This window comes from Macaca nemestrina, chromosome 18, assembly GCF_043159975.1.
Source record: "Macaca nemestrina isolate mMacNem1 chromosome 18, mMacNem.hap1, whole genome shotgun sequence".
Lineage (NCBI taxonomy): Eukaryota > Metazoa > Chordata > Mammalia > Primates > Cercopithecidae > Macaca > Macaca nemestrina.
This window is the reverse complement of record NC_092142.1, coordinates 10,966,644-11,090,069: the sequence shown is the minus strand read 5'-3', so window position 1 is coordinate 11,090,069 and position 123,426 is coordinate 10,966,644. Positions and strand designations below refer to the sequence as shown.

At 46.4% G+C, this 123,426-nt stretch overlaps 1 protein-coding gene and 1 long non-coding RNA gene across 2 annotated transcripts; one reads left to right on the top strand and one right to left on the bottom strand.

Annotated features, from left to right (window-relative positions):
• Positions 1-24,869: 24,869 nt before the first annotated feature.
• LOC105467781 (tektin 5) lies at positions 24,870-91,805 on the top strand. The gene is made up of 7 exons (XM_011717493.3): positions 24,870-25,507; positions 28,730-28,813; positions 29,433-29,503; positions 36,748-36,891; positions 42,334-42,556; positions 82,795-82,949; positions 91,507-91,805. The coding sequence occupies exons 1-7, from the start codon at positions 24,944-24,946 to the stop codon at positions 91,721-91,723; spliced, it is 1,458 nt and encodes a 485-aa protein (XP_011715795.1). The 5' UTR covers positions 24,870-24,943; the 3' UTR covers positions 91,724-91,805.
• Positions 82,944-101,349, bottom strand: LOC139359830 (uncharacterized). The gene is made up of 3 exons (XR_011616307.1): positions 100,378-101,349; positions 88,039-88,199; positions 82,944-84,685 (listed from the first exon to the last, which is right to left on the bottom strand). It is a non-coding gene; the product is annotated as an uncharacterized lncRNA (long non-coding RNA).
• Positions 101,350-123,426: the final 22,077 nt, after the last annotated feature.

Genomic DNA, 123,426 nt, shown 5'->3' with positions numbered 1-123,426 from the left:
GCAGACTTTCATGGGGTCTATCCTCACTCGACTCCCCAAATCACTCAAGCAGCTGACCTGGAGCCCAGATGAGCAAGGTCCCAGACACTTCCAGCCTGCAGAGAGCAGTCCACCCTGGAAATTAGCAAGGGACATTTTTTGGCCTCTTGCTGTCTTTTTCTAAGGTTCTGCCTTCCCCTCCACAGCAGCCCTGTCACTGGCATCAGTTTGGGGGAATCTTGGGAAGCCCCTTTCTGGCTTTGGTGTTCATGCCTGAGCTCCCCCACACCCAGAGCACCGTGATCCCAACCAACTCAAACAAGCAGGAGCCACCACACCTGAGTGGGATCTGTTGGCATCTGAGCCAGGGCCCAAGGAGAACTCTGTACGCTCCCCACAGAGACCGTTAGAACAGGATATATGCGCTTACAAAGTACATAGTAATGAAGTGTATAACAGGAGGTCCGCAGGAGCGAGAAATCATCAAGATGATATATAATGGGGCCGGGCGCGGTGGCTCACGCCTGTAATGCCAGCACTTTGGGAGGCTGAGGGTGGTGGATCACTTGAGGCTAGGAGTTCAAGACCAGCCTGACCAACATGGTGATTCCCCGTCTCTACAAAAAATACAAAAATTAGCTGGGTGTGCTGGCATGCACCTGTAGTCCCAGTTACTTGGGAGGCTGAGGTAGGAGAATCACTTCAACCCGGGAGGTGGAGGTTGCAGTGAGCCGAGATCACACCACTGCACTCCAGCCTGGGCGACAGAGTGAGAGACTCTGTTTGAAAAAAAAAAAAAAGATGATCTATAACCAGTAAAAAATACACATGCTCTTCAATCCTGCAGCTTCTTCTGAAGTTCTCTCACATATGCCCAGAAGCATATATGGAAGGATATTTATTGCTTTTCACATTATGCTAAATGAGAGTGCTAGACTCAAAAGACTGCATCTTGTATTATTCCTTTTAGGTGACATTTGTGGGGACCAAGGGCCCTATTAGTGGCAGGGGGAAGGGACAAGGAGACTTCCTTGGGTGATGGAAATGCTCTAATCTTGGTTGTGAGTGGGGGCATGCCTGCATGACTTATTCAGGGCTCAGGAGCTGTGTGCTGAAGAAGGAGAATTTCACTGTGTGAACATCGTACCTCGATAAACTTGACTTAAAGAAATCGCACGTGGAAAGATATTTATTGCAGCAATGCTGGTAGCAGCAGAAGTCAGGGAACAACTCAAATGCCCAGCCATAGAGAATGGTCAAATAAATAATGGTATATCTGTACAATGGAGTACTACGCAGCACTAAAAAGGAAGAGAGAGATGTTTATAACTCGAAGTGGTATGGTCTCCAAGAGCATTTGTTATGTGGAAAATGGTTTGTATGGTATTAACCATTTATATTATATATATATATATACACACACACACACACACACACACATATATATATACAGATATCATAGATGATATTCTTCATATCATAGTGTGTTAACATTAGGGATATTATAAATATCATAGAAATGATATTCTATTAATACCATTGTGTGTTAACACTAGAGATATTATAAATATCATAGAGACAATATCCTATTAATATCATCGTGTGCTAACAACACTGGAAATATTATAAATATTATAGAGATGATATTCTATTAATATCATCATGTGTTAACACTAGAGATTTTATAAATATACAGACAATATTCTATTAATATCATCTTGTGTTAACAACAGTAGAGATATTATAAATATCATAGAGATGATATTTTATAAATTTCATGTGTTGAACTAGGCACTATAAATATTCAGATGATGTTCTATCAACACTGTGTTAACACTAGACATAAATATTATGTAGATAATATTTTATTAATATAGTGATTTAACACTAGACATTATAAATATGTAGATGATATTTTATTAATATTATAGTATATTAACACTGTGTTAACACTAGACATTATAAATATAATATAGATTATATTTTATTAATATTGTAGTGAGTTAACACTAGACATTATATTTTCTAGATATTTTATTACTATCATAGTGTGATACACTAGACATTATAAATATCTAGATATTTTATTAATATAGTGTGTTAACACTAGACATTACAAATATAATATGGATGATATTTTATTAATATAGTGTGTTAATACTGTGTGTTAACACTAGACATGATAAAATCAGATATATTTTATTAATATAGTGTGTTAACACTAGACATTATAAATATCATCTAGATGATATTTTATTAATATCATAGTGTGTTAACACTGTGTGTTAACATGACATTGTAAATATCTAGATAATATTTTATTACTGTCAGTGTGTTAACACTAGACATTATAAATATCATCTAGATGATGTTTTATTAATATCATAGTGTGTTAATACTGCATGTTAACAGTAGACATTATAAATAGGTGATATTTTATTAATATAGTGTGTTAACAATATACATTTTGAATATAATATAGATATTTTATTAATATGTGTTAACACTAGACAGTGTAAATAGATGATATTTTATTCATATCATGGTGCATTAACACTGTGTGTTAAAATTAGGCATAAATATCTTATAGATGATATTTTATAAACATCATAGTGTGTTAACACTGGATATTATATAGATTATATTTTATTATTAGAGTGTGTTAATACTAGATATTATAAATATATAGATGATATTTTATTAATATAGTGTGTTAACACTGTGTGTTAACACTTGGTATTATAAATATCACATGGATATTTTAATATAGTGTGTTAACACTTATAAATATCATGTAGATATTTAATATAGTGTGTTAATATTTGATATTATAAATATCATTTACGTGATATTTTGTTAATATAGTGTGTTAACACTAGATATTGTAAATATCGTGTAGATGATATTTTATTAATGTCATGGTGTGTTAACACTAGATATTATAAATATCATGTAGATGATATCCTATTAATATGATAGTGTGTTAACACTATGTGTTAATACTAAATACTGCAAATATCATACAGGTAATATATATATATTTTTTGAAACAGAGTTTCACTCTTTTTGCCCAGGCTGGAGTGCAATGGTGCAATCTTGGCTCACTGCAAACTCCGCCTCCTGGATTCAAGTGATTCTCAGGCGTCAGCCTCCCAAGTAGCTGGGACTGCAGGCACACACCACCATGCATGGCTAATTTTTGTATTTTTAGTAGAGAGAGGGTTTCACCTTGTTGACCAGGCTGGTCTCGAACTCCTGACCTCAGGAGATCTGCCCACCTCAGCCTCCCAAAGTGTTGGGATTACAGGCATGAGCCACTATACCCAGCTGTTAACACTGTGTTAACACTAGATATTAGAAATATCATCTAGATGATATTTTATAAATATCATAAAGTGTTAACACTAGATGTTATAAATATCATCTAGATATTTTATCAATATCATAGTGTGTTAACACTAGATGTTATAAATATGTAGCTAATATTTCATGGATATCATTGTGCGTTAACACTAGATATTATAAATATATAGATGATATTAACATCCTAGTGTGTTAACACTAGATATTGTAAATATATAGATGATATTTTATTAAAATCACAGTGGTTTGACACTAGAGAAGATATAATAAATATCATAGCAATATTTCATTAATACCATAGTGTGTTGACGTTAGATATGATATGACGAATATCACAACAACATTTCATTAATACTATAATGCATTGACACTAGATATAAATATTACAGCAAAATTTTATTAATACCGTAGTTCGTTGACACTAGATATGATATCACAGCGATATTTCGTTAATACCATGGTGCCTTGACAATAAATATGATAAATGTCACAGTGATATTTCATTAATGCCATTGTTCATTGACACTAGGTATGATATATGTGACAGTGATATTTCATTAATATCATAGTGCATTGACACTAGATATGTTATGATAAATGCCACAGAGGTATTTCATTAATATCATAGTACGTTGACACTACATATGATCAGATAAATGTCATGGCGATATTTCACTCATACCATAGTGCATTGACACTACATATGACAGTATAAATATCACAGCGATATTTCATTAATAAGATAGTGTTGACACTAGATATGAGAAATACCACAGCGATATTTAATTAATACCATAGTGCATTGTCACTAGGTATGATAAATAATCACAGCGATATTCCATGAATAGTATAATGTGTTGACTTAGATATGATAACTACCATGGCGATATTTCATTAGTACTGTGGTGCATCAACACTAGATATGATACATATCACAGCGATATTTACTTAATACAACAGTGCATTGACACTAGATATGATAAATATCACAATATTTCACTAATTTCATTAATAATATAGTGCGTTGGCACTACGTATGATAAATATCACAGTGATATTTCATTAATACCATAGTACATTGACACTAGATATGATGAATACCATGGCGGTATATCATTAACACCATAGTGCATTGACACTAAATATTGTAAGTATCACAGCGATATTTCACTAATATCACAAGGTGTAAACACTGTGTGTAAACACTGGTTACTATAAATATCAGAACGATATTTCATTAATATCACAGTGTGTCACTGGATATTATCAATATCAGAGCAATATTTTATTAATATTACAGTGTGTAAACACTGGATATTGTAAATATCACAGCAATATTTCTTTTTCTTTCTTTCTTTTTTTTTTTTTTTTTGAGACGGAATTTTTGCTCTTATTGCCCAGGCTCGAGTGCAGTGGTGCAATCTCGGCTCACTGCAGCCTTTGCCTTCTTTCAAGCAATTCTCCTGCCTGAGCCTCCCAAGTCGCTGGGATTACAGGCACGTGCCACCATGCCCAGCTAATTTTTTTGTATTTTTAGTAGAGACAGGGTTTCACCATGTTGGTCAGGCTGGTCTCGATCTGCTGACCTCGTGATCCACCCGCCTTGGCCTCCCAAAGTGCTGGGATTACAGGCGTGAGCCGCCACGCCGGGCCCTTCACAGCAATATTTCATTAATATTACAGTGTGTAGACATTGGATATTATAAATATCAGCGATATTTCGTGAATATCACAGTGTGTAAGTACTGGATATTATAAATATCAGAGCGATATTTCATTATTATCACAGTGTGTAAGTACTGGATATTATAAATATCAGAGCGATATTTCATTAGTATCACAGTGTGCAAACACTGGATATTATAAATATCAGAGCGATATTTCATTAATATCACAGTGTGTAAATACTGGATATTATAAATAACAGAGCTATATTTCATTAATATCACAGTGTGTAAATACTGGACATTATAAATATCAGAGCACCATTTCATTAATATCACAGTGTGTAAACACTGGATATTATAAATATAAGAAAGATATTTATATCACAGTGTGTAAACAGTAGATATTATAAATGTCAGACTGATATTTCAATATTATCACAGTGTGTAAACACGGGGTATTATAAATGCCAGAGTGGTATTTCAGTAATATCACAGTGTGTAAACAATGCATATTATAAATATCAGAGCAATGTTTCATAAGTATCATGGTGTGTAAACACTGGATAATATAAACAGAGTGATATTTCATTAATATCACAATATGTAAACACTAGATATGTATATATGAGCAATATTTCATTAAAATCACAATGTGTAAACACTAGATATTATAAATATCAAAGCAATATTTCATTAATATCATAGCATGTAATTATTGGATATTATAAATATCAGAGTGATATTTCATTAATATCACAGTGTATAAATATCCTTGAGATATTGCTGCTCATATCATAGTGGGTGTAATCCTCTGTTATTATGCATAATTCCTTGAGATATTACTGTTAGTATCACCAAGGGTGTACACCCTGTGATATTATGCATAGTGTCCTTAAGATATTACTGATAATATTACCGTGGGTTTACACACTGTGATATTATGCATAATATATCCTTGAGACATTACTGGTAATATAAAAGGGAATGTACACCCTGTGTGTGTACACCTGCTGTGATATTATGCATAACATATCCTTGAGATGTTACTGTTAAGATCAGAGAAAGAGGCCGGGCGCGGTGGCTCAAGCCTGTAATCCCAGCACTTTGGGAGGCCGAGACGGGCGGATCACGAGGTCAGGAGATCGAGACCATCCTGGCTAACACCGTGAAACCCCGTCTCTACTAAAAATACAAAAAACTAGCCGGGCGAGGTGGCGGGCGCCTGTAGTCCCAGCTACTCCGGAGGCTGAGTCAGGAGAATGGCCTAAACCCGGGAGGCGGAGCTTGCAGTGAGCTGAGATCCGGCCACTGCACTCCAGCCCAGGCTACAGAGCAAGACTCCGTCTCAAAAAAAAAAAAAAAAAAAAAAAAAAAAATCAGAGAAAGAGTATACCCTGTTTGTGTACAACCCCTGTGATATTATGCATAATATATCTTTGAGGAATTATTGCTAATATCATAGGGGGAGTACACCCTGTGTGTACACCCCCAGTGATAGTATACATAAGATATCCTCGACACGTTACTGGTAATATCACAGAGGTGTGTACACCCTGTGTGTGTAAACCCCTGTGATGTTATGCATAATATATGCTCAAGACATTAAGGCTAAAATCACATGGGGTGTAAACGCTGTGTTATTATGCATAACATATTCTCGAAATATTACTGCTAATATCACAGGAGGAGTACCCCCTGTAATATTATTCAAAATATTGTAGAAAGATATTACTTCTAATATCACAGTGGGTGTATACCCTGTGATATTATTTGTCCTATTTTACGGCGATATTACTCATATATCACAGAGGGTGTACACCGTGTATACACCCAGTGATATTATTTATAATATCAAAAACAGATATGACTCTTAATATCATAATGGGTGTACACCCTGTGATATTATTTGTAACATCATAAGGAGATACTACTCCTAATATCACGGTGTACACCCTGTGATATTATTCATAATATTGTAGAGAGATATTATTCCTGATATCACTGTGGGTGTACACCCTGTGTTATTCATAATATCAAAGAAAGATATTACTCCTAATATCACACTGGGTGTACATAATATGTGTATATCTTGTTACCCTTCAAACAAACAACCTAACACTAATAATTAGTACAGCCCTTATATTCGTTATCATTTTAATCCTAGGCTTAATTTATGAATGAACCCAAAAAGGATTAGATTGAGCTGAATTGATAAATAGTTGAAGTTAAAATAAATGATTTTGACTCATTAGATTATGATAGACCATATTTACCAAATGCCCTTTATTTATATTAACATATTAGCATATACCATAGCACTGCTCTGGGAATATTAATCTATTGATCCCACCTAATATCATCCCTATTATGCTTAGAAGGCATAATGTTATCAATATTTATCATAAGTGCTCTTATAACTTTAAATATACATTTTATTCTAGCATCCATAATGCCCATTATCCTCCTAGTATTTGCTGCCTTATGAGTGGGCCTCGCCTTACCGGTTTCAATCTCCAACACATATGGCCTAGATTACATACAAAATTTAAATTTACTCCAATGCTAAAAGTTATTATTCCGACAATTACACTGTTAACCAATAACATGACTCTCAAAAAACTCTATAATATGAATTAACGTAACTATTCACAGCACATTCATCGGCCTCATTACTCTACTATTTTTTAACCAGTTAAATGATAATTCATCTAATTTCTCATTAACCTTCTCTCCTGATCCGCTAACGTCACCCCTCCTAATCTTAGCAGCCTGATTACTACCTCTTATAATTCTAGCAAGCCAACATCACCTGTCCAATGAATCACTTCTACGAAAAAATCTCTACATTTCCATATTAATCTCCCTATAAATTTTTTAATTATAGTATTCACAGCCACAGAACTAATTGTATTTTATATCCTCTTTGAAACTACACTTATTTCTACCCTAATTATCATCACCTGCTGAGGTAACCAAACAGAGTGCTTCAATGCAAGCTCATATTTCTTACTCTATACACTAGTGGGATCCCTTCCCCTTCTTGTCACACTTATCTATACTCAAAATGTCTCAGGTTCACTAAGTATGCTAATAATGATGTTTACCACTGAAGAACTATTAAACACGTGATCTAATAACATTATATGACTAGCATGTATCTTGGCTTTTATAGTAAAAATACCTCTATATGGACTTCACCTATGACTTCCCAAAGCCCACGCAGAAGCCCCTATTGCTGGCTCAATAATACTTGCAGCGGTACTCCTAAAACTAGGCAGCTACAGTATCATATGGCTTACCCTTATCCTTAGCCCGCTAACAGAATATATAGCCTACCCTGTCCTCATATTATCCTTATGAGGGATAGTCATGACAAGCTCAATTTGTCTACCACAAACCGATTTAAAATCACTTATCACTTACTCCTCCGTAAGCCATATAGCACTTGTTATTATGGCTATCCTCATCCAAACCTCTTGAACCTTTACAGGCGCAGTCACCCTTATAATTGCCCATGGATTCACTTCATCCTTACTATTCTACCTAGCAAATTGGAACTATGAACGAGTCCATAGCCGAATTATACTACTTACCCAAGGCCTTCAAACATTGCTCCCACTAATAGCCTCCTGATGACTTCTAGCAAATCTTACTAACCTTGCCTTACCCCCGACTATAAATCTAGTAGGAGAACTCTTCATTACTATGGTTTCATTCTCCTGATCAAACATCACCATTATGCTTATAGGACTTAATATGCTAATCACAGCCCTTTTACTCCCTGTGTATGCTAACCACGACACAATGAGGGACACTTGCATATTACGTTAACAGTATTAAACCCTCCTTTACATGAGAAAATACACTAATACTTACACACCTTGCACCTATTTTCCTATTATCCTTAAACTCTAAAATTATTATGGGATTTGCATGCTGTAAATATAGTTTAACCAAAACATTAGACTATGAATCTAACAATAGAAATCCGCGACTTCTTATCTACCGAGAAAGTATTCAAGAACTGCTAACTCATGCCCTTGTGTCTAACAAAATGGCTTTCTCAACTTTTAAAGGATAAGAGTTATCCATTGGTCTCAGGAACCAAAAACATTGGTGCAACTCCAAATAAAAGTAATAAACATGTACTTTTCCACTACTATAACAGTTCTAATTCCCTTAATCTTACCAGTTTTTATTACCTTGGCCAACTCCTGCAAAAAATATTCATACCCATACTATGTTAAAAATATCTATTGCAGGCGTCTTCACTGTTAGCCTCATCCCTACGGCAATATTTATATATACAGACCAAGAAGTAATTATCTCAAACCGACATTGATTAACAATCCAAACTCTTAAACTCTCACTAAGCTTTAAACTAGGTTACTTCTCCACAGTATTTTCCCGGTAGCACTACTTGTTTCTTGATCTATCGTAGATTTCTCAATATGATAAACTCAGGCCCTAACATTAATCAATTTTTCAAATACTCATTTTCCTCATCACAATATTAATTCAAGTTACTGCCAATAACCTCTTTCAACTTTTTATCGGATGAGAAGGCGTAGGAATCATGTCCTTCTTATTAACTGGCTGATGATATGGCCGAGCGGATGCTAATACAGCAACCCTCCAAGCGATTCTGTGACCGCATCGGCGACATTGGCTTCATTTTAGCTATAGCATGATTCCTCTTGTCCTCCAACACATGGGAGCTTCAACAAGCATTTATTATAGATTCTGCCTCCAATTCCCTTCCGTTAATTAGTCTTCTCCTAGCAGCAGTAGGAAAGTCAATTCAGCCTCCATCCCTGACTTCCTTCCGCCATAAAAGGCTCAACCCCAGTCTCAGCTCTACCCCACTACAGCCCCGTAGTGTAGCTGGAGTTTCCCTGCTCATCCACTTCTACCCTTTAATAGAAAATAAACTCTTAGTTCAAAGCTTTACATTGTGCTTAGGGGCTATGACCACCTTATTTACAGCAATCTGTGCTCTAACACAAAAGGGCATCAAAAAAAATCGTAGCTTTCTCCACCTCAAGCCAACTAGGCCTTATAATAGTCACAACTGGCATGAATCAACCACACCTAGCATTTCTTCACATCTGCACCCATGCCTTTTTTTTTTTAAAGCTGTGTTATTTATATGTTCAGGATCCATGATCCATAACCTCAGTGATGAACAGGACATCCAAAAAACCGGAGATCTATTCAGGACTTTACTCCTCACTTCCTCCTCCCTAATTATTGGTAGCTTCACACTTACAGGTATGCCTTTCCTCACAGGCTTTTATTCTAAAGATCTTATTATCGAAACCGTAAACACATCATATACCAACAGCCGAGCCCTCTCTATTACTCTTATTGCAACCTCCCTAAGAGCTGTCTATAGTATCCGAATTATTTTCTTCGCTCTGATAGGACAACCCCGCTTTGCAACCCTGATCACTATTAACAAAAATAACCCCTTCCTAATTAACTCAGTTAAATGCCTAATAACTGGCAGTATTTTCTCTGGATTCCTTATCACCAACAGTATTATTCCTATGTCATCCCCCCAGACAGCTATACCGCGTCACCTAAAACTAACAGCCCTAGCTGTAACCACCCAAATAAATTAAAAACACTATTAACCCCACGAAAGTTCAACACAATACCACAATCTACAGCACCACTAACAATTAACCCTAAGTGTCTATAAATAGGAGACGATTTCAAAGAAAAACGTACAAACCCTATAACCAAAAGAATGCTTAATAAAAATAAAGCATATGCCATTATTCCTACATGGACTATAACGATGACTAATGGTATGAAAAACCATCATTGGACTTCAACTATAAGAACACTAATGACCAAAATACACAAAACACACCCACTAATAAAAATTAATTCATTGATTTCCCCACGCCTTCCAACATTTCCACGTGATGAAACTTGGACTCACTTCTTAGTGCCTGCCAAATTCTTCAGATTATCATAGGATTATTTCTCGCCATATGTTATACATCAGATACATCAGCTGCTTTCTCTTCAGTCACCCACATCAGCCGAGATGTAAATTATGGCTGAATAATCCACTATTTTCATGCTGACGGTGCCTCAATATTCTTCATCTGCCTCTTCCTACAGATTGACCGAGGCTTATACTACTGGTCATTTATATTTCTAGAAAACTGAAATACTGGTGTTATTCTCCTACTCACAACCATAGCAACAGCATTTATAAGCTACGTACTTCCATGAGGCCAAATATCATTCTGAGGTGCTACAGTAATTACAAACCTATTATCAGCCATTCCATATATTGGAACTGACCTCGTACAATGAATCTGAGGTGGATTCTCAGTTGACAAAGCCACCGTTACACGATTTTTCACCTTCCATTGCATCTTACCTTTCATCATTACAGCTCTAGTAACTGTTTACCATTTATTCTTATATGAAACAGGATCTGACAACCCTTCAGGAGTCTCATCAGACCCAGATAGAATCACCTTCCACCCCTACTGCATGATCAAAGATATTCTAGGTTTAATTTTTCTCCTCCTCCTAACAACTCTAACACTATTGTCACCTGACCTTCTAAGCAATCCAGATTATTACACTTTGGCCAGCCCCCTAAATACCCCACCCCACATTAAGCCAGAGTGATATTTTTTGTTTGCATATGCAATTCTACGATCCATCCCTAACAAACTAGGTGGTGTACTAGCCTTTATATCCTGCTTTCTCTTTCTAGCGATTATCCCATACTTCACATGTCTAAACAACAAAGCATAATATTTCTTCCATTAAGTCGATACCTATTCTGAATCTTAGTAGCTGACCTGCCCACACTCACATGAATCGGAGGACAGCCTGTCTACTACCCTTTGATTATTATTGGACAAACAGCATCCATTATGTATTTCTCCACTATCCTCACCCTTATGCCACTCACTGCCCTAATTGAAAAATAAGCTAGTTAAACTATCCTTGTAGTATAATTCAATACTCTGGTCTTGTAAACCAGAAATGGAGAATTCCCTCCCCAGGACAACTCAGGGAAAAAGCATTCCCACTTCACCGTCAATACCCAAAGCTGAAATTCTAATTAAACTATTCCATGTACTTTTCTCAGCACACATTTTAACTACCACGTCAGTATTAATAAACTAACACTAATACATTAGTGCTTCTGTGTACTTCGTGCATTACTGTTAGTCCCCAGGAATAATATATTGTACTATATATGCTTAATCGCACATAGTGCATTCATATATTAAAGTACATAAAAAAGTTACCCCACACACATATAAGGACGTATCAAAATTTCTTAATTAACTATAGAACATATACTATTATTAACTGGTCAGTAAAATCTAGCCAACACGAATATTCAACCATATGAAGAACCCTTAATATTACATAGGAATATTACCCCACAATATAGTTTGCAATATCCTGGGGGGAAGATGGGGGTGATATTACTCTTCATATCGGGGGAGGTGTTCACCCACCCACGATATGGTTCATAATATCCAGAGGGGGAGGTGGGGTGATATTACTCCCCATATCACGGGGGGGTGTGATATGGTTCATAATATCCAAGGGGGGACAGGGAGGTGATATTACTCCCCATATTGCAAGAAGTGCTCACCCTCCTGTGATATGGTTCATAATATCCAGGGGGGAAGATGGAGGTGGTATAACTCCCCATATTGTGGGGGTTGTGATAAAATTCGTAATATCAAAGGGCAGAGAGGCGGGTGATATTACTCTCCATATCGTGGGGGGTGTGATATAGTTCGTAACATCCAGGGGGGAGAGGGTGGTAATATTACTCCCTACATCGCGGGGGGTGTTCTCACCCTTCCGCGATATGGTTGGTAATATCCAGGATGGTAGAGGGGGAGATATTACTCCCCACATCGCAGGAAGTGTTCACCCCTCTGCGATGTGGTTGGTAATATCCAGGGGGGAGAGGGCGGTGACGTTATTCCCCATATCGCGGGGGCTGTTGACGCCACTGCAATGTGCTTCATAATATACCGTACTGCATGGTGTATACCTTCATATGATATTGTTCATAATATCCAGGGTGGAGAGGATGACGTTGCTACCCATATTACAGGGGGTGTAACCTCCTTGCGATATTGTCGGTAATATTCAGGGGTGGAGAGGACGACGCTACTCCCCACATCGCAGTGGGTGTACAACACCCTGCGATAATATCCTTAATATCCAGGGGATAGAGAATGATGTTACTTACCATATTGTAGGAGGTGTACACCCCCCTGTGATATTGTCTGTAATATCCAGGGTGGAAGAGGATGATATTACTCCCAATATCACAGAAAGTATACACCCCCTTGTGATATATTTCATAATATCCAGGAGTGAAGAGAATATTAATCCCCATACTACAGGGAGTGTCCACCTCCCTGTACCATTGTTCATAACATCCAGGGAGGGAGAGGATGATATTACACCCAATATCGCAGAAAGTATATGCCTTGTTATGACATATTTCCTAATATCCAGGGATGAAGAAGATGATATTACTCCCCCTAACTCAGGGGGCGTACAGCCCCCCGTTTTATTTTTCATAATGTCCAGGGAGGGAGAGGGTGATGAGGGTGATATTATTCCCAATATCGCAGGGAATGTACTGAAGACGATATTGCTCCCCATATCGCAGTAGGTGAACGCCCCCTTGTGATATTGTTCATAATATCCAGGGGGTGAGAGGATGATGTTACTCTGCATATCGCAGGGCTTGTACACCCCCCTGAGATATTGTCCAGAGTATCCTGGTGAAGAAAGGATAATGTTACTTCCCATATCACAGGGGGTGTATATAGTCCCTAATATCCAGCGGGAAAAAGGATGATATTACACCCCATATCGCAGGGAAATATTATTCTCCTAATATCACAGTGGGTGTACACACCATGTGTACACCCAGAAATATCCGTAATATCCTAAGGATATATTACTCTCCTAATAACCCAGTGGGTGTACACCACATGTGTACACTTTAAGATTATATTCATAATATTCTGAGGAAATATTACACTTCTAATATCACAGTGAGTGTATGCCATGTTTGCTCACCCTGTGATATTACTTGTGATATCCTGGGGAAATACTTCTCTTCGAAAATCACAGTGGGTGTACCCCACGTGTGTGCACCCTGTGATATTATTCATAATATCTGAGGGAGATATTATTCATAATATCATAGGGAGATATTACTGCTAATATCACAGTAAATATACCCATGTGTGTACACCCTGTGATATTATTAATAATATCCTAGGGAAATATTACTCCTAATAGCCCAGGGTGTGTACACCATGTGTGTACAGCCTGTGATGTTATTTGTAATATCCTAGAGAGGTATTTCTCCTAATAGCACAGTATGCGCACCCCTTGTGATAATATTTGTAATATCCTAGGGAGATATTACTCCTAATGTCTCATTGAGTGTACATCCTGTGACGTTATTCATAATATCTTTGGAATATATTACTTCTAATATCACAGTGAATGTACACCTTGTGATATTATTTGTAATATCCTCTGGAGATATCACTTTTATATCACAGTGAGTGTACACACATGGTGTGTACTTTGATATTTGGTGTAATATCTTTGGAGGATATTATGATATTATATCCTCCAAAGATATTACACCAAATATCAAAGTAGGTGTGCACCATGTGTGTATACTCTGAGATATTATTTGTAATATCCTCGGGAGATTTTTTTAAATATCACAGTGGGTGTACACCGTGTGTATACACTCTGTGCTATTATTCATAATATTCTTGAGAGATGTTATTCCTAATATTGCAATGGGTGTAAACCATGTGTGTACACCGTGGGATACTATTTGTAATATCCTTGAAAGATATTACTCCTAATATCAAAGTGTGTGTTCAACCTGTGTGTACCCCCTGGGATTGAATTTGTAATATGATGCAGAGATACTACTTACAGTATCACAGCAGGTGTACAACATGTGTGTACACCCTGGGATAGCATTGGTAATATCCTGGAAAATATTACTGCTAATATCGCAGTGACTTGGGGAGATATTACTCCTAATATCACAGTGCATGTACTCCATGTGTGTACACACTGGTATAGTATTCATAACATCCTGGGAGATATTACCCTTAATATCACAGTGGGTGTACACCATGTGTATATATCCTATTATTGTATTCTTAATATTTTGGGGAGACATTACTCCAAATATCACAGTGGTTGTACATCATTTGTGTACACCCTTTGATAGTATTCATAATATCCTAAGAAGATATTTCTCCTAATATCACGGTGGGTGTACACGATGTGTGGGATAGTATTTGTAATATTTTCTGGAGTTATTACTCTTAATATCACAGTGGGTGTACACCATGTGTGTACACCCCGGGATATTATTCATAATATCCTGTTGAGATATTACTCCTAATATCACAGTGGTTGTACACTCTAGGATAGTATTCATAATATCCTAGGGAGATATTACTGTTAATATCACTGTGGCTGTACACCATGTGTACACACCCTGGGATAGTATTTGTACTATTTTGGGGAAATATTACTTTTAATATCATGGGGTATTATTCGTAAACTCCTGGGGAGATATTGCTCCTAATGTCACTGTGGATGTACACCGTGTATTTAAACCCTGAGATAGTATTCATAACATCCTGCGGAGATATTAGTCCTAATATCACAGTGTATGCACACCATGTGTGCACACCCTAGGGAAGTGTTTGTAATGTCTTGGAGCGATATTTCTCCTAAAATCACAGTGAGTGTACACCATGTGTGTACACCCTGGGATAGTATAGTATTTGTAATATCCTGGGGAGCTATTACTTCTAATGTCACGGTGGGTGTACATCATGTGTGTACACCCTTGGATAGTGTTTTTAATAAAGTGAAGAGATATTACTCCTAATATCACAGTAGTTGTACACTATATGTGTAGAGCCTGGTATAGCATTCGTAATAACATTGGATGGTATTACTGGTGATATCACAGTAGTTGCGCACTATGTGTGTACATCCTGAGATAGTATTCATAATATTCTGAGGAAATATAGTATTCATAATATTCTGAGGAAATATACTCCGAATATCACACACATGGTGTACACCCTGCGACAGTATCCATAATATCCTAAGTGGATATTACCCCTAATATTATGGTGGGTGTAAACCATGTGTGTGCACCCTGGGATAGTTTTCATAATATCCTGGAAAGATATTACTCCTAGTATCACAGTGGGTGTACACCAGATGTGTACACCCTGGGATAGTGTTCACAATATTCTGGGGATATGTTACTCATAATATCACAGTGGTTTATGCTATGTGTGTACACCTTCAGGTAGTATTCATAGTATTCTTGGGTGATATTTCTTCTAATATCACAGTGGGTGTACACTATATGTGTACAGCAGGCATAGTATTCTTAATATCCTTGGGAGCTATTGCTCCTAATATCACAGTGGTTGTACACCATGTGTGTACACCCTGTTATAGTATCTGTAATATTTTGGGGAGATACTCCTCCTAATATCACAGTGGGTGTACATCATGTGTGTACACCCTGTACACTCATATAGTATTCATAATATCCTGGGAAGATATTACTCCTAATATCATGGTGGGTGTACACGACATGTTGGATAGTACTCGAAATGTCCTCAAGAGAGATTACTCCTAATATCACAGTGGGTGCACGCCAAGTGTCTATACCCTGTAATAGTATTCATAATATCCTTGGGAGATATTACCCAAAATATGACAGTGGCTGTACACCATGTGGGTACACCCTGGGAGAGTACTTGTAATATCCTGGGAAAATATTACACTTAATATCACAGTGGGTGTACACCATGTGTGTACACCCTAGGATAGTATTAGCAGTATCCTGGGGAGATATTACCCCTAATATCTCAGTGGGTATACACACATGGTGTGTACATTATTTGTAATATGCTGGGCAGATATTTCTCCTGATATCACAGTTGGTTGACACGATGTGTGTACACCCTGGGACATTATTCATAATATCCTAAAAAGATGTTACTCCTAATATCACTGTTGTTGTGCACCACATGTGTACACCCTGGGACATTATTTGTAATATCCTGGGGAGATATTACTCCTAATATCACAGTGGGTGTACCCCGTGTCTGTACACCCTAGGACATTGTTGTAATATCCTGGGAAGACATTACTCCTAATATCAAAGTGGGGGTAGGTACACCATGTGTGTACACCCTGGTATATTATTAGTAATATCTGGGGTGATATTACTCCTAATACCACAGTGGATGTACACCATGTGTCTATATCCTGGGATAGTAATCATAATATCCTGGAGAGATACTACTTATAATATCACAGTTGGTGTACACCATGTGTGTACACACTGGTATAGTATTCGTAATATCCTGAGGAGACATTACTCCTAATATTACAGTGGATTTACACAATGTGTATACACCCTGGGATACTATTCGTAATATCCTGGGGAGGTACTACTTTTAATATCATAGTGTGTGTACACACTGGTATAACATTTGTAATGTCTTGGGGAGATATAACTCCTACTATCACAATGCTTTGACACCATGTATGTACACCCTGGAATAGTATTAGCAATATCCTGGCAATATATTACTCCTAATATCACAGTGGGTGTACACCATGTGTGTATACCCTGAGATAGGATTCATAATTTCTGGGGAGATATTACTTTTAATATCACAGATGGGGTACACCATGTGTGAACACATTGGGATATTATTTGTAGTATCCTGAGGATATATTACTTCTAATATCACAGTGGATGGACACCCTGGGATATTATTTGTAGTATCCTGCAGAGATATTACTCTTAATATCACAGAAGAGTGTACACCATGTGTGTACACCCACTGTGATATTATTTGTAATATTTTAGGGAGATATTACTCCTAATACCATAGTGGGTGAATGCCCTGTGATATTATTCATAATATCCTAGAAAGATATTACTGTTCATATCACAGAGAGTGTATACCCTGTGATAATATTCGTAATATCCTAGAGATATATTACTTCTAATATCACAGTGAGTGTACACCCTGTTGTATGATTCATAATAGCTGAAGGAGATATTACTCCTAGTATCACAGTGGGTATAAACTCTGTGATATTATTTGTAGTATTTTAGGGAGCTATTACTTTTAATATCACAGTGGGTGTACACCTTGTGATATTATTAATAATATCCCAGGGAGATATTACTCCTAATATCACAGTAGATGTACACCCTGTGATAATGTTCATAATATTCTAGGGAGATATTACTCCTAATATCTAAGTGGGCATAAAACTCGTGATATCATTTGTAATATCCTAGGGTGATATTACTCTATTCTTAATATGACAGTGGGCATACACCATGTGGTATTATTCATAATATATTAGAGAGATAGTACTCCTAATATCACAGTGGGTGTACACCCTGTGATATTATTCATAATTTATTAGGGAGATGTTACTCCTAATATCACAGTGGGTGTATACCCTGTGATATTGGTCATACATCCTAGGGAGATATTACTGCTAATATCACAGTGGGTGTACACCCTGTGATATTGATCATAACATCCTAGGGAGATATTACTGCTAATATCACAGTGGGTGTACACCCACTGCGATATTATTTGTAATATCCTATTGAGATATTACTTCTAATATCACAGTGTGTGTACACCATGTGTTTACACCCTCTGATATTATTCATAATATCCTATGGAGATATTACACCTAATATCACAGTGAGCATATGCTCTGTGATATTATTCATAATATCCTAGGGAGATACTACTTCTTATATCACAGTGGGTGTACATCCTGTGATATTATTAGTAATATTCTAGGGAGATATTACTCTTAATATCACAGTGGTTGTACACTCCGTGATATTATCTGTAATATCCTTGGAAGATATTACTCCTAATATCTAGGTAGATTTCCACTCTGTGATATAATTCATAATATCTTAGCGAGATATTACTCCTAATATCACAATGGGTGTATACCCCGTGATATTATTTGTAATATCCTACTGAGAGGTTACTCCTAATATCACAGTGGGTGTACACTCTGTGATATTATTCCTAATATCCTAGGAAGATGTTACTGTTAATTTCACATAATATCCTAGGGAAGTATTACTCCTAATATCACAGTGGGTGTACACCCTGTGATATTATTCATAATATCCTACAAAGATATTACTTTTAATATCACAGTGTGTGTACACCATGTGGGTACACCCTGTGATATTATTCATAATATCCTAGGTAGATATTACTCCTAATATCACAGTGGGTGTACACTCTATGATTATGATATTATTCATATTAACCTAGGTAGATATTACTCCTATTGTCACAGTGGGTGTACACCCTGTGATATTTTTTGTAATATCCTAGGAGGATGTTATTTCTAATGTCACAGGTTGTGTACCCCCTTTTGATACCATCAGTAACATTTTAGGGATATGTTACTCCTAATGTCACATGGGGTGTACACTCTGTTATATTATTTGTAATATTTTAGGGTGATGTTACTCCTAATGTCGCAGGGGGTGTATACCCTGTGATATTATTCATAATGTTATAGGGGAATTTTAGTCCTAATATTACAGGGGGTATACACCCTGTGATATTATTTGTAATCTCCTAGGGGGATGTTACTCCTAACATCACAGGATGTATAAAGCCTGTGATGTTATTCGTAATATCTTAAGGGGATGTTAGTTCTAATGTCACAGGGGATGTACACCCTGTCGTATTATTCCTAATATTCTAAAGGGACGTTATTCCTAATATCACAGGGGGTGTCCACCATGTGTGTACACCCTGTGATGTTATTCATCTTATCCTAGGAGGACGTTACACCTAATGTCACTATGGGTGTACACCATGTGTGTACATTCCCTGTGATATTATTCCTAATATCCTATGGGGATTTTACTCCTAGGATGTTACTCACAGGATGTACACTCTGTGATATTATTTATCATATTCTAGAGAAGTGTTACCCCTAATGTCACAGTGGTTGTACACCATGTGTGTACATCTTGTGATGTTATTTGGCATGTCCTAGGGGGATGTTACTTCTAATGTCACAGTGGGTGTACACCACGTGTGTACTTCTTGTGATAGTATTCATAATATCCTAGGGTAATATTACTCCTCTGGTCACAGTGGGAGTACACCATATGATATTATTCATAATATCTTAGGGGGATATTAATCCTAATTTCACAGTGGATGTACATCCTGTTATATTATTTTTAGTATCTTAGGGGGATATTACTTCTAATGTCACAGTGGGTGTACACCCTGTGATATTTTTCATAGTATCCTAGAAGGGTATTAATCCTAATATCACAGGAGGTGTACACACTGTGATATCATTTGTAATATTATAGGGGGATATTACTTCTATAATATTATAGGGGATTACACCTTGTGATATTATTCATAGTGTCCTAGGAAAATATTACTCCTAATGTCACAGGGAGTATACACACAGTGATATTATTTATAATATCCTATGGAGATATTACTTCTAATCACAGAGGGTGTGCACCATGTGTGTACACCCTTCGATATTATTTGGAATATTCTAGGGAGATATTACTCCTAATGTCACAGAAAGTGTACACCATGTGTACACCCTGTGATATTATTCCTAATATCCTAGGGAGATATTACTGCTAATGTCAAAGGAGGTTTACACCGTGTGTGTACACCCTGTGCTATTATTTGTAATATCCTAGTGAGATATTACTCCTAATGTCACAGGAGGTATACACTGTGTGTGGACACTCTGTGACATTACCCGTAATATCCAAGGGAGACATTGCTTCTAATGTCACAGAGGTGTACATCATGTGTGGGCACCCTGTAACATTATTCATAATATCCTAGGGAGATATTACTCCTAATGTCACAGGGAGTGAGATATTATGAGTATTTCATTAATATCCTAGTGTGTTAACACTAGATATTATAAATATCGTGGATACTTTCTTAATGGCAGAGTGTGTTAGCACCCTGTGATAACATTAGCTATTATGAATATCATAGATATATTATTAGTATCACATGTGTTAATACTAGATAGTATAAATATCATGGATATTTTATTAATACCACAGTGTGTTAATACTGGGTATTTTATTAATATCATAGTGTGTTAACACTAGATATTATAAATATCATGGAAATTTTATTAATGTCATAGTGTGTTAACACTTGATAATATAAATATCACGTATATTTTATTAATATCATGCTGTGTTAACACTAAATATTACAAATGTCATAGGTATTTTATTAATAGCATAGTGTGTTAACCCTGTGTGTTAAGGCTATATATTATAAATCTCATGGATATTTTATATCATAGTGTGCTAACAATGTGTATTAACCCTAGCTACTATAAATATGATAGATATTTTATTAATATCTTAGTGTGTTTTAACACTAGATAGTTTCAATATCATAGATACTTTTAATATTATAGTGTGTTAAAACTGTGTGGTAACACTAGATATTATAAGTATCATAGATATTTTATTAATATCATTGTGTGTTTACATTAGTTATTATAAATAGCATAGATATTTTATGAATATCATAGTGTGTTAACACAGTGTGCTAACTTTAGATATTATAAATATCATAGATATTTTATTAGTATCATAATGTATTAACCCTGTGTGTTAACACTAGATATTACATTTATCACAGATATTTTATGAATATTATAGTGTGTTTACACTGTATGTTAACATAAGGTCGTGTAAATATCACACATATTTTCTTAATACCATAGTGTGTTATGACTAGATATGATAAATATAAAGTTTTTTTTTTTTTTTTTTTGAGACAGAGTCTCTCTCTGTCTCCCAGGCTGGGGTGCAGTGGCCGGATCTCAGCTCACTGCAAGCTCCGCCTCCTGAGTTTAGGCCATTCTCCTGCCTCAGCCTCCCGAGTAGCTGGGACTACAGGCGCCCGCCACCTCGCCCGGCTAGTTTTTTGTATTTTTTTAGTGGAGACGGGATTTCACCGTGTTAGCCAGGATGGTCTCGATTTCCTGACCTTGTGATCTGCCCATCTTGGCCTCCCAAAGTGCTGGGATTACAGGCTTGAGCCACCGCGCCCAGCCAAGATATTTTCTTAATATCACAGTGTGTTAACACTATAAACGTCAGATATTATAAATATCATAGTTTGTTAATATCATCGTGTGTTAACACTAGATATTATAAATATCATATTTTGCTGATATCATAGTGTGTTAACACTAGATATAAATACAGAGATTTTATTAGTATCATTGTGTGTTAACACCATGTGTTAGCACTAGATTTTGTAAATATAGATATTTGATTAGTATCACAGTGTGTTAACACTAGAATTTGTAGATGTGTTAGTTTACTAATATCACTTTGTGTTAACACTAGATATGATAAATATCAATATTTTATTAACATCATAGTGTGGTAACACTGTGTGTTAATACTTGATATTATTATAAATATTTTAGATATTTTATTAATATCATAGTGTGTTATATATGATATCATCTATATGTATGCGACATGTGTATGAATTATCTCTGGAAAAATCTGATAATATTAGTTATGTCTGGAGAGGCTACAAGAAGCCAAGGATGATGAGAAACCCTAAATTTCACTTTATACTTGTTGATGTAACACAAAAGACCTTTTTTCCCCTTGCCTCCCCCACACTTCCCTCCAAAATAATACTTTACCATAACCATTTAGTGCTTTAAAAAATACCTGAATCTTTCTCATCAATTTCTTGGCTGCCTTCTGTGTGCAGGCCTCTCCCGTAAGTGACTCTTAGAAGATCCTGAGAGGTAAGGGTTGTGAACATCAGGAGGACCAGGGCCCACTTCGTTTCTGATCCCACACTAGAAGATGTGGGTGTGAAGCCTTCCTTAGAGGTTTTCTGTGGGAATGAAATAAATGAGTCTATGTAAAGTGCAAGAGCATTGAAGGTTCTTACTAAATGTTATTTATCTTCACTTTCGCTGCCTTGGTCCTCTCATACCCACTCCTGATTTTAGGCGATTGGGGGAAAATTGCCATTGAACATCATACTCTACTAACAAAGACCATTTGAGAGTTAGATTCATCTCTTTCCCATTTCAACAGCATAAAGAAGCCCCACAAATCAAGCAGTCCTCTTGTTCTATACCTTGTCACTTTGTTCCTACTCCCACTGGCCAAAGAGGGAGCAAAGTTTCTTGGTGTACTTAAAATATTGTTATAGGCTGGGTGGTGGTGGTGGGGTTGGGGTGGAGGGCTCATCACTTGAGGCCAGGAGTTTGAGACCAGGCTGGGCAACATAGTGAGACCCCCATGTCTACAAAAAAAAAAAAATTAGCCAGGCATGATGGCATGCATCTGTAGTCCCAGTTACTTGGGAGGCTGAGGGAGAAGGATCACTTGAGCCCAAGGGTTTCAGGCTGCAGTAAGCTACGATCATGCAACTGCACTCCAGCCTAGGCAACAGAGCAACACTGTCTTTCTGAAAACAAAAAAAATTGTTACAGAATATAGAGTTAATAACTTCTCTGGAACAAGAAAGCTCTCATTTTAGATACCCATCCATTCACTTATTCAATAGTGTTCTGGATGCCAGGAATTTAGTGGTGAGCAAAATAGACATGGTCTCTGCCTCCTGATGCTCAAGATCCCTCCCTCTATTTTTAGAAACCAAGTTTATTGAAGTATAATTGATGTACAGTAAAATTTACTCTTTTTAGTGGAAACTTCAATGGGTTTCAGCAAATGTGTAACCAACACAATTAAGATCTAGAACATACTGTCTTGCTCTTCCCAATTTTCTTGTGCTCCTTTGGAGTTAGCAACTCTACCCCAACCTCTAGACCCTGGCAGCCACTGATCTGTCCTCTGTCCGTATGGATTTGTCTTTTCGAGAATGCCATATACATGAACTAATACACAATGTCATCTTTTGAGCCTAGCTGCTTCCACATAGCTTAACATTTGAGATTCATTCGTGCTCTTTTGAGTAGTATTGCTGAGTGGTATCCCATGGTACCAATGGTCCTTCTTTTTTCTTGGAGAAAGTCTTGCTCTGTCACCCAGGCTGGAGTGCAGTTGGAGCAATCACAGCTCACTGCCGCTTCCACCTCCTGGACTCAAGTGATCCTCCTGTCTCAGCCTCCTGAGTAGCTGGGACTGCAGGCACCAGCCACTGTGCCCAGCTCATTTTAAAATTCTTTTGTAGAGATGGGGTCTCAATATGTTGCCCAGGCCAGTCTCCCATACTAGTAACTCCTGTACTTGAGCGATCCTCCTGCTGCAGCCTCCCAAAGTGCTGAGGTGACAGGCAAGAGCCACCATGCCTCACCTCAGATGGACCATTTTGATGCCATGTTGGGGACAAAGAAAGAAAGAAAGAAAACAACTTGCTTTGACCAAATTGGCCCTAGCTGATTGAATTCACTGGCTAGACTACATTAATTTTCCCCCCATGGGGCCCAGTTAGGTCTGGGAACATAGTTCCGTTCTAATAGGAAGATAAAATGTCACTTCTTGCAACCGAATCTGTGGATTACGAAACTCACATTCACTTTGCCGATCATTGTTTTGTCTTTTTGTTTTGGACAATATGGCCCCAGCTGGCCTGTAAGTGAGCAAAGGCCCCGCTAAGAGTCCCTCTCCCCAGGCTTTATGACACCAGTGCTGAGTCATAGAGGTTCTGCCAGTCCCCAGGAGAAGCACTTTCCCCTTTCCTGGTGATGACTTTGGATCCTTGAGCAGAGTTTTGCTCGAGCGGGGCTCATGGGGGAACATGGAGTTTCTTGGGACCACTCAGACTGCCAGTTACTGTGGCCCCAAGAAATGCTGTGGCTTGACCTCACTGCCAGCTGTACAGGCTCCAGTGATCCAGGAGTGCTATCAGCCCTACTACCTGCCCGGGTACCGCTACCTCAATTCATGGAGGCCTAGCCTCTTCTACAAGATATCCAACGTCCAGACCTGCCCGGACGAGAGCTCCAGCACCCTGCGGCCGCCCACCACCCTGCCCGCGCTGCGCTCAGCGCTCTTCTCTCGCTATAGCCCCCATGACTGGGACCAGTCCAACCAGCTGCAGGTGCGTGGGGCAGAGGCCTCCCGGCTGTGGGCCAGCCGGCTGACGGACGACTCCGTGAGGCTCTTGCAGGACAAGGACCAGTTGACGCAGCAGATGCAGCAGGGCACCACCCGGAACCTGGGCCAGAGACTGTCAGACATCGGTTTCTGGAAGTCGGAGCTGAGCTATGAGCTGGACAGACTTCTGACTGAGAACCAGAACTTGGAGACAGTCAAGAGGCGGCTGGAGTGCGCGGCCAATGAGGTGAACTGCCCGTTGCAGGTGAGTACAGGGTTGGGGACAGGGCTGTGGCCATGTGTTGGGGATACTGCACACTCATTCCACTTCCCTTGACTGAAGATCAAGGTGGCAGGCGCCTTGCAGGTCGGTTTGAGCTGCACCACCGAATGTGATCAGTAATACAATCTTAGTCAATTCAGGATAATCCCAGTCAAATCAGGGTTTCTTGGACTCAATAGAATTTCCTTTTCTCCTTGAAGCTACATCAAAGTTGCAGGGGTTTCATGAAGATATTGTGTGCATACATATGCATGCCTGAGCATGTGTGTGTTCTGGTCCTTAAAGCACATACTTAAAATAACTGACCTATTTATTTATTTATTTATTTATTACACAGAGTCTCCCTCTGTCACCCAGGCTGGAGTGCAGTGGCTCAATCTTGGCTCACTGCAACCTCTGCCTCCTGGGTTCAAGCGACTCTCGTGCCCCAGCCTCCCGAGGAGCTGGGATTACAGGCGCCCGCCACCATGGCCAGCTAATTTTTGTATTTTTAGTAAAGACAGGGTTTTGCTATGTTAGCCAGGCTGGTCTCGATCTGATCTGCCTGCCTCTACCTACCAGAGTGCTGGGATTACAGGCGTGAGCCACTGCACCTGGCCCATAACTGCCTTATTTTTCCCCGTAATACTTATCCTCTAACATGATGTATACTTGATTGAATATTAGAATATAGGATCGTCTCCATCAAGGCAGAGACTTTTGCCTGTGTTGTCACTGATGTATTCAAGACCTGTATGTCTGTGTGGGTCCGTAATGACCAATATCGGTGCTGATTGATGTTGTTTACACTAACGTTTTGATTGTATTCCCAGCCTAGGACAGGGCAAAGCACAAAGTAGGCATGCAATAAATACATGCTGAATAAATGAGTAAATATCTAAATGTGACTGGGCGCAGTGGCTCACGCCTGGGTCTGGATACAAAGGGGTCTGGATAAGTGAATGTTTCTCACAGCACCCAGGAGAAAGTGATGGAAGGGGTTGAGTGGACACTGGGTAAGGAACCAGCAGCACCTATGGGAACTGACTTTGACCACACAGGAAGATGACTGGCTGCTCCCTGGAGTGTGTGGGGAACTCAGGACCTCTTGCCTGGAAGCCTCCTGCAGCTTCAGGGGCTTCTGTAGGAGAGATCCTGCCTCTGGATCCTCCTGGGAGACATGGCATAGGTTTCCATCACTCTGAGATGTTCAAACCCATGGAATGCAGGGAGCAGATTCCATACAATCCCAGATTCTCCCTGGGAAGGAGGATGGGCAGGGCTGCTTTTCAGAGCCCTACAGCAGCATCCCAAACCTACTGCTCTCCCTCCCACTCTCTTCTCACTCCCCCATCCTGTCTAGAAAGTCCAGCTCTGCCTGGTCACATCTGGCTTTCTCTGATCAGCCACATGGTGGCAGGGGGACCATCAACATCTCAATTCCATCTCCTGGGCTGCCCCCACAGTCCAGGCAGCCTCTCCCTGCACAATGTCAACCACCTCCTTCCTGGTCTCCCAATTCCTGCTCCCTTCCAACCCATTGTCCTCACAGCAGCCACTGATTGCCTTGATGGCCTCCCAGAAATTAACATCTTAATTCCTGAATTCCTCCATTCCTCCCCATAACCCCTGTCCCCGCTGTTGCTCCAGTCTCACTTCCTCTAATTCAGTGCCAATGGCTTCCTGTCTGTTTCTCTGCTGACCTCAGGGCCTTTGCACCTGCTGTTTTCCCTTCTGGTGCATTTCTATCCAGGTCTGCATCTCTGCTTCTCATGACGCAGTCCTTCTCCTCCTTAGAGAATTCCTCCCTGACCACTCTGCTGGTTACTCCTCACCCACTCACATCACCCTGAATATTTTCATCCTGGCCCTTCACACAGTTGGAAATGATTGAGTTCCTGGTTTGTTGTTGTTTGAGACAAGGTCTTGCTCTGTTGTCCAGGCTGGAGTGCAGTGGCATGATTTTGGCTCATTGCTTGATCTCCTGGAGTCAAGAGATCCTCCAACCTCAGCCTCCCGAGGAGCCGGGACTATAGACACGCACCACCACGCCTGGTTAATTTTAAAATTTTTTGTAGAGATGGGGTCTTGCTATGCTGCCCAGGCTGGTCTCTAACTCCTGAGCTCAAGTGATCCTCCCACCTTGGCTTCCCAAAGCGTTGAGATTACAGGCGTGAAGGAGGCACTGTGCCCAACCTGATTTTCTTATGGGAGTTGTCTCCCCTAGTAGAACACAGGCTGCATGAGAGCAGGGACTCTCAGCCTGGTTCATTGTGCTATCCCCAGCACCTTAGCAGAGCACGACTCACAGAAGGGGTTCCGGAAATCCTTGTGGCACGGGTCAGTGACCGCCTCCTGTTTCTGAGTTCTCACATACATTTGCATCATGACATCCAGACCTTGATGTCCTGCTTCCTTCTGCTCCTGGGCCCTTTGTGACATCACGGGCTAGTATGCCAATCGCTGCTGTTCGTCAGCTTCCTATCATAGAGCACCCCTGAAAAGCCCCCTTTCCTGTCCTCTCTTCGGCTCTGCCCAGGTCTGCATGAGAGTTGTAAGACCCAGGGCTGTGTGGCAGGGTTGTCCTGACCACTTCCCCAAACTGTGCCTCCACTGGGAGATCTGCAAAGAGGGATTTTCATGCGTATTCACGGGTAATATTTATGGGCAATGTTCTCAGTGATTTACACTTGTCAAGTCGACTTCACCTGCACAATGGACCTGCGAGATAGGCACCAATGTGGCACCCATCAGCATAGGAGGAAACCAGCAGAGAGGTTAAGCAATTTGCCCAAATGCACAAAATAGGAAGTGGCCAAGCCCTGAATGAAGTCAGAAGAGAAGCTACATGGAGGATGGCAGCCAACACCATCTTATCTGAAATTATTATGAAGTTTTACTCTATGTATTATTGTATTTGGGGAAGGCTTGGGGCTGCTGATGCAATTATGGGAATCCAAATTGGTTCTTGAGATGCTACCTTGTCCTGCCTTCTCTACATGGGCCTTGCATCTCCAGATGCATTGGTCCTGTGGCAATCCACAGCTCTCATCCGGTGAGAAGGGGAGGCAGAAGCCCATCCAATGCACAGTAATGAGGTCACATGAGGCACCCAGGTTTCCGGAGGAAAGGAACAGATTGTGGCAAGGGTGGATGTGAGTGCCTTCTGCTCAGGGTCTGCATACAGCTGCAGGAAGAATAAGCTTGTCATGCTGCTTCCCACAGGTGGCCTTGGAGTGTCTGTACCATCGAGAGAAGAGGATTGGGATTGATTTGGTCCATGACAACGTGGAGAAAAACCTTATCCGGGTAAGGTATCTCTTAGGTCTGCCCAGCCCCTGGAAGGAGGTGGGACGGCCAGCAGGTCAGAGAAATTACTGAGCTACCTGTCAGGAGCAGAAGCCACACGTGTCACCCTGTGGAAAGCTAGGGCTCAGGAAGCATGGGTGGAGGCCTAGTTTGCAATTTAGGAACAGGGAGAAATGGAGTTATTTGACTCTCAGTCTTTTCATCTCCAAAATAGGCATGATAATAATATACCAATAACAATAATAAAAACTAGTGTTTATTGAGCACCTACTATATGTCATAGGCTATACCACTTCATATGCATTATTTAATGTAATGATAAAATAATCTATAAGTGAGTGCTTGGCACATAAAGTAGGTGCTAAATTTTCTTTTTTTCTGGGAGTCTATAAAAAGAAAGTAGAGCAAAAAAAAAGAAAAAAAATGGTGGAGCCTCCATAACCAACCCTTAGCTGCCTGGCCCTGGGGTCACATGGATTGAGGCAGGGGCCCCAAATGACATTTCACCTCCTGGGGTGGAGGGTGGTCAGTGAGAGGGGAGGGGAGAAGTGAGGGCTGTGGCTTGAGAGACAAGACAGGTTCTAAGAGGCACCACTCTTTCTGACATTTTTCATTTCAGGAAGTAGATTTGCTAAAATGTTGCCAACAACAGATGAGAAAATTAGCTCAAAGGATTGATCTCCAGATGCGGTAAGGGTTTTTTTTTTTTTTTTTTTTTTTAATTCCCTCTCCTTGGGGTTTGTTTTGGGACTCCCAGGTTTCTGGGGGACAAGCCAGAGGGGCCCACTTGTCTCTGTGTGGTTCTTTTGGTCAGTGGTGTGCTGGTAAATGTTCAACAACCAGCTTTCTGGGGGAAAAAAAAGAGTCCTGAACGTAGGGTCAGCCAGTTTGGGTGGTGTAAATGCTACCACAATGGCTGATTTTAAGCTGCTAATATGATGTTACTGAGACGTGCACAATTGACTCTCACAAGCCGGTGCGTCACTTGTTACCCTTGTTTACAACGAGAGCCCTGGCAAGAGGCAGCTGGCCTCCCTGAGGCCCCTCTTAGCCTGTGGTTTCCCCATTTGAGTTCTAAACCTTGGGAGATGACAGAGGGTGGGTGGTATTAGGTAGCAAGGCCAGGGGCTGGGCACCTCTGCAAGGGAGCTGGTGGACGCATTGAGCCAGAAGTCTTCAAAAGAAATCAGCTTTTTGTTCTTACAAGATTATGTAACCAGTATCCCGACAAGCCTGGGGCCCCCCCTCATAATTAAAGGGAGACAAGTTTTACGGGGCTTGGGGCCCATAGCTAAGCCCTTGGCACCAACTCCCCCTGAAAGCAGCTGCCTCACCTCCACCTGTATCTGGCACTCACCTTTAACTCTTTCAGGGCACGCTGCTCTGCTGGTTTTTCCACTTCATTCACTCTTGACACAGAGACACAGAAAGCACGGGACAGGCTGGCAACCTGGCAGTGGCTGTCCGTCCCGCTGCCTGGTGCACATGGGCGGCTGGGGTGGATGCAGAGAGGCCGGGCAGCTTCCAAAGCAGCCCTGGGAGCACACGTCTTGGTTTGCTGTACCCCAGAACCCACCTCCTCCTCTAGGAGCCCTCGGAGCCCCCAAAGTGGTTAGTGCTGGATGTTAGGAAGAAAGACATCACAAGCAAGTTACCCTTAGAGCAAAGAGCTTGGTCAGGGACAGACACATTGGAGACCCCTAGAAAGACATCAGGGGTGGAGGTGTATAGAGAAGATGCAAATATAGCAGGAGGGATGATGGCTGAAAGGACAAAAACAGAGTTGAAGTTCGATGGTTTGTGTGCCCCTGTCGTAATTTCTCACAATTCCACCTGTCACTGGGACTACTGTTACCTATAGTTTGTCTATAAATTGATTTGCTTAAAAAAACCTTAAGCACACCAGGGTGACTACAGTCAACAGTAATTTATTGCACATTTAAAAATAGCTAAAAGAGTATAAATGGGAATGTTTGTAACACAAAGAAATGATAAATGCTGGAGGGGATGGATACCCCAGTTACCTTAATGTGATTGTTACAAATTGCACGCCTGTATCAGAATACCTCCCACAAATATATACACCTACTGTGTACCCGCAAAAGTTCAAAATAAATAAATAAATAAATAATCAATTCAGTAAACAAAATTCCTTAAATATTCATATTTATTTGTTTGTTTGAGATGAAGTCTCACTCTGCTGTCCAGGCTGGAGTGCAGTTGTGCGGACTCAGCTCACTGCAACCTCCACCTCCAAGATTCATGAGTATCTCTGGCCTCAGCCTCCCGAGTAGCTGGGATTACAGGCCCATGCCACCACACCTAGCTATTTTTTTGTATTTTTAGTAGAGACAGTGTTTCACCATGTTGGCCAGGCTGGTCTCAAACTCCTGACCTCAGGTGATCTGCCCACCTCGGGCTGCCAAAGTGCTGAGATTATAGGCATGAGTCACTGCGCTCGGCCTAAATACTCTTATTTAAACAGGCAAACTTTAACAAAGGGAGAATTGGGACAGGCCAGTGTCTTTGTTTTATTGCATTTTTCTTACACTTTTTAAAAAATTACTTATTCATTTTTAATTGACAAAAGTGGTATATGCTGTATCATATAAAACATGATGCTTTGAAATTACATGTATGTTTCAAAACATTGAAGTAATTTGAACTACTTAACATGTATGTTACCTCACATACTTATTTTTTGTGGTGAGAACAGTTAAAATCTCAGTGATTTTCAAGTACACAGTACATTGTTATTAACTATGGTCACCATGTCTCTGGAACTTATTCCCCCTGACAAACTGAAATTTGTACTCTTTGACCAACATCTCCTCAATCCCCCACCCCTAGCCTCTGGTAACCACCATTCTACTCTGTGCTTTTATTAGTTCGATTGTTTTAGATTCCACATATATGGGGAGATCATGAGATATTTGTCTTTCTGTGCCTGACTTATTTCACTTTACATTATGTCCTATAGGCTCATCCATGTTGTCGCAAATAACAGGATTTCCTTCTTTTTCAAGGCTGAGTAGTATTCTGTCATGTATACATGCCACATTTTCTTCATCCATTCATCTATTATGAGACACCTAGGGTGATTTCATGTCCTGGCTATCGTAAATTGTGCCGCAATAACTGCCCATTTTAAAGCTAGGTTGTTTTCTTGCTATTGAGTTCCTTATATATTTTGCATAGTAACCCCTTATCAGAGGTATAGTTTGCAAATATTTTCTCCCATTTCTTAGGTTGTCTCTTCGCTCTCTTGATTGTTTTGTTTGCTGTGCAGAAGCTTTTTAGTTTGATGTAATCTCATTTGTCTATTTTTGCTTTGATTTCCTGTGCTACTGGGGTCATTGTCCAGACCAATATCATGGAACTTTTCCCCTATGTTTTCTTCTAGTAGTTTTACCGTTTCAGGTGTTACATTTTAGTCTTTAATCTATTTTTTTTTTTTTTTGAGATGGAGTCTTCCTCTGTCACCCAGGCTGGAGTGCAGTGGTGCAATCTCGGTTCACTGCAACCTCCTCCTCCCAGGTTCAAGTGATTCTTCTGCCTCGGCCTCCTGAGTAGCAGGGGTTACATGTGCCTGCCACCATGCCCGGCTAATCTTTAATCTATTTTGAGTTGATTTTTGTCTATGGTGTGAGATAGAGCTCTAACTTATTCTTCGGTATGTACATTTCCACTTGTATCAATACCATTTTTACATGATATTGGGAAAGAAAGAAAGGAAGAAGCTGTCCTTTCACCATTGTGTGTTCTTGGCATCTTTGCTGAAAATCCATTGACTGTAAATGCCTGGATTTATTTCTGGGCTCTCTATTCTTTCTTCCAGTTATTTTTGTGATCTTCTATTTATGGCAAGAGAGAGTGGTTTTCCATTTGTAACTGCCATGGGATGTGACAAACCATGGCGCTGGTGGGGACAGGAGGGCTGACGTTTGGGAAGTGGTGTAGTTTGAGCTGGCAGAGTGAACCAATCACAGATTTGAAGTGGGGAGCTGGACCTCAGAGGAGAAATCCTGAGACTGGGGTCAGGAGGCTGCTTGTGCAACCCCAGATGGTGCAAGCAGAGGCTGGGGGAGCTGGGAGAACCAGGGAGACTGAGACAGATGGAGACAGTCCCAGAGACTGAGAGACACACAGAGAGAGATGAGCACTGCCATCAAAAGAGACAGACATGAAGAGATAAACAGAGACAGGGATGGGGAGTAGGGAGACAGAGGGACAGAGAGGCACAGAGTCAGATATGCCAGAAAGCGAAATCAAGAGACGAGATAGAGACAGAGAAAGGCAAAGAGATGAGGAGAGACAGATATGGAGAAAGAGGACAAGAGACCAGGTACAGTGGCTCACGCCTGTAATTCCAGCTTTGGGAGGCTGAGGTGGGTGGATCACTTGCGGTCAGGAGTTCGAGACCAGCCTGGCCAAAATGGTGAAACCCCGTCTCTACTAAAAACACAAAATTAGCTGGGCGGTGACGCATGTCTCTAATCCTAGCTACTCAGGGGGCTGAGGCAGGAGAATGGCTTGAACCCAGGAGGCGGAGGTTGTAGTGAGCCAAGATCACGCCACTGCACTCCAGCCTAGGCCACAGAGCAAGATTGTCTGAGAGAGAGAGAGAGAGAGAGAGAGAGAGAGAGAGAGAGAGGGAGATGTTTGAGCTTGGATAGAGACCGAGAGAGATGAGAGCAACGGAGACAGACAGCAAGAGCAAGAGAGAGAGAAAGCAAGCACAGAGTGAGTGAGGGAGAGGATGAGAGCAGGTGAGGGCAGCATTTCGCTTTGTGGAGACTGGAGGCTGAGCCACCCTGGATGGAGACTGTTTGTCGCTGGGCAGTGGCTGTGTGTCAGATGACTCCTGCCATCTCACAGGAGGCAGCTTGTGCTGCCAGAGGGATTGGGATTATACTGATTCACTGAGAGCTGGCCAGAGCCTCATCAGCCAGGCAGAGTCCGGTGTGTCCTCATGCGCTTGGGGAAGCTCTGCCGCTGAACTGCTCAGGTGGCCAACACCAGGCTGCTGGCTCATGGTTTTCTGTGAAGCCTGAGGCCTGCATCTAGGCAGGGTGGTGTCCTTGCCGCACCAGGTGAGAAAAGGCTCTTCCTGACAGAGGAAGTCACGTTTGGGCTTTTCCTGGTGGGCTGACAGCAGGGTGAGCTTGGCACTGGTCCGGCCCTTGGTTGTGGGCCAAGTAGGGAGGACAGGACTGCCTCATCTATCCCCAGGCCTCATGACAAGGGCCAGGCAGCTGGACACGCTGGACTCTGAGGCCCCCAGGTTTCCCTCTAATTCTCTGACATGTTTGCTTTCCACATCCTGGCCTCGCTTCACATTCCAGCTCATTCGGCAGGACAGGGCCCCATTTCTCCAGGGCTCTGCCAATTTGGAAACCCCAAGTGCCCCGGGTCAGGGGTTCCTCCTGCTCTGAGGTGACCCGTGCTTCCTGATAGGTGGGAATCCCCACTACTGTCAGAATTTCACTTCCTGGCTCCTGGCCTGCTGGAAATCCCTCACCCGCAACCAACATCCATAAAAGAAAAAAAAAAAAAGATATAGATGGAGGAGAGGGAGGGAGACACCCAGAGAGGCACACAGAGGCTGAGACAGAGAGAAACCAAGAAAGAGACAAAGGTTGGAGAGACAGAGACATAGACACAAGAAGGGAGGGAGAGAGAGAGAAAGACAGAGAACAGAGACACTCAGTTTAGCTGGTGTCTGACATACCCTCACTTAATGCAAGTTATTCCCTTCTCTACTCTTATAATTCTTCTAAACACTCCAAGGCAAAGTTTCAGCTGCCGCTTATGTGTCTCTAACATCAACTGATCTCTCTTTTTTCAGCCAACAGGGAAACAGAAAAAGGACCAGGCTTAGAACCTTCTGGAGGAAGTAGATTCTAGCTAGGATTTAGTAAGTGCCTACTTAGTATTAATATTTATTATTTAGTGAGTGCCTACTTAGTATTAATATTTAGGTCTGAGGTGATCTTCTATCAATGGAAAGGGTGATGGGTTTTTCTTTAAAGACAGGGATGTAAAATTTCCTTTTATCATACATTTATTTACATTTTAAAAGTGATTTTAGGCCAAATGCGGTGGCTCACGCCTATAATCCTAGCACTTTGGGAGACTAAGGCGGGCGGATTGCCTGAGGTCAGGAGTTCAAGACCAACCTGGCCAACATGATGAAACCCCGTCTCTACTAAAAAAATACAAAAATCAGCCAGAAGTGGTGGTGGGTGCCTGTAATCCCAGCTGCTAGGGAGAATGAGGTAGGAGAACCCCTTGAACCCAGGAGGCAGAGGTTTCAGTGAGCTGAGATCCTGCCACTGCACTCCAGCCTAAGCGACAAGAGGGAAACTCCGTCTCAAAAAAATTAATTAATTAAATAAAAGTGATTTTAAAAAGGAAAAATAAGTAGAGTTTGGTATTTGACAAGAATCATGGAAGTGGTTCTCAAATGTCTGGAATTTGGCAGTAATCGTTAAGTCTAAGTTTCTTAGCCAAGATACCAACCATCCCTCCTGGCTTAAGCCCTGGCCCTGATCCATTGTCCTCTCTTTACCTCGGCCCAGTCTCTGACCCCGCCCAGCCCCAACCCTACCCAATTCCTGTCTTCACCTAGCCCCCGACCCCGCCCAGTCCCTGAACCCACCCAATCCCTGTCTTCACCCAGTCACTGACTCCACCTAGTCCCTGACCCCACCCAATCCCTGTCCTAACCTAGCCCCTGACTCCGCCCAGTTCCTGATCCCGAGGTCTCTAAACACCTGGTGTTTCTAGCTTCTCTGCGTTGGCACCTGTGATGTTCTCGGCTTGGAATTCTCATTCCCCCAGCAGCAATTCGCCCATAATGGCTACTCCAATTTATTGTGAAAACCCAACTCAGACACCTCCTTGGAAAGCCTTCCCTGACCACCCTCTCATCCTCAATTAACGGTTTCCTCCTCTGTGTTTTTTATATTTTCAAACCTGCACAATGCCCTTACCATTCTGTTCTGTGTGTATATATACACACATATATAGTATTTGTATATATATATACAAATATATAGTATTTGTTCACACAAACCTGTGAGCAACTTGAAGGCAGTGACTGTGTCATCTTATTCATGTCTCATCCCTTGGTGCCCGGCATAGGGTCAGACACAATGATGGATTTACGAAGTGATTTGACTTGCATCAGACTTTGTCCAAAGTATGGGTTGATATCTTCTAAATTAGGTCAGCAAGCTACAGCTGGAGGGACAAATCTGGCCCACAATCTGTTTTTGTAAATAAAGTTTTATTGAGATGAAGCTGCAACCATTTTTACATATCTGTGACTGCTTCTGTGCACAGTTCAGTAGTTGCAACAGAGACCATATGACCCACAAAGCCTAAAATATTTATCATGCAACCCTTTACAGTAAATGCCTACCCATCCTTCTTCTAAAGGACAACAGGGGCCAGGTGTGGTGGCTTACGCCTGTAATCTCAACACTTTGGGAAACTGAGGCAGGAGGATCACTTGAGCCTAGGAGTTCAAGACCAGCCTGCACAACACAGCAAGACCGTGTCTACAAAATATTTAAAAAGTTAATCGGTCTGGTGGCTGCACGCCTGTAGTCCCAGCTACTCAGGAGACTGAGGTGGGAAGAGTACTTGAGCCTGGGAGCTCAAGGCTGCAGTAAACCATGACTGCACCACTGCACTCCAACCCGGTTGACAGTGAGACTCCGGAAAAAAAAAAAAGAATAAAGGGCAAATCTGTTTGGACTGGAGGGAGCCTCTGGGTATGTAGTGGGGCATTGAGGTGGGAAGAGGACTGAGAAGCTACTGAGGGGCTTCCTGGGGGGCCAGGGCTTGTAACATACACCTGCCATGTGGCCCAGGCTGGGAATTCTGGGCAGGTGCACAATCCAGGAATGACTCCTCCCTCCCTGCAGGGATAACCGAGATGCTCAGCACGCCCTGGAGAGGGATCTTGAGGACAAAAGCTCGGCGCAGTGCATCGATGAGAAGTGCTTTAACCTGAGAAATACGTCAGACTGCATCAGCTTCTTCCACGGCATGGAGAAAATTGATGGCACGTAAGTATTAGACACCCCCTCCCCATCCCTGGTGTGTCCAACTGGAGTGAGGGCTTCTGCTCCTGCCAACAAATGGCGAAGGGGCATCGTGCGCCAGCTAAGTGGGAAGTAGTGTGGTCGAACGGGGATCCTCCAGTGCAGGTGGCAGAATCCAAGTTGGGTTACCTTAAGACAAAATGGAATTTACCCGAGGGGTTATGGGGGAGCCACGAACTCAAGGGGAAGGCTGGAGAGAAAGGTCCTGGCAGGGGGAGCTGTGTGGTCAGAGTGCGTTCACCTTTCCATCCTTGCCCCATTGTTCAAGATCCAAATTTCGAGAGAGCATGCCATTGGCTTAGTGAGGGTCGCACAGCCATTGCAACTCAGCAGTTTCACCAAAAAAGAAATTCCCAAATAAGTGACAAGCTTGGCAGGGAGGCCACCTGGGGTCAGCTGGTGCTGATAGTGGTTTAAGAGAGTGAATTCTTGCCTGGCCAGGTGTGGTGGCTTACCCCTGTAGTCGCAGCCCTTTGGGAGGCCGAGGCTGGAGAATTGCTTGAGGCCAGGAGTTCCAGGAGTTTTCCAGACCAGCCAGAGAGAGAGAGAGAGAGAGAGAGAGAAAAAGAGAGAGAGAGAGAGTGGAGTCTGGAGCCAGGTTGTCTGGCTTCAAATCCCAGCCTCTACACTAACACTGAGCAAGTCACTTCATTTCTTCGGGCCATTTGTGAATCTATACCCCTGGGAGAAAATTAGTACCCACTTCCCAGGGCTGCTGTGAGTATGAAAAAGGTGGGTGTATGAAGTTTTAAGTACAGAGCCTAGTATAGAATAATAGCAGCCAACATTTATCGAGTGCTTACTTTGTGACCTCATTTTCTCGTCACAGCAGCTACGAGATGGTGCCTTCTGTGAGCCTGTCATGATCCTGGACATATCACAGAATTGTGAGATTTTATGCAGAATGAAAACATGCTTCCCACTTGGTAGTCTGAGGTCTGAGAGATGCTTAGGATGAGGAAGAAGGTGGGGTCTATCTTAGTTCCGCCTTCTTCAGTTAAAAAAAAATCTCTAGTACATAGAATTGTGCTTGGCACATGTTGGTATGCAATAAATTTTTATTGAATGGAAGAAAGAGTGTAAGGAGGAAGGGAGGGAAGGAAGAACCACAGGAAGGGAGGAAGGGGAGCGAGAAGGACGGTATTCCTTGGCAGTCTCCTTGGCCCAAGCCTGGGGTCACTTTCTGGATCTTACAAATGTCAAAGTGCTGAGGTGACCCTTTGGGACTTCCAGTAATGACAACTCCTGGGGACTTTCTTCCTCTTCCTGACAAGGTGCTGTCCCCCATGGCACTGGCAAGGTGAGCAGGACTTTGGGGGCTTGGCCCCCCTCATCTACACAGGGAGTCCAGAGGGTCTCTCTTCCCAAACAGATTCTTCTCCAGAAACCTGGCAGCCCCAGAGCCTCCAATTTCTACACCCAGAAGGGACCTGCTACTTGAAGTCCCCCATCTAGAGAATCCATCTGCAGAAGAGAGCTGCTGTTTGTGGCAATTAATTGCTCCCCAGATGTGCTAGCTTGGGGCTTTGTATTTGTGGTTTTCTTATGTATTTATTTATTCAAGACGGAGTTTTGCTCTTGTTGCCCAGGCTGGAGTGCAATGGTGCGATCTCAGCTCACCACAACCTCCACCTCTCCGGTTCAAGCGATTCTCCTGCCTCAGCCTCCCGAGTAGCTGGGATTACAGGCATGCGCCACCACGTCCAGCGAATATTTTTTGTATTTTTAGTAGAGATGGGGTTTCTGCATGTTGGTCAGGCTGTTCTCAAACTCCTGACCTCAGGTGATCCTCAGGCCTTGGCCTCCCAGAGTGCTGGGATTACAGGTGTGAGCCACCATGCCCAGCCTTGGGGTTTTCTTAAAGCAGGGCTATGTCTGGGCGGATGAAAGAGGATGTTTGGTGATTGTCTGAATTGCAGTATCTCTATTTTCTGGATTAACAGTGGTGATGATGATGAAGATGATGGCAGTAGACACCTTGTTTTTTTTAGGCAGAGTCTCGCTCTGTCACTAGGCCAGAGTACAGTGGCACGATCTCAGCTCACTGCAAACTCTGCCTCCCAGGTTCAAGTGATTCTCCTACCTCAGCCTCCCAAGTAGCTGGGACTGCAGGCACGTGCCACCATGCCCAGCTAATTTTTGTATTTTTAGTAGGGACGGGGTTTCACCATGTTGGCCAGGAAGAGACACCTTTTACCCGGTGTCTGCTATGTGCTAGACATTGTGCTGACAGCTTCATGTGCAACATCTCATGAATAATAAATATTTTTCGGGTGCTTACTCTGTCCAGTGCCATGATAAGGACTTCACATTTAAACACTCAGCAACCCTGGGGGTTGGTACCATTATCTCCATTTTACAATGAGGAAACTGAGGCTCAGAGAGGTGAGTCGATTGGCTCAAGCTCACACAGCAAACGACAGAGCTGTGATTCTGAATCTGCACTGAATACTGAGCCTGTGTGTTTTACCAATGGTGCCTTCCTGCCTCTCCAGCAAGGCCAGCTGTCCTCTCCATCTTTAGTGGACATAGACTCCAGAAAGCACTTCCCCCTACTGAGGCACACTGCCTGCTGAGGAGGCAGACTGTCTTTGGCAAATTCCTCCCCAGGGAGAATGTCATTAAGCAGGTTATTTTCTCTGGGGAGCTCAGCTGTCTGCTGCAGGGGAGGACAAGGGCTTAGAGGTTACTGTTCATGACATTGACAGTGTCCCCCCATTCAGAGGCCACAGAGACACTCAAAGTAAATCTGCGTGTTTCTCTCTGCTGTCCTTATCGTCTCCTCTTTCCTCAGTGTTCTGGGATGGGGCGTTGTTGTGTGTTCTTGAACAAGATGCCTCACTCTCTGAGCCTCAGGTCTTGGTGGGATGAAAGGTCTGAACCTGACATAGTGCCCCTCCTATCTCCAGAAGCCCGAGATGCCTGTTTATTGCTTGATTTTTAACTCCTGCAAAAGCCAGGCAAAACAATCACACACACTATATGATTTTTAAAACTTTCTGTGCACCATGCAACCTAAGTGTGCTTTAAAATGTCTGAAAAGAAGCCGGGTGTGGTGACTCACACCCGTAATTATAGCACTTTGGGAGGCCGAGGTGGGCGAATCACGAGGTCAAGAGATCCAGACCATCCCGGCCAACCTGGTGAAACCCCATCTCTACTAAAAATACAAAAATTAGCCAGACGTGATGGTGCTCGCCTGTAGTCCCAGCTACTTGGGAGGCTGAGGCAGGAGAATTGCTTGAACTTGGAAGACAGAGCTTGCAGTGAGCCAAGATCCTGCCACTGCACTCCAGCCTGGCAACAGAGCGAGACTGTGTCTCAAAAAAAAAAAAAAAAAGAAAGAAAGAAAGAGAGTTTTATTTCAGAAATGTGAGTTCAATTCCTGCTGCCTAAGTATAAAATTCTGCTTTATTTAAGAACTGGAGACTTCCTGGACCAGAAAAGACCTTGAGAAATTACCTAGTCTGGTTTATCCAGGACCTGAAGCCAACTCAAAGACATGCATGCGCTTGCTCAAAGCCTTCCCAGATGAGAAAACCCCACGTGGTCCATTGGTTGCTTGTTGCAGGGATTTACATGCTCTGCCAGGAAGAACTTTACTGAGGAGTTGCTCATGTGTCACCACCTCCAAGAAGCCTTCCCTGCCTGCCTTTGCCAATGTAGCCTGTGTCCCTGTCCATTGATCTCCCCAGATCCATTCTCCAGCTGCCACACTGTGTGTCCTGCACAACAGACTCTCCTCTGCAGACCTCCTCTCCTGGGCTCTCTGTCCTTTGATTTCCAGATGGGTTCAGCCACGAGGAGGGGCACCAGCAGAAGACAGAGTGTGGGAGGGGAGAGGCTACGATTTCTTCCCCTGCTACCTCCCTCCCAGACACTGTGGTCGACCATGGTTCCTTCTCTTCTGGGGCTCTTATAACACCTACTGCTTCCTTTTCTCTTGCCCGTTACAGCTGGGATAATGACAACTTCATGCAGTTTCTTTTTACCTTTTAGTGGTGGGGGTAGGGTCTTACTCTGTTGCCCATGCTGGAGTGTAGCAACGTGATCTTGGCTCACTGCAGTCTCTGACTTCCAGTTCAAGTAATTCTCCTGCCTCAGCCTTCTGAGTAGCTGGGGTTACAGGCATGTGCCACTACACCCAGCTAATTTTTGTGTTTTTAGTAGGGACAGGATTTCACTATGTTGGCCAAGCTGGTCTCGAACTCCTGACTTCAAGTGATCCTCCCGCCTTGGGCTCCCAAAGTGCTGGGATTACAGCCATGAGCCACCGCATTCAGCACTTCATGCATTTTCTAATCCCTAACCATCTCAACACCCTTCCGAGTATTCATCTATTCCCATTTACAGCCCTGACCAACACATAATGACACCACTCTGTTTGTCTCTTTCATCCTCCTGCTGCTGCTGCTTCTTTTGAGACAGGGTCTTGTTATGTTGCCCAGGCTGGAGTGCAGTGGTGCAATCACGGCTCACTGCAACCCCGAACTCCTGGGCTCAAGAGATCCTCCCACCTCAGCCTCCCAAGTAGCTGGAACCACAGGCATGTACCACCACACGTAGGTACTTCTTTTTGGCTTTTTTTATAGAGATGGGGGTTTCACCACATTAACCAGGCTGGTCTTGAACTCCTGGGCTCAACTGATCTGCCTTCCTCAGCCTCCCAGCGTGCTGGGATTAGAAGCATGGCTGGCCTGGTCCTCCAGTTTCTAAATCCCTTCCCAGCACATAACACAGTGTGTAACTATCTCCTCGTTCACTGTCAATCTTCCTTCTCTGGCAATTAACCACCATGAGGGCATGGATGTTGCTGTTCTTGTTCATGGCTCTCTCCTAAGTGCCTGGAACAATGCGTGGCATGTGGTAGAAGTTGAAGAAATATTCCATGAATGAACGGCAGTGAAAGTAGCGTGGCCACATTCTCATTGCAGAGTTGGAGGGTCCCTGAACCCTCTCTGTGCCCAATGCCTGCTTCTTGGCTTGTCCGTGTTGTGTTTCTAGTGGCAGTGGTGTGGGTGTTAGAGAAAAGAGCTCTCTGAGGGAGCTCCTCTCTGACCCACTCACTGAGTGCCCTTCTGCTGACCAGCTGCTCTCTTTAGGGTTCTCTTGCCTCCCCTGTAAAATGAGGGTATTGGATCAGGACAGTGGTTCTCAGCAAGGGGTGACTGCGCCCTCCCCCAGGAGGGTACTTGGCAATGTCTGGAGCCATTTTTTGGTTGTCACAATGGGGTGGTCTGGGAGCTACTGGCATCTAGTAGGTAGAGGCCAGGGATGCTGCTAAACATCCCACAATGCACAGGAGAGAGAATAATCCCGATCCAGAGGCCAAGACTGCCAAGGCTGAGAAACCGCAGATTGTGAGGTCTCCCAGGGCTGCAGCAACTCGCCCCTGTGCCTTTGCAGGATCTCCGTACCCGAGACCTGGGCCAAGTTCAGTAACGACAACATCAAGCACTCTCAGAACATGCGGGCCGACTCCATCCGGCTGCGGGAGGAGGCGGAGCACCTCTTTGAGACCTTGTCGGATCAGATGTGGAGGCAGTTCACAGACACCAACCTGGCCTTCAACGCCCGCATCTCCGAGGTGACGGACGTGAAGAATAAGCTGCAGACACAGCTGGCGAAGGTGAGCAGATCCTCCCAGGACCCCTGCCTTCTCTGCCAAGCCCTCACCCTCCTCCCGTGAATCTGAGCAATTTCTGGGCCAAGCTGGCCCTGCCCCTGGTGCCAAACCAGTACCCTCCCTCCCCAAGGTCTGTGGTCTTGTTCTTTCTAAAAGCGGCCAAGGGCTGAGCTTCCTGGGGGGATTTAAGCATCCAGGGTCCATCCTCTCTTGCTCACTGGAGGATAGAGCCTGGAACTTAGCCTGGCTGTCCCCAAGAGGCTGTGACGCTCCCAGGACCCCTTATTCTCCATCTAAGACCCATGTGACTGAGCATGACAGGTGCAGGGAACGGAGCCCGGCAGCCCATTGTCTCTGTCACTCCGACATATCTTCTCCGCCCACAGCAGCATCTTTGGAAGTGTAACCTTTGACTTCCAAAGGCCTCAACAGAACCCTAACAGTCTAAAGGGATTTCCTGCTGAGGGATGGGGTGCTTTTTAGATCTGAGGAGTCTGCAGCACTGCCCGATTCTGTCGTCAGCCCGCTATGCCCACACCAGCTTGCCCTTTAGGCATTTTGCGTCATGTTGTTTCACACCTCGGGGCTGGCTCTTGGAATCCTCTTTGGATGGAATCTATACTCCCTGCTCAATGCAAATTTAGATTCCCACTGGGTGCCAGATGCTGCGCTAGGCACTAGGAATAAAATGAGGAGCCGTGTAAACATGGGCCCTGGCCTCTGGGAATTTGACATTCTCCTGGAAGAACAGTGGTGGCTGTGAAATTTATATACACAGAAAGAACTTGGATGATAGTCAGGTCAGAGGGAACTTGCCTTGAATTTGTATTTGCAGAACAGTACGCCTTTTTAAGGCCAAGCACAGTGGCTCACACCTGTAGTCTCAGCACTTTGCGAGGCCGAGGTGGGCAGATCACTTGAGGCCAGGAATTTGAGACCAGCCTGGCCAACATGGTGAAATCCTGTCTGTACTAAAAATACAAAAAATTAGCCAGGTGTGGTGGTGCATGCCTGTAATCCCAGCTACTTGGGGAGGCTGAGGTGGGAGAATCGCTTGAACTTGGGAGGCAGAGGTTGCAGTGAGCCAAGATCACACCACTGCACTCCAGCCTCGGCGACAGAGTGAGACCCTGTCTCAAAAAGAAACAAAAACAAACAACAACAAAAAAAACTGTGCTCTTTTTTCTTGTGTCTGTATCTTTGGGGGGATTCGTGGGCTGCAGGCAGGGTTTGATGGAAATTACAGTGGTAGCTTCAGCCCACCTACATCTGCCACCCTTTAGTCTGGTACTCCAGAAGAGACAAAAAATAAATAAAGTTTATTTTTCTTTTCTTCTCTCTCTCTGTCTTTTTTTTTTTTTTTTCTGAGATGATCTTGCTCTGTTGCCCAGGCTGGAGTGCAGTGGCACAATCGTTGCTCACTGCAGCCTTGAACTCCTGGACTCAAGCGATCCTCCCGCCTCAGCCTCCCAAGCAGCTGAGACTACATGTATGTGCGACCACACCTGGCTAAGTTTTTTAGTTTTTTTAGAGACAGCGTTTCGCTATGTTGCTCAGGCTGGTCTCAAACTCCTGGGCTCAAGCAGTCCTCCCACTTTGGCCTGTCAAAGTGTTAGGATTATGGGAGTGAGCCACCGTGCCCGGCCTCGAAACAGGAGTTTCCATGAAATCATTCCAACATTTTTATAGGGAGGAAGCAAGGGTGGGTGAGCCAGAGATTCTCATGGGACCCACACTGGGTAGAGCAGAGAAGCAGGGACATTGCCACCCAGAACAGATGAACAGGGAGTTGAGTGGCCAAAAGTTGGTGGGAAGAGGATTCCAGAGAGAGCAGCAAGGCAAAGGATGCGTCCGGGACGAAGCTGGAGGAAGGGGCAGGCAGGTCTGGGTAGGCCTGGTGAAGGGTTTGGATTCTTACCTAAGAACAATGGGGAGCCTTTGAAGGTTTTAAGCGGATAGTGTTTGGGTCCAAGCTTGTCCTTTTGTTGATTTCTTTTCTGCCTGGGTGGCAGAAGGGATGCAGCAGTTAAGAATGGATGCAGGGGCCGGACGTGGTGGTTCACACCTGTCATCCCAGCACTTTAGAAGGCGGAGGCAGGAGGATCACTTGAGGTCAGGAGTTAGAGACAAGTCTGGCCAACATAGTGAAACCCCGTCTCTACTAAAAATACAAAAAATCAGCTGGGCGTAGTGGCAGGCACCTGTAATTCCACCTACTCGGGAGGCTGAGGCAGGAGAATCATTTGAACCCATGAGGCTGAGGTTGCAATGAGCTGAGATCTTGCCACTGCACTCCAGCCTGAGCGACAGAGTGAGACTCTGTCTCAAAAAAAAAAAAAAAAAAAAAAAAAAAAGGAACGGCTGGAGTGGTTAGGAGGCTCTGGAAGAGGCCCAGGGAGTGGGGAAGGCTGCCTGTGCTGTGGTGGTGACATCAAGTGGAAGAAGGACTGGAAGAGGGTAAGATATCTGGGGAAGGCAAAGTTGGCATCGAGTTGGCCTGTGCACCTTCCCTTTATCTTTCATGAACTATTTTCCTATTAATTCTCTAGGACAGGGTTGGCAAACTTCTTCTGTCAAGCGGTTGATGATAACTGTGTTCAGCTTTGCAGGCCATATGGTTTCTGCCCCTATGCTGCAAAAGCAGCTATGGACAATCTGTACACAAATGAGCATGGCTGTGTTCCAATAAAACTTCACAGAACTAGGCGGTGGGCCGGATTTGGTCCACAGGTTGTAGTTTTGACAACCCCTGCTCTGGAACTTAGCTCAAAAGTCTCTTCCTCCAGGAATCCTTCCTAAACTCCACGGCCTATTTGCACTCACCATCTCTGGGTGGTCACTGTGTTCTGAGACTGTGTTTTTTGTTGCTTCTTCCATCTCATACCTTTTGGCTAGAACCACTGACCCTGAGCCACACTGCATGGGTGTGATGAATCCTCTGTAACCTTGGACAACTTTCTTAACTTCTCTGAGCCTCAATCTCCTTGTTTGTAGAATGAGGATAAGAATGACTGTCACAGGAGGCTGAGGCAAGGAGGATCGCTTGAGCCTGGGAGGTGGAGGCTGCAGTGAGTTGTGATTGCACCACTGCACTCCATCCAACCTGGACGACAGAGCAAGACCTTGTCTCAAAAAAAAAAAAAAAAGCAAAACCCAAAATGACTACCATGAGGATTATTTGAGTTAATGCAGGTATAACACCTAAAGGAGTGAGGGCACGTAGTAGGCACCATGTCTGTGCTAGTGGCTGTGATCTTACTGTACTAGTTTATTTACTTGCCAATATGTCTTCAGAGCACTGCTCCTGATTTAACCTTGTCCCCCTACTGCTTAGTAACTGCCTGGTACTGCTCACATCTTTGTGCAATGAATAGAAGGACTCTACAATGTTGAGGTGGCTTTTTTGAGACAGTCTCACTCTGTAGCCCAGGCTGGAGTGCAGTGACTCAATGTCAGCTCACTGCAACTTTGCCTCCCTGGTTCAAGCGATTCTCCTGCCTCAGCCTCCTGAGTAGCTGGGATTACAGGCACCCCGCACCCCCACCACACCCCAGCTAATTTTTGTATTTTTTGTAGAGATGGGGTTTTGCCATATTGCCCAGGCTAGTCTTGAACTTCCAGGCTCAAGTCCCCTGGTCTCAAGTGATCCGCCTGCCTCTGCCTCCCAAAGTGCTGGAATTACAAGTGTGAGCCACCATGTCCAGCCTACAATGTTGAGTTTTTTATTGAGGTTTTTTTTTTTTAAAGAATGAAGCATGCATGAATGAATGCTTTTAATGTCTCTTTTTCTTTTTTCATGCAAAAATCCATTTTTTATGGTAAAATATGCATAACATAAAACTTAGCATTTTAACCACTCTTAAGTGTACAGTTCTGTGGCATTAAGTACATTCACACATTGTGCATCCATCATCACCATCCGTCTCCAGAACTTTTCCATCTTCCCAAACTGAAACTCTGCACCCTTTAAACACTCCCTCTGCATTTCCATCTTCCCCCATATCCATGGTGATATGGTTTGGTTGTGTTTCCACCCAAATCTCATCTTGAATTGTAGCTGCCATAAACCCCATGTGTCAGTGGAAGGGACCCGGTGGGAGGTAATTGAATCATGGGGGCAGGTTTTTCCCATGCGGTTCTTGTGATAGCGAATAAGTCTTGTGAGACCTGGTGGTTCTTTAAAAGGGAGTTCCCCTGCACGTTCTCTTTTGCCTGCTGCCATGTTAGACGTGCCTTTGCTCCTCCCCTGCCTTCCATCATGATCGTGAGGCCTTCCTAGCCATGTCGAACTGTAAGTCCATTAAATCTTTTTTTCTTTATAAATATCCCAGTCTGGCCGGGCGCGGTGGCTCAAGCCTGTAATCCCAGCACTTTGGGAGGCCGAGACGGGCGGATCACGAGGTCAGGAGATTGAGACCATCCTGGCTAACACGGTGAAACCCCGTCTCTACTAAAAATACAAAAAACTAGCTGGGCGAGGTGGCGGGCGCCTGTAGTCCCAGCTACTCGGGAGGCTGAGGCAGGAGAATGGCGTAAAAACCCAGGAGGCGGAGCTTGCAGTGAGCTGAGATCCGGCCACTGCACTCCAGCCCGGGCAACACAGCGAGACTCCATCTCAAAAAATAAATAAATAAATAAAAATAAATAAATAAATAAATAAATATCCCAGTCTTCGGTATGTCTTTATTAGCAACATGAGAACACATGAATACAAGTAACCTCCATTCTACTTTCTGTCTCTGAGAATTTGACTCCTCTATGGACCTCGTATAAGTGGAATTATACAGTAGTTGTCCTTCTGTGACTGGTTAATTTCACTTGACATAATGTCTTCAAGGCTCATCCATGTTGTAGCATGTGTCAGAATTTCCTTCCTTTTCAAGTCAGAATAATATTCTGTTGTCTATACCACATCTTCTTTATCCATTCATCCATTTATGGATACTTGGTGGTGTCCGTCTTTTGGCTCTTGTGCATTTTCTTTTAATGAGGCATCTCATACGGTGGATCAAATGTAGTTCATTGTCATGTTTCATTGCCTGAAGTTTGTGGTCTGGGGATGACTTGGGAAGGCTCTTTTGGTTGGCTCTTGGTGCCTGGTTTCTCACCTGTGAAACAGAGATAAGAATTTCTACATGGTAACATTACTGTATTAATGAATTAATCTCTGGAGCTCTTAAAACAGTGCTTGACAAATGATCAACAGTCAGTAAAAGGTAACTGTAAGTATTAATTCAATTATTGATGGAGAGAGAAAGGATATTTTGAGTGGAGGTGGAGAGAGCTAAACCTTTTCCCTTTCAAAATTTCTCTAGTGAGGATCCCTTGAGTCCAGGAGTTTGATGCTGTAGTGAGCTATGATCGCAGCACTGCACTCCAGCCTGGGTGACAGAGCAAGACTTTGTCTCTAAAAATTAAAATTAAAATAAGTTGAAATAAATAAATAAAAATAAAAATTCCTCCAGGGAAGTTTTGAATTGTTACTAACAACCTCATCACTGCAGACCAGAGGGTTTTTGCAACCTCATGGATTTTTATTAATAGTCATAATTTAATCACCAGCTGTTCTGCAAATAAGGTAGCACCCGTCTGAAATGCACCAAACTCCAACCCTACACTATTGACATTTTCCTGAGCAAAGATTTGTCTTCTGGTTGGTGAATTTCACATGGTATTTTTCTAAAATAATACAGGAATTTGACTCAATGAAGATAAATATATAGCAACCATTTCACCGTTCGACAGTTTACTTTGGCTGGAGGATTTGAAATGCTCCCTTCTTTTTTTGAGACGGAGTCTCACTCCGTCGTGCAGGCTGGAGTGCGGTGACAAGATCTTGGCTTACTGCAACCTCTGCTTTCCAGGTTCAAGCAATTCTCCCACCTCAGCCTCCTGAGTAGCTGGGTGCCCGCCACCATGCCCAGCTAATTTTTGTATTTTTAGTAGAGACGAGGTTTCACCATGTTGACCAGGCTGATCTCAAACTCCTGATCCCAGGTGATCCACCTGCCTTGGCCTCCCAAAGTGCTGGGATTACAGGCTTGAGCCACCGTACCTGGCCTGAAATGCTCTCTTTAAAAATGTAACTGTTATTAGTCGAGCTCAGCCTGATTCTCCTTGGCAAAAGGCATTTCTGGAAAATTCCAAGTGCCCATCCGTACCTGTGCTGCAAGGCAGTTATTTCCCAAGCGGTCATAGGAATCCACCTTGTAAGGCCAGATCTACATGGCTCCACATGCAGACAGTGGTTTGGGGCTGTGCAGACAGCCTTATCTGTTCACTGGGATCCTAGAGTTCTGTCACCTCGGCCACACCCCAAGCCTCCTAACTTGCCCTGGGGCCTCATCCTTGCACTTTGGGGCTCTAGGCATCACTGTATCATACTGACCACTGCTAGCAGAGGAGCTGGTGACTTCTCTGGACTAAAGAAGTTGGTGGCCACAGAGTGGGTTGCTGCCTTTGAGTGCTGATTTCTCTGAGATGCAGGGCCCTGGAAACTTCTAGAAAAACAACCCCTCACTTACATGCAATTACCCACGTGAATGTGCATTTGAGTGGGGGATCTCTTCATGTGTAGGGGGAAAAGATGCACAAATATGGCTTTTGGGGGTAGGATGTGTGGGGTCAGGGATCCTTCTATGGAGAAAGTGCTTATTCTGACGTGGGAACTAGATCCTGGCAGGTGAAATATTAGATGTGTTACATGGATGTAGCATTAATATCATTGAATCATACAACGGGAAGATTATTCCTTCTTCATTGCTTCTGACTATCTCAAAGGTGCTAGAATGCCTTCCTTACCTCTTTTAACACCTGCCAATCTTCCTTTTATAATTTTTTTTTGGAGACAGGGTCCCTCTTTATTGCCCAGGCTGGAGTACAGTGGCACGATCTCGGCTCACTGCAACCTCCACCTGCCAGTTTCAAGCATTTCTCCTGCCTCAGCCTTCCGAGTAGCTGGGATTGCGGGTGTGCACCACCTTGCCCAGCTAATTTTTTTGTATATTTAGTAGAGATGGGGTTTCACCATGTTGGCCAGGCTGGTCTTCAGGTGATCCACCGGCCTCAGCCTCTCGAAGTGCTGGGATTGCAGGTGTGAGCCACCGCACGTGGCCTCACCTGTTGATAAGCATTTGGGTTGTTTCCATTTGGGGCTGTTACAAGTAGAGCTGCTGTGAACCCTCATGTACACATATTTGTATGCACTCTCACAGAGTTCAAAAAATATTTGGTATAAAATGGGGATTTCACATAAAAATTTTTCAGATTTCCAGCATCTCTTGAAAAATTAGTAGCTCTAGCAATTCAGAGCCCATGTTTCTACAAGGAACAGTGACTAAGGGTTGAGTGGCTGCTGCTTCTCTTTGGGGTCAGGTGCTCCAATTAACCTCAGGCCCCACCACTCCCTATTACAGCACACTTCCCTCATTTGCATTATTTACTTTATCCTGTAGCCCTGTATTTGTGCACTCTGCTTTATATATCAGAGGAAATTCAGAGAGGCAGATAAACAGAACATCCAGGCATAGGAAGAGTTTGAACAGAACAGAGAAGGGCTATGAATTTTAACCTTGAAGGGCTTTGGTTTCATTCTGAAGTTTCTTTGGGGTTTTGACTCCCAAGCAGCCATTATTAGCATCAGCAAAACCACCCCTTCCCAGGAAGGCCTGGGCAGGAAAGTCTGCGTCTGAGGGGTGAGGGCCCCTGCTGGTGATCTGAGGCCATGCGTGCCTACTGCCAATCCCTCTGTTTGTCCAAGGAGGTCTGGAACCCATTGTGCACTGGGAAATGCTTTTGTGCTTTGCAGCCGATTCTTTCCAGCGGCGGAGCCTGCAGCCAAGCTACTGATGGCTGGTTTCTAAAACTGGCCCAGCCCTGGGGAAGTGGAACTGGCAGTCTGGCCCTGTGCTACCCTCCTCATAAAACACCACTGCATCCCGGGGAGAAAGTCTCTGTCTTTTCTGATGGTGTCACAGAGCAAGACTCATCATGATGCCGACTTCTCTTTAACACCTGTCCTTCCTTTGCCCATCTACCTTTCTAGCAAAGGCATCAGGCCTCAGGCTTAGAAGCTTTGGAAAGCAATAGAGCCTAGAGAAAATTATTAACTTCTTTTTCCAGCTAGGCGTGGTGGCTCACATCTGTAATCCCAGCACTTTGGGAAGCCGAGGCAGGCAGATTACCTGAGGTCAGGAGTTCCAGATAAGCCTGGCCAACATGGTGAAACCCTATCTCTACTAAAAATACAAAAATTAGCTGGGCGTGGTGGCGCATGCCTGTAGTTCCAGCTAGTCGGGAGGCTGAAGCAAGAGAATGACTTGAACCTGGGAGGCGGAGGTTGCAGTGAGCCAAGATCATGCCACTGCACTCCAGCCTTCGCGACAGAGTGAGTCTCCATCTCAAAGAAAAAAAAAAGAATTATTAACTTATTTTTCCCATTTTCCCTATTGTTATGGTACCCTCTATTAGTGGAAAACAACAGTAGCTTTCCACTTATGGAAATAATTTAAAGATTTCATTTCAAATACATACGTTAAAGGCTGAAACAGGCTGATTTGAAGAAAAATATTAAATGATTATGTAGATGGTATATGGATATGGGAAATGTGATGACAATGCTGCCCAGTACCTGAAATTTGGGAGCGTTAAGAGGAAAACTTAAGGCAGATTAAATTTAACAGAATTTAATTGAGCAAAGAATGATTCGTGAATCGGGCAGCTCCCTGCACCAGAATAGATTCAGAGCAGCCCCAAAGCTGCCACGTGGTCGGATGATATTTACAGACAGAAAAAGGCAAGTGAGGCACAGAAGGCGGAAGTCAGGTGCAGAAACAGCCACATTGGTTTCTGCTTATTGTTTGTTTGCCTTATTTGAACAGGATTCGAACAGTTGGCTGCCTGTGATTGGCTAAAATTCTGTGATTGGTACAGGAGTCGGTTCCAGGCTGTTCACACATCCAGTTAGGTCGCAGTTCACTGTGTACGGGAGAGACCGTTAAGATATGTAAGGAAGGAAGCTGGGCGTGGTGGCTCATGCCTGTAATCTCAGCACTTTTGGAGGCTGAGGTGGGAGAATAGCTTGAGCCAGGAGTTTGAGACCAGCCTGGGCAACATAGTAAGATCTTGTCTCTATAAAAAACATAAAAATTAGCTGGGCATGGTGGCATGCGCCTGTAGTCCCAGCTACTTGGTAGGCTGAGGTGGGAGGATCACTTGAGCCCAGGAGGCCGAGGCTTCGGTGAGCTGTGGTTGTGCCACTGCACTCCAGCCTGTGCAACAGAGCGAGACCCTGTCTCAAAGAAAAAAGAAAATAGTAAGGAGCCAGCGTTAGGCTGAATGAAGTTTAATTCGTTTCATCGGAATCCCTGGCAGAATAGTTACCCCTGCACCAGTGTAGATAGTTCATATGGGCAATTGTGCCCTGAAAGTAACTGCCATGTTTTAGGAAAACACACCCACATCAGTATTCAACTAAGGAAACAGCCGTTTGTCCTGATGGAGGGATGACCAGGTTTCAAGGGCACTTTTGACCAGACGCAATTTTCATGCCTTGTATTGACTTCAGAACAACACCCCATCCCTGGCTTCATAAGATGAGCCGCCCTTGCAGATACTCAGTAATCAACGGCCACTGTTCACTCCTGTGCAAGCGCTCCCCTCTCTCTGCAGTCTGCATTTTCTTAGAAGTTGCGGCCTGAGTAATTCTTCAGTGCAGTGGTTGTCAGCTGAAGGCAGTTGTGTTCCCCAGAGGACATTTGAAATGTTTGGAGGCATTTTTGGTTGCTATAGTTGGGTGAGGGGGTGCTGCTGGCATCTACTGGATAGAGGCCAGGGATACTGCTAAACTTCCTACATGGCACAGGACAGCCCCCCACAGCAAAGAATGATTGGGCCTGAATGTCAGTAATGCTGAGGCTGAGAAACCTTGTTTTAAAGGAATTCCAGGCACCACTGAGGAATGGGGGGGAGGGTTTGAGGAGGTAGAAGACCTCCAGAATTCTTCAGATCTGCGTGAGTCCTGAACTCACAGACTGTTGTCTGAAGGAGCCAATTGCCCTCTTATAAACTACAAGATTCCAGAAGGGAGAAAGAATTTGGGTGTATAAAACCTGGGCTGTCCCTACTCCCCGTGGCTTGGTGAACAGGGTGGTTCTTCAGGGCATCCACACCCCTAAATGCCATCCCTGATCTGTTTTTGTTTTGTTTTGCTTTCGAGACAGAGTCTCCCTCTGTTGCCCAGGGTGGAGTGCAGTGGCAGGATCTCGGCTCACTGCAACCTCTGCCTCCCAGGTTCAAGCGATTCTCCTGCCTCAGCCTCCCGAGTAGCTGGGATTACAGATGTGCACCACCACGCCCGGCTAATTTTTGTATTTTTAGTAGAGACGAGGTTTCACCATGTTGGTCAGGCTGGTCTCGAACTCCAAGGTCCACCAGCCTCAGCCTCCCAAAGTGCTGGGATTACAGGCCTGAGCCATCGCACCTGGACCCCTGTTCTATTTAAGACTAGGTTCCTGTAGGTCCTGGACTTGGTGTGAATGTGACTTTCAGAGGCTCTGCTATCTATGGTTTCCAGCTATCTCAGGCTGTAGCTCTCAGGAAATGGCTCAGCGTCATATGCATGCATAGGTAGGTCTCTACCTGATGCCCACCTTAGCACCAGGAGGAATCAATAGCCCTACCAGTGTCATGTGGGCTCAGGTCTCATCATAGTACGTATGTGATTGGACGGACCCAGCATGAGGGCTCCCTGGGAGCTCAGACATGGGAAACTCTGAGAACTGTGCCAAAAGGTGGGCTGGTCAGGGGGACTGTGTCACTGGTTATCAGTTCATGGGAACACTGTGCCAAATGGGAGAGGAGCTGCTGGAATCATGAAGGTGGAGCCAAGGTCCAGAGCTGGGGAGGTAGCCGACAGATGCAGGAAGTTGGAGGGACCAGACAGGAGATGGAGAGAACAAACACGGGAGAGGGCAGCACAAATGAGGCTGTTTCTAGCTCATTTTGTGAGCACCACCTATGCTCAGGGACGCTAGTACTTCCTTCCTCCCATGGCTGGCTTCAAATGGTGACAGCCAATCGTATGCTTTGCCTGGAAGCCCTGGGAAGGACAATCACCGGGATTGGTTCCTGGTGAGATGAGAAGAATATAAGGTGCAGCCTGGCCAAGGCAGAGGGTTGCAGTGGCATCTCGCGGGTACTGTTACGCCTCAGTAGTCCCCTGATTTTTTCCAAGTCATGCCTCGTCCACCTTTGTGTCTTTGTCTGCTTGCTAGCATGGGACCTACTGGCTAGCCTCACCTATGCTCCAGCTTTGACATCGGCTGGCCTCCTCCTTGGTCCAGCCTCCCCTTCCATCTCCACCTTCTGTGTCCTCACAGGTAAGACCCATAGTGTATTGCAGAGGGCTGGGCTCAATTCTGGCTTCAGCACTTTCTGGCTGTGTGACCAAAGTCAGGTTCCTCTACCTCTCTGTGCCTCAGTTTTTTTCCTCTGTCAAATGGGAATAATGATGTTTGACAAGCAGTTGTGAGAATAACAGCAGCTGTGCCCATCCCTTAGTGATCAATGACTATTAGTTATAAAAATAGTACAAAGCTATGGTCTGCTTGCTGAAGTGAGAAGGATGACAAAGTAACTGAAAGAACCTGGCACCTGGTTTGAATTTTGGTACGATTAAGGGGTCTTGAGGAAGTAACTAACCCTTCTGAATCTGTTTCCTAATCTGTAAGAAAGGAACAGTGCTACCAGCTGTGAGGAACAAGTGAGAAGGTGCAGGTGAGCCGCTCTCAGCCTTAGTGCCGCATTGGAATCTCCCAGATACCTGGGCCTCGCTCTAGGGATTCTGATTCAATTGGCCAGGGTGTGGCCTGCAGCAGATCTTTTTAAAGATCTCCAGGTGACTCTAATGCACAGCCCAGGACTGAGGACCAAAAGGTCTTCAGACCAGTGGTTTTTAAAGTGTGGTCCTTGGACCATCAGCATCAGCACTACCTGGGAATTTGATAAAAATGCACATTCTCAGGCTCCATCCGGGACCCACTGAATCAGAAAGTCTGCACTTTCTGATCCAAGTGATCCAAGTTTTAACAAGCCCGCTAGGTATATCTTCCAGGTGTAGACATGCGACAATTATCTGTTGTTCCCTCCCTCCCTCTTCCTTCCCTCCCTGCAGCAGATATGTACTTAGCCCATCCTATGTGCTAGACTGAGTGGGACGCTGGGGATACAACAGTGAACAACAGACAAGATCCCTACCCTCAAGGGACTTACATTCTAGAGGGGGAAATAGAGTTTAAAAAAATAAGCAAACACACAATTAATTAGGAACAGTAATAACTCTTTAAGAAGGAGGCCCTCAAAGGCCTGAGATGGTGAATTACCATCAATTTTTTTAAGAACACATTGGTCTCTCAGGCAAGAAAGCTTCTACCCATTTCTAACCCCATTCAGGACTTTCAGGACCTCTGACCTCAGACAGCCTCTCAACAGCTGATGCATGTGTTGGCTTGACATTTTCTGAAAGCAGCTGGGCCACCACTTGACAGAAACAGCTGTGAGCAGGACCTGCTCAACATTTATCTCCTGGAGTACTGGTTCCCAACCAGGGTGAATTTGCACCCCACTGGCATTTGCCAATGTCTGGAGACATTTTTGGTTGTTACAACTGCTGGGGGTGGAGAATGCTATTAACATTTAGTGGGTAGAGACCAAGGATGCTGTGCTAAACAGCTCCCAATGCACAGGACAGTCCCCACAGCTGAGATATATCTGGGCCCAAATGTCAAGAGGGTTGAGAGTCCCAGCTCTGGGACGTTCATGTTCTGAATCCCTGGCCAGGTCCCTCCAGAGTGCTCTTCTCCTCTTTCTCTCTCTCCTTGCTCCTGAATTTGGCTGAACTTGAGAATCTTCCACCATTTGACCAGAAAAGGATTTCAAGCTGCCTTCCCCCTTCCTGAGCTGGGGATCTGCACTGAGCTAAGCATCTCCTTGGAAACTCCTTGGCTTCGTGCACTTTGGAAAACAATAAATTTGCAAGGTTGCACAAAACATCCAGAAGCCTAAAGCTGGCTGGAACTGCTAAATCCATTTTTTTTTCCCTTCCACATCAAAAATAATTTCTTGGCCTTAGAGGCTTTCTCCACTGTCACAAGACACAGGCAGATAGTTTTACATGGCGAACAACCCTGCCAAACATATCTCTGCTTTCAGAGCTGCTGGGTGGATTTCTAGTCCAGCCAGGACTATCAGCACACTTATCCACCGAGCCGAGGTTGGTTTTATCTGAGGCAGACCTGGTAATTGCCTTTCACACCCCATGCATGGCCGGAGACCATTCCCAGTGCTGACCTCAACCCTTTCCATATTCTGGGTGTAGGGTTGAGGGTGAGTGGGTGGGTGGGTAGAGTGGAGATTTGCTTCTGGCTTCTCCTCTACAGGAGGTGAGAGTGGGTGATCATAATCGAGTTTTCCATCCTGCTGCAAGCAGAAGGAGAAGGAAGAAGATAACTTACTGTAACAACAAAAGACATATTAGCCTTACTGAATGCTTTACTTAGGTGAGCTGATCTTTCCCTCCCATGAAGAAGGGGTTATTATTAGACCTATTTTACAGATGAGGAAACTGAGGACTCATCACAAAAAGTGATTTACCTGAAGTCTCCACCACTAACCACTCCAACTAGGAAATGGCAGAGCTGTGATTTTACTCCAGGTGGTCCTGTCATGGGTGCAACTGACTGGGGCCAGTGTTGTGGGTGGTAAAAGAATTTACCAAGATGGTCATGGGTAAAGAAAGGCAGATGTATTGGAGAAAGTACAAGGATACGTTGCAAGAAAGCAATGGGTAGCACAGCACAGAAGGGGCTGTCTGCAAAGAGGCAGGAGCTGGAAGGAAGTTTTACAGAGTTGTGCTGCTGGGGGTACGTGCAGAACAAAGTATTTGGGAACAGAATGCTGTGCAAGTGAGTTGTTTGTGGTTAACCGTCTCTCAGAACAATTGTTCTCCCCAACCTGGGGCCCCCTCCTTGTTGTTGCTAACTTATTAGAATGCCACAAGTCCAGCTCTAGATTCTGGGCTTCAGGTTAATAGGGATGCTTCCCCCGCTACCCAGCCTAATGATAACAATAACAGGTCAACATCTAAAGCAGTAGTTCTCAAACAAGGTGATTTGCCTCCATTTCCCCCAGGGGCATTTGGCAATGTCTGAAGACATTTAGTTGTCACAAATGGCGGTGCGTGCTACTGATGATTGGCGTCCAGTGAGTAGAGGCCAAGGATGCTGCCAAACATCCCACAGTGCACAGGACAGTCCCCACCCCCCACCATGGAGAATCACCCAGCCTCAAATGTCAATAGTGCTAAGGCTAAGAAACCCTGATCTGCTGGCATTAAGGTTTAATTTAAAAAGACAGAAAGGAAAAAAGATAGTAGATAGGTAGATGGCTAGGCAGATGGAAGGATAGATAGTGTGGAGGCTGAGGGACCCAGGGCTCTGGAAGGCTTGCTATATGCTGGCCGCAGGGCTGAACACATTACACGGGTTACCTAGATCCAACCTAGAAGTCATCTTCTGGGATAGGTGTTATTATCATCCTCTTTATACACATGGGGAAACTGAGGCTCAGAGAGATTTGGTGATTTTCCAAGGCCACACGCTTGGCAGTGGCTGGTGGCTCCCCAACCTCTCTTCTAGAAGGTTCCTCTGGATGGTAGTGAGGTGGGCACACTGGAACCCGAATACCACTGGCCTCTCCTCACTCCACACATTCCATAAGTTCTCAAGTCCTTCCTACTTCAACTTCTGGATACTCTGGTGACCTCATTCCTTCTGCAATTGTCCACACTGCCTAGGTGTGAGTCTTCCTGTCTCTCAGCTTATCCAGATTGTCCCCTCTGTCCGTCCTCCAAATGGCAGCCAGAGAGATCTGCATAAAACTACAAACATAATCATGTCTTTCTCTTGCTTTAAAGCTTTACTATGCACATGAATAGCTTGGGAGTTTGTAAAAATGTGGATTCTGTGCTGAGATCTGGGGTGGGGCCTGGGTTTCTAACAAGCTCTTCAAGTCCAAAGATGCTGGTCCATGGACCACACTTTGAGTAGCGAGGCACTGGAGAAATTGTTCTCTGAACACAGAAACCCCAGAGGAGCAGCAGACTTGTATGAGATGGGCGGCTTTCGGGGATCATGATTTCCCCTGGAATAGTTTATAACAGCGGTTGCAAACTCACAGCCCCAAGGGCCAAATCCCCACCCTGCAACCTATTTTTATAAATAGTTTTATTGGAGCACAGCCATGCCCAATACATTTTCTTGTTGTCTGCGGCTGCTTTTGTGCTAGAAAGGCCAAGTTGAGTAGTTTCAACAGAGATCATAAAGCTGTATATTGAGACTTGCAGCAATTTAAAGAGGATGGACTTGAAGAAGTAAAAACAAAACACAGCCAGGCATAGTGGCTCACGTCTGTATCCCAACACTTTGGGAGGCCAAGGTGGGTCAATCACTTGAGGTCAGGAGTTCGAGACCAGCCTGGCCAACATGGCAAAACCCTGTCTCTACTAAAAATACAAAAATCAGCCAGGTGTGATGGTGTGGGCCTGTAGTCCCAGCTACTCAGGAGGCTGAGGCAGGAGAATCTCTTGAACCCAGGAGGTGGAGGTTATAGTGAGCCGAGATTGTGCCACTACACTCCAGCCTGGGCAACAGAGCAAGACTCCATCTTCAAAAAAATAAATAAAAACAGACACACACACACACACCCTTGCACTCCTGCTGGTAACATTCTCAGACTAGCTTTTGAAGGAAGTGGCTCCAGGCATGTGTGGGAATTTGAAGATGGAATTCTTAGAGAACATTACCTGGCCAGTCTCTGTTTCCCGGATGAGGAGATAGCGGCTCAGAGCAGTCAGGGGTTCTGAGTGGGAGTCTGGGCCCCATAGTTGGTTTGTGTTAGGGCTGAGATGGGAACCTGGGCCTCCTGACTTCCTACCTAGGGTTTCTACCTCCAGGACGCCCTGCACAGAATTCTGCCAGCAGGTGGGGGTGGGGTGGGGGGAGTTACTTAACACGAAAACCTTTGGTCAGCCAAAGGTGGGGGCATGTGGCCCAAGGAGCCACCTGCCACCTGCCTTGGGCAGGCTTTTTTCTGAGCCACATTCCAAAGACTGTGGAGAGCCCTTTTCCATCACACAGGCAACCCCTGTCTTGACCCCTTACACTGGAATAAGTGGGTTGATGGAGGCTAGGCTGGGGTGGGGGGGGCGTTAAATTGGAGCCCATACCGGAGGTCTGGGGATCTGCTTCTCTCCATCTGTGACCTCATCACGTTGCCCTGATGTCTCACAATGTTGCCTGTGATATCCAGGGAACTGGATTAAATGCTTCTGAAGGTGGATTCCTTTTAAATTAAAATAGTAATAGGTATTGGGGGTGGTGGAGACAAAAATGAGTTTTTTCCTTTATTAAGGTGAAATTCACATAACATAAAATTAACTACTTTAAAGTGAACAATTCGCTGCCATTTAGTATTCATAATATTGTACAACCACCATCTCTACCCAGTTCCATTTCCGTCACCCCAGAAGAAAAACCTGTGTCCATTGAAATCTATCCTCCCCAAACTTCACCCATTCACCTTTCACCTTTAAGCTATCGTAACACTAATAATGAGCATACAGGCCTTTCATGGTCTTCTTATCTTGAATGTAAACCATTGATTTGTTTTCTCTGCAGTTGCCTTATTAAAACTTTTTTTTAAAGTGAGGTATTGCTGGGCGTGGTGGCTCATGCCCGTAATCCCAGCACTTTGGGAGGTCGAGGTGGGCAGATCACAAGGTCAGGAGGTTGAGATCTTCCTGGCTAACATGGTGAAACCCTGTCTCTACTAAAAATACAAAAAATTAGCCAGGCGTGGTGGCGGGCGACTGTAGTCCCAGCTACTTGGGAGGCTGAGGCAGGAGAATGATGTGAACCCGGGAGGCGGAGCTTGCAGTGAGCCGAGATGGCGCCACTGCGCTCTAGCCTGGGCGACAGAGCGAGGCTCCGTCTCAAAATAAATAAATAAATAAATAAATAAACAAACAAACTGACATATAACACAGCAAAGAACACAACTGTATTAATCTTCAAATTTAAAAAAATGTTTAGTTATTATGGGGACATAGTTGTACATGTTCATCAGGTACATGTGACAATTGACTGCATTAATCTGTGTACAGCTTGAATTTGATTTTTACATGTGTGTGCACATGTGTAACCAGTACCTAGTTCAGTGGCTGTCAGTCATGGGGTGATTATGCCCCTCAGGGGATATTTAGCAATGTGGTTGTCACAACTTGCGGGCTGGATGCTACTGGCATTTAGTGGGTAGAGGCCAGGGATGCTACTAAACATCCTTCAATGCACAGGACAGATGCCACACACAGAATTATCTGGTCCCAGACCAGGCACCGTGGCTCACATCTGTAATTCTAGCACTTTGGGAGACTGAGGTGGGTGGATCACTTGAGGCCAGAGGTTTGAGACCAGCCTGACCAACATGGTGAAACCCCATCTCTATTAAAAATACAAAAATTAGCCGGGTGTGGTGGTGCATGCCTGTAATCCCAGGTACTCAGGGGGCTGAGGTACAATGATTGCTTGAACCCGGGAGGCAGAGGTTGCAGTGAGTTGAGATGGCACCACTGCACTCCAGCCTGGGTGACAGAATGACTCTGTCTCAAAAAAAAAAAAAAAAAAAAAATCTGACCCTAAATGTCAATAGGTGATGAGGTTGGGAAACCCTGTTCCAGATCAAAGCCTAGGACATTTCTAGTTGCAGGAGCCCCCCTCTTGCCCCCTCCCAGTCTACACCCTCTCCCAAAGGAGCCGTCATTCTTACTTCTATCACCAGCCATTAGATTTGCCTGGTCTTGAAATTCATGTTGATGGAATCATGCAATATGTTCTTTGCTTGGTGCTTGGCTGCTTCCACTCAATATAATATCGGTGAGGGTCATCCATTGTATTGTTGTGTGTGTGTTAGAAGTTCTTTTTTTACTGCTGGATAGTAGTCTATTGTGGGACTATTCCTCAAATGATCCATCCTCCTGATGACAGATGTTTAAGTTGTTATGAACATTCTTGCACAAGTCTTTTGGTGGACATATGGACTCCTTTCTCATGGGCGTTCCCAGGAATGGAATCCCTGGCTCATAGAGTGGGTGTATCTTCAACTTCAGTAGGTTCTGTCAAACGGCTTTCCAGAAGTTGACAAATATTGACTTCCACCAGCTGCATATAAGTGGTCCAGTTTCTCTGCATCCTAGTCAACACTTAGAATTGTCATCTCTTTCATTTAGATTACAAGACAATAATCAGATTCAAAGACAGGGGATACAAACTTTCTTTTGTGGGTGGGTAATGAAAATGTTCTAAATTAGATTATAGTGATGGCTGGACAACTGTAACTATACTGAAAACCACAGTACATTTTAAGTGGGTGAACTTTTTGGTAAATTGTATCTCAATAAAGATGTTGAAAAAATTGAAAGGGGAATGACTTTCCTACAATGTGACTTATGTTATCATTTACCACTTAAAATCACTTTGGAAGTCATTGGTTACAGCATTGGCTTCACTCCTATTTCTCTACTGTCTTATCCTATTGATTCCTATCCTAAATACAGTTGTTTAAAAGCAGCTCTAGGCTGGGCATGGTGGCCCACGCCTGTAATCCTAGCACTTTGGAAGGCTGAGGCAGGTGGATCACCTGAGGACGGGAGCTTGAGACCAGCCTGGCCAACATGGTGAAACCCCATTTCTACTAAATATACAAAAAAATTGGCTGGGCATGGTGGTGCACGCCTGTAATTCCAGCTACTCAGAAGGCTGAGGCAGGAGAATCACTTGAACCTGGCAGGCAGAGGTTGCAGTGAGCCGAGATCGCGCCACTGCACTCCAGCCTGGGCAACAAGAGTGAAACTGTCTCAAAAAAAAAAAAAAAAAAAAAGGCAGCCCTAATTTTTGGCTTTATATACAACTAATTGTCCATGAATCTGAGTCTAGGCTTGAACTTCAAGTCAAAAAGGTAGGCTGGGCGCAATGACTCAGACCTGTAATCCCAGCACTTTGGGAGGCTGAAGTGGGGGGATCACTTGAGCCCAGGAGTTCAAGACCAGCTTGGGCAATCTAGCAAGACCTCATCTCGACACAAAATAATAAATTAGTCAGGCATGGTGGTGTGCATCTGTAGTCCCAGCTACTCAGGAGGCTGAGGCAGGGGGGCCTCTTGAGCCCAGGAGATTGAGGCTGTAGTGAGGAGTGATTGCACCATTGTACTCCAGCCTGGGCAACAAAGCCAAGACACTGTTTCAAAAACAAAACAAAAAATAATTTGCATGTACCCAGTTGAATACTTTTCTGGAGAGATCTGTATAACCCAAATGTTTGTGCCTTTGATTACCTTTTCCTCTTATCAGTTTATTATATCTCAGGTGTTTGTTCATTTCTAGGGGTTCACTTCCATAGGCCTTACCTCTTTGGCTTCCAACTTTCTCAGCAAATAAATCAAGGTGGCTGGGCACGATGGCTCACACTTGTCATCCCAGCACTTTGGGAGGCCAAGGTGGGTGGATTGCTTGAGCCCAGGAGTTAGAGGCCACCCTGGGCAACAAAAAATAAGAATAATTAGCTGGGCGTGGTGGCACATGCCTCTAGTCCCAGGTACTCAGGAAGCTGAGGTGGGAGAATTGCTTGGGCCCAGGAGGCATAGATTGCAGGGAGCTGAGATCACGCCACTGCATTCCAGCCTAAGTGATGAGCAGGACTCTCAAAAAATAAAAATAAAAATAAATAAATCAAAGGCAGTGGTTCTCAACACGGAGCAATTTTTTCTTCTAGGGGGTAGTTGGCAATGTCTGGAGATGATTTTGGTTGTCACGCTGGAAGCGAGTACTACTGGTATCTAGTGGGTAGAGACCAGGGATGCTGCTAAACATCCTTCAACGCACAGGACGGCCTCCTCCACAAATTTTATCAAAGAGTCTATCAAAATGTCAGTAGTGCTGAGGTCAAGATACCCTCATCAGGGATGATTTGCTATGAACTCTTTGGTCATATATGACAACTCATTTGGGATTAGGTTCAGCCACACGTAATAGAAAACCTCAAATAGCACCAATTTAAGTAAGTTAGAAGTCTACTTTCCTCTCACATAAAATAAATCTTGGGTTGGCAAGTTGGCTTCATGGTGTTATCAGATGCCCAGGCTGCTATTTTTCCACTTCACCATCCAAGCATTTATTTTTCACACTTAGATCTCATGGTCCAAGGGGGCTGCTGGAGCTCCACCATCACATCTTAAGTTTGAGCTAGCAGGAAGATACCCGAGAAAGAGAAGGGCACAACCACCCCCTTTTAAAAGAGACTTCCCAAGAGTCCTGGACAACATTTTGATTCCTTTCTACTGGCTGGAATTAGTCACATGGCCTGGAGCTACAAGGGAGCCTGGGAAATGTAGTCTTTTATAGTGTTCCACAGGTTAAGAGAAAATGGGTATTAATATGGCCCTTTCTGTGTGTCAAGTAGCCACAATGCCACCCACATATAAACATATATAATCTTACATAACCCTCACAATAATCCTATATGGCAGGCATTAAAAATATTTCATAATTAAAAAAAATACTGAGGTTTAGAGAGATTAGGTAATTTGTACAAGGTTGAATAGGGGGTAAGTAGTGGAACTGGGATTGGAACTCAGGAGTTCTGCTGGGTTCTGAAGGCCTACTTTTTCCAATGGACTACACTCCCTCCATTTAGACTGGGAGCAATAAGAATGTGTAAATATGGTTGGAGGCTGTTTGTAAAGGCAACATTTTTTATGTAATCGGCTTTCGAGTTACCCGTTCAGCATTTGTGTATATGTAAAAGAGATAACAATTCTTGAAGGATAAATTTAGTCCTCAATTTTTTTTTTGGGAAAGGTAGTTATTTCTCCAGCAGTAAATCTCTCTTCCTGCATTACAGAATTTAAGTTGCCTGCCAAGACAAATTCTTTCAAGCGAATCTGAATTTCCTGTTGTCTTACATTAAAAAACACACACACACACAATGATCCCAAATGAAAAATCTCATCACGGACTGTGGGGGGTTGGGGAAGGGAGGGTGGGGAGCAGGACAGTCCATGGCATGGTGGCAGACACTGGACTAAGCAATGTACACACTGTTTTAGGGGTCTCCAGAGAAACAGAAGCAATAGGATGTACAGAAATATATCTGAGAGGAGATTTATTATAGGAATTGGCTTGTGAGGTTATGGAGTTGAGAAGGCCCACATCCTGCAGTGTGCATGCTGGAGACCTGGGTAACCTGGTAGTGTCATTCAGTTCCAGTCCTAAGGTCTAGGAGTCAGGGGCTGAGGCTGTAAGCCTCAGTCTGAGTCTGAACCAGCAACTCTGATATCCAAGGGAAGGAGAAGGTGGATGTCCCAGCTAAAGCAGAGAGAGCGAATTCACCCTTCCTCTACCTTTTTGTTCTATTCGGACCCTCAGTGGGTTGGGTGATGCTTGCCCACATTGGACATGGCCACTGAGTTCATCCATTCAAATATTAGTTTGTTCCAGAAACACCTTCACAGACACCCCTCAAAATAATGGTTTACCAGCTAGCTACCTGGGTATCCCTTTAAATTAACATATACAATTAACCCAGTCAAGCCAGTCAAATTGACATATAAAATTAACCACTGGCTGGGTGCAGTGGCTCACATCTGTAATCCCAGCACTTTGGGAGGCTGAGGTGGGTGGATTGCTTGAGCCCAGGAGTTTGAGATCAGCCTGGCCAACGTGGCAAAACCTCATCTCTATGAAAAACACAAAAATTACCTGGGTGTGGTAGCATGTGCCTGTAGTTCCAGCAACTTGGGAGGTTGAAGTGGGAGGATCCCTTGAGCCTGGGATGTTGAGGTTGCAGTGAGCCGTAATACTGCCACCGCACTTCAGCCTGGACAATGGGGTGAGAACCTCTCTCAAAAAAATAATAGAGCAGCCACCACACACACACACACACGTGCACACACACACAGTTTTACTTAGTCCCCCCAGTAACCTTGTGGGCAAGTGTTTTTGTTTTTATTTTTTTGAGACAGAGTTTCACTCTTATTCCCCAGGCTGGAGTGACATAGGTCAGTCTCGGCTCACTGCAACTTCTGCCTCCCAGGTTCATGCGACTCTCCTGCCTCAGCCTCCCAAGTAGCTGAGATTACAGGCACCCGCCACCACACCTGGCTAATTTTTGTATTTTTAGTAGAGACGGGGTTTTGCCATGTTGACCAGGCTGGTCTCAAACTCCTAACCTCAAGTGATCTGCCCGCCTTGGCCTCCCAACGTGTTGGGATTACAGGCATGGGCCACCACACCTGGCCAGGCAAGTTATTATTAAGCCAGTTTTTATAGACAAAAGAACAAGTGCCCTACACAGTGTCTGGCAGCTAGAAAGGGCTCAATTGTTGTTGAGTGCAGATTGCATGAGGCACGGAGAGGTTGTGATCCATGCAAGGTCACACAGCAGGAGGTGGAATTGAACCTACATCTGTGCAACTATAGAGAGGCTCAGGAAGGTGAAGTAACCTGTCCCCAGGTGTATAGCACGTGGGAGGCTTAGGACTCCTGCTCCCCAGGCTCGCCTCATCTCCACTGGCAGGCAGCCTGCTATATGCAGAGCACAGAGTTTGGGCGGGAAAGGGAGTGAGGTGAGTCCTCTACTCCACCGCCCTCTTCCCACCAGAGTTCCAGTTCCCAGGCAGGGCTGGGCGGGGAAGGCAGGGCTGGCTGCCAGACACAGGATGCCAGGACTCCTCCCATGGGGTGACCCCCTGAGCCAATCCCCAGCAGCCTCACCCAGCCACTAGGATATGCCAGGCTGTGCCCCAGAAGCCTCTTTTCCCCAGATTCCTCCAGCTTCGTGGGAACAGGAAGGTTAACATCCCGGCGGAGGGGGCCTGCAGTGGGGGAGCCCCTCAGAGCTTGGGGGATGGGCAGAGAGATGCCAGCTCTGTCTGTGCGTGTGTGTGTCTCTGCCTGTGTATATAACAGATCATTCTACCTGACCTGGGGAGGTTGGGGGGGTGTGTGCGTCTCTGCCTGTGTATAAAAGGGATTGTTCTACCTGGCCTGGAGAGGGTACAGTGTGTGTGCGTCTCTGCCTGTGTCTATAGGGGATCGTTCTACCTGTCCTGGAGAGGGTGGGAGGGCAGGTGGGGAGAGGAGCAGGACTTTCCTTTGGCATTTTTCAGATTGTGTGGGAGAAAAGCATGCGCTGTGGGAAGAGCTGCGTGCCACCTTTGCTCTGTGAACAGAGAAGTGTCTGCGTCTGCCAGCTCTGTGTGCCAAGGCAGTGAAGGGGTCCATACCTGCTAAGGTTTTCAAGAGTTCCTTCTCCCAGGCCCTGTGCTAATCACGTTGCTGGATTGTCTCACTAAACCTCGCCTCCAGCCCATGGACTAGGAATGATTATGACCCCTGCTGTAGTGGAAAGGCTCAGAGAGGGTAGGACATTGGCCAAGGACACCCAGCTTGGATATGCTGGAGCTGGGATTCAGACAGTCTGGTGCCAATGCTTCTCCTCTTTTTCATTTTTTGGAGTCTTGCTCTATTGCCCAGGCTGGAGTGCATTCGTGCCATCTTGGCTCACTGCAACCTCTGCCTCCCGGGTTCAAGTGATTCTCCTGCCTCAGTCTCTCAAGTAGCTTGGATTACAGGCGCCCACCACCACACCTGGCTATTTTTTTTCTTTTTGTATTTTTAGTAGAGATGGGGTTTCGCCATGTTGGTCATGCTAGTCTCGAATCCCTGATCTCAGGTGATCCTCCCGCCTTGGCCTCCCAAAGTACTGGGATTACAGGTGTGAGCCACCGCACCCGATTGTGTACTCTTGTCTTAAACACACACCCCATGGTGTGTATTTATCCATCCAGAGAGACAGTGTTCACTGAGCACCTACTAATTGATTAATATATGCAAAGTCCTTGGAAAAGTGCCTGGTACACAATAGCAGTATGCTAAGTGTTGCATATCATCATCATCATTATTATTTACTGTGTTACTGACATTGATCCCATGTAGGTACTGGGAATTCAGAAGTGAGCAAAACAGACCAAAACCCCTTCCCAGAGGAAAAGCTTGCTTTTTGGTTAGGGGAATTAACGACAAAATTAATGAGTAAAACGTACAGTATGTCAGGGATAAGGGCTAGAGAGAAAATGAAGCCGGGGAGCAGGCGATTGGGGGTGCTGGCTGGTTTAGGGCTGCGATTTAAACTGGGATGTCAGGGAAGGGCTTCTTGGCTTTTTAGGCATAGCCTGAAGGAGGTGGGAGAATAAGGCATGTGGATACCTGGGGAGGTACATCCCAGGTGGAGGGACAGCTCCCCTATTTGATCTTGTTGCATTGGATTGCCCTGTAGAAAGACCATGTCGCTAAACTGTCCCTCCAGCTTGGGATGAAGGTCCCCTGGGCTTCTTCCTCAGCATGAAGCTTCAACCTGCTTTGTCTCCAGCCCCTGCCCCTGGCCAGCCCATGCAGCCATCTGCCTCTCCGGCGTTGGGAGTCCCATTCCTCAAACTTCTGGAAGCTCTCATGGTGCCCCAGTGTTTCTAGTGCACAAGCAGGGGCTGCCCCCCAGACAGAGTGGGTGTGGCTTTTTTTTTTTTTTTTTTTTTTAGTTGGAATCTTACTCTGTCACCCAGGCTGGACTGCAATGCCCCAATCTCGGCTCACTGTAACCTCTGCCTCCCAGGTTCAAGCAATTCTCGTGCCTCAGCCTCATGAGTAGCTGGGATTACAGGCTCACACCACCACGCCTGGCTAATTTTTGTATTTTTAGTAGAGACTGGGTATCACCATGTTGGCCAGGCTGGTCTCAAACTCCTGACCTCAGGTGATCCACCTGCCTTGGCATCCCAAAGTGCTGGGATTACAGGTATGAGCCACCTACCTGGCCAGATTTCCTCCCTTCTAATGAAGATGACCCTGGCCTTGAGTGAAAGAGTCTGGACAAGATGTTAAGGGGCATGTTTTTTGGCAGAGGGCACACCCACATGGACAGATTTACGTTGGGTGTGAGTCATTGATAGGTTCTAGGGAAGCCAATTCTGGACAACCTGCAGACAGGCCCTGTAAAGAAATGGGAGGGGGACCACTCGCAGTGGCTCACACCTGTAATCCCAGCACTTTGGGAGGCCAAGGTGGGCAGATCACCTGAGGTCAGGAGTTCAAGACCTGCTTGGCCAACATGGTGAAACCCTGTCTCCACTAAAAATACAAAAATTATCCAGGCCTTGTGGCACACACTTGTAATCCTAGCTACCAGGGAGTCAGAGGCAGGAGAATTGCTTGAACCCGGGAAGCAGAGGTTGCAGTAAGCTGAGATTGTGCCACTGAACTCCAGTGTGGGCAACAGAGCAAGACTTAGTCTCAAAAATAAAAATAAAAATAAAAAAAGAAATGGTGGGGGGAGGAGGAGGGGACAACAGGGGGAGGAAGAAAGTAGAACGGGGTGTGGGTGGTGGAGAAACAGGCAGATGTCAGTTCCAGTCTCAACCTGGGAAGGATATGGGGTGGGAACAGGCTCTGCAGTGGTCTTTGCCCCTCAGTGTCCTCCTCCTAGCTCTGCTTCAATTCTCTTTCACCTGTGTTATCTATGTACCAAGTGCAGGAGTGCCATATTCTCAATTTTACCGTATTCATGTGCCACCTGGACCATTACTGACTGTGTATTTCTATTTAAATTGAGTCACCTAAAAATTTCAAAAAATAGACCGAGTGCAGTGGCTCATACTTGTAATCCCAGCACTTTAGGAGGCCGGTGTGGGAGGATCACTTGAGCCCCAGAGTTCGAGAGCAGCCTGGGCAACAAGGCGAGACCCAGTCTCTACAAAAAAACACTAAAACTAGCTGAATATGGTGGTGTATGTCTGTAGTCCTGGCTACTCAGGAGGCTGAGGTGGGAGGATCATTTGAGGCCTAGAAGGTCGAGGCTGCAGTGAGGAAAAATGGTGCCACTTCACTCCAGCCTGGGTAAGAGACCCTGTGTTAAAAAGAAAAAGAAAATTAAAAAAAAAAATGTTATTTAAAAGAGACACAACTGGGTGCATTGGCTTATGCCTATAATTCCAGAACTTTGGGAGGCTGAGGCAGGAGGATGGCTTGAGGCTAGGAGTTCAAGACCAGCCTGGGCAACATAGCAAGACCCCATCTCTACAAAAAATTAGCCAGGCATGGTGGCACACACTTGTAATGCCAGCTACATAGGAGGCTGGGTTGGGAACATCACTTGAGGCCAGGAGTTCTAGGCTGCAGTGAGATACGATAGTGCCACTGCACTCCAGCCTGGGCAACATAGTGAGACCCAATTTCTACAAACAAAATAAAAATAAAAAAATAGCCAAGTACGGTGGCATGTACCTGTAGCACCCGTTACTCAGGAGGCTGAGGCAGGAGGATCACTTGAGCCCAGGAGTTTAAGGTTGCAGTGAGCCGTGATCCTGCCATTGCACTCCAGCCTGGAAAACAGACAGAGACCTTGTCTCTAAAAATAAATATAATTAAAAATGAAAATCAAAGAGAAACTTCAGGTCACTTCAATAAATGGAAAACCATCAGCACTTGCTGTAACCTGAGGGTAGCTAGAAAATAAATATAAGGAAAGCAGAGCCAACCATTCAAATGCAGTCTGAGCCTGTGGCCTGCAGAAACTGCTCCATGCTGAAGCTGCTGTTTGTGAACCATGCAACATGGCCAAGGGCTAGAGAGACAAAGATAGGCTGGCACCACGTGGGGCCTCATGCCTGGAAATGGTCAGCGGGTTTGAAAAAAAACTGACAAGGTGGTAACTGTCTCACTTCTCTCATCTAAAAACCAGGGAATACAGGCAGGGTGCGGTGGCTCATGCCTGTAATCCCAGCACTTCGGGAGGCCGAAATAGGCGGATCATTTGAGGCCGGGAGTTTGAGACCAGCGTGGCCAACATGGCGAAACCGTGTCTCTACTAAAAAAATAAATAAATACAAAAATTAGCCAGATGTGGTGGCAGACGCCTGTGTCCCAGCTACTCAGGAGGCTGAGGCAGGAGAATCACTTGAACCCAGGAGGTGGAGGTTGCAGTGAGCTGAGATCCGGCCACTGCACTCCAGCCTGGGCGACAGAGCGAGACTTCGTCTCAAAAAAAAAAAAAAAAGATAAATAAAATAAAAATAAAAGCCAGGGAATGTTGCTAGAACCTTCTGCATAGGATTGGTTTGGTCCTATAATGAGATGATTCATGTGAGAGTCTTGGCGCAGGACCCGGCCTGGAGTAAACACTTGAGAAATGGTCGTGTGTGGCTGTGCCCTTGTTCCTCTGCTTACACAGGAATTCCAGGAGAACTAACATGGTGCCTCTTTTTGTGGCCCTGTCCCCCATCCATGTGCTGTACATCAAAGGCATCTAATAAATGTTTTTAACAGGAGGTGGAAGGGACTTGAGTTCCTGTGATGCTGGAAGTGACCATTTGTCTCACTTGTAGCATGCACTCATATACGCTTAACAAGTGTTTGTTGCATAAAAAGCAAACAGAGTGTAAAGTCCACCCGAATGTCCACTCCACAAGGACAGGGTTTTCCAGCTGTTCTGCTTACTGCTGGATCCACCGCCTGGAACAGTGCTTTGCACTAAGTTGGTGCTCAATGAACATTTGTTACGTTGACACATGAATCAATGACTCTGAATGAGTGAATGAATAAATGAATGAATGAATGAAGAAAGGATTGAGCTTATGAATGAGTATTAGCTCTTCCTTTCCCAGACCCAGGAGACAGGCCTTTTGTAAAGTTTCAGGTCTCCATCAGAGGCTGGCTGAGCCCTGAGCATGGTGACCAGGGAGTGGAAAAAGTGAACAAAGAAAGAGACAAATTGGGCTCAGGTCACTGGCCTGTGGCATCTCTAGATTTCTCTAGCAGCAGCACCTATTGGTGGAGAGGAGCATCCTGGGAGCTGCCCTGGATGGGCTCAGGGTGAGGCAGGGCCGGTGCGTACCACAGGCAGCTGCTGCTTTTTATTTTATTTTATTTTATTTTGAGACAGGGTCCCACTCTGTCACCCAGGGTAGAGTGCAGTGGCGTGATCACAGCTCACTGCAGCCTCGACATCCCAGGCTTAAGCGATCCTCCTGCTCAGCCTCCTGAGTAGCTGGGACTACTGGTGTGCACCACCACGCCCAGCCCACTGGCAGCTTCTTATCACCCGCTGAACTCTCAGTAATGTCCTCTCCACCCCAGCAATAGGCTCTTCAAGTAAGGACGCCTAGATGGTAGGGGCTGTTTTCCATGACAGGGCAAACACTGGGCAAAGTGGCACCAAGAAGCATTTTTCATCTATATAAGGCTTCATTTTCTTCTGCGCTGGGCTGAAGTGGTGCATTCTAAGGGTTGTACATCCCACCCACTGCCCCCACAAGGGGAAGGTTTCTGAAGAAAATCCCCAGGGCTTCCAAGAGAGGTGTTCCCCCATTGAGTGTTTATATGCCACTCACTCGCTGGGCACAGAACATTCTCATGGGATAATGTTTAACCTGCGTGTGGGCTGAGTTGCTGTGGCTCACGGAGGACCAGGTGAGGGGCCGGCCTCCTTCCTAGGTGGGCTCCGGAGGAGGCTGGGCCTCCCTGCCTCCCATAACCCAGCTTCCTGTCTTGACTCCACCAGTAGGAAACAGGCATCCTTTTGTCGTCTTTAGGGAGCAAACTGCTATCTGTTTTTTCTGGATTTTTTCGTAAGCTAATAGAGAAGCCAGGACTTTTATTCTTTGAAAAAATTCTGTTTTAAGCAATTTCTTGGTGTCCATAGGGTATGGACCCAACCTCACTAAAACAGTCATTCCTGCGTATGAAGATGTGTGAATGTTTTACAGCTTATGAGAAAGGAAAAAAACAAAGTGATTGTAAAATCCTTGAAGGCAGGGACTGGGTGTTATACTTGCAATCCCACCTTGTTCAGGAGCAATTTACTGTGTAATCAGTTTTCCCCTATCTTAAAAGCTGAGATGGGCAGGACTCTATAATTTGGAGGGCAGGTTGTTCCCAAATTTGAGTGTGCATAAGAGTCACTGGGGGGAAGCTGGTTAAAAATCTAGACTTCCAGATCCCACTGTGATTCATTCATTCAATTAATGTTTATTGAGCTACTACGGTAAGTAGGGTTTCCAGATTTAGCAAAGACAAATACAGGATGTCCATTTAAACTTGAATGTCAGATCAACAAAATTTTTTTTTTTCTTTGAGCCAGAGTCTTACTCTTTTGCCCAGGCTAGAATGTAGTACAGTGTTGTGATCATAGCTCAGTGCAACCTCGACCTTCTGGGCTCAAGCAGTCCTTCCTCAGCCCCCCAAGTAGCTGGGACTACAGATGTGCACTATATGCCTGACCAATTTTTCATTTTTTTTTATAGGGATGGGGTCTCACTATATTGCCCAGGCTGGTCTCAAACTCCTGGGCTCAAGCAATTCTCCCACCTCAGCAACCCCCCAAAGTGCTGGGATTACAGGCACAAAGGCACCATGGCCGACCGACAAATTATTTTTATTTTATTTTATGTATTTTTTTGAGACAGAGTTTCACTCTTGTTGCCCAGCCTTGCAGCCCAGTGCAATGGTGTGATCTTGGCTCCCTGCAACCTCTGCCTCCCAGGTTCAAGCGATGTTCCTGTCTCCGCCTCCCAGTAGCTGGAATTACAGGTGCCTGCCAACATGCCTGGCCAATTTTTGTATTTTTAGTAGAGGCGGGGTTTTATCATGTTGGCCAGGCTGGTTTTGAACTCCTGACCTCAGGTGATCAGCCTGCCTTGGCCTCCCAAAGTGCTGGGATTACAGGTGTGAACCGCTGCGCCCGGTCAAATTATTATTATTTTTCGAGACAGGATCTTGCTCTGCTGCCCAGGCTGGAGTGCAGTGGTGCATCATGGTTCACTGCAGCCTTCACCTCCTGGGGTCAGGCTAATCCTCCCACCTAAGCCTCCTGAGTAGCTGGGACCACAGGTGCATACCACTACACCTGACTAATTTTTTTGTATTTTTTGTGGAGATGGGTTTTCACCATGTTTCCCAGGCTGATCTCGAACTCCTGGGCTCAAGCAATCCTCCCACCTCAGCCTCCCAAAGTGTTAGGATTATAGGTATGAGCCACTGTGCCTGACCTACAAATTGTGTTTTAACATCAGCATGTCTCATGCAATAACTGGGGCTTGCCTCCGTGCATTCATGCTACTATAACCAAGTACCATAGGCTAGGTGGCTTGTAAACAGCGAAATTTATTTCTCACAGTTCTGGAGGCTGAAAGTTCAAGGTCACGGTGCCAGCATGAGCGGGTTCTGGTGAGGGCCCTCTTCCGGGTCGTAGACAGCCTTTGTTTATTCTTCACCTGGCAGAGAGCAACGTAGCTCTTTGGCCTCTTATAAAGGCACTCATCCCATTCACGAGAGCTCCTCTTCTCACCTAATCACCTCTCAGAGGCCCCACCTCCAACACATTGGGACAGATTAAGGTTTCGATATAGGAATTTTGGGGGAACACAAACATTCAGACAGTCCGTTATAGAACATACATGAGAAAGTGCTTTGCTGTTTATGTGAAATTCAATTTTAACTAGGAGTCCTATAGTTTAACTGGTAACCCTAATGCTGCACCAAACACTGTTCTAGGCGATGGGAGAACAGCGTGAACAAAACACAGCCCCTGATTTCTGACAGCATATGTTCTAGTGAGGAAGCAATTTCCTGGTGACCCCATAGGGTCTGGAGACAAATCAATCCACATAGACAAATAGATCCAGGAAGGAAGGGGGAAGCCAGGTGAGGGGTGGAGTGATAGAGGTGGCCGTCCATTTTTAATAGAGTAACAGGGAGGCTCTTTCTTTGGAGGTGACATTTAAACAAGGACCTGGGGAGGTGAGATTTAGATGCAGTAAGTATGTAAGGCTCAAGGATCCGCATAGATAATAAGCCCTTCTGGAAGATTCCGATGTGGGGGTCTGTGAACGCCACTCGGGGAAAAATGACTTTAGGGTTTCAAGGCTCATGTCCACCTCTGATGATGCCCTGAGCTGTTTACTGCCCTTCTCTGGGCCTCAGTTGACTTCATATGTGCAGTGGGGATAGTAGCCACTGACTAGCTTTCTCACAGGGCCGTTGTGGGTATCAAATGACGTAAAAGATGGGAAAGGACTTCATAAACTGAAAAGTGCTCAGCAGGGTCTCGACTAGCGCTGTCCAATAGAAATACAATGCAAGCCCCTTGTGTAACTTTAAAGTGCCTAGTAGCTGCTTGAAAAAGCAAAAAACTGAAATTTATTTTATTTTATTTTATTTATTTTTTGAGACAGAGTTTTGCTCTTGTTGCCCAGTCTGGAGTACAGTGGAGCGACCTCGGCTCACTGCAACCTCCTCCTCCCGAGTTCAAGCGATTCTCCTGCCTCAGCCTCCCCAGTAGTTGGGATTACAGGCACCCACCACCAGACCCGGCTAATTTTTTTCTTTCTTTAGTAGAGACGGGGTTTCATCATGTGGACTGGGTTGGTCTGGAACTTCTGACCTCAGGTCATCCACCTGTCTCGGCCTTCCAAAGTGCTGGTAAAACAGGCGTGAGCCACCCCGCCCAGCAGGAAATTGATTTTAATATGTTTTATGTAATACATAATACTTTTATAATATACCAAAGTGTTATTTTTACATGTTGTCAATGTAAAAATTACTACAGAGATATTTTATAACAATTTTCTTGTGCTAAGTCTTCAAAACCTGGTGCATGTTATATGCTTACGGCTCACTTACGGCTCATCTCGATTTGCACTAGCCACATTGAAATGCTTAACAGCCATGTGTGACCCTTGGCCTCATGTTGGACAGCACAGGTTATATCATGAATATTATGTGAAGAGCCAGCCTCATTGTGTTAAAACACAGTGTATTAGTGGAAATTTTGAGGTATAATCATACAGCAAATTTTTAAATATTTTTATATTTTACTTTTCCTTTTTTTTTTTTTTTTAAGAGATGGGGCCGGGCGCGGTGGCTCACACCTCTAATCTCAGTACTTTGGGAGACCAAGGCGGGCGGATCGCAAGGTCAGGAGATGAAGACCATCCTGGCTAACCCGGTGAAACCCCGTCTCTACTAAAAATACAAAAAATTAGCCAGGTGTGGTGGCAGGCACCTGTAGTCCCAGCTGCTCAGGAGGCTGAGGCAGGAGAATGGCATGAACCCAGGAGGCAGAGCTTGTAGTGAGCCGAGATGGCGCCACTGCACTCCAGCCTGGGCGACAGAGCGAGACTGTCTCAAAAAAAAAAAAAAAGAGACAGAGTCTCGCTCTGTCACCCAGCCTGCAGTGCAGTGCTGCCATCACAGCTCACTAGAGCCTCAAACTCATGGGCTCAAGCCATCCTCTCACCTCAGTCTTCTGAGTAGCTAGGACTATAGACATGAGCTACCAGGCCCAGATAATTTTTTTTTTTTTTTTTTTTTTAGAGATGGTGTCTCACTGTGTTACCCAGGCTGGTCTCAAACTCCTGGTCTCAAGTGATTCTCCTGCCTTGGCATCCCAAAGTGCAGGGATTACAGGCGTGAGCCACTGTGCCCAGCCTTTATTTTATTTTTTAAATTGACACAATAATTGTGCATATGTTTTGATGCACACCATGTGTAGTGATCAGGGTAACTTGCATTTCCATCATATCAAACATCATTTCTTTGTGTTGGGAACATCCACTATCCTCCTTCTAGCTATTTGGAGCTTATGTCATAGTCATCCTACAGTGGCATAAAACACTGGAACTTATTCCTCCCACCTCGCTGTAACTTTGCATCCTTTAAGAACTCACTCTCTATCCCCCGCCCTTTCCCTTCCCCTTCCAGGCCTGTAGTATCCTCTGTTCTACCATTTACTTCTATGAGATCAACACTTTAGATTCACATATGAGTGAGAGCATGCGGTGTTTAACTTTCTGTCCCTGGTTTACTTCGACGGTAGAATATTGAACAGTAAAGTGAAACAGACCAGTGACACAACAATATGAATGATTCTTACAATAGGCTAAGTAAAAGAAGCCAGACTAAGGGCAACAGATCAACAGATGATCACCATTGAAAAGACAGTTCCCAAGAAGAGGGGGCATTCCACACCACAGGGGTCCACAGGGGGAGCACTGGGGTGGCTCAGGAAGGAGGGAGGGAGGGGGAGAATTGTGGGCAGGAGACTTTGTTATGGTTTCCGTGGGAAGGACAGGGTGGGGCAGGGTAAGAGGCTTAGGAATGGCTAATTAGGATCATTTCAATGGGCTCTGGGGAATAGGGACTGTCCCTAGTTGAATAGTACCTGGCCTGGGGTGATTAGAGCAGGTGTACGGTGGCCTGGTGGACAGTGAATGCCCAGTAAAGGAAGTGGTCGGACTGTGGGCTGTAGGTTGGTTGCTTTGCATTTGAAGAGTGTGCTCCAGGGTGACTTGTCTGCTTATCTCTAGGAACTGGCTAACCCTGGGAGGGCCAGTGCCTGTAGGGTCAGCAAGGCCTCAGATATCAAAGCTCCAGAACACAAAAGATAAGACATGTGTCATGCACTCATACAGCAAGAGGTTTGGCCGGGGGCATGACAATCCAGATTGGTTTGGGTGAATGTCAGTAGCTCTGTCATTTCTCGGCCCTGACAGCCTGTGGCCAGCCCCTTAGCTTTTAACAGGAAGAAAGATTTCAAGGAATTGCCTGAACTGAGCTTCTTCAGAGCTTGTTTCTTGTGCTAGAAGTTTTGAAGGCTTTGCCTAATTCCAGTTGAGACATTCAAGGGACAGGATCCCTTTCTCCTCCTTTCGTGTGATTATTTATTTTTTTTTTAGACAGTGTCTCACTCTGTCACCCAGGCTGGGGTGCAGTGGCATGATCTCAGTTCACTGCAGGCTCGATCTCCCCTGCTCAAGTGATGCTCCTGCCTCAGCCTCCCTTGTAGCTGGGACTACAGGCATGCATCACCATACCTGGCTAATTTTGTCTATTTTTTGTAGAGACAAGGTCTCACTATGTTGCCCAGGCTGGTCTCAAACTCCTGGACTCAAGTAATCCTCCCACCTCATCCTCCCAGAGTGCTGCAATTATAGTCATGAGCTACCACGTCAGGCCTCTATGTGATATTAATGCCCAACTCCAAACATGGTGGGGTCTGGGGGAATCTAGGGGTTTCTAGTGCCTGCTGATAATCACCCAAGTGTATTGGGAGATGAGGAGTGGTATTTTCCTCTCCCTTGGAAATACCAGGTCCCTCTTGGCTGCAACATCTCAGTGGTTGGTGCTTGCGGACCATGGGAGGAGAGTGTAGGGATAGGAGCCTCTTTCGGTTAATATCTCTGATGCCCACCCCTCAGGCCCCACCCCAATCCACCTGTCCACCTGTACCACCTGGGCTAATCCACATGCTTCTCTGAAGACCTGCTCTTCAAAGAGACAAGCACAATGCAAATGAAAACCATAATATACCACTACATTCACAAGAACAGCTGAAATTAAAAAGACTGACCACACTAAGTACTGGCGAAGGTGTGGAGCAACTGGCACTCTTGAATACTGCTGGTGGGAATGAAAACTGGAAACTTGGGGGAAAACTTTGACAATTTCTTAAAAAGTGAAACATTGACCTAGTCTATGATCCAGCTATTCCACTCCTAGGCATTTACCCAAAAGAGATGAAAGTACATATCTCCCCAGAGACTCAAATACAAATGCTCATAGCAGCTCTTATTTGTAATAGCCCCAAAGTGGAAACAACCCACATGTCCATCAACAGGTGGCTGGATGAAAATTGTGGTGTCGGCCAGGCACGGTGGCTCACGCCTGTAATCCCAGCACTTTGGGAGGCCGAGTCGGGCAGATCACGAGGTCAGGAGATCGAGACCATCCTGGCTAACACGGTGAAACCCCGTCTCTACTAAAAATACAAAAAATTAGCCGGGTGTGGTGGCAGGCGCCTGTAGTCCCAGCTGCTCAGGAGGCTGAGGCAGGAGAATGGCATGAACCCGGGAGGCGGAGCTTGCAGTGAGCCGAGATTGTGCCACTGCATTCCAGTCTAGGCGACAAAGCGAGACTCCGTTTCAAAAAAAAAAAAAAAAGAAAGAAAATTGTGGTGTAGCTATGCAGTGGAATATTGTGCAATGAAATGAAACAGATCACTGATACATACAACAACATGAATAATTCTCAAAGTAATTATGCTGAATGAAAGAAACCAGACCCACCCCCCTCCAAAAAAAAAAAAAAAATATATATATATATATAGAGAGAGAGAGAGAGAGAGAGTCAGATTCTGATGCTAGAAAGGCAAACTAATGCATTGTGACAGAAGTGTTTATCTGTGATCAGTGGTTGCCTAGGGTAGGAGGGAGGGATTATAAACAGGTATACAGAAACCTTGGGGAGTGATGGATTCATTCATTATCTTGATTATGGTGATGGTTTCATGGGTATATACATAAGTCGAAACTCAGCTAATTGTAAACATTAAACATGTGTAATTTATTATATATCAACTCTACCTCAAAGCTATAAAGCTTTAAAAAAAAAAATCTGTGTTTTAAAAAGTCATGTACAAGCCAGTCATGGTGGCTCGCATGGCTGTATTCTCAGTGCTTCAAGAGGTCGAGGCAGCAGGATCACTTTAGGTCAGGAGTTTGAGACAGGCCTGGGCAACATAGCAAGACACCCTCTCTAAAAATATAAAAAGAAAGTTAACTGAGTGTGGTGGCATGCACCTGTAGTCCCAGCTACTGAGGAAGCTGAGGTGAGAGGATCCCTGGAGCCTGGGAGGCAGAGGTTGCAGTAAGCCATGATCCCACCGTTGCTCTTTAATCCGAGCAACAGAGACCCTGTGCCACAGAGGAGGAGGAGGGGAAGACGGGGGGAAGAGGAGGGAGGGAAGGAAGGAAGGAAGGAAGGAGAAAAAGAGAAAGAAAAAGGAGGAGGAGGAGGAGGAAGAGAAGGAGAAGGAGGAAGAGAAGGAAGGAGAAGGAGGCAGAGAAAGACTGAGGAGGAGGAAGAGGAGGAAGAAAAAGAAGAAAGAAGCATGCGTAAGCTTTAGGGGTGGGCTGGCGGGAGATCAGACTGTGAGGCAGTGCCAGCCTCCAGTCCCAAGGCAGATCTGGGAGCAGGCGCTAGGATGCAGAGGGGACACAGAAGGGGACAGGTGGGCCTGGACCCTCCCCCGGAGTGGCTCACACTCTGATTGGGGGACCCAACCTACCCTGCTGTGAACCAGTCTGTCTGAGGTGTGTTAGTGGAGACACAAACCTTTGCTTATGCCAGAGATGTGATTTGTTTCAATTGGGAGGATGGGATGAGGCTTCTTGGAAACAATGGTATTTCAATGTATTGGTCTCAAATTTGAAAAATAGGCCCGGGCGTGGTGGCTCAAGCCTGTAATCCCAGCACTTTGGGAGGCTGAGACGGGCGGATCACAAGGTCAGGAGATTGAGACCATCCTGGCTAACATGGTGAAACCCCGTCTCTACTAAAAATACAAAAAACTAGCTGGGCGAGGTGGCGGGCGCCTGTAGTCCCAGCTACTCGGGAGGCTGAGGCAGGAGAATGGCGTAAACCCGGGAGGCAGAGCTTGCAGTGAGCTGAGATCCAGCCACTGCTCTCCAGCCTGGGCAACAGAGCAAGACTCCATCTCAAAAAAAAAAAAAAAAAAAAAAATAGAGTGTGATCATTGGAATAGCTGGCCTCTGATGAGCACTTAGTATGTGCTAGGGACTCTTGGAAAGCTGTACATGCAGTATTCCATATTATTCTTGTCACACACTTACTGTGTGGACACTTTTATCACCTCCACATAAGGACATGGATGCCCAAGGTCTTATAGGTATAGGTCTTATAGGTATAGTGGTGATACCAAGATTTGGCCCCTGGTGGTCTAGTTTCCAATTCAGCACTCCTATTATTCCCAATCTGCCTCTAGTGTGTGCGTGTGTGGATGGAGAATATATTGGAATGTACAACTGTTTGAGTTTTTTGTTTTTTGTTTTTTGGAGATAGGGTCTTGCTCTGTTATCTGGGCTGGAGTGCCATGGTGCAATCATAGCTCACTGCAACCTTGAACTCCTGGGCTCAAACAGTCCTCCAGCCTCAGCCTCCCAGGTAATTGGGACTACAGACTTGCGCCACCATGCCTGGCTAACTTTTAAAATTCTTTTGTGGAGATAAGGTATGTTGGTATGTTGCCCAGGCTAGTCTCAAACTCCTGGGTTCAAGCAATTCTGCCACCTTGGCCTCCCAAAATGTTGGGATTCCAGGTGTGAGCCACTGCACCCAAACTTGAGTTTGATTTGAAGGTGCGTTTGGGACCCTTCAGTTGTAAATCATTATCACTTATCTCTAGTCTAAAATGGAAAAGGTAGACGGTATTGAACAAATGTTGAATGAATTACCCCACGTCACTTGCAGATAGTACTTTTTGTTTTACATCATAGTCTTGTCTGTCTCTTTCCCGAAACCCCCATGGTTTTGATGATGAACTTTCAAGTAGGGCTTCACTGGTTGTTTCTTTGAATTATCCTCTTCATTAATTACGTGAACAGGGTAGAAATGCTCAAAGATGTTGACTTCCCATGGTCTTGTATCAAGGTAGCAATCACATTCACAAAGCAGATGCCCTTGTATGGAAGAGCAGGTGCATCTCCAGCAGTGACCCCATGAAGATGTTCCTGGTGGAGCTGATGAATGGCTTCTCTAGGTGGTATAGAGTCTCTGGGAAAATGAAATTGAACTCTTCATGGTCATCAGTTGCTCGGGCATATCCTTCTGAGCGGTGGAGGCCATCATGGCAGGACATCACTGCATCATTTCTAGGCTTCTCAGGGACTGAGCACATGCAACCTCGCCATTGTGTTCTGCTGAGTCTGGGAAGGGGTGTCAGGACAGCTTGTCCTCAAAGGGCCTTGTCATAGGAGAGGGACACCGTGACCAGCAGAACTGCTCACAGGTCGAGGGCCACTGGGTGACAATAGGGCGGAGAGTGGATGTTTCAGTCATGGGGATGTGACATCGTTTAGTGCCAGTGTCTCAGTTCTGGGTGTGTTTGTGGTTGGCCAAGTGCGCAAGGACGGGTTCCTTCTGGAATAAATGCATAGACTTTTGAGCCTATTCTTTGTTCATGCTCTCATTCTTTTATTTTCTGTTGTGGAAAGTTTCCAGTACACAGAAGAAGAGAGAATCATATCAAAGACTCGCAGCAGGTGCTGTGGACCACACCTGTAATCCCAGTACTTTGGGAGGCTGAGGCATGATGGCTGCTTGAGCCCAGGAGTTTGAGACCAGTCTGAGCAACATAGCGAGACCTCATCTCTTGAAAAAAAACTAAACAATTAGCCAGGTGTGGTGGTGTGTGACTGTAGTCCCTGCTACTTGTGAGACTGAGGCGGGAAGCTCATTTGAGCCCGGTAGGTCAAGGCTGTGGCGAGCTGTGATTGCGCAACTCCACTCCAGCCTGAGTGACAGAGCAAGACCCTTTCTCAAAAAAATAAAATAAATGAAAGACTTTCATATACCCAACACAAATGTTGACATTTCACCAATCGTGCCTTGTATTTGACTTTTTCTGATTTTCATTGAATTTTCTGTTGAGGCATAACAGTCAGTAAAGCTCACAGCTTGATGGATTTTGAAGATGAATTTTCATCTATGTTTATATCTGTGCAACCTTCAGATCAAGATGTAGAACATTCTCAGACCTCAGCAGGCTTTTGCCTGCGTCTCCCTGAGATCTGCATTTTCATAAATTGTAGGATACAACAGTGACATCGTATTGGGAAAAATATTTTGACAGATAAAAACTTGTTTTCCTTCTTGCCTTCCTGCCTTGTTTTCTCCCTCCCTTCCTCTCCCCTTTCTCCCTCTCCCTCCCCTCCCTCCCTCCTTGCATTCTTGTTTCCTTCCCTTCTTCCTTCTTTATTCACTGATTTAGTTGCTAAGAGGGTAAACTCTGGATTTGTTAAAAAACAAAACAAAACAAAACAAAAAAACAGACTGGGTGTGGTGGCTCACGCCTGTAATCCCAGCACTTTGTGAGGCTGAGGCAGGTGGATCACTTGAGGTCAGGAGTTTGAGAAAAGCCTGGCCAACATGGCAAAACCCCATCTGTACTAAAAATACAAAAATCAACTAGGTGAGGCAGCAGGTGCCTGTAATCCCAGCTACTTGACAGACTGAGGCAGGAGAATCACTTGAACTTGGGGGACGGAGTTTGCAGTGAGCCCAGATCATGCCGCTACCTGGGCTCCAGCCTGGGCGACAGAGCGGGACTCCATGTCAAAATAATACTACTAATAATGGAAAATACATACAGATCCAGAGTTTACCTTCTTAGTAATTACCTTCTTAATTACTAAGAAGGTAAACTCTGGGTCTGTTTGAATACATACATACATATATATATTATGGAAAAACCCAGATTAAATGAAACTGGCTTAGAGATTGGCTTAGAGATTGTTTTAGATGAACAGTCTCTGTCAATCTGAAAGGCCTGCCTTCCTCCTTCCCTTCCTCTCCCTCTTCCTCTCCCTCACTCCCCTTCCTTTGCTTTCTTCCTGCTGAGCACTGACAGGCAACTCTAATGGCTATTGGAGATTCAGAACAAAACTAACCATAGTACTGGCCCGTCTTCCATGTCCACAGTGCCCCGGTGACTAGAGGGTACCCGAAGCGGCTTCTCAGGGTTTCTAACCCATTTTTTTTTTTTTTCCTGAGATGAAGTCTCCCTCTTGTCCCCCAGGCTGGAGTGTGACGGCGTGATCTCTGCTCACTGCAACCTCCACCTCCCAGGTTCAAGCAATTCTCCTGCCTCGGTCCCCCGAGTAGGCTGGGATTACAGGTGCCTGCCACCATGCCCGGCTAATTTTTGTATTTTTAGTAGAGATGGGGTTTCACCATGTTGGCCAGGCAGGTCTACGACTCCTGACCTTAGGTGATCCACCCGCCTCGGCCTCCCAAAATGCTGGGATTACAGGCATGAGCCACCACGCCTGGGGCCTCAGGGTTTCTTAGGAAGGGTGAGCTCCCTGCCCCACAGGTACTCAAGGCCAGAGAAGGGGTATCGTAAGTGCCTGGCTGGAGGCTGACCTAGTTGACTTGAGCTGCCCCCAGGTCCCCAGTCAGACGAGGTCAAAAGGGCCTGGTGGGTGGTGACACCTGTGTTCCCTCGCAGACGCTGCAGGAGATCTTCCAGGCCGAGAACACCATCATGCTGCTGGAAAGGTCCATCATGGCCAAGGAGGGCCCGCTGAAGGTGGCCCAGACGAGGCTGGAGTGCCGGACCTGGCGCCCCAACGTGGAGCTGTGCAGGGACATCCCGCAGTTCAAGTAAGTGAGGGAGGTCAGAGGAGGCAGGAGAACCCCTGGCAATCCAGGAAGGTGGAAGGGTGGGTCTCAGGAGCTCCCAGGTGCACTGGGTCTGAAAAACAGACCCTCCCTCAATCAGGACATCCAGTCCCACAACTCAATAGAGTGCAGGGTGCGGGTGGAGTTCTGAGATGCAGCTCGGGCTGTACCACTGCGTGGCTTCGTCATTACTGGGACCCCCACCCTGTGCACTGTGGTCTTCTCACTTGCCTAAACTAGCGGTGGTTTTGTAACTCGGTTGTGCTCTAGAAACCCTCCTGTTTCCCTTGAAAGCCAAGGCAATGAATGGTAGCCTCCCAGGCGGTGGCTTTACCTTCTCTCTCCAGGCTCCCATGAAAGAGGCACCTGGCTCATTCCTCACTCATTTCCCACCTCCTGCTTTGTAAAGTTCTCACCATGAAGCCCTGGAAGAGCCTCATGAGCTCCTGGCTGATGGATTCCACCCATCCTGCTGTGCTAAGGAGGCTGGTGTCTGTTGACGAAGGGCTTTCTCACAGGACAGGGGGTGAAAAACTAATTCCTGCCTAGAAAGGAGGTTTGTGGGGGGTAGGGGGCGGGGATTTTAATAGGATGATGGCCAGGCCAAGAAGGAACAGGTTATCAGACTTGGGGATTATTTCCCGTGAATGTGCTGTATGACTTGGGGCAAACCACCTGGCCACTCTGTTCCCCTATGCTAGGGGCATTATCTTAGTTGTCTATTGCTATGTAATAAATTACCCCAAAAGGCAGTGACTTGAAAGAACCACATTTGTTATCTCAGTTTCTGTGGGTTAGGAATTGGGCTAGGTTCCTTGCTAGGTTCCACATGCCAGGGTCTTCCAGAGGTTGCAATCAAGGTGTCAGCTGGGGCTGTGGTCTTATTCCAAGGCTGGACTGGGGAAGGTTCCACATCCAAGCTCACTCCCATGCTTGTTGGCAGAAATCAGTTCTTTGCTGGCTGTTGGCTGGCAGCCACCCTCACTCACCCATGGGTCTTTCCAGCACGGTGGCTTGTTTCAACAAAGCATGCCAGCCAGAAGAACAATAACAGTACCAGGAGCAAGGACGTCGCAGTCTTTTGTAACCTAACCATGGAAGTGACACCCATCACTCTTTCTGCATGCTCTTCTTTAGAACCAAGTCTCTAGGTTCAGCCCACACTCAAGGGTGTGATACCAGGAGGTGGGGATCATTGAGGGTCATCCTTGGAACATCCTTCTATGGGCACTAACAGGGTTTCTGGTGGAGTGGGAGGAGACTGAGTTGGCCCCATTGCAGCTGCTCATTTGCTCCATAAACCTTATTCTGCATTAACTGTGCCCAGGGCTGTGCTCACCGGGTTTCATAGCAGTACTTCTTTTGACAAGATACTGAGTTGATATCCCCCATGAGAAGAAGATGGAAAGGACCATCCTCAGGCTTCCTTGTGCACATTATTTCAGCCCTGGCCTACAGCAAGGGAAATTCACCCTGATGTCTAACTGCAATTCCTTGAGCTTCTTTTGAGCTCTGTCCCTTTCAGTCTTACTCCTAGGGGAGTTGAGAAGTCTGTTACTCCTACTATTGTCAAATGGGAAGATAAATTGAGGTCCAGAGAGGTTGAAAAAACTGTCACAGTCACACAGCACGAAGCCAGGGCTTCACTGGGCAGGGAGTACAGGTCTTGGTCCAGCGATGGACCGTGCTTCCTCCATCCTGGTGTGGAGACCCCACTGCTAGAAGTGAAAAGATGTCAAGAAGAAAGCTATCAGTTAGGAGAAAGAGGATAGATAATCCAGAAAAAGTGTTGGGTGGTGTCCAAGCGATGATTTTTGCCCAGCTTCAGTTACCGCCTAAGTAACCATTTAGGAAATGGAAAAAGCAGGGTATGTGTTGGTGTGGGGTGGAGGGGCAGGCAACATGATTCAAGGCTTTGAACTTGAGGGCCTGGGGTCCCTCCCACTTTGGGAGGCTGAGGCAGGAGGATCACTTGAGGCCAAGAGTTTGAGACCAGCCTGGACAACATAGCAAGACCCCATCTCTAAAAAAAAAAATACAAAAATTAGCCAGGGATGGTGGCATGTACCTGTAGTCCCAGCTACTCAGGAGGCTGAGGCAGAAGGATTGCTTAAGCCCAGGAGTTGGAGGCTGCAGTGAGTTATGATTGCACCATTGCACTCCACCCTGGGCAACAGAGCAACACCCAGCAGGCCTGCTTCTGGCTTGCTAGGTCTTCAGCTCTGGAAGTGGGCTGGATGGGGTCTGGGTCCTGGGTGCAGAACGGTGGGGGCTGGGCTCTGCTGACCTGTCTTCCACCTGCCCCTGCTTCTTCGATGCTCAAGCTGAACCCCAGCACCTCCTGGAGTGGAGGGCTCAGGTGATCCCTTCACCTCCCCAACAGGACTATTTTTTTTTCTTTAAATTGAGTCTCACTCTGTTGCCCAGGCTGGAGTGCAGTGGCACGATCTCGGCTCACTGCAACCTCCACCTCCCAGGTTTAAGAGATTCTCATGCCTCAGCCTCCTGAGTACATGGGATTACAGATGCCTGCCACCATGCTCGGCTAATTTTTGTATTTTTAGTACAGACAGGGTTTCACCATGTTGGCCAGACTGGTTGCGAACTCCTAACCTCAAGTGATCCAGCCACCTCCACCTCCCAGAGTGCTGGGATTACAGGCATGAGCCACAGTGCCCGGCCCCCACAGGGGACTTCTACAGAACAGGGCTTCTGGGGGAGTTGCCTGGAGGACCTACCGCTTTGGGGCAAGCTCTCTGCCTTCCCGTTTCCTGTTCAACAGTCATACCACTGAGGGGGACAGACAGAGAGCAAGAAGGTAGAGCATGTTTGGTTCAGGAGTCGGGCGGTGTGTGTGTGTGTGTGTGTTTGTGTGTCTGTGTGTCTGTGCATGTTGTGTTTTGGTTTGTATGCATGGCTGTCTTGAGAACTGAGCAGATGATAGGATTCAGGCTGTCTCCCTTCTCCAGTGGCTACATTGTCCCATCTACGCATGATCTTCCTTGTCCCCATCCCCTCCATTCCTGCCTTTGGGCCGTCTTTTTCCTTTTCCTCCTGCAAGTGGTCTCTCTTCTTCTGACCTACTCCAATCACTGGGGTCCCATCCATGCCTATCCCCCAGAAAGTCCATTTAAAATTGAACTTTAAAGGCTAGGTGTGGTGGTTCAGACCTGTAACCCCAGTACTTTGGGAGGCTGAGGTGGGAGGATTGCATGAGGCCAGCAATTCGAGACCAGCCTGGACAACATAGCAAGACCCCATCTCTACAAAAAATACAAAAATTATCCAGGCGTGGTGGTGTGCCTATAGTCCAAGCTACTCAGGAGGCTGAAGCAGGAGGATTGCTTAAGCACAGAAGTTGGAAGCTGCAGTGAGCTATAATTGTGCCACTGTACTCCATCCTGGGCAACAGAGCAACACCCTGTCAAAAAAAACCACAAAAAACAAAAAACAACTTAATTTTAATTAAAATTAAATAAAGTTAAAAATTCATTTCCTTATTCACACTAACCATATTTCAAGAGCTCAGTATCCACATGTGGCTAGGGTCTACCATATCAGATAACATAGCACAGAACATCTCCCTTGCTCTAGAAAGTTCTATTGGACAGTGCTGGTGGAAGTTTCCAGGCTGCTGCTGTCACTTGTCTTCGCTTCTCTCTAGCCCAGGCTCACCATGGGGAAGTTCACCCAGCTTCATGTCCTCCGGTCCTGAGCACGGTTTCATTGTCTCTTTTCCACACAGGTGGGACCCCCAGCGCAGTCCCACAGCCAAGCCACCATCACAGCTCAGCTTGCTGCCTTCATTTCCCAGGGCCGCTATCACAAATTACTACAAACTGGGTGGCTACAGAGAACAGCAGTTTATTCCCTCACAGCTTTGGGGGCCCGAAGTTCCAAATCAAGGTTGCTCTTCCTGGAGGCTCTGAGAGAGGCTCTGTCCCCTGCCACTCTCCCGGTTCCGGGGGACTGTCAGCAATCTTTGGCGTCCCTCAGCTTGTACCCGCATCGCTACCATCTCTGCCTCCATCTCCACATGGCCTTCTCCCCTGCATGTCTCCGTGTCTCAAACCTCCCTCTCCTTTCTCTTACGAGGAGATCAGTCATTGGATTTCAGTGTCACCCTAAATCCAGGATGATCTCATCTTAAGATCCTTAACTTCATTACGCCTGCGAAGACCTTATTTCCTAATAACATCACACGCCCACCAAGGCTTAGGACTTGAACATATCTTTCTGGGGAACACCATCCAATCCGCTCCATGTGGATTCACAATAACCTCCTAACCTTTCTCCTGCCTCTACTCTTGCCCCTTCCAATCTCATCTTACACAGCCGCCTGGAGGTTATCCCGAAACGCCAATCAGCATGTCATTCCCTGTTTCAATCCCCCCGCCCCCACCCCATGGCTTCCCACAGCGCTGAAAACAAATCCAAGCCCTTAATTTTGCATGTGCTTTTCTCTTTTTTTTTTTTTTGAAATGGAGTCTTGCTCTATTGCCCAGGCTGGAGTGTAGTGGCATGATCTCAGCCCACTGCAACCTCTGCCTCCCGAGTTCAAGTGATTCTCCTGCCTCGGCCTCCTGAGTAGCTGGCACATGCCAGCTACAGGCACATGCCACCACACCTGGCTAATTTTTGTATTTTTTTTTTTAAGTAAGGACCAGGTTTCACCATGTTGGCCAGGGTGGTCTCAACTTCTTGACCTCAAGTGATCTGCCCGCTTCAGCCTCCCAAAGTGTTGGGATTACAGGCTGCAACCTCTGCCCCCTGGGTCAGCCTCCCAAGTAGCTGGGATTACAGGTGTGCACCATGACACCTGACTAATTTTTTTGTGTTGTCAGTAGAGACAGCGTTTTGCCACCATGTTGGCCAAGGCTGGTCTCGAACCCCTGACCTCAAGTGATCTGCCCGTCTCAGCCTCCTAAAGTGCTGAGATTACAAGCGTGAGTCACCACGCCCAGCCAAAATTTAAATTTTAAATTAAAGTAATACAATTAAAAATTCAGTTTCTCAGTTCATTAGCTCTGTGGGGCTGGTGGGTACCACATTGGATGGTGCAGATACAGACCTTCCCATCTTCACAGAAAGTTCTGCTCCACAGCACTGCCAAAGCCCACTTTCCCTCTTGGCCTTCACACGTCCAGCTCGGTCTCATCTTCTTCTCTGGTCAGTCATCTCATGGGAGGCTGAGGGAGGAGGATCACTTGAGCCCAGGAGTTTGAGACCAACCTGGAGGCAAAAAAAAGAAATCCCATCTCTATAAAACCTTTTTTTTTTTTTTTTTTTTTTTTTTTTTTTTCTGAGACGGAGTCTCGCTGTGCCGCCCAGGCTGGAGTGCAGTGGCCGGATCTCAGCTCACTGCAAGCTCCGCCTCCCGGGTTCACGCCATTCTCCTGCCTCAGCCTCCCGAGTAGCTGGGACTACAGGCGCCCGCCACCTCGCCCGGCTAGTTTTTTGTATTTTTTTTAGTAGAGACGGGGTTTCACCGTGTTAGCCAGGATAGTCTCGATCTCCTGACCTCGTGATCCGCCCGTCTCGGCCTCCCAGAGTGCTGGGATTACAGGCTTGAGCCACCGCGACCAGCCTATAAAACCTTTTTTTAAAAATTAACCAGGTGTGGTGGTGCATGCCTGTAGCCTCAGCTATTTGGGAGGCTGAGACAGGAGGATCTCTTGAACCCAGAGGTTTGAGGCTACAGTAAGCTATGGTGGCACCACTGCACTCCAGCCTGGGTGACAAGGGAGACTTTGTCTAAAAAATTAAAATTAAAATTAAAATCAGCTGGGTGTGGTGGCTCATGCCTGTAATCTCAGCATTTTGGAAGGCCAAGTCGGGCCGACTACTTGAGCCCGGGAGTTTGAGACCAGCCTGGGCAACATGGTGAAACCTTGTCTCTACAAAAAATGTAAAATTAGTCAAGTGCGGTTTTGCACACCTGTAGACCCAGCTACTTCAGAGGGTGAGGCTGGAGGAACGCTTAAGCCAAGGAAGTTGAGGCTGCAGTGAGCTATGACTGCGCCACTGCACTCTGGCCTAGACAAAGTGAGACTCTGTCTCAAAAAGAAAAAAGAAAAAAAAGTCCTCTCCTCGGAAAGTTCTAGAAAAGCAAAGCCTCAGAAGGAGGGGGGTGGGGAAGTAGTACGGGGCAGCTCAGCCCCAGCTGATCCTGCAAGGGGCTCTAGACCGTGAAGTGCATCATGGAGATGTCTGCACCAGAGACCCTTTGTACCTGAGTCAGCCAGTCATTGCCTGTGGCCACTGGCAGGGACTCTCCTCCCAGGTGAGATAGCTCTGATTGGCTGAGCAACATAATTCTCTGGAGAAGTGCACACCTGTGGGCCGCTAGCATAGCAGCTGGGGATGGTGCCCTGGCCAGTAACGAAGACTGAGTGAGGCTCTTACCTAGACGAGGCTGGCCCTGTTATCCTGTTTAGGAAAAAATTATGGAGCCAGGTACGGTGGCTCCTGCCTGTAATCCCAGCATGTTGGGAGGCTGAGACTGGCAGATTGCCTGAGCTCAGGAGTTCGAGACCAGCCTGGGCAACACGGTGAAACCCTGCCTCTACTAAAACACAAAAAAATTAGCTGAGTGTGGTAGCAGGCTTCTGTAATCCCAGCTATTTGGGAGGCTGAGGCAAGAGAATTGCTTGAACCCGGGAGGTGGAGGTTGCCGTGAGCCGAGATTGCACCACTGCTCTCCAGCCTGGGTGACAGGGCGAGACTCCGTCTCAAAAAAAAAAACAAACCAAAAAAACACAAAAAATTGTGATAAAGTACGCATAACACAAACTTTACCATCAGTGACATTTGGTACATTCACGGTGTTTGTGCAACCTTCACTACTGTCTAGTTCTATGACATTTTCATCAACCCAAAAGGAAACCCTGTACCCATTAAAGAATCTTCTACATTCTCCCCACCGCCTGACCTTTGGAAGACACCAGTTAACTTTCTGTCTGTGTGGCTTTGCCTATTCTGGACGTTTCTTATGAATGCAGTCATGTAATATTTGTCCTTTCGTGTCTGACTTCCTTTGTTTAGCATCATGTTTTTCTTTTTTTTTTTTTGAGACGGAGTCTCGCTCTGTAGCCCAGGCTGGAGTGCAGTGGCCGGATCTCAGCTCACTGCAAGCTCCGCCTCCCGGGTTCACGCCATTCTCCGGCCTCAGCCTCCCGAGTAGCTGGGACTACAGGCGCTGCCACCTCGCCCGGCTATTTTTTTTGTATTTCTTAGTAGAGACGGGGTTTCACCGTGTTAGCCAGGATGGTCTCGATCTCCTGACCTCGTGATCCGCCCATCTCGGCCTCCCAAAGTGCTGGGATTACAGGCTTGAGCCACCGCGCCCGGCCTAGCATCATGTTTTTCAAGATTCATCCATGTTGTTACAGGTATTAGTATTTCATCACTTTTTTTTTTTTCTTTTCTTTGGGACGGAGTTTCGCTCAGTCGGAGTGCAATGGTGCGATCTCAGCTCACTGCAACCTCCGCCTCCCGGGTTCAAGAGCTTCCCCCGCCTCAGCCTCTCAAGTGGCTGGGATTACAGTCACGCGCCATCATGCCTGGCTAATTTTTTGTATTTTCAGTAGAGATGGGGTTTCCCCATGTTGGCCAGGCTGGTCCTGAACTCCTGACCTCAAGTGATCCACCTGCCTCGGCTTCCCAAAGTGCTGGAATTACAGACGTGAGCCACCACACCCAGCTGTATTTCATTCCTTTTTATTATAGCTGAATAATCTCCCATTTTGTGGCTTGATTACATTGTGCTTATCTACTCATCCATCCATCCATGGACATTTGAGCTGCTTGCACCTTTTGGCTATCGTGAATAGGGCTGCTGTGAACATTCATGTACACGTTTTGGTTTGAACACCTGTTTTCCGTTCTTTTGGGTATGTACCCAAGAGCAGGACTGCTGGACTGTATGGTAAGTCTATGTCTAACTTACCAAGGAATCTCCAGATTGGTCTCCTGTTCCGTTTTACCATCCTGTCTTATTTCTTCCTTTGTGTACATTACCCTTGACAGTTCTCTTGTGTATTTACTCGTCTACCTGTTCTGCCTCTGCCTTCCCAGGGAGGGCTGATGAGCCTTGCCTGTCTTGCTTGCTGCTGTCAGGCACAGTTCCCAGTGCACAGTGAGTACATCTACCTTGAACCTAATAACCTGTGCCAGGCTGGGCACCGTGGCTCACACTTGTAATCCCAGCACTTTGGGAGGCCAAGGCAGGTGGGTCACTTGAGGTCAGGAGTTCTTGGCCAGCCTGACCAACATGGTGAAACCCTGCCTCTACTAAAAAAATATATATATATATATATATATATACAAAAATTAGCTGGGCGTTGTGGTGCGTGACTGTAATCCCAGCTACTCGGGAGGCTGAAGCAGAATTGCTTGAACCCGGGAGGCAGAGGTTGCAGTGAACCGAGATCATGCCACTGCACTCCAGCCTGGGTGACAGAGTGAGACTCTGTCTCAAAAAAATAAACAAATAAAAATAAATGAATAACCTGTGCCTTCTCCTCTTCCCTCACCCCAGGCTGGTTAACGAGGTATTCACCATCGACGACACCCTGCAGACCCTCAAGCTGCGGCTGCGGGAGACACAGGACATGCTGCAGCTGCTGGTCATGACCAAGTGCCGGCTAGAGCACGAGCTCGCCATCAAGGCCAACACCCTCTGCATCGACAAGGAGAAGTGCATGGGCATGCGTAAGACCTTCCCCTGCACCCCGCGCCTGGTGGGCCACACCTGAGTACCGCCCTGGCGCCTCGTTCCACGCTGGCATAAAATTGGAAAAGGCTGAGAAACAAAGTAAAACAGTATTTTGTTTGGAAGGGGCCGAATTTCTCTTTTGCGTACCTATTTGTTATCTGCATTTTTCTCTCTCTCTCTCACTCTCTCTCTCTGTTACCTGTTTGTCACCTTAGGAGCACAGTGTAGACCATGGTGTTTTAAGATTAGACTTGATAGCTCAAAATCTAGAGCCCAGCACTGTCACTTAGGACCTGTGTGGCCTGGAACAAGTTTCTCACCTGTGGTCCTCATCTATGGAATGAGGAGAGTCCGAGGTGCGGGGGATTGCCAGCAGTGTGGGGCAGAGAGAGAAAAAAAAAAAACCACAAAAATAACCAGGATTTGGAATCAGAAGTTCTGGGTGTGAATCCCAGCCTTGGTAGATGGAGTGTTTGTTTATGTATTTATTTATTTGACATGGAGTTTCACTCTGTCACCCAGGCTGGAGTGCAATGGTGCAATCTCGGCTCACTGCAACCTCCACCTCCTGGGTGCAAGCACTTCCCCTGCCTCGCTAGCTGGGATGACAGGCACCCACCATTACGCCTGGTAATTTTTGTATTTTTAATAGAAAGATAGGGTTTCACCATGTTGACCAGGCTGGCCGCAAACTCCTGACCTCAGGTGATCCACACGTCTCGGCCTCCCAAAGTGTTGGGACTACAGGCGTGAGCCACCACGTCTGGCCGATGGAGTATTTTAGAAATAGCTATGGGAGGCCAGGTGTGGTGGCTTACACCTGTAATTCCAGCACTTTGGGAGGCCGAGGTGGGTGGATCACTTGAGGCCAGGAGTTCCAGACAAGCCTGGCCAATGTGGGGAAACCACATGTCTACTAAAAATACAAAAATTTGCCAGGTGTGTTGGTGCAAACCTGTAATCCCAGCTACTGGGGAGGTTAAGGTGGGAGAATCGCTTGAACCTGGGAGACGGAGGTTTCAGTGAGTCACGATTATGCCACTGCACTCCTCAAAAAGTAGTTAAACATAAAACTGCCCTATGACCCAGCAATTTCACTCCCAGGTGTTTACCCAAGAGAAGTAAAAACGATCCTCAAATACTCGTGCACGAATGTTCACAGCAGCACTGATCACATTAGTCAAAGGGTGGAATGACCCAAATGTCTATCCATGGATGGATGGGAAAACAAAGTGTGCTGAATCCATACAAAGGAGTCTGATTTAGCCATAAAATGGAATGAAGCACTCACTGATCCACGGTGCAACGTGGATGAACCTTGAAAACAGGATGCTAAGTGAAAAAAGCTAGACAGAAATCCCACATAGTGTATGATTCTATTTATATGAAATGTCCAGAATAGGCAAATCCATAGAAATAGATACGGTTGCTGGGAGAGGGGAACGGGGAGTGACTGCTTAGTGGATGCAGGGTTTTACTTTGGAGTGATGAAAATGTTTTGGAACTAGAGAGAGGTGGTTGCATAACATTGTGAATACACTGAATGCCATAGAATTGTTTGTTTATTTTTGAGTTGGAGTTTCTCTCTGTCACCCAGGCTGGAGTGCAATGCTGCGATCTTGGCTCACTGCAAACCTCCGCCTCCCGGGTTCAAGCGATTCTCCTGCTTCAGCCTCCCAAGGAGCTGGGACTACAGACGCCCACCACCATGCCCAGCTAATTTTTTGTAATTTTAGTAGAGATGGGGTTTCACTGTGTTAGTCAGGATGGTCTCGATCTCCTGACCTCAAGATCCGCCTGCCTCGGCCTCCCAAAGTGCTGGGATTACAGGCATGAGCCACCGCACCCAGCCAGGCCTCAGTTTCTTAATATATCTCTTCCATAGGGGATTTCACTCCTTCCCCTCTTATTTATTTATTTTATTTTTTTCTTTTCTTTTGAGATGGAGTTTCGCTCTTGTCACCCAGGCTAGAGTGCAATGGCATAATCTGGGCTCGCTGCAACATCTCCCTCCCCGGGTTCAAGCGATTCTTCTGCCTCAGCTTCCCAAGTAGCTGGAACTACAGATGCACACCACTGTGCCCAGCTAATTTTTTGTATTTTTAGCAGAGATGGGGTTTCACCATGTTGGCCTGGCTGGTCTCCAACTCCTGACCTCAGGCGATCCACCCACCTCGGCCTTGTAAAGTGCTGGGATTACAGGCATTAGCCCAGCGTACCTTCCCCTCCTTTTAATCCCATTCATCCCCCCACTGACTCCCAAATTTCTGGCTTCTAAATCCAGGCTCCTGAACTCAACTCCTGACGACATTTCTAGCTTTACCTGCCCAGTTCCAGGCCACCCTCTGTTCTTCCCCAGCTGATCCCCAACCTTAGAGTCATCCTTGATCCCTGTCTTTCTCCCACACCCCACATTTAATTCATCAGAAAGTCACGTGCATACTACCTTCCGAATCTTTCCTGAACTTGGCCACTGCTCGCCTTCTCTTCTGTTACCATCTGAGATAAGCACCTATTACGTCTCACCTGGGCAACAGGTACAGTGGGGAAGGAAGATGAGTCAACTTGGACTGTGGCCCCCCTGGCGCTTATAGGCGCTACAAGGAGACACAGGGACTATACACCACCAGATGCAGCTACATTTAGGCAGACGGGGGCCAGTGATCTTTCAGGAAAAACCAACCTTGAAGTCAGGCGCTTGAGTTGGCAAAGTTCCTGCACTTCAGTAGCCTCAGTCGCCTTGTCTGTATAATGGGTCCCCCAACATGAGGATGTCTAGGAAAACCTCAGCATTATTGGGACAGAATCCTTGAGCCCATGTGAGCACCAAAACATGGGTAGAAAAAAAATAGATCTCCAACGCTTTTTAAGCTATGATTGAAATGTTCGTGGATGCCATTGGGTTCAACGAATACATTATTGAATTGATACTAGCCTTCTATTATTGTAGATTTTCTTTGACAAATCCTGAAAATATAAAGAAGGAGGCCACCTAATCTCATGTGGAGAAGGGGTTCTCCTTCTCTGTCATTATTTAAAAGAGGTGGTGGGATGACACCATGGTCAAGAGCAAGACCCTTCCTTCCTCCCTCTCTCCCTCCCTCCCTCTCTTCCTCCATTCCCCGCTTCCTTCCCTCCTTCCTTCCTACCATGGTCAAGAGCAGGACCCTCCCTCCCTCCTTCCCTCCCTCCCTCCCTCCCTCCCTCCCTCCCTTCCTTCCTTCCTTCCTTCCTTCCTTCCTTCCTTCCTTCCTTCCTTCCTTCCTTCCTTCCTTCCTTCCTCAGGGTTTTGCCATGTTGCCTAAGCTGGTCTTGAACTCCTGGCCTCAAGCGATCCTCCCGCCTCAGTCTCCCAAAGCACTGGGATGTCAGGTGCTAGCCAGTGATCCTGGCATGAGCAGAACTTTCACACTAGATCTAATTTGACTCCACTCCCCACTAGCTGTGTTGCCTTGGGAAGGTCACTGAGTCACTGAACCTCAGTTTCCTTATCTGTCAAAGGGGGCCAATATTCATTTCCCCCATTCATGGGTGACTGTGAGGACTAAGTTAGGATGATAGGACTAATACCTCCATATCTAAGGGGTATTCAGTAATATTTTAAGAATAACAGCTCATATTTATTGAGGATTTGCTCTGTGCCAGGCAATTTTAAAAGTACCATCTCATTTTAATCATCACCAGCCCTGAAACATGGAAATGGAAATTAAGGCACAGAGAGGTTAAGAAACTTAGCCATAGTCACACCGTCTCCTTATCTATATAATGGTCCCCCTAAGTGAGGATTTGCAAATAATAAATGACTGAGACAGTTATGTCCAGTTATGAGAATCCTGGGTCTGAACTACTACTGACCACAGCTTCCCAAAATAAAGAAAAAACTATTGTTTAGGGTGGACCCACAGACCAAAAAGGGTCAGGCAAAGGCCGACCCCACAGGGGCATCTAAAGGAGCAGAGGATCCCACAGCCTTGCTCTCAGAGGGGCCGATTTGATTAAACATTTCTTCATTCTCTGGAGAAGACAGTAATGATAACAGTAACAATTGGAGGCCAAAGTGGGAGGATTCCTTGAGGCCAGGACTTCAAGACCAGCCTGGGCAACATAGCAAGACCCCATCTCTAAAAAAAAAATTCGCTGGGCACAGTGGTGTGCACCTGTGATCCCAGTTAGTTGGGAGGCTGAGGCAGGAGAATCACTTGAGTCCAGGAGTTTAAGGCTGCAGTGAGCTATGATGGTGCTACTACACTCCCTCCTGAGTGACTGAGCAAGACCCTGTCTCAAAAAAAAAAAAAAAAAAAAAAACTGGCACTAACAGCTTGAATGCTTGGGAGATGCCAAGTGCTCTATCTCAGATAATCCCCATGCTCATCCCCACTTTACAGATAAGGAAACTGAGGCACAGAGAGTCTAGGTCCCTTGCCCACAGTTACACAGCTAGGATGGGTTGGCCCTGGCCTTCAGTGCTTATGCACCCACCCAGGTGGCCCCCCACTGGCGCTTTTGCCCCCACTCCTCTACTCCCAGCCAGTGTCAGTGACAAGGCACTGCCTGGGAGGGAGGCGGCTGCATTTTTTCCCTGGTCCAGAAATGTCAGTGTGTCACTATCACACAAAGTCCTGGCTGTTTGCTCCTGTGATTTCCAAGGCACTCTAAACAAGTGTCCCTGCTCCCAGGGTGAGGGGTGGGAGGAGGAGCAGGAATGGGAGACAGGTTTAAAGCACACAATTAAAATTCCTAAGCCGCGATATGGAGTCTTATTCCACATGCAGAACATTCTTGGTCTCCGTATGGCACAGGGGGCTGGGCTATAAGCCTCTTGCCACACCTTCTCCCATCCCATGTGACCCCAGACATGCTCCCCGGTGGAATTCTCTGTGTCCCCCGAGACAGCCGGCCCCTCCCTCCGCCCCCCACCCAGCAAGGCTGCTTGGGATTCCTGGCGCTCCTCCGGGGGCAGGCACGGGTGTGGGCACCCATGGGCCGCAGAACCCTGGACAGCCTGAGTCGGGGATATCTGAGGGGCTGCTGGCCCAGGCCACACGCCTGGTAGGTCAGCACCTGGCAGTGTGTGCGTGTGCTGGGAGTGGGTGTCTGCAGCTGCCTCTGCTGGGCCCTGGGCTGTTGGTGGTCTCCGAAGATAAGGGAGACCCTTCGGCTGAGGGTGTGAATGAGAGAGGCCTGCCTTCCCCAGGGGTGTGGACCTCCTCTGCTGATAAGGGGCTGTCCTTATCTAGGAGCTGAGAGCAGATAAGAGGCTGTGGTTATGGATGAACTGAAAGGCAGATCAGGGAGGACCAGGGCGAGGCAAGGCCGGCAGGACACTGGGGGCGCAAAATCTAAGAAGTCTTCACTTCGGGTCACTTCAAGTTTTTTTTCTCTTTTCTTACTTTTTTTTTTTTTTTTTTTTTTTTTGAGACAGGGTCTTACTCTGTCCCCCAGGCTGGAGTGCAGTGGCGTGATCTCGGCTCACTGCAACCTCTGCCTCCCAGGTTCAAGCGATTCTCATGCCTCAGCCTCCCAAGTAGCTGGGACTACAGGTCCACGCTACCCCACCCGGCTAATTTTTGTATTTTTTGTAGAGACAGGGTTTCACCATGTTGCCTAGGCTGGTCTTTGAACTCCTGAGATCAAGTGATCCACCTGCCTTGGACTCCCAAAGTGCTGGAATTACAGGCGTCAGCCACTGAGCCTGGCTTTTTTTTTTTTTTCCAGACAGAGTCTCACTCTGTCACCCAGGCTAGAGTGCAGTGGTGTGATCATGGCTCACTGCAGCCTCCAACTCCTGGACTCAAGCAATTCCCTGCTCTCAGCCTCCAGAGTAGCTGGGACTATAGGGCTACAGGCACACACCACCGTATCCAACTAATTTTCTTTATTTTTTGTAGAGAACAGGGTATCACTGTGTTGCCTAAGCTGGTCTCCAACTCCTGGCCTCAAGCGATCCTCCTAAAGAGCCTCCTGAAGTGCTGGGATTACAGGTGTGAGCCATGATGCCTGGCCTCATTTCACCCTTAATGGTCTGGGAGAAGGGACTGGGGAGCAACTGCCCAAGGGTACATGGTCTCCAGTTGGCAATGAAAATGTTTTGGAACTAGATAGAGCTGATGAACATTGTGAATTCACTGTGAATACTCCTGAACACTTTAAAATAGTTAATTTTATGTTATGCTAATTTCATCTTTTTTTTTTTTTTTTTTTTTTTTTTGAGACAGAGTCTCACTGTGTTGCCCAGGCTGGAGTGCAGTGGTGCAATCTTGGCTCACTGCAACCTCTGCCTCCCGGGTTCAAGCGATTCTCCTGCCTCAGCCTCCTGATTGCAGGTGCATACCACCGTGCCCGGCTAATTTTTGTATTTGTAGTAGAAACGGGGTTTCACCATGTTAGTCAGACTGGTCTCGAACTTCTTGACCTCGTGATCTGCCTGCCTCGGCCTCCCAAGGTGCTGGGATTACAAGCGTGAGCCACCGCGCCCAGCCTTCACCTTGACTTTTTAAGAAAGAGAAAGGATTCGTTATGGCTGGTGCAGCCCATTCTCTTCCTTCCTGTGATCTTATTCTTAGACCTTTCTAAGGAAATTTCTGCACGGAAATTTCCATTAGATACAAGAAAACTTAGTGATTAAAAAATTGGAAAATATCTTGAAAATTTACGTAATAAATCTATGTACACATAAGAAGGACCTGCTCTCATGGCCTTTCAACTAAAGGGTCTGCATTGGCACAAACCCAAGGACCTCATCACATTATATGCCTCCCTTGGCTCACCTTAGTCCCGATTCAGGCCCCTGTCACCTTTTAAGGGTGCTCTGTGCTTTTGCAGCCAGTCACCCTATGTCCCTCCCAGCACAGATGACAGCTTTTCACCCTCTTTGTGGTCAGCACTTGAGTTGAAAGCACCCACTCTTATGTCTGAAGCCCCTCTGCCTGGATTTAAATCCAAGTTCTTCAGCTCCCCCTCTGGGGGCCTCCGCAACTCACTTACACACTCCAAGCCTCGGTTTTCTCATCTGTAAAATGGGGACAATGACAATAGTCTCTACTCATAAAGGCTTACTTAGCAAGGGTTATTTGAGTGAATGTATATGAGGTCGGGGTCACAGAGACTGGCACATAGCGGGCACTCAGTAGCTGGTCCTGCTGGCCTACGAGCTGTTAGGGACACCCTGCTTCAAAATGGAAAGCGACCCTGCAGGGGCCTTTCCCACGTAGAACTCGCTGACTGGCACTCAGATTTAGCAAGACAGTGGTGCATGCTGGGTGAAGGGGCTTCTCACTCAGCGCTGCCCCTGGAATAAGAGGAGGAGGAGGAGAGAGTTTGAGGACCCCAGGAGTCTGGGGAAGAGAGCAAATGACCCTTGTTGGGATATGACCCCCTCCCTGTCGCACCTCCCCATACTGGTTTCTCAGAAATGCCAGTGGACTTGATTTTTTCCAGAAATGGAAACGGGAGCAGTGTCATCAGTTTGCAGGGCGGGGTTCATTCTGTCCCCAACCCCCATCTATCTTCCCTGGATTCCAGGAATTTGGTTCAGGAGCATTAAATTTAATCAAAGAGGAGATAACGAGGCTGGGTGGGGGGAAGTCTGGCTGCTGCAGAGGTGGGGAGATCGCAGATCAAGAATTATGGTAGGCAGCATGGCCCCGCCCCTCACAGTTGTATGCAAACGAAGCCACTCTGTAACCCCGCCCCTCGGCGCGCACCACACCCGCCACACCCCTACACAGACCTCGGGCACCTGGCCAGCTCTGTTCCAACCCAGCCCAGCTCACCGTGGATACTGCCCCCCTGTTCCCCTGACTGCCACTGCCTCCTACCCACCAGCTTCTGCGGGATTGAGAAGCGGCTGGGGATCCCCCTGCTCCCCGTTTGCTCCCCAAGACTCTGGAGCATATGAGGAGGTGGTGGTGGGAGCGCGGGGCTGAGTCAGGTGCAGGGATGAGGACTCTGCCCAAGGGTCCGCATGCCTGCTCCTCTGAGCTCCCCGTGGCCCATCTGTTAGTGTCTTGGCAGGTGACCCCTTCTGGTCTGGAGGAGGGGTGGAGTGTGTGTTGGGGGATGGGGGGTAGTCCTGACATCACCTTCTGGAGAGCAAAGGGGTTCTTGGCAGTAGGGCCAACGGGTTCCCTAAGGGGTGCCCACCCACCGCTGGGTCTGGGGGGATGCTGAGGCAGACACAGCCGGTGGGAGATGCCAAAACCCAGTCTATAGCTTTCTGTCTGCCAAGACAGGGAGAGGAGTGGAGCTGGGGCCTCCAGGCCACTTGGGCTTCCCCTCCTCCCTCTGCCAAGGCCTGCAGAAGCGGGGCTAGCCAGGGCCTGACAGGGAGAGGGAACTGGGAGAGAAGCCTGATTCTGCCAGAAGCTGGCATGGGGCCTGTATGGCTCAGTACAGGCATCTGCTGAATGAGAAACCTTTTCAAAACAACGATCACAGCAGGCCTTTTGCACAAAACCCTCCCAGGGCTCCGCAGGGCTCCTAGGATACCCCATCTCTGTCTCTGACTCCAACTCACAGCCACCTCTCCAGCTCCCCATTACCCCCAAGCTGCATTTACCCACATCAGGGTCTTAGCACGCGCTGTTCCCTCCTCCTGGAACGTTGGTTCCTGTCCCTCCCTTCTTTCCCCAGTTCACAGCCTTGACCTGTAGTCACAGGTCACAGCTGTCAGTCAGTTTCCCAGGAAAGCCTTACCAGATCTCGCCGAGGGGTCCCTCAGCTTCTTTTTTTCCCCAGTCCAGTAGATATCCTTTCCTTAGGATGCAGTTTCCCGAACTGCCTTGAAAATAGTCATGTGAAATATACATGTTTTAAAAATACGGATTCCTTGACCCTTTCCTATCCCTAGAGTCAGAAGCTCCGAGAGAGGGAGCTGGGTGATGCTGAACCACCACCATGGGCTGGCAGCAGAGGGACGTCCCTACCCCAGGTTCTGAGCACCAGGAAGTGAGCACCGCCGTTTCTTTACCGTTGCAACCCCATCTCCAGCACAGCGTCTGGCGTGGGATCTGGCTCAAGACATATTAAGTGGTTGGATGGCTATAGAATGAATGAAATTAGTCACAGTAACTAACTGTGATTCAATTCTGAGCATACTGTACTTCTTACCCGGCCTACACAAGACTAGTCCACAAGAAGAATGCCAAGGTGGATGATGTGGGCGCTGGCAATCAGAGCTGAGACAGAGTGAACAGGATGTTAATAAAACCCAAATGGGGTCCAGGATTGAGGCGAGTATGGGAAGAGGACTCTGCCTGTGCAGTGAGCCCTGAGCAGAGGACAGGAGTACCCACCCTGATGTAGCTGGACCCACCTCCTGCTGGGACGGCATCTCTCCCCCAGGTCAGGTGGAGGCAGAGAATTGGTCACACCTGTGGGGAGCTGATGACCCAGACAGGACAGGGTAACAACGACAGCAATGAAGATGTGCCTTTTGGGCATCCGGATAATGCTGGGCACTGCTTTGAGCATTTTGCACTTCAGGTCATGCAATCTAGTAGCTGCACCTGCTCCCTTGCTCCCTCTCCCTCTCCAGTTCCTGCCAGGCACCGCTTTCCTCTCTTTTCCCTCCCCTTCCAGTTCCTCCAAGTGTTAAACTTGGAATTGAAGTATTCCTTCCACCATGGCATGTCCTGGATTTCAAACAGCTCCTCTCTCCCTGCCAGTCTCTCCACCGGAGCCCCTCTCCGTCTGTATTTGCTGATTTCGGGTTCTGTGAACATCGCCCCTGCTCTGGAGGCCAAGCGTAGTGGTGGGGCTCCTCCATCTGCTGCGAGAGTATAGGGGTGAAGGGAGGAGGGACTGGGGGTAGCAGAAGGAGCCAGCCCCTTTCCCCAGCTCTCCTGCCTATTGGCTTCCTAACCTGCACCCACAAGAGGCTGCAGCCTGCATTTCAGGATTTCTAGCTTGGCAGGGTGCTGGAGGGGGCAGGAAATGGAAAGAGAGGGCGGGAGGAGCCAGAGGCTTTCCCAATGCCCTGCCCAGGCTGGGATGAACAGTATCTTTGAGATCAAAAACCAACTGGCCCACACCCTGCAGAGCTGGCCTTGTCCCTGCCGCTTGATGGGAGGGGAGGGCTGGATCTGCAAAGTAGGAGGAGTGGGAGGTGGGGGTGCTAGGGAGCGGGTGGCCCCTGCAGTCACTGGGCCCCAGGGGTTACTGTCAGGCCCCACCCCCGGGAGACAGAAAGTACGCATTTCAGAGCTGGGTGGGCTGTGCTGACACTGAACGCTTGTTTGTCTGCCGCCCACACTCTCTGGGAATCGCCTGTGTGGCCGGGCACCCCAGGCGGAGGTTGCCGCTAACACCAGGCCTGTGCCCATCTGCTCCCCCTCCCCAGAGTGGCAGCTCTGAGAGTGCCCCAAAGGACAAGGCACTGGGACCCTGGGTGGTGACCTTTGGGGCAGGACAGGGAGAGACCAGGGTAAGCCAGAGCCCTGGACTTTGCCAGGCCTGGTAAACAAAGTACCCAAAAGGTTTTAATAAAAGGCTCTGAAGACTCTGCCAACCTCCACCCCCGCCCCCCTAGGAGAGTGTGGCCAACTGGGTGACTTGAGGGTGAAGGGGGAGTGGGTGAGAGTGTTGGACAGGCCAGGACTCGCTCCTGCTGCTGCGGGCTCCCTGGAGCAGGCGTCCCAGGAAACCAAAAATTCTCAGCCCACTCCTGAGCGCATTTCTCAGAAGCAGTCTGAGCTCTGCCCTTCCTTTCTCCAAAACTGGCCTCCAGCCCAGGGGAGCCCAGCCCCCAGCGCCCCGGAAATCCTGGATCCAGGATTTCATAAGACAGCCAGCATTAGGGCTCCACAGAGCATTTGCTGGAGTTCTTTTTTTTTTTCTTTTTTCTTTTTTTTCTCAAAATGTGCACCTGGGCTGGGATTCCCTGGGGGCAGAGAGGTGAGATGTGTTCACAGCCAGGAGGTCACGGCCCTCCAGACTCAAGTGGGGTGGAACAGACTGGGTAGTTGGCATCTTGGATTCTGACTTTGCCCTCTTAATCTATAGTCTTATTCACGGCTGGCTTCATGGACGTTCTACCTGTACTGTCACACAGAAGTACCATCTTAAAATTCCTTATAATATTGAACAAGGGACTCTGTGTTTTCATTTTGCACTGAGCTCTGAAAATTATGTAGCCAATCCTGATCTTAAAACACAAGGGGCCGGGTGCAGTGGCTCACACCTGTAATCCCAGCACTTTGGGAGGCGAAGGCGGGTGGATCACCTGAGGTCAGGAGTTTGAAACCAGACTGACCAATATGGTAAAACCCTGTCTCTACTAAAAATACAAAAATTAGCTGGGCGTGGTGGCATGTACCTGTGGTCCCAGCTATTTGGGAGGCTGAGACAGGAGAATCACTTGAACCCGGGAGGCGGAGGTTGCAGTGAGTTGAGATTGCGCCACTGCGCTCCAGCCTGGGTGATACAGTGAGACTGTCTTAAAAAAAAAAAAAAAAAGGAAACATTAGTGGCTCCAAAATTTCTATTTAGGAGAAGCTTTGAAGTAAAAGGCTCATTAGGAGTGAGGTCTAGGCAATTTATTCTGAAGCTGCACTTGGATAATAATAATAACAATAACAGCATATTCTTATAGCACTTATGTATCAGTCACTATTCTAAATGCTTTATGTGGGACCAGCTGCGGTGGCTCACACCTGTAATCCCAGCACTTTGGGAGGCTGAGGGGGGCAGATACTTGAGGTCAGCAATTAGAGACCAGCCTGGCCAACATGGTGAAAACCCCCGTCTGTACTAAAAATACAAAAATTAGCCAGACGTGGTGGTGGGTGCCCATAATCCCAGCTACTCTGAGGCTGAGGCAGGAGAATGGCTTGACTCCAGGAGGTGGAGGTTGCAGTGAGCCGAGATTGTGCCACTGCACTCCAGCCTGGGCGACAGAGTGAGATTCCTTCTCAAATAAATAAATGCTTTATATGAGTTAGCTCATTTAATCTCCTTTCTTAGTGTATCAATTATACTATTTTTCATCAGAACTACTACTATTCCGATTTTATAGAAAAGGAAACTGAGGCTTATTAAAATTAAAGAAGTGGCCAGGTGTGGTGTTTCATGCCCGTAATCCCAGCACTTTGGGAGACTGAGATGGGAGGATTACTTGAGCCCAGGAGTTTGAGACCAGCCTGGGCAGCAGAGTGAGACCCTGTCTCTATAAAAAAAATCAAAAAATTATCCACGCATGGTGGCGTGCACCCGTGCACCTGTAGTCTCAGTTACTTAGGAGGCTGAGGCAGAACGATTGCTTGAGCTCAGGAGGTCAAGGTTGCAGTGAGCTGTGATTGCACTGCTGCACTCCAGCCTGGGAGACAAAGTAAGACGCTGTCTCATAAAAAGAAAGAAAGAAAAGAAGGAAGGGAGGGAAAAGAGGAAGGGAGGGAAAAGAGGAAGGGAGGGAGGGAGGGAGGGAGGAAGGGAGGAAGGAAAGGAAGGAAGGAAGGAAGGAAGGAAGGAAGAAAGTTAGTTAAAGAAGTGGTCCAATAAATCTTGGGCAGTTTGGCTCCACCGCCCTTCACCCTCTGCTAGCACTCCTGTTTGTATTTAAAGTGGGTGTCCTGTGGACAATACATAGTTGGGTCTTGATTTTTTTAATCCATTCTGAGGTCTCTGTCTTTAATTGGTGTATTTAGAGCATTCACATTTAAAGTAGTTGGATTAATACCTACCACATTTGTAACTACTTTGCATTCAGTGCACTTGTTTTTACTTTAAAAAAGTCTCCTCTTTTTCTGCCTTCTCTGGTTTTGAGTGTTTTATGTGATTCCATACTCTCTCCTTTCTTAGCATATCAATTATACTTCTTTTAAGCAACTTTTTGGTGGTTGACCTAGAGGTTTTGTAATATACATTTACTATACATTTACAAGTAATCTGAGTCTACTTTCTTTTTTGTTTTGTTTTGTTTTGTGGGTTTTGTTTTTGTTTTTGTTTTTGTGAGATGGAGTCTCCCTCTGTTGCCCAGGCTGGAGTGCAGTGGCACAATCTCAGCTCACTGCAACCTCTGCCTCTGGGGTTCAAGCGATCCTTCCACCTCAGCCTCCCACAGGAGGAGTAGCAGGATTACAGGTGCTCGCCACCACACCCAGCTAACTTTTGTAGTTTTAGTAGAAATGGGGTTTTACCCTGTTGGCCAGGCAGGTCTTGAACTCCTGACCTTGAGTGATATTCCTGCCTCGGCATCCCAGAGTGCTGGGATTACAGGCGTGAGCCACCGCATCTAACCCTGAGTACACTTTCAAATAACGCTCTAGGGTTTCACTGAGTATCTGCAATTCCTCCCTCCCCTCCTTTATAATGTTGCTGCCATTCATTTCACTTCTGCAAACGCTGTCATCACCCATAACCACCCAACACTTTGTTGCTGGTATTGTTGGTTTACTGCAGTTACTCATGTCTTGAATCCTCACAACAATCTTGTAAGGTGGAGACAGTCCTCAGCCTCATGTCACAGGGGTCTATGGAGCCACAGGAAGTCTCTACAAGTTACTGGGTCACAGTCAGCGAGTGGCAGGGATGAGCTTTGAACTCAAGCATTCCTCACACTGCAGGCAAGCAGCTTGCTTTTGTTTAGTTGAAGTGCTACCTGTCTTCCAACAGAGCAAAGTTTGCTAAAGAGAGTTTTTATTCCTATGCCGCTTTTATTTTCAGGCAGAGTTTCACTCCGTCACCCAGGCTTGAATGTAGTGGCGTAATCTCTGCTCACTGCAACCTCCACCTCCCAGGTTCAAGCAATTCTCCTGCCTCAGTCTCCTGAGTAGCTGGTATTACAAGCACGTGCCGTCATACCCAGCTAATTATTATTATTATTATTATTATTATTATTATTATTTTGTAGGTATGGCATTTCATCATGTTGGCCAGGCTGGTCTCAAACTCCTCACCTCAGGTGATCTGCCTATCTCGGCGTCCCAAAGTGCTGGGATTACAGGCATGAGCCACTGCACCAGGCCTAAAGAGAGTTTTAATTTCCATTTTATATGATGTTTTCACTTCACTATTGTTCTGCTTAGCATGTTATTATTACGGGGCCTTTGTAGGGGTTGATGGAGATGGAGGGGGCAACCAAAAAAATTGGGGTTCTGACCTCATCCACTGACTGCTCCCAAATCACATCCTGATTCCCTGAGGGCTCAAGAGTGAGAGGGAGGGGCTCACCGTGCCCACCTTGTGGCACGAGGCGTCAAGGGCTGGGGCATCCCCGTGTAGAAACACAGCCATCTGTTCTCTCAGGTCAACACTCCGGGTCTGCAGTCTGGCCTGTAAACCTTTCTCTAGAGCCTGATCTCTGGATTCTAAGGCTGTCCTCTGGTGACCCAGGGATTGGCTGTGGGTCTTTGGCAAGAGGCCAGAAAGGGCATTCCAGGGACCCTCCCTGCAGTAGCTAAGCAAGGCAGCACTGCTCCTGGAGGTGGGCAGGACGGAGCCACCTTCTGTTTGTAAACAGCATCCACATCCTACTGGCATCCTTCCTTCCTCCTGGCCTTCCTGAACTCTGCTCTTTTTGGCAGAGAGAAGCAACGTGGACAAGGTCCTGGGGCAGGAGGGGGCAGGACTGTCCTACCCAACCTTGCTGGGCTGATTTTCTAGGCTAGTGGGGATCCCCCTGAAAAGGCATCTGGAATCAGACCTGAATTTCCCTTCCCTTCCCTTCCCTTCCCTTCTCTTCCCTTCTCTTCTTTTTTCTTTTCTTTTCTTTCTTTTTTTGAAACAGAGTCTCATTCTGTCACCCAGGCTGGAGTGCAGTGGCACAATCTGGGCTTACTGCAACCTGCACCCCTGGGTTCAAACAATTCTCCTGCCTCAGCCTTCTGAGTAGCTGGGGTTAGAGGCACACGTCACCACACCCAGCTGATTTTTGTGTTTTTAGTAGAGATGGGGTTTCACCATGTTGGCCAAGCTGATCTCGAACTCCTGACCTCCAGTGATCTGCCCACCTGGGAGGCTAATTTCCAGCCTCCCAAAGTGCTGGAATTACAGGTGTAATCCCACCATGCCCAGCCTCGGATCTGAATTTCTGGGGCAGACACAACTCTAGCTGATCTTTGAGACGGAAACCTAGATAGAGCAGAGGGGATGTGGACTCCCGAGATGCCTACAGAGCTGGGGCTGTGCGGCACCCAGTGTCAGGCTAAGAGGGCAGCTGCATTGTGGTAGGCAGCATTTGGATTGAACAGCATCTGTTCTTTCTGTCGACAGCATCCTACTTTCCCCTTGAGTATCTACCCTTCCCCCTTTCTCAAGTGATACTTCCCCTCTCCTCCTGAGGAAGACAGGGGGATCAGATGTGGCCAATCAGCAGATCCTGTTCTCCCATTGGTTCCATGTTGGTCTAGGCTGTCCAGTGGGAGTTAGTTCTAGGACTCTATTGCCAGGACCATTAGAGAAGAGGAAACCTCTTTTTGCTGAGCTTGTTGAGCTGATCAGATGCAACCCTGGAACTGCTAGAGTCTTACTTCTCTGCTGACAAAGAGAACGTAGACCCTAAAGATGATTTTTTATTTTTATTTATTTTTATTTTTTTAATTGATTTTTTGTTGTTGTTTGTTTGTTTGAGACGGAGTCTGGCTCTCTCACCCAGGCTGGAGTGCAATGGTGCAATTTCGGCTTACTGCAACCTCTGCCTCCTGGGGTTCAAGCGATTCTCCCGCCTCAGCCTCCTAAGTAGCTGGGACTACAGGTGCACACTGCCACGCCTGGCTAATTATTGTATTTTTAGTAGAGACAGGGTTTCACCATGTTGGCCAGGCTGGTGTTGAACTCCTGACCTCAAGTGATCTGCCCGCGTTGGCCTCCCAAAGTGCTGGGATTACAGGAGTGAGCCACCATGCCCAGCCCTAAAACTGATTGTTTTAAATGGCATTTTACATTAGTGGGGAAAGAATGGATTATTCACAAAATAGAACAACTGACTAGCATTTGGGGGGATGGAAATTAAGTTAGACCCCTTCCTCGTATCACAAAACAATTCCAGTTAGATGAAGGAAGTATTAAAAAGTGGACACAGTGAAAGAAAATGCAGGATAATACTTTTTCATACACATGAGAGTGGGCAAGACTTTCCTTAGCATGCCACAAAGTCCAGAAGCTACAAATGGAAAATATTTGCAGCCTGACTTCCTGAAAACAGAAACTTGTATAGCCAAAGATAGCATAGAAAAAGTTGAAAGGCCAACAATGACTGGGAGAAAAGATTTACAACATTGCAATGGACAAAGGTAAATACTCCTAATTACAGAAATAATTGAATTGAACACCAATAGAACAAAAGGAAAAACCACTTATGCTCAAATCGGGCCAAGGACATCAGCTACCAAGTTACAGAAAAATAGATCATTGTTCACTCCTAGAAACACTCATCAAAAGAAGCATCCGGGGGAAGGGATTAGAAGTGATGTCATGCACAGAACTGTTGAAGGAATGGAGACTATTTAGCATGGAAGGAAACGCGTTAGCGCAACACAGTGCAATAAAAACATAATGCCAGGGGCCAGGCGTGGTGGCTCACGCCTGTAATCCCAGCACTTTGAGAGGCCAAGGCAGACAGATTGCTTGAGTCTACGATTTCAAGACCAGCCTGGGAAACATGGCAAAACCCTGTCTCTAAACAAAACAAAAATTAGCTGGATGTGGTGGTGCATACCTGTTGTCCCAGCTACTCTAGAGGCTGAGGCGGAAGGATCGCTTGAGCCCTGGGGATTGAGGCTGTAGTGAGCTGTGACCACACCACTGCAATCCAGCCTGGGTGACAGAGCAAGACTGTTGCAAAAAAACCAAAACAAACAAACAACCACCAAATAGCTAGTATATAGAAAAGGAGTTAAGCCTGCTAAGCACAGTAGCCAAAAAAAAAAAAAAAAAAAAACAGATCAACAGAACAGGTAACAATAGCAGGGAGTTAGATTTTAATTCAGCACAAGAGAAAACTATAATTTACACTTGTACTATCCAACACAGTAGCCATGAGCCCCAAGTGACCACTGAGCCCTGATCCAGCTAGTCTGATTGAGAAGTGGTGACGTGTAAAATACACACCAGATTTCTAAGATTTAGTACAATACATATGAATGTAAAACATCCCATTAAATTTCTAACTTTTTTTTTTTCTTTTTGAGACTGAGTCTCGCTCTGTCACCCAGGCTGGAGTGCAGTGGTATGATCTGAGCTCACTGAAACCTCCACCCCCCAGGTTCAAGGAATTCTCCTGCCTCAGCATCCTGAGTAGCTGGGATTACAGGCGTGTGCCACCACGCCCAACTGATTTTTGTATTTTTGGTAAAGACAGGGTTTCACAATGTTGGTCAGGCTGGTATCGAACTCCTGACCTCAGGTGATCCACCCACCTTGGCCTGCCAAAGTGCTCAGATGACAGGTGTGAGCCTCCGTGTCCGGCTTACATTTCTGAATATTGATTACATGTTGAAATGATCGTATTTTAGATCTATTGGGGAAAAAGAAAATACATTATTAAAATTCATTTGACTTGTTTCTTTTTACTTTTTAAATATACTTTAAAAAGTAATGTTAACATGTTTACATTATATTTCGGTTGGGTAGTACTGATTAAAACCTCTGTTACAATGGAATAGAATGGTTTGTGGAGTAGTGAGTTCCCTGTCCTGAGAGCATTTCAAGCCGAAGGTGGATGATTGCGAAGTAGGGACAACATGTGATGACATCAGAGTTGAGAACCCATTCGGCTCCTGGGTCTCCTCGACGTGTAGGGCCTTCTGGGACCACAGCTAAGTGCATAGCTAGAGAGCAGCTCATCATCTTCCTGGAAGTGGCCTAGAAAGCAGCTCTCATTCCACATAGCAGGAATCATCTCTTCTTAACAGGAATCCAGAATGAACTACTGTTTGGTTCAGGGTGAAGGATCGGCAGAAGGAGCACCGGACCCTGCCTGCCTTCTGTGCCCTTGTGGCTTAGCCCAGCTCCAGGGTCAGCCCCATGAGGCCCCCATTTTCTCCTGCTCCCAGATAGTGTGCAGAGGGAGGACCCCTCATGGCTGTCTGCTCAGTTCCAAGTCCTGGGCAGAGCTCCCACACGAAGGAAGCTCTTGGCTGCCTGGGTGTGGAGAGGCCCTTAGAGTAAGTAGCTTAGCAGATGCAAAGCTGGAAACAGCTACTTCCCACTCCCTACTGGCCAGACTGTTTCCTCCTTGCAGTCTGTGTCTCATCAAGCGAGGATCAATCCAGCACCCCAAGAGTGGGCTGGCCAGGCCCTGATGCATGCTGTGCAACAAAGAAGAAGCGTGCATTTTGCTTAATAATAGAAACCCACGAGCGGCATGATGGCGTGGCCATGGCTCGGAGCCTGGAAGCTGTATTCTGGCCCTGGTGTTCCCCATTTACCATGAGACTTTGAGAAAGTCCCTTCTCTTCTGCTCACTCATCAGACAAGGGAGGGGGACACCAAGCGAGCTTCCCGGCTCTGAAATCCTAGGATTGTTTGATGCATCGATATCAGCTCTGTTTTATGTGCATTTGACTCACTCAGTCTTCCTGACCACTTTATGAGGTAGAGACCATTATTATCTCTGTTTTACGAAGGCAGAAACGGAGAACTATCAATTCCTTATGTAAGTTTCTTACCCTGCCATAACACAGCACCTCAGACTGGGTGGCTGAAACCAGCGGTCCTCAACCTTTTTGGTACCAGGGACTGGTTTCATGGAAGGCAGTTTTTCCACAGATGGGGGTTGGGGGATGGTTTGGGGATGATTCAAGTGCATTCCATTTATTGTGTACTTTATTTCTATTATCATTACATTGTAATATATAGTGAAATAATTATGCAACTCACCATAAGGTAGAATTAATGCGAGCCGTGAGCTTGTTTTCCTGCACCTAGACGGTCCCCTCTGGGGGCGATGGAGGACAGTGACGGATCACCAGGCGTTGGATTCTCATAAGGAGCATGCAACCTAGATCCCTTGAATGTGCAGTTTACAGTAGGGTTCTTGCGCTGATAAAAAAATTTTTTTTTAATTTTTTATTTTATTTATTATTATTTTTTTTGAGACAGAGTCTTGCTCTGTCACCCAGGTTGGAGTGCAGTGGCACGATCTCGGCTCACTATAATCTCCGCCTCCCAGGTTCAAGTGATTCTTCCACCTCAGCCTCCCAAGCAGCTGGAATTACAGGTGCTTACCACCACGACCAGCTAATTTTTGTATTTTTAATAGAGACAGGGTTTCACCGTGTTGGTCAGGCTGGCCTTAAACTCCTGACCTCAGGTGATCTGCCTGCGTTGGCCTTCCAAAGTGCTGGGATTACAGGTGTGAGCCACCACACCCTGCCAGCTCCTATAAGAATTTATTGCCACTGCTGATCTGACAGGAGACGGAGCTCAGGTGGTAATGGAAGCGATGAGGGGTGGCTGTAAAAACAGATGAAGCTTTACTTGCCTGCCCATCGCTCACCTCCTGCTATGTGGCCCGGTTCCTAACTGGTTCCCTGGGGAGTTGGAGACCCTGGCTTAAACCACAGAAATGTATTTTCTCATAGTTCTGGAGGCCGGAAATCCAAGATCAAGGTGTCAGCAGGGATGGTTCTTCCCTCCTTAGCTAGTTGATGGCCTTCTTCTCCCTGTGTCTATACATGATCTTCCCTCTGTACGTGTCTATGTCCAGATTTCCTCTTCTCATAAGGACACTGGTCATACTGGGTTACAGGCCACTTGAGTGGCCTCACTTTAACTTACGTCTTTCAACTTACCTCTTTCAAGACACTCTCTCCGAATACAGTCACATTCTGAGATACTGGGGGTCAGGACTTCAGCATATGCATTTTGGGAGTGATGTAATTCACCCTATAACACCTCTCTGAAGTAGGGAGAGCCTCCCCCTTCCCCTGCACCCCTTGCAGAACTGGGTGGGCGTGCAATAGAGATCCTTAGATGATCTTTGGTAAAAGTAAAGTTTGAGGAAGAGGGGGGCAGGGGAGGATCTAAGGTTAAGGAGTTCTCCTCGGGGTTCCCAGGTCCACCTCATAGTATGCAGCTGGGGGCTCAGACCCCTCCCTGCCCTTGTGTGGCGCTGCCAGTCTCGATGAGGGAAATGGTTAAGTGAACAGAAATGTCCTCCTCATCCAGGAAGAACGCAACCCCACTGGGGAGTCAGGAGGCTTCCTGGAGGCAGTTTCATAGGAGGACTAGAATCCAGCAAGGTGAGAGCGCTTTTTGAGCAGAAGGAACAGCTGATGGGCATGAGAGAGTGTGTTCCGTGAAGGGGGCTCCAGGCAGCATGAAGTTCAAAACTGGAAAGAAGGTGGCAGTCAGCAGGGGAAACCAGGAAGGTCTTGAATGCTAAGGAATGTGCTTAGGAGCTAGGGATGCTGTCGAGCATGGGAGTAGAGCCCGGGGATTTATCATGAGCAAGAGCTTTGTGATGCAGTGTGGGGGCTGCACCAGGTGGGTGGACCAGCCAGAGCCCAAGCTGTCACCCGCTTGCTCTCTGTTCCCTGCCACGCCGCTAACTCACTCATGTCCCTTTCTTCCCCTTCCTCTGGGAAGCCAGAGGCCCCCTCTCATCTATTGTTCAGCCAAGAACCTGAGCCATTCAGCTTCCCAACCATTGGTCCTGAACAATCACTTTGCAAACATGATTTGGAGGCACAGTGCTCAGGAGGCTACGTCCCAACCACACCAAAACCAGGATGTAATCTCTGTCTTTACAAGGACTGTGTGTGCCTTGTTGGGACCCCCACTTTCTGGTGGGGGTGGGTCAGGAAGAAGGGTCTCCTCTGGCTGAGTCTCCATAGGGAGGGAGAGAACCCAACAATGCAGTAGGAAGCCTGCAGGAGGCTCCGAGTGGTCTAAATTGAGAACATCCTGTAACACAGAACATCCCCCCTTCAAGCTGCTTTGGCTAACAATAATAATAACAATAACCGCCAATCCTTACTGAGCACTTACTTTGTGTAAGTGAATCACAAAATTCATTTAATCTTCATAGCAACCCTATGCAGTAGGAGCTATCATTATCTCTCTTTTACAAATGAAGAAACTGAGGCATAAAGCCACTAAGCCACTTTCCGAAAGTCACTGGTTGAACTACTCGAATAAAGGATAATGGGAGTCTTTTGCTGAGTACAGAAGATAAAATCTGTCTACAGCTTGGAGAGAGTTACACCATCAGTTTTTGGCCAATTGTTTCATAAAAATTAGTGCAAACTGGTTATCTTCAGTTTTTCCACACAAAGCTTTAAAATTAGATGCTGCTGTTTAAATTGAGATATTTGGGTAGGGAATAGTGTCTCACATCTGTAATCCCAGCCCACTGGGAGGCTGCAGAGGGAGGATTCGCTTGAGCTCAGGAGTTTGAGGCCAGCCTGGGCAACATAGCAAGACTCCATCTCTACAAAAAATTAGCTAGTCATGGTGGCATGCACCTGTAGTCCCAGCTACTTGAGCTGAGGTGGGAGAATCACTTGAGCCCAGGAGTTTGAGGCTTCAGTGAGCTATGATTGCATGACTGCACTCCAGCCTCGGTTACAGAGCAGGGAGCAGGACCCTGTTCTGAAAAAAAAATGAATACATTAAAATAAAATAAATTGAGGTTTTTTTTTTTTGAGACAGAGTTTCGCTCTGTCACCCAGGCTGGAGTGCAATGGCATGATCTCAGCTCACCGCAACCTCAGCCTCCTGGGTTGAAGCGATTATCCTGCCTCAACCTCCCGAGTAGCTGGGACTACAGGCGCGTGCTACCACGCCCAGCTAATTTTTTGTATTTTTAGTAGAGACAGAGTTTCACAGTGTTAGCCAGGATGGTCTCGATCTCCTGACCTCGTGATCCACCCACCTTGGCCTCCCAAAGTGCTGGGATTACAGGCATGAGCCACCAGCCTCTTACTGTATTTCTGTTGAGCTCACTTCTAGATTAATGAGTAGACTCACTCTATGGGCAAATGGAGAAATCTCCAGTTAAAGAAAGGTGGTTTGGAGATGATGGGCAGCTAGAAGTAGGAGAAGGGCCCCCAGCACACCACTCTACAGGTGAGAAAACGGAGGCACAGAGAGGTCGAGTAACTTGCCCAAGCAACACAGCTAGAAATGGTGGAGGTAAGATTTGAATCCAAGCTGCCTGGATACAGAACTGACATCTCTTGGTTGGGAAGCGTTTGGACAATCCCTGACCCATAGATCGGGGACAGTGTCTCAATTCCTTCCTTTGCCAAAGGCCCATGAGCTGCTTATGCAAAATTTCCTAACTGCAATCCTCACCACCCTTTTTTTTTTTTTTTTTTTTTTTTGAGATGGAGTCCTGCTTTGTCGCCAAGGCTGGAGCACAGTGGCGCAATCTCAGCTCACTGCAACTTCTGCCTCCCGGGTTCAAGCAATTCTCCCACCTCAGCCTCCAGAGTAGCTGGGATTACAGGCACATGCTACTATGCCCAGCTAATTTTTGTATTTTTAGTGGAGACAGGGTTTCATCATGTTGGCCAGGCTGTTCTCAAACTTCTGACCTCAAGTGATCCGCCCGCCTCAGCTTCCCAAAATGCTGGGATTTCAAGCATGAGCCACCACGACCGGCTGTCGCCACCTTTAAATTACACATCACAGTTACAATTATGTTTAAACACGGCCAGAGTGGCCGTGTGGGGTCATGTCTCTATGCACAGAAAGTTGGGATACTAAGGGAAGATGTCAGTTCTGGGGCTGCAAGGCAGTGGATTCTAAGATCTGCCTGGCGAAGTTCACCATGGCTGCCCCAGGGAAGTGACCAAGAATATAGGGGCCACATGCAAGGTCTGCCTGTGTCACTAACTAGCAGGGACCTAGAAATCCCAGGTCCACTCCAGTTAGGTATTTCTGGGACTGGGGATGCGCCCCCGTGTCCTGAGCCTCAGTGCTTCTCGGTCTCCATCGAACTTCCCAAGGGGAAAGGGGCTGCTCCCGGCTGCAGGAGTCCCGGCTACCGTAGCATCTCCTGTAGCAAACAGGTCTTGTTTCGGATGCTGCACTCAGAGAATGGAGCTCTTTGCCATATGGGTCAGATGTCCTGGTTTTATTTTGGGGAGTTGAGTGACTGACCCTGGGACCTAGTGCAACCCTGGGGTTCTTGTGCTTCTTAAAGGAGAGGGAAGGTTCAGAAGAGCAATTTGCCTCCAAGTGAGGCTGTGTTCTGGGACACAGGCAGAGGACACTGTCCGCAAACCATAAAGCTGGACACCCTAGACACAAGGAAGATATTCAAAGAGCTGGGCTGGCTGTCTCTTGACTTCCCACCAAGCCTGTAGGAGGGTTTGATCTTCACACCACCACCACGAGGTAGATATTACTATTGTCCCCATGCTTTGTTAAGGGTCTTGGTTGCAAATAACAGAATTTTAGCGAATTTAAACAGCAAAGGCTTTTTAAAAGTAGGCAGCTCTCTGAATTCAGGGTGAGGAGACAGAAAACGGGGTCTGGGTGGTAGGTAGTGAGAGATAACACCCAACCACTCTACGGAGGATGCTTTAGCAAATGTGCAACTGCTTCTACAGACACACGAGTTCAGCCATTGATGTCCCCAAAGATCCACTTGTTCCCGCCACCATGTTCACCAAAGAAAAGATAGTGCTTGAGCTAATGATCTGTCTCTCCATGGAAGTCCTACATGGTTGCACCAGATTGATGATCAAACAGGGGTTGGGAAATTGAATTCTGACTTCTACATTCATGAGTACAGACTCATACTATGGACAAATGGAGAAATCTCCAGTTACAGAAAGGGGATTCCGAGATGATGGGCAGTCAGAAATAGAAGAAATGCCCCCAACATGCCACTCTACAGGTGAGAAAACAGGCAGAGAGAGGTTGAGTAACTTGCCCAGGCAACACAGCTAGAAATGGTGGAGGTAAGATTTGAATCCAAGCCATCTGGAGACAGAGCTGAGATCTATGAGTCGGAGAGGGTTTGGACAGGTGGAGGTGGGAGGTGGAGGGACTCTGTTCAAAGGCATAGGAGGAGGGGCAGCTCCTTGCAGAAGGAGCCATTGCTCCCCATATCCTGCCAAATAAAAGGACAAGGGGGGAGGGGAGGGGCTGGAAGTCGTGGGTAGAGGTATGAGGCCCTGTGGAACTCCTGCTGGCTGCCACCCATTTGCTTATGCAATTCCGGGACCCAGAGTGACAATGTGCCTGGATTGGGGTCTGTAACGTAGGGGATCCTGAAGGGAGCTGGGGGGCCCAGGTGTGGCCTGCTCCCATCTCTCAGCCTTGTGTCCCCTGCCAGCCCCCAGAAGGCCTCTGGAAACTGGATGTTCTCCCAGTCAGATTGACATTGACAGTAAACAGAGACATTCCAAACCTGTAGGAATTGGAACAATGTGGCCAGGGCCTGAAGGCTACTGAGGTGACCCTGGGGAAGGCCACTGGGCTGGGGCTCCCTCCAGGCCAGCTGAGGACCCTGCATGTGCTTAGCAAATACTCTAAGTGCCTACTGTGTGCAAGATGGCGGCGGGGGGGGGGGGATGAGGCATTCCTGGGACCCCACCCAGAAACGGAGGGGGCTGGGTCAGCCCACTCTTGATGGAATGGAGTTTTGATCTCACTCTCCTCTCGGCTCCTTGAGGGCCGGGGAGGGGCAGGGTGGGGCAATCTGAGATGCCAGCTCCCTGAATGCTGGGCTGGGACGGTATCACCACCCCACCCCTGTCAACAGCCTGAAGTCTGGCAGATGGAAGCCAGCTGTCCCCAGGCTGGGTGCAGAGAGATGCAAGGCCCTCTGACACTGCCTTCATGTCATGAGCACGCATTCCTCCCGGACTGGAATCTGCACTAGAAGGTACAAGGCAAACATCTCTAGAGGAGTTTAATGACTCCGGGCCAAAGTGGCATGGCGATGACAAGTACGGAGTGGGGCAAAACTGCTCCTTCCCCCAAAGAAGGTTCCCCTGAACTGTGAGAAGGACCAGGAGGCATGGACCCAGCTGGAGGAGTTCCCCACTCCTGCCTGCCTGTCTCCTGTGGTTTGAGGACAGAGGAGATTCCTTCTGCTTCCCAGCCCTGGCTCTTTACTGCTGGGGGACACAGGCTTGCACATCAGGTCCGCGCCTCACCCGCACATCCCACCCCGCCCTTCATCCCTCCAACACCCAGCCTCTGGGCAGGTGTCAGGGCCCTTGTAGCTGGCAACACACACCCACCCATCCTGGGCCTTGGCGTATCCAGATCTGTACAGCTCAAAGTGTGGCCTGCAAGCTGTTCACAGTTATCTGTCCTCAAAGAGCTGAGTGCAGTTCCCAGAGGAAGGGTTTGGAAACCTACATAGCAATTAGCCATTGCTGCGACATGTAGGCACAGGGGGATTTTTATGGTAAATTGTGAAAGTATTGGTGTGTGATGAATCAGCAATTGAAAACAGATGCACAGACTGGTCCTTCACCACAAATCATTTGAAAAACACCGAGCTAAGGGACCTGCGGGAAGAGAGCAGGGAGTTTCCCCTGGGAGCTGTCAGGATCACCCTGCCTCACCTCCTTCCCTCCATGTCTCTGAGCTCAGACCCTCCAGGCACTTCCAGGGGACCTGCCAGGGCCTCCCTGAAGGGCAGGGAGTGCGCATGGCCTGGCTGAAGTCTGGAGGACCCAGGAATCCCTCAGTGGATCCCAGGATCCTGGGGTGGGATGCATAAGGCAGCTGGCTCAGGGTCAATTCTTTGCCCCGGGCCTCTCCCCTCCCTCCCAACCCTCTCCCTGAAACCCCCTCAGTAGCCCCACAGATCTGGCTGGTGCACTGTGTTAGGCTCCAGATCCACAAGGTCCCTGCCTTTCTGGGTTTGGGTTCCTGTGACTGCGAACTGGGGCTGAGTGCAGGCAGTGAACACATGAGTCAATGAAACAGATGGTCTCAGGCGGCGTTACGAGCTGTGGGGAAATACAACAGGGTGATGCAAAAAGGGATCAAGGAAGGTGGGCTTGGTGGGGTGCAGTATGTCAAGTGTGGACTGGGGTCAGGGAAAGTCTCTGGGACTTTTGAGTCAAGGAAAGGAGTGAGTGGGCAAAGCTGTCTTTTTGAGAAACAGCCTCAGAAGGTGGGTCACGCCTTTGTAGGGGAGACTGGGTGCAGTAACCTGGATGCATTTGACTATACTTACCTGGCCACAGTGGGGGACCATGGGCCACCCACCGGAAAGGGTGGGTTTTTTTTTGTTTTTTTTTGTTTTTTTTGAGATGGAGTCTCACTCTGTCGCCCAGGCTGGAGTGCAGTGGTGCAATCTCGGCTCACTGCAGTTCAACCCCCTGGGCTCAAGCAATCCTCCCATCCTCAACCTCCCGAAAAGCTAGAGTGATAAGTGTGTGCCAACATGCCCAACTAATTTTTGTATTTTTTTGTAGAGATGGGGCTTCGCCGTGTTGCCCAGGCTGCTCTTGAATTCCAAGGCTCAAGCAATCTGCCCATCTCGGCCTCTCAAAGTACTGGGATTCCAGGCATGAACCACTGTACCTGGCCATACTCTGCTTCTATACGGCTTATGTGATTAGATTAGGTTCGCCTAGATAAGTCCCTTTTGATGAACTCAAAGGCAACTGATAAATCCCTTTTGCTAAGTAAGGTAATAGAGGTAATATAGTCACAGGAGCGATAGCTTAGTATATTCTCAGGTCCTACCCATCCTCAAAGTGGGGATTAGAGAAGGGTGAGGGTCACGGGGGCTGATGGTTACAATCACAGCAGGCAGTGGCCCCTAGACCTCCTCCATCAGGGCTGTGCTAGCCTAGGGGTCTAGAGTGTTGGGTTTGAACTCCACTAGCTGCTCTGTGGTCCTGGACAAGTTGCCACGTTCCTCTGGGCCACAGTTTCCATATGTGTACACCTACGAGACTGGACTCACAGAGCTTCCCCACCTTGCCTGCCCTTGGGAATCACCTGTGAGAGCTCTTTAACAATATACTGCCCAGACGCCATCCTCAGGGATCCTAGCTTAATTGGCCCCGGGTGCAGCTCAGACGTGAGTTCATAATAACATCTACCCAGGTGATTTACGACGACCATTCAAGGCCGGGAACTGCAGGATTGGAAAGGCTTTGAAGCAGTGGCCCTCAACCTTGGCTGTATGTTAGGATCCCCCGGGGGGATCTTTTTTTCTTTTTCTTTTCTTTTTTCTTTTTTTTTTTTTTTTTAAGACCAGTGCCAGGGCCCCACCCCAGTACCCGACTGAATTGGTCAGAGGTGGGGTCTTGGCAGCAGCACTTTTAAAAGTTCCCCAGATGTTGCCAGTGTGCAGCCAGGCGATTATAATTCCCAACTTCCAACCCTCTTCCTTATCATGGGGCAAGATGGGGACAAGAAAATGCCAGAATGAAGGAGGAAGTGGAGACAGGGAGAGTAAAGAGTCATGGGTCAGCCCCAGAGACCCCTCTGTGGAGCTGTCATCTTCCTCCGGAGCCCCCCAAGGCACTGAGAGGAGCTTGCTTTGGGACAGGACTTTAAACCCATCAATACCCCTGGGCTCTGCTCTTTGAAATGAGGGTTTACTATGCCCCCACTTCCCAGGACTGAGGATTAAAAGTGATCATGCAGCCGGGCGCGGTGGCTCAAGCCTGTAATCCCAGCACTGTGGGAGGCCGAGACGGGCGGATCACGAGGTCAGGAGATCGAGACCATCCTGGCTAACACAGTGAAACCCCGTCTCTACTAAAAAATACAAAAAACTAGCCGGGCGAGGTGGCGGGCGCCTGTAGTCCCAGCTACTCGGGAGGCTGAGGCAGGAGAATGGCGTAGACCCGGGAGGCGGAGCTTGCAGTGAGCTGAGATCCGGCCACTGCACTCCAGCCTGGGCAACAGAGCGAGACTCCGTCTCCAAAAAAAAAAAAAAAAAAAAAAAAGTGATCATGCCCCTTCACGTGAGGTCAGGAGTTCGAGACCAGCCTGGCCAACACGGTGAAACCCCATCTCTATTAAAAATACAAATATTAGCCAGGTGTGGTGGCAAGTGCCTGTAATCCCAGCTACTCGGGAGGCTGAGGCAGGAGAATCGCTTGAACCTGGGAGGCATAGTTTGCAGTGAGCCGAGATGGCACCACTGCACTCCAGCCGGGGTAACAACAGCAAAACTCCATCTCCAAAAAAAAAAAAAAGTGATTATGCCTCTGAGTGCTTAGCGCATTGCCCCAAGAATGGCATTACACGCAAACTCTTGGAAGATCCTCGGGGCAAGGCAAAGGGTGCCGAACCGGATCTGATCTTCACAGTCCCGGGAAAGGCCACCAAACGTCTCAGCCACTGAAATCTCAGCTCCAGTGCTCCCAGCTCAGCCCTGGAAATCAGGCCCCAGCCCTATTTTAAACGTGGCCACTGCTCATTCTGCACCATTTCCTTCCAAACAAACAGCTTCCCTTTGGGGAGGTTATCGGTGTGCAGCCCAGGGTGGGCAGGGCCGGATTTCTGCCCTGGGCACTCCCCGGAGGTTGGAAGGAAGCCAGAGCCAGGGCCCTAGCAGGGCTGCTGGAACAAGACTGATTCCTGGCCGGGCGCAGTGGTTCACGCCTGTAATCCCAGTGCTTTGGGAGGCTGAGGCAGGTGGATCACTTGAGGTCAGGAGTTCAAGACCTACCTGGCCAAGGTGGTGAAACCCTGTCTCTACTAAAAATATAAAAATTAGTTGGGTGTGGTGACAGGTGCCTGTTATCCCAGGTACTCAGGAGGCTGAGGCAGGAGAATTGCTTGAGCCCAGGAGGCGAAGGTTGCAGTGAGCTGAGATTGCACCACTGCACTCCAGCCTGGGTGACTGAGCAAGACTCTCTCTCAAAAAAAAAAAAAAAAAAAAAAGATTGATCCTGGAGCAGGTTCCAGGCAGGGACTCATCTCCAGTTCTCTGCCTAGGGCACCCAGGTTGTATGGAGTTATCCTCTTTCATTGGTGGAATGATGCAGCCTCAGAAACAGGGACCACCCGCGGGCCGTGAGCAGTGCTCTTTGATGAGGTGCCCCAGGTGCCTGGCTAAGTGCTCTGTAGGGACCCAAGGATATGTGTCACCACTTCTCAACAGCCTCATGACCAGTCTCTCCTTTTCTAATCTTGTCCCCTCCAATCCATTTCTCCCACAGTAGCCAGAAAACATGAATTGGCTCATTCACTCCACTGCTTCAGCTGTTCACAGGCTTCCACCATCCTTAGGATCAAATTCAAATTCCTACCAAGGTCAAGGAGAGCTGCTTAATGTGGCCCCTGCCTGCCTCTCTGCTTTCTCCTTATCTCCCATTCCCCCAACTCATTCCAGCCATAACAACTTTCTCCTTTCCATCACACACACGTGACTCTTTCCTACCCCAGGGACTTTGCACCTGCTGTTTATGTCCTCTACGAGAAGTTTTTGTTCTGTGGCTGGTTACTCTTCTAACTATCACCATTCAGGGAGATCTTCCCAGATCACTCTGCCTAAACAGCGCCCTCACCACTGTCTCTCTCTGTCACTCTGTTTCATTTCTTCCTAGCACTTGTCACTACTGAAAGTGTCTTGTTTTCGATTGATTTTTTTTCCTCCATGATCTATCTCTACCCCTAGAGAGGGTGGGAACCTTGTCTGGCCTGTTCACCATGAGTGAGGGCATTTGGGCCTGGCAAATGCTCAAAAGGTGTTAGTTGAATGAAGGAACAAAAGAAATTCACAAAGAGTTTCAAAGCATGAAGTGTGTGCAAGGTACTGTAGGGGCTTAGGAACTACACATCACCACTCTGAAGGTAATACACCCCAAGGGTTATTCTAAGTGATTTGCGTATACGAACTCAACCTTTCCACAATCGTAGGAGGTAGGGAGTAGTAGTAGTAGTCCCGTTTTACAGATGAGAAAATGAAGGCACAGAGAGGTTAAATGATCTGTGTAAGGTCACATAGTCAGTCAAACCCAGGCATAGCCAGCTCCCTAAGCTGTGGTATGTCTATGGGGAAACATGAGGTGTGATGCAAACTTCTTAGCTGGGTTGCACAAGGCAAAGAAAATCCATCTCCTTATATTGTGGCCTCACCCACATGGGTGAAATGAGGCTGCTGAAGGCGTTTGGAACGGGGGACAAGTAATTCCTTCAGGAATCATAAAAGAAGCAGCAGAATTCCATGGTGGGTAAATCAGAAGCACAAAGTTCTAGGACCCATGGCTTCTCACTACACCAGACTCAGTTTCCCCAGCTCCAAAGTGCAACAGTGACAGGATGGTCCTGGGCATTTCTCTTGGTTTTATGATTCTATTAAGTGACAAATGGGTGCCAGCCAGTATGCCAGAAACTCCTGGAGTGGGTAGGAAATGGCGGGGAGTGGGGCTCAGACAGCAGAGAAAGGCATCAGAATCTAGGTCAGAAGTGGGAGTCGGTGGAAAGGAGTGCACAGCTGTGGCTTCTGTTTGCCCAGTGCCCAGTCCTCCTTTCTCTGCTAGCTGCGTGCATTCCCCTTTGAGAACTACCCTTTGACCATGCGGTACAGATCTGGGGGGCAGGAGTGTCTAATACGGGGTTCTGGCTTCCCCATGGCCATGGTGGTGGACATATAACCCAACCTAAACCGATCAGATCCTCTCTCCAAACAGGAGTCCCAGCCCCAGGGAACCAGGGGTGATGAAGGAGGAAGGTGGTTCCCACTTCTGGGCTCCTCCCAAGTCATGCAAGATCCTGTATCTCCTGTGACTGGGGAGCCTCTTGCTGCACATAGAATCCTCAGAGGGCTCCCCACAGGCTCCCACCCCAGCCTTTCCCTCTGACCCCATTCCTGCCACTTTCCCTATCGTGCGCCATGTTTCAGCAGCACTGTCACTGTTTATGCCTCGGAAGGGCAAGCTCCTAGTCACCCCCGGGCACTTGTACTTGCTGCTTCCTGGCTCAGGACATTCAGCAGCAGACCTTCCTTCTCACGGCCGTTCTTTCTGGCTGTTTCAGCCTCTATCGGCGGTGTCCTCAGAGAGGCCCTGCCCTGCCCCTGTGGTCAGTGTCTCCCATGTCCTCCAGCTGTATTTTCCTCAGGGCACATATCGTGAGCCGAGGTTGGCTGGCTGCCTTGTATGTTGATTTGCTTTTGTCGGCCTCCCCTGTTTGGTGTAAGCCCCTTCTCTGAGTGTCGTGCCTCCCCCTACCTTCCTGGGCCAGGCAGAGCCCTTGGAACTTGGCCAGCGTTTCAAAAAAATGATATTTGAGGAGGAGCACTGTGGCTCAACGCCTGTAATGTCAGCACTTTGGGAGGCCGAGGCAGGTGGATCACATGAGACCAGGAGTTTGAGACCAGCGTGGCCAACATGGTGAAACCCCATCTCTACTAAAAATACAAAAATTAGCCAGGCGTGGTGGTGGCAGGCTCCTGTAGTCCCAGCTACTCAGGAGACTGAGGCAGGAGGATCACTTGAACCTGGGAGGCAGAGGTTGTAGTGAGCCGAGATGGCACCACTGTACTCCAGCCTAGGCAACAGAGTGAGACTCGTTCTCAAAAAAATTAAAAAATACAAAATTTAGACATATTTGAATAAATGAATAAATTAATGGGGCAATGGAGTGTGTGTAATGCCAAGTAATCCTCCTATGGAATACTTCAGAGAGTTACAATGAGGGAATTCTTTGTCCTGTTTTCAAATGGGGAAACTGAGGCCAGGCAAGAGACAAGGAAGCCGTATCAGAATACCAACCTGGCCTTCCGTCCCCTTGGGGAAGAACTTCTCTAACCTCCCTCCATCCAGGAATACTTGGGCTTTGGAATCACTTCCCACAAACGGGAGCCCGGCACCCAGGGGCAGGGAATCCCCAGCACTGAGCCTCCGTGAGCTTCCAGGA

Excerpts from the sequence above, each read along its gene's own strand:
- LOC105467781 (XM_011717493.3), top strand. The coding sequence starts at position 24,944 with ATGGAGTTTCTTGGGACCACTCAGACTGCCAGTTACTGTGGCCCCAAG. Across the intron at positions 28,814-29,432 it reads TGGAGAAAAACCTTATCCGG|GAAGTAGATTTGCTAAAATG; the intron begins GTAAGGTATCTC and ends TTTTCATTTCAG. Across the intron at positions 82,950-91,506 it reads AGGGACATCCCGCAGTTCAA|GCTGGTTAACGAGGTATTCA; the intron begins GTAAGTGAGGGA and ends CCCTCACCCCAG.